The 140399-nt window shown below is 35.1% G+C and overlaps 17 protein-coding genes, 1 long non-coding RNA gene and 2 other non-coding genes across 27 annotated transcripts; 12 read left to right on the forward strand and 8 right to left on the reverse strand.

Annotated features, from left to right (window-relative positions):
• The first annotated feature begins 4362 nt into the window (after positions 1 to 4362).
• LOC106403075 (remorin 1.4-like) lies at positions 4363 to 6291 on the forward strand. Of its 2 annotated transcripts, none has more exons than XM_013843926.3 (5): positions 4363 to 4766; positions 5068 to 5106; positions 5417 to 5504; positions 5700 to 5781; positions 5869 to 6291. In XM_013843926.3, exons 1-5 carry the CDS (start codon positions 4589 to 4591, stop codon positions 6061 to 6063), a joined length of 582 nt encoding a protein of 193 aa, XP_013699380.1. In that variant the 5' UTR covers positions 4363 to 4588; the 3' UTR covers positions 6064 to 6291. The 2 variants fall into 2 exon arrangements, with proteins under 2 accessions (XP_013699380.1, XP_013699378.1); XM_013843924.3 differs by having other exon boundaries at positions 4369 to 4766; positions 5065 to 5106.
• A 766-nt stretch (positions 6292 to 7057) lies between these two features.
• On the forward strand, positions 7058 to 8109 carry LOC106402758 (40S ribosomal protein S11-3-like). The gene is made up of 4 exons (XM_013843543.3): positions 7058 to 7229; positions 7313 to 7454; positions 7562 to 7706; positions 7788 to 8109. The coding sequence occupies exons 1-4, from the start codon at positions 7218 to 7220 to the stop codon at positions 7966 to 7968; spliced, it is 480 nt and encodes a 159-aa protein (XP_013698997.1). The 5' UTR covers positions 7058 to 7217; the 3' UTR covers positions 7969 to 8109.
• Positions 8110 to 9759: 1650 nt separating this feature from the next.
• Positions 9760 to 11144, reverse strand: LOC106428408 (WD repeat-containing protein RUP2-like). Its single transcript, XM_013869166.3, has one exon. The coding sequence runs from the start codon at positions 11127 to 11129 to the stop codon at positions 9969 to 9971; it is 1161 nt and encodes a 386-aa protein (XP_013724620.2). The 5' UTR covers positions 11130 to 11144; the 3' UTR covers positions 9760 to 9968.
• A 4294-nt stretch (positions 11145 to 15438) lies between these two features.
• On the forward strand, positions 15439 to 17005 carry LOC106365492 (DNA-directed RNA polymerase III subunit rpc6). Its single transcript, XM_013804908.2, has one exon. It carries the CDS (start codon positions 15558 to 15560, stop codon positions 16251 to 16253), a length of 696 nt encoding a protein of 231 aa, XP_013660362.2. The 5' UTR covers positions 15439 to 15557; the 3' UTR covers positions 16254 to 17005.
• On the reverse strand, positions 16978 to 17049 carry TRNAQ-UUG. Its single transcript has one exon. It is a non-coding gene; the product is annotated as a tRNA-Gln (tRNA).
• A 2750-nt stretch (positions 17050 to 19799) lies between these two features.
• On the reverse strand, positions 19800 to 22507 carry LOC106399258 (glutathione S-transferase T3-like). 2 transcript variants are annotated; one of them, XR_002658737.2, is made up of 4 exons: positions 22261 to 22507; positions 21820 to 22176; positions 21617 to 21677; positions 19800 to 19979 (listed from the first exon to the last, which is right to left on the reverse strand). XR_002658737.2 is itself a non-coding variant. In XM_048769761.1 (4 exons), exon 4 carries the CDS (start codon positions 21256 to 21258, stop codon positions 20239 to 20241), a length of 1020 nt encoding a protein of 339 aa, XP_048625718.1. In that variant the 5' UTR covers positions 21259 to 21677; positions 21820 to 21857; positions 22020 to 22176; positions 22261 to 22507; the 3' UTR covers positions 20067 to 20238. The 2 variants fall into 2 exon arrangements, 1 of the variants encoding a protein (XP_048625718.1); XM_048769761.1 differs by lacking the exon at positions 19800 to 19979 and having other exon boundaries at positions 20067 to 21677; positions 21820 to 21857; positions 22020 to 22176.
• A 17175-nt stretch (positions 22508 to 39682) lies between these two features.
• On the forward strand, positions 39683 to 41861 carry LOC106428405 (bidirectional sugar transporter SWEET12). Its single transcript, XM_013869162.3, has 6 exons — positions 39683 to 39828; positions 39944 to 39980; positions 40124 to 40334; positions 40611 to 40772; positions 40870 to 40989; positions 41389 to 41861. The coding sequence occupies exons 1-6, from the start codon at positions 39777 to 39779 to the stop codon at positions 41638 to 41640; spliced, it is 834 nt and encodes a 277-aa protein (XP_013724616.2). The 5' UTR covers positions 39683 to 39776; the 3' UTR covers positions 41641 to 41861.
• Positions 41862 to 55128: 13267 nt separating this feature from the next.
• Positions 55129 to 62764, forward strand: LOC106362680 (probable manganese-transporting ATPase PDR2). 2 transcript variants are annotated; one of them, XM_048769762.1, is made up of 22 exons: positions 55129 to 55267; positions 55405 to 55705; positions 55789 to 55881; positions 56140 to 56342; positions 56566 to 56638; positions 56734 to 56906; positions 56987 to 57161; positions 57459 to 57563; positions 57648 to 57758; positions 57843 to 57929; positions 58004 to 58186; positions 58291 to 58341; positions 58420 to 58545; positions 58901 to 58980; positions 59539 to 59647; positions 59738 to 59866; positions 60223 to 60288; positions 60395 to 60466; positions 60617 to 60768; positions 61040 to 61151; positions 61247 to 61363; positions 61455 to 62764. In XM_048769762.1, exons 2-22 carry the CDS (start codon positions 55457 to 55459, stop codon positions 62532 to 62534), a joined length of 3546 nt encoding a protein of 1181 aa, XP_048625719.1. In that variant the 5' UTR covers positions 55129 to 55267; positions 55405 to 55456; the 3' UTR covers positions 62535 to 62764. The 2 variants fall into 2 exon arrangements, with proteins under 2 accessions (XP_048625719.1, XP_048625720.1); XM_048769763.1 differs by having other exon boundaries at positions 55143 to 55267; positions 55396 to 55705.
• Positions 62765 to 62915: 151 nt separating this feature from the next.
• On the forward strand, positions 62916 to 65793 carry LOC106428470 (protein AMEIOTIC 1 homolog). 2 transcript variants are annotated; one of them, XM_013869230.3, is made up of 9 exons: positions 62916 to 63099; positions 63280 to 63610; positions 63703 to 64116; positions 64188 to 64355; positions 64438 to 64495; positions 64578 to 64661; positions 64745 to 65073; positions 65170 to 65269; positions 65435 to 65793. In XM_013869230.3, the coding sequence occupies exons 2-9, from the start codon at positions 63291 to 63293 to the stop codon at positions 65522 to 65524; spliced, it is 1563 nt and encodes a 520-aa protein (XP_013724684.2). In that variant the 5' UTR covers positions 62916 to 63099; positions 63280 to 63290; the 3' UTR covers positions 65525 to 65793. The 2 variants fall into 2 exon arrangements, with proteins under 2 accessions (XP_013724684.2, XP_048625721.1); XM_048769764.1 differs by having other exon boundaries at positions 62949 to 63190.
• A 6029-nt stretch (positions 65794 to 71822) lies between these two features.
• On the forward strand, positions 71823 to 74475 carry LOC125593312 (calcium-dependent protein kinase 12-like). Its single transcript, XM_048769765.1, has 6 exons — positions 71823 to 72513; positions 73074 to 73217; positions 73294 to 73446; positions 73516 to 73799; positions 73876 to 74100; positions 74175 to 74475. Exons 1-6 carry the CDS (start codon positions 71832 to 71834, stop codon positions 74295 to 74297), a joined length of 1611 nt encoding a protein of 536 aa, XP_048625722.1. The 5' UTR covers positions 71823 to 71831; the 3' UTR covers positions 74298 to 74475.
• On the reverse strand, positions 74345 to 77817 carry LOC106428447 (cleft lip and palate transmembrane protein 1 homolog). The gene is made up of 12 exons (XM_013869199.3): positions 77354 to 77817; positions 77133 to 77279; positions 76939 to 77053; positions 76751 to 76845; positions 76550 to 76653; positions 76098 to 76135; positions 75764 to 75999; positions 75596 to 75689; positions 75330 to 75520; positions 75040 to 75259; positions 74792 to 74959; positions 74345 to 74703 (listed from the first exon to the last, which is right to left on the reverse strand). The coding sequence occupies exons 1-12, from the start codon at positions 77579 to 77581 to the stop codon at positions 74549 to 74551; spliced, it is 1791 nt and encodes a 596-aa protein (XP_013724653.2). The 5' UTR covers positions 77582 to 77817; the 3' UTR covers positions 74345 to 74548.
• A 190-nt stretch (positions 77818 to 78007) lies between these two features.
• On the forward strand, positions 78008 to 80434 carry LOC106428458 (vesicle transport protein SFT2B-like). Its single transcript, XM_048769767.1, has 6 exons — positions 78008 to 78529; positions 78736 to 78789; positions 78964 to 79037; positions 79144 to 79261; positions 79371 to 79429; positions 79632 to 80434. Exons 1-6 carry the CDS (start codon positions 78386 to 78388, stop codon positions 79708 to 79710), a joined length of 528 nt encoding a protein of 175 aa, XP_048625724.1. The 5' UTR covers positions 78008 to 78385; the 3' UTR covers positions 79711 to 80434.
• LOC106428457 (26S proteasome non-ATPase regulatory subunit 14 homolog) lies at positions 80002 to 81989 on the reverse strand. Its single transcript, XM_013869210.3, has 6 exons — positions 81737 to 81989; positions 81384 to 81561; positions 81222 to 81303; positions 80697 to 80873; positions 80436 to 80603; positions 80002 to 80353 (listed from the first exon to the last, which is right to left on the reverse strand). Exons 1-6 carry the CDS (start codon positions 81864 to 81866, stop codon positions 80162 to 80164), a joined length of 927 nt encoding a protein of 308 aa, XP_013724664.1. The 5' UTR covers positions 81867 to 81989; the 3' UTR covers positions 80002 to 80161.
• A 443-nt stretch (positions 81990 to 82432) lies between these two features.
• LOC106428430 (50S ribosomal protein L24-like) lies at positions 82433 to 84225 on the reverse strand. Its single transcript, XM_013869185.3, has 6 exons — positions 84096 to 84225; positions 83828 to 83906; positions 83648 to 83743; positions 83245 to 83348; positions 83009 to 83145; positions 82433 to 82752 (listed from the first exon to the last, which is right to left on the reverse strand). Exons 2-6 carry the CDS (start codon positions 83885 to 83887, stop codon positions 82670 to 82672), a joined length of 480 nt encoding a protein of 159 aa, XP_013724639.2. The 5' UTR covers positions 83888 to 83906; positions 84096 to 84225; the 3' UTR covers positions 82433 to 82669.
• A 2361-nt stretch (positions 84226 to 86586) lies between these two features.
• On the forward strand, positions 86587 to 87761 carry LOC125593313 (probable carboxylesterase 18). The gene has a single exon (XM_048769768.1). The coding sequence runs from the start codon at positions 86627 to 86629 to the stop codon at positions 87632 to 87634; it is 1008 nt and encodes a 335-aa protein (XP_048625725.1). The 5' UTR covers positions 86587 to 86626; the 3' UTR covers positions 87635 to 87761.
• Positions 87762 to 97022: 9261 nt separating this feature from the next.
• LOC125593544 lies at positions 97023 to 97129 on the forward strand. The gene has a single exon (XR_007329447.1). It is a non-coding gene; the product is annotated as a small nucleolar RNA R71 (small nucleolar RNA).
• Positions 97130 to 105793: 8664 nt separating this feature from the next.
• LOC106428388 lies at positions 105794 to 111485 on the reverse strand. Of its 2 annotated transcripts, none has more exons than XM_013869137.3 (21): positions 111076 to 111485; positions 110748 to 110810; positions 110381 to 110643; positions 110214 to 110313; positions 110055 to 110132; positions 109838 to 109897; positions 109602 to 109706; positions 109341 to 109451; positions 109088 to 109129; positions 108896 to 109000; positions 108684 to 108817; positions 107575 to 107840; positions 107365 to 107486; positions 107241 to 107283; positions 107072 to 107163; positions 106904 to 106952; positions 106723 to 106793; positions 106521 to 106634; positions 106314 to 106414; positions 106151 to 106196; positions 105794 to 106022 (listed from the first exon to the last, which is right to left on the reverse strand). In XM_013869137.3, exons 1-21 carry the CDS (start codon positions 111247 to 111249, stop codon positions 105963 to 105965), a joined length of 2199 nt encoding a protein of 732 aa, XP_013724591.2. In that variant the 5' UTR covers positions 111250 to 111485; the 3' UTR covers positions 105794 to 105962. The 2 variants fall into 2 exon arrangements, with proteins under 2 accessions (XP_013724591.2, XP_048625726.1); XM_048769769.1 differs by having other exon boundaries at positions 110748 to 110828; positions 111076 to 111484.
• Positions 111486 to 122093: 10608 nt separating this feature from the next.
• LOC106444246 lies at positions 122094 to 124396 on the forward strand. 3 transcript variants are annotated; one of them, XR_007329230.1, is made up of 5 exons: positions 122105 to 122452; positions 122707 to 123218; positions 123368 to 123648; positions 123745 to 123786; positions 123916 to 124396. It is a non-coding gene; the product is annotated as an uncharacterized LOC106444246 (long non-coding RNA). The 3 variants fall into 3 exon arrangements; XR_007329228.1 differs by having other exon boundaries at positions 122097 to 123218; XR_007329229.1 differs by lacking the exon at positions 123745 to 123786 and having other exon boundaries at positions 122094 to 123218.
• Positions 124397 to 131828: 7432 nt separating this feature from the next.
• Positions 131829 to 133568, forward strand: LOC106428400 (high mobility group B protein 7). Its single transcript, XM_013869155.3, has 8 exons — positions 131829 to 132094; positions 132190 to 132272; positions 132348 to 132399; positions 132475 to 132600; positions 132677 to 132731; positions 132908 to 132952; positions 133043 to 133126; positions 133218 to 133568. The coding sequence occupies exons 1-8, from the start codon at positions 131940 to 131942 to the stop codon at positions 133344 to 133346; spliced, it is 729 nt and encodes a 242-aa protein (XP_013724609.2). The 5' UTR covers positions 131829 to 131939; the 3' UTR covers positions 133347 to 133568.
• A 16-nt stretch (positions 133569 to 133584) lies between these two features.
• On the reverse strand, positions 133585 to 135922 carry LOC106428399 (LRR receptor-like serine/threonine-protein kinase FLS2). The gene has a single exon (XM_022710344.2). The coding sequence runs from the start codon at positions 135532 to 135534 to the stop codon at positions 133783 to 133785; it is 1752 nt and encodes a 583-aa protein (XP_022566065.2). The 5' UTR covers positions 135535 to 135922; the 3' UTR covers positions 133585 to 133782.
• Between the last annotated feature and the right edge of the window lie 4477 nt (positions 135923 to 140399).

Raw genomic sequence — 140399 nt, forward strand, 5'->3', positions numbered from 1 at the left:
TCCAAACAACTGGATAATGGACAATGGAGCAACCCACCATCTCACCACTGATCTCAACAACTTATCGCTCCATCAGCCTTACACATGAGGTGAAGCGGTCACAATTGCCGATGGCTCAGCGCTTCCCATCTCGCATACTGGTTACTCTTATCTTAAAACTCCATCTCATTCCTTTGCCTTAAAAGATGTCTTATATGTCCCGAACTTACAGAAAAATCTTATCTATGTTTACCGCTTGTGTAATACTAATAATGTGTCCGTTGAATTCTTTCCTGCACACTTTCAGGTGAAGGATCTCAGCACGGGAGACCGATTGCTCCAAGGCAAAACTAGAGATGAGTTGTACGAGTGGCCGGTTACGAAACAGAACGTCATTTCCCTCTTTGCCTCACCATCACCAAAAACGTCCTATTCTTCTTGGCACTTTCGCCTTGGTCATCCTTCTTTAGCTATTTTGCAATCTCTTGTTTCTAAGTTTTCATTACCATTGTCTTCTTCAGAAAAACAAAACCCTTGTTCTCACTCATTGTTTCCTTAATAAAAGTCATAAACTTCCTTTTTACACAAACACTATTACCTTAACTCACCCTCTCCAATACATCTATACTGACGTTTGGTCATCACCTACACCTCAGCCGATCAATACAAATACTACCTAGTGTTGGTTGATCATTTCACTAGGTACACCTGATGCTATCTGTTGAAGCTGAAATCACAAGTCAAAGAGACATTCATCGCTTTTAAGGTACTGGTGGAAATACATTTTGCCCACAAAATCAGAAACTTATACTCTGATAATGGTGGCGAGTTTGTGGCGCTACGTTCCTATCTCTCTGAGCATGGGATCTCACACTTCACTTCTCCTCCACATACGCCAGAACACAATGGGATTGCGGAAAGAAAACACTGTCACATCGTCGAAACAAGTCTAACTCTGCTTCATCAGTCGCCACTTCCGCTTGAGTACTGGCCGTATGCGTTCGCAGCTGCAGTATATCTCATAAACCGTCTTCCATCTCAAGTTACTGGTGATGTCTTGCCATATGAAAAGCTTTTTGCACAATCACCAAACTACTTGAAGTTAAGGGTCTTTGGGTGCTTGTGTTTCCCTTGGCTTCACCCGTATACAAAGCATAAACTGGAGGATCGATCGTTACCATGTATCTTTCTGGGTTATTCACTCACACAGAGTGCATACTTGTGTCTCCATCGTCCTACTGGCCACTGTACACCTCTCGTCATGTTTGGTTTGTTGAGACTAAGTTTCCGCATGCTTCTCCTCTTCCTTCCCCTGCGCCTAGCCAAGACACATCTCCACCAATCTATTCTCCACCCACATCTGTTCCTCTCACACCGGCCACACTCGTACAACCCTCTTCAATGCCTCCCCCGAGCGGAGCTCTCAACCTGCAACAGTTGTCGCCATCGTCTTCTAATTCTGTTTCGGCATAACAGAATGATGAGGCTATAACAACGCAGGATTCACCGGACACATCATCAAGTAGTTCTCAGCCGTCCACAGCAGGTAACTCTCGAACCTCTCCTCCTATAACTATTGAGAATTCAAACCCACCGAACATCTCATATCCCTCTCCGAACCATCAAACCTAGAGATAAACCCAGTTCCTCAAAACCAGTCTCCCTCTAATGTCCACCCGATGCAAACTCGAGCCAAAAATAAAATCTCTAAACCCAGTAACAAACTCTCTTTCTTAGCCGCTACCTCTTCCCTTAAACCAGTGATACCCACAACAGTAGCTCAAGCTATGCGAGATGAACATTAGCGTCGTTCAATGAGTGATGAGTATAATGCTCAAATCGCGAACCATACCTTTGAGCTAGTTCCTCAAGAACGAAATCAACATGTCATTGATACACGGTGGATTCATACTGTCAAATTTTTGCCTAATGGTTCTGTGGGCAGGTATAAGTCGAGATGGGTGGCGCAAGGATACACACAGGAGTATGGAATTGATTATGCTGAAACTTTCAGTCTGGTTGTCAAGTCTATCACCATACGACTGGTTCTTCATCTCGCGGTTACACAATCATGGCAAATAAATCAGTTGGATGTCAACAATGACTTCCTTTAAGGAACTCTCTCGATGAAGTATACGTCAGTCAACCTCCTAACTCAAGACGTTTCTCTCTCAGATGGGCTGCACCAACTCCACTGTTGACACCTCTGTTTTCATATACATCGACGGCAAACATATCCTCTACGTTCTGATATACGTCGATGATATTATCGTCACTGGAAGCAGTCCTCATCTGGTCTCAGCGTGCATTCACGCTCTCTGTACTCGCTTCTCCTTGAAGTAACCAGTTGACTTGAATTATTTTTTGAGGATTGAGGTCACTCGGACAGTCGGTGGTCTTCATCTGATGCAAAGTCGTTATATCCTTGATCTTCTTGCTAAAATGAATACGCAGGAGGCGACTCAAGTGTCTACTCCGCTTCCTACGACTCCCAAACTTACGCTTAACTCCGGCACGGTGTTGGACAGTCCACGCGAGTTCCGAATGGTCGTCGGCAGCCTCCAATACTTGTCATTCACGAGGCCTGACATTGCGTATGCCATCAATCGTCTCTCCCAGTTCATGCATCGACCAACGGATGAACACTGGAAAGCTGCAAAGCGCATCCTCCGCTATCTCTCCGGTACGTTATCCCATGGCATCTACATCCGACAACACTCTCCTTACACGCTTCATGCGTACTCGGATGCGGATTGGGCTGGAGACACAGACCACTTCGTCTCCACCAACGCCTACATTGTCTACATGGGATCTACTCTTATCGCGTGGTCTTCGCGCAAGCAGTCAAGTGTGTCTCGATCTTCTAATGAAGCTGAGTACCGCTCTGTCGCAAACACTGCAGCTGGGCTACGATGGATCTGTTCCCTCCTCTCTGAGTTACGTGTTACGCTCACCAACACTCCTACCATCTACTGCGACAACGTGGACGCAACATATCTCAGCGCAAACCCGGTGTTCCACTCCAAGATGAAGCATCTTGCTCTAGACTTCCATTTCGTCTGTGATAATGTACAGTCTGGAGCACTCCGTGTCACACATGTCTCAACCAAGGATCAGCTCGCTGATGCTCTTACCAAACCTTTATCGAGACCACGATTTCATGAACTTTTATCCAAGATTAGAGTGCTTAAACTCCCTCCATCTTGAGAGGGTGTGTAGAATATATATATATATGTATTAAGGCTATATTAGTCATTATGTAATACCTAGATTAGCATTGTAAATCACTATATATAGTGTTCTCGTATCATCTAATAATAATCAAGCCTTCTATCCTATACTATGTAGCATGATATTTATACAAATTCATATGCTCTTGCGATTATTTATTCACAAAATGATATGTTGATAAATGTATTAGTTGTTTTCGCCGATTAACTTTCTGTACGAAAAGTTGGTCACATGATGATGCTGTAGATTGTCTCTATCTTAGGGGTGCTCTTGACTACGGCGAATATAAGCTAACCCAAGACGTGCTGCTGAGCAAGAGCAAGTAGCGACATATATAGGCTCAAATTCAATATCAGATGCAAAATGGCTTTTGCCGATTGAGTGGCCCGAAATTTTGTGAGGTGGGGTGGGCCTTAGATCCCTGAGATAAGGTCGTAAACTTTGTCTAAGTATTGAGTATCGAACCGTCCAACATCCCTCCATCATATGAGAAAATCTTGGGTCCGTTGTCATATTTTCATAGATTAGTTGTATGTATTTCATTTTTATGTGTGGAATAAAAGTTAAGATAAGGTTAGAAGGAATATGAATTTCTTATAAAATATAAAATGACAAAAGGACCTATCAAATCAGTAAAATATATATACAATTTAGAAAAAATGTTGAGTGACTTGGTAGACAACGTAGGCAACACGAAACTAAAGAACCAGTTTATTTTCTCAAACCTTTATTAAAAAAATCTATTATTCCACAAGATAAGAATTATGTATTTGACGCCGTAATTAAATTTTAACTTTATAAATACAAGATTTCAACAGGTAATGCAATCCTATAAATCCTACAGATTCGTTTCTGTCGTCATAGAATCATTAATATTTATGATATTCCGGAATTAGCATGTATATTATGATTAATATGCATCTGGTAAACTTACCATTTTACAGTAACTATAAATCTTTACGGTTTCGATAAGAAACAAGATTCGCGTAAAGAAATGTTACAAGTTATAAAGGAGACTCCTTTTGGGGATACATAAGTAACGTAACGTATCAAATATTTATTTCGCAGTATTTCTCTAACCTTTTTATTAACATTATGTGACGCCACCGGGGGTTGGTGATTCTTTTGTCTCCTTTAAAGTTTATGTATATAAAACATTAATGATCGTGCATCAGTGAATCAATGATAGTACTAAATTTAGAAGAGCAAAAAATAAAATAAAAAGAAGGCGAGCAACGAGGAACACAACATCACTATCAAACATTTCCAGCTCAGTTTCTTCTCTCTATCTTAAATAGCAGACTTCTGAATCATTCTTGATTCTCTTCAGATTCTTTGTACTCTTATACTATAGTTGCTATACCTGACGTCATACGACATGGCCGAAGAGGAACCGAAGAAGGTGACGGAGACCGTTAACAACGTATCAGAACCATCTCCATCACTACCAGATCCAGCGGAGAAAGCTGTTGCTGCGGCAGTTGTTGCTCAACCTCCGCCGGCATCGGTGGAGGAGAAGCTAGAGGACTCCAAGGCTCTAGTTCCCATCGTCGCAAGTAATTTTCTCAATAAAATTTATTAATAAGTTTGCTGAAGAAAAGAAAATAACGTCTGCCAAAATATATTTTCTAATTATATATTGATCATAACGTCGCAAGTAATTTTCTCAATAAAATTTATTAATAAGTTTGCTGAAGAAAAGAAAATAGCGTCTGCCAAAATATATTTTCTAATTATATATTGATCATAACCTATTTTTCAAGATTATCGCAAGGCTAAGAACTAATTACCAAATTTAAGCAAATAAATTACTAACACAAAAGAGTAATATTCAAACTATTTTGTTCGTGGCAGAAGAAGTAGAAGAGGAGAAAAAGGAAGGGTCAATTAATCGAGGTAATTAACGAAATAGATTCATGCTTGTTTTTTATTTGGTCAACAAGATTGGCTGAACATTACTAATATAACCTAATGTATACCATCGAGATGGATTAAAACTGAAATGTTTTTGGAATTTACTAAATAATTTGTTAAGGAAATAAATATTTTACTAAGGAGTTTGGTGGGTTTGCTCCCGTTTAATTAATTTGGTTGAGTATCAAATCAGTGCGTTGGTAATAAAGGTTGTATGTGGATGCGTGTGTCTCTTATTTTCCTACATACTCATACTCTCATTAATGATTGCTTACAATACGTGGGAGTGAAGATGCTGTCCTGGCTAGAGTTGAGACAGAGAAAAGGATGTCACTTATCAAAGCTTGGGAAGAGGCTGAGAAATGCAAAGTGGAGAACAAGTAACTTTTTGTTATCTTAATTTCTAATTTTACATTTCAGTCAAAAAGATTTTACGAATTTTACATTTATCTTTAAATTCTATAACCGGTCTCTCAAACAACCAAATCAGTCGTTAGATTCTTGCAATTAAACCAAAATATTATCAGTAAGGTCTTTAGAATCTAGTTGTAAGATAAATACATTGTTTGATACAGAGCTGAGAAGAAACTTTCTTCAATTGAGTCATGGGAGAACAACAAAAAAGCAGCTGTAGAAGCTGAACTCAAGAAAATAGAGGTAAATATTACTTTCAGAATATTGTACAGTTGTAGTTTGACATTTTCAAACGTTTATGATTGTGCATGAAACTTGAATTGAGAATAGGAACAATTGGAGAAGAAGAAGGCAGAGTATGTAGAGTTGATGAAGAACAAAATAGCTCAAATTCACAAACAGGCAGAAGAGAAGAGAGCTATGATCGAAGCTAGACGTGGAGAAGAGGTTCTCAAGGCCGAGGAATTAGCTGCCAAATACCGTGCCTCTGGAACTGCTCCAAAAAAGCTATTTGGATTCATGTGATTTTATCATATCGATGGGAAACATGTTTCTGATGTTGCTGAAATGTTTTATTTACATTTGTTTTCTATTTTGGAAAAGAAACCAACAAGCATTTCATTCATACGTTTCTATGTAGTTTGCTTGATGTGTGGGTCTAATTTGCAACATAGAAATATATGACATAATATATATACAGAAACATCTTATATTGTGGTACGTGCAAATGATATATTATGTTTTACCCGTGTAGATCCTTTAACTATTTCTATTCAAAGGGCTGGAGATAATAGATGGGAGCCAAGGCCTACAACACTGGTTTTCTACTAGCCCAGTTACTTGAGTATAGAAAAATTTAATTTGAAGAACAGAGTTAAAAATATTTAGAAGAAAGAAGCATTGTAAAATGTAACAAATTTTTTTTGGATTGAATAAAATTTAACATTCATTAAAAAAAAAATCATCTAACTGGCTGACCATTTCATTGTAAAAGAAAAAACTAGCTGACCATTTATAAAGATACACTAAGAGAATTATTTTAGTTGCTCAAAAGAAAAAAGAATTATTTTAATTGTGAAAATAATATAAAATTATTTTATAGTAATGATTTTACGATATTATAAAAATTTATGTCTACGGCACTACCATAAGCTATTTTATGAAGATTTATGTTCTACCGGTTTTCTTTATACCATGATAAAGATATTTTGTAAATACTTTACCCGCTGATTTCAAAATTTTCTTACATGATATTACCCCTGTTCGTTTTATCAACGCGGCGGCATGCGACTGCGGCTCTAAATTTTCTTCTTTCATAGGGTAATTGTTGGCCGCTGCCGCCACTAGCGGCGTCAGGTATTATATAATGAATCATTTTTGAAAGAAGATTCGAAATCTAAAGTTTCCGATACTGGACTTAAAATTTCGAAAGTTTAAGAAACTGAATTAATTCAATTTAACCATGCTCTAGTCACTAGCCCAAGTACATGGGCTTAAGGCTATAAAATACATATTCACGGCCCATGAGACAGAAGGCCCAAACCTAAAGAAAAAGAGATCTTAGGAACTAGGGTTTTGTCCGGAGAGCTTCATTACTTTCATTTCATCAGTCGCTGCCTCGCCTCTCGCATCTCTTTTACAGCCCTTGCTTCAGCGGAGAGCAGCAGCAACCAGTAGCCATGGCTGAACAGGTTCGATCTCCTCGTTCTCAATTCTCATTTCTACACTCTAAATACAGTTATATCTCATCTTCCTCTTCTTGTATCTATTGCAGACTGAGAAGGCTTTTCTTAAGCAACCCAAGGTTTTCCTAAGCTCGAAGAAATCTGGGAAAGGAAAGAGACCTGGCAAAGGTGGAAACCGTTTCTGGAAGAACATTGGCTTGAGTTTCAAGACTCCTCGTGACGCCATTGACGGTTTGTTCTTTTTTTTTTTTTAACTCCTAATAGTTCATTGTAGTGTAACTATGTTTTGTAATGTCACGGTCAGTTAGATTCAGACATGTTTTTGTAATGTGGAACAGGAACTTACATTGATAGGAAATGTCCATTCACTGGAACCGTTTCTATAAGGGGACGTATCTTAGCTGGTACTTGCCACTCTGCCAAGATGCAGCGAACCATCATTGTTCGCAGGAACTATCTCCACTTCGTCAAGAAGTATCAAAGGTACTTTACTACGAGTGTGAAAACCTCTGTTCTTGATAGAGAGCCTATAAGGATTTTAATATCTCCTTACATTTTGATCAGGTATGAGAAGAGACACTCCAACATCCCTGCCCACGTCTCACCCTGCTTCCGTGTCAAAGAAGGTGATCATGTCATCATTGGCCAGTGCAGGCCGTTGTCAAAGACGGTGAGGTTCAATGTGCTGAAGGTGATCCCGGCAGGCGCATCTGCCTTTGCAAAGAAGGCATTCACTGGAATGTAAGAGCTTTGAAGTTATGGAGATTTAACTTTGCTTGTTTTGATGTTGGAATGTTTTGTTTGGTGATCTCCTTTTGTTGTAGTCCCATAGACTTAATAGACCTACTTTGGTTATTTGAAATTTACTACATTCATCTGTTTTATCTTTGGTATCTCTAGAAATCATCTACTTTTGTCTACTTGGGTGATACTATAGTAAAATATGGTTAGTTTACTTAAGGTATATATATATGTATTCTTAGTGTAGAAAAATAAGGCGATAAAAAATAAAAATAAAAATGAGGCCACAAATGCATTAGGATTATTAAACAACTTTATGTATGCAGTTAGCCTTGTGCAATAAATCAACCAGGTTGTTTATGCTAGTGTTACCCAGAGCCGTGCTTACAGTATTAGTAAAAAGGCATTGGCCTCAGGCCTCACATAATTTATCAAAATTTGGGGCCCCAAATCTCCAAAATTTCTCTTGGTTTTATAGTTCAAACATTAATTTATTTATGTTTCTTATCTGATTTCAAAACGAAATATCAACAAGAAAATATGCTTTTCTTTCCTTCATTTTATATGTTTAATTTTGTCTATTCAAGTTTAAAGACCACAGCTATCCTTTTTTATCAAATTTGTTTCCACACAACCTTCTTACACTCACATTTTATAATTATTTTGTCACATTTAGTGGTGTGAACATTGGTTAACATGATGTAGTTTCATTTTTATAAGATATATGAAAATATATATTTTTTAGTATTTTTATTAAATGAGTATTGTTTTTTTTTTTTTAATTTGTTAAAGTAGTTGGAAATATATATATATATGATTCTGCACAAAAACTCACAAATCAAAATTCTTTAAACACTATCATTTTTATTTTAGACATTTTATTATTTTATATCATTTAAAATAATATCTACTATTATAAAAATATATAATTATATATATAAATATAGTTAAATTAAAATTTGCCTTAGGCCCCTAAAAAGGCAGGCACTGCACTGGTGTTACCACTTCAATTCAAAACTATAGGACATGGTGTTCATTGTTCAAAAATGTTGGAAGATTAAAGAAGTTAATTTTGCTAAGCATTAACACAAGCATGATTTTTGTTTTGTTTTGGTTTATTCCAAATACTAGAAAACTAAGTTCGAATGGAATAGTATTAGGATAGCATACCTGTGTAGGATACCCTCCACTTGGTTTAAGACATCCCATGTGTGCGTGTACGTGTGTGATGATAAAGTATTACAGATTATCTCCAAAGCTCATATTACTAGAGTTTATCATATAAACAAGTTATAGAGCATGACCGATTATTTCCACAGCTCATATTCTAGACTTAATCATATAAACAAGTTGTTTCAAAACAACACTCGAATCTCTTATACCAAGTTTAGCATAAACTTTGTAATTGCTAGTTCGACTGTTTCAGAAAAATCATATATGTTTTCCGTTTTGGCATTGCTTATTTCAGTATCCACATCTGTTGTTTGTTCCATTGTCACGGTTCATAGTTTAATAGCAAATAACAGTCTCGTGATTATAGATTCTAGATAGATAGATCATAGATTCCACCTATCGAAAATGTATCACGGGTCAAAATTCGTAAGGCGCATTGATATACTATATGGTAGACGAAGGCAGTATAAATTTATTATATATCTGCCAACTTTGCAAGTAGCAGCTCTTTTGGTTTTGACGACTCACTGGTATGTACGATTGTACTCCCAATCAAACATTAAAAAAAATATTTCTTTAACATGACTACACGAGTCTATCGTATAAAGAATATGAAAACGTATGCCTCAAACACTCAAATTTTCTGGTTATAAACAACAAAAAAGACTAGATATTACATTTAAAACATAGAAGAAAGTAAAAATCCTTTATAATTAAAAACAAGACAGGTCGAACGCTCTCGCAACTGCAGCAAAAATCAATCTCATGAAGAAGCATCATAAATTCATGAGAAAAAAGATAGTAATGATAAATTAAAAAAGAATAATAATACTATGGCTTTCTTTTGCCCACGTAAACCTGCAAAACTCCATCAGATCCCCCAGCCACTAGCGTACACTGGTCCACACCGGATTGCCTCCAGCAAACGCTACTCACGAACCGCTTATCCGAAGCAGAAGTCAAACCAACCGGTTCAAACCCGTCTACCCAAACCGGCTTCCTCCACCTCCTATCGTACACGAACACCCTGTTGTTCTCCGATCCGCAACCAAACAGCGCGCCGTTTCTCCACACAGACAACCCCACGAAGTTCCGGTTATTCACATGCCCCTCGTAAGTGCGAATCACGCGCCCGTCCTCCACGCTCCACAGCTTCAGACATCCGTCCGTACCCGCCGTCACCACCGTACCACCGTCGAGAAACCTCACGTACGACACCGTTTTGGTATGACCTTGTAAAGTCAACGCCGGGTCAACGAGTTTCCTCATATCGTACACGTAACCTCTCCGATCAGCGCATCCGACAGCCACCGCGTGACCACCGGTGGGATCAAACTCGACGCAGCAAACGGCACTCCGGCAAAGTCCCGCCGGCCGGACAACGCCGACAGATTCCTCCGGCGGACACCTCGGATCCCACACCTGCATAGTTCCGTCGTCTGATCCCGACGCTCCCACGGCGGCGGCGCCACCGTGACGAGTGTAATCCACGCTCCAGACGCGGCGGCCTCCGTGCTCGTCCCGCTCGAAAACCGGCGTCCTCTTCTCGAGATCGTACTCCGTCACAACGCCGTCGTAATCACCCGACCCGATGACCCGACCGCACGACCCGGGTTTCCACCGGAGACTACTAAGCTTCGCCGGAGTGCATATGTAATATTCACAGGCGTTGGTTTGATCGACGAAGTTAACTCCTCCTCCTGCTCCTCCGCAGACTCCGGCGGTGGTCCGTAAGAGAGAAGTGAGCCCGTAAAAACGAATCTTTCTAGAGATTCCGGCGGTAGCGAGGATGTTATCAGTCGGATCAAACTCTATAGCTCCGACAACGTCGGAGGCAGAAGAGGAGGAAGAAGAGACGACGGTGGAGAGAGAAAGATCCCATTCGTGTCTTGCTTCTTCTTCTTCCTGCTTTTGCGTACGATGAGTGTTCATATGAAAACAGAGAATGACTGTTGTTTCTGGGGATTCGGACCAATCGAAAACCAATCCCATTCAACTAACAAATTTTAAAACATTTTAATATTGCTTTTTTCCACCGGTAAAAATGGCTGTATTTACCAATCCACTTATGATTTTATGGCTATCCATTCGTATACTATATGTCAGAGAAGGTCCCATTTAATGCCACTTCAGGTAAAAAATGTGAAAACTCGTTGTCGTGGCTACTTATTTAGCCAAACATGCAAATTGATAGGTGCATTAGTAGCAGTGGCGGAGCCAGAATGTTTTCTTACAGGGGTCGGCCGTAAACCTATATACTGTATATATATATATATATATAATTATTTATAAATGGCTAAAATAATATTATAAAAATTATTTTTCTATAGCTTAAAATATTTTTATTATGATTTAATTTTTTAAATCTTTAAATATTTTTTAACCAAAAAAATGAGGGAATCATTTAAAAACTAGTCACCAACATAATTTTGTAATACTATTTTCATAATTTTATTTCTACAAAATTTTCAGAGTTATTTAATAAAATTTTAAATTAAAACTCTCCAAAATCTTTAAAAAATAGATAATTTAAAAAAGCTTGTGAATACATTAGTAGCTTTCATGTTTTATTAAATTCTAAATAAAATCCAAAGCAAAATATACAAAATTAAATTAATGTAAAAGAAAATAACTTGAACATACATGATGTTTTATATTTTCTACCTCACAAAAAGCAGAGATGAAACAGTAGGCTAAGGAAGAGTTTTTGCCGTTTTTGCCTATTTCAAAATCTGATTTTAATGTTTTGCTAAAAATAAATAATAATTATATAACATTTTAAAATTGTAATTATTACTTGCCTAATTAAATTAAGCTTTTCTTTTCATTGTTTTCATTTTTGTGGGGTCAAACTATAAAATTTGGTAAGGTCATTATATTTTTTCTTGAAAAAAAAACTTGTATTTTATAAATAAGGTGGGGTCAGCTGACCCCCCTCCAACCTCTACGGCTCCGCCCCTGATTAGTAGGCCAAGGCTGAAGGGACGTTAATTCATCATACGTTAAGAGTTTAAACTCTAAAGATTGCGTAATGTTTCACTTTTGTCACGGACTTAGTATATTAAAATATTAACCAATAGCAAACTCTAAGACCATATGCTATCGACTTACTATGTTCTTACGAGTCGGTAAAGAAGATTAATCGGGAAAAAAAACTTGAAAAGAGCAAAGGAGATGAAATATATTATGGGGGGAAGAAAATGAAAATTCTTGTGGACAGAAAGGTGAGGAGTTGTTCATACGTGTGTTAAGTACCACCTTTGGTCATTGTCCTCCCTTTTATGTCTCGTCATTGCTTCTCAGCCTCACGTCTTCAAAACACTTGAGCTACATTCCTGGACCTACTCTACTTGAAGAACTGGATTCGATCTCTTTAATTTAATGCCTACCCCTAATTAATGCTTCTTCAAAACCCATTGATTTGAATAGCTACGTACAAAAAAAAAAAAAATCAAATAGCTACCTCCTACAATATAAAACACCAACTAAAGTGAGAAGACAATCTGAATAGCCCATTAAGAAGTTGTGTATTAAATGAAAAAGTTGTACACTGCATTATTCAGTTTTTCTGAATAAGAAATCAGCATATTAATTTAGTTTCAATTTTGTTTTTTTTCTTGGATTTTTAGAAAACTTAAATCAAAGTATTTTGATTTTTTTTAAACTGAAATTTGAAGTATTTGGTTTTTGATAGTTCACAAAGATTTATGAAGTTAAAATGACATGACTATAAACAATACATTTTGTCAATTTAGTTCATTCCTCTATTCTCTAATTTGAGATTCGTAACAATGTAGTTTTTATTTCAACAAACTTATGATACAACTTGCTACTCTAAAAAAATAGGCTTATGTTTAATGAATAATGAAAAAGAAAACCCTCGTTCTCCATTTTTTGTTCTTGTTTTCTTGACTTACTCCTTGTCAGGGCCATGAGGTAAGAATGAGAGATGTTGAGACTTGAGCACCTCGAGACTTTTCAATTTACCTTTATTGTTATGACTTATGAGCGCATCTCGGTTCTTGGTAGTGCACTGAAACTCTTGCAGTTCACGAAGATTGATTGAAACACAAAATCCAGATGCGGGATGCTTGATACTGTTAGTGATTCTTGGTTTTGCAGAATTGTATGCCATTGGATAAAAATGCATACAATGGGAATTGCATACAATTCTGCAAAAACCTAGAATCACTAACGATGTCATTGACAAAACCCGCAGAAAAGTATATAAAGCCCGTCTTTTTTATCCGTTTCAAGCTGTTATGACTTATGAAGAATGAGATATAGCTAGTGACAAGAAAATTTAATTTTACCTTACTGCCGTGTAAATAATCATGTCATCATTGAAAAATAAGTTGAAACATAAGAAAATCACCCATCTTAGCAAAGGAAACATAAAGACCTTATATTCCATGTATACGTGCATGGCTTCTATGACGAGGGAAACATAAGGAAGATCAAGGTACGTATACACAAATGGCGCATGTTGCATCTTGATGAAACTGGACGAGCTGTGGTGGCTATTGTACGTTTACCTTTAGTTTATAGACATGAGGAATCTCACTGGTCTTGGTTTCCATACCTTCTTTGTTTTGATTATGTTACCAAATAGGAATCAAGTCAAATATGTAAACGATTTTTTACCTTACCAACAATACCTCATTTTTGTGATGTTATCTTCAAAATTCATTATTTAAAATGACTGATTCATTTGTTAAAAAAAAAATAGACTGATTCATTATACAAATAAAGAGCTTACCAAAATTCTTCAACTATAAGCCAAAAGAATGAATTGACAAATAACTCATATGGAACAATATAAAATTTATAAACGTTAAATATATCACCTAAGAACATAGGATTCAATTTCCCCTGACTTAATATTTTGATATTAACTTTTGTTCTCAGTTGGTGGTGAAGATAGTTTCGGAACCCAATCTTTCTAACTTATTTGGATGACATAAAAATTTTGAAGAGAAGTTTCATCAGCATAGAGCTCACTCATATACCACAAACGCAGAATTTAAGACGGACAGTTTTGCACGCAGTGCAAGAAAACAACCGTCGTCCATCGGAGTTATCAGTTTGGTTTGCAGAGTCTATATAGTCTGTGTATGTTGCTGACAAAAAAAGTTATGAAATTAAATATAAAGTTTTAGAAAAAAATTATAAAAAATAAAAAGATGATGAATTTGTTTCTCTCTTATTGAAGGCTCGTGTATTTCATATAGTTTCAATTCTATATGTTTTCATTTTATTGAACACGTTCCATTATCGAACCAATGCTTTTTATGAAATCAAAACAGTTGAAAAAACAAAATTACTTGTGAAAACGCTTTATTCGTGAGTTATTTAAACATTCGAATTAGATGCATACACACGGTGTATTTTCTCGTATATTATTATTGTCATTGTTTCTAACTTTTCTTTTTGTCCTTGTCTCTAATCTTGGGGAATTGGTGGCACAACACTACTATACTGCTAAAAATTTGCAGGAAGAGAAGAAGCTTCATTGGAATATTATATAGGCTATAGCCTATAGCCCAAGAGGAAACTGAGCATAACAGATTCTTTTCAACCTTCGAATTTCATATTCTACAATTGCTCATGTAGACACAATCCCATAATCACAGAATAACCTCTTTATTGAGTATATATATTTGTATAAAAATAAGTAAAGGGAAATACTTCACGTACCAACCATAACAAAACAATATATAAGGGATGTGCGTGTGGTTTTAGTTTCTTATTCATGTTCCTTAAGTCTTTTGGCTAGAGAAGAAAATATGGATAGTTTACGATTTTTAAAACTTCGATTAGTGACTAAACGAAATAAATAAATAAAATAATGAATAAATCTTTATTTGAAGAATTAAACAAATAAAAGATAAAAAATATTAAAATTTTATTCATCATAATTAAAAAATCTTCTTAAATATTTTTCAAACATAAGAAAATTAGAAAAGTGTAATAGAATTCATATATATTAATAATTTGACAAAAAATCATCCTAACTAGTGTAAAATATAACAAAAACAAGAAATTCATTATAATATTTTTTTAATAAAGTCTGGTAATTAAGCCTAAAACTGTAGGAAATTCCTTGATATTTATTTCGCAAATCCTCAATTGTTTCCTTAATTGTTATCTAGACTCCTCTTTTCTTCTATTTAAGATCAACCCCAATATGATATATAGGGTTTTCTTTTCGCTTACTTACAAGTTACCTTCGCATTCCAGTCATCGTCTGCTTCTCCCTTCTCTTGGCTCCTCGCTTCCTAAAATCTCAAGATAGATTATCCTTTTCATCTCCAAGAAACTAAACTAGAGGTAAATTGAATCTGATCTTCCCTCAAACGCTGTTGTATCTTGAGTGAGTCTATAAAGATTATCTGTGTGTTTACAGTGTGATTAGAAAAGATGAGTACACGAAGACGCCCAGCAGCGCCGAGATCATCGTCAAGTGGTATGACGGAAAACGAGAAGAAGATCCTAGGCTTTATACGTAGCAAGCAAGGCATGGGTGCAACTAAATACGAGATTACAGCAGGGACAAGCATCCAACAAGCCCTCGTAACAAAAGCCACCACTTCTCTCAAGAAGAGCAAACTCATCAAAGAGGTTTCAAACAAAGGGGGCAAACACTTTCTTGCAGTGGAGTTCGAGCCTTGTAAGGAGCTACAAGGTGGGGATTGGTACGTCGATGGAGCTCTTGACGTTTCCATGATCGAAGATCTCAAGGAGATTTGTGTCAATATACTGGAGAGGCTTAAGCAAAAGGTTGTTACACTTGAGGTTATATGTTCGTGTTTTCAAAAGGCTAGTAGAGATGAGTACAAGTTGAGTAGAGATCAGACTAAGGTGATACTCGATAACTTGGTTTTGGATAATGTTATCATGGAGGTGAAGAGCAATGGGTCGAGTGAGCATTCCGCTTTGAGAATCGGTGAAGTTTGGTATAAACTGATCGGTAAAAAATCAGGTGGTGGTGAAGCTAGAGATGGAGCTTTTGCTTCTATACCTTGTGGGGCTTGTCCACATATAGGGCTTTGTACACCTGATGGGGCCATCTCTCCAACAACATGTGTTTATTATCAGAAGTGGTTAGACTTTTAGCTTCTTTTTTTTCGATTTTAAGTTTGAATTTGGACATAAGATGTAATAATACTTCAAGGTGTTTTGACAGAACTAAAACAAGAAAACATGAATGGAGGATTATGATCTTCTCAGCAAGCTTTCTCAGTGTATATGTGTTTTAGTTACCTTGTATTAATGTTGTACTTTCACTGCAAAACATGTAATAATCAGGATCAACATTATTCATTGTAGCATGTGCAACAAAGCCAACCTAGTTTAGAAGAAAGAATGATAAATGGATGCCTCCATTCAACAACCTTGTTAGCGTTTAGGAATGTTTATCTTGGATACCGTATCTATTGATTATGATTAATGACAATTTAGGAAGGACTAGTGTTTAGGAATATGATGACCATGTATGCCTGTCAGCATCTTGGCATTACCCCATCTCTTTTATGTCATCAAATATGGTAAACTTCGTTTTGTAGATGTTGAGAGTCATTCTAGATAGATGTTTATATAGATAACCAGGAGCACCAAGTACAATATGTTAATAGTGTCATCCATCAGAGGATATGCCTTCGTTAAACACTTTTTAAGTAGCCCCCCACCCAAAAAAGAAACAAATGGGTCGGCTATGCTTCGTGTAATTAACATTATTGGACCAGAATAGTAACACGAGGCCGGACCAAATGTAACAGATATTGTTACGAGTTATAGTGTAGCTTTAGAACCTTCAAATTTATAGGTAGAGCAAAAAGTAAGGTCCTACCGGGAGTCGAACCCAGGTCGCTGGATTCAAAGTCCAGAGTGCTAACCACTACACCATAGAACCGGATGGTCTTTCCTTCAACAAATACAAATTTAGTAATGTTAAACAAAGCTTTTGTGCAAAAAAGAAACATGCATATTCTTCAGTTTCCAGCTTTGTAAATAATATGTAGCCATTGTAGTAGGCTAATTATCTAGGAGAATATGGGAGACTGACTGTTGAAAAAGAGGGTATTTTCCCTCTCTCTATATATCTGTTAAATAAGGATCTCTATGAATTAGAATATGTCATTATTTATTTTAGTAGTAATTAAGAGTGTCTAGCAGACCGAACCTAACCAACTAATCATGCGGGGCATGTTCATTGGTGACAGATAGATCTGGTTGCTCGTAATAGAAATTATATACCTATGTTGTATAGCACACATGTTTAATATTGTGAGATTGATTCAAACCCAGATCGTTTATCTCACTATAATTCGCCTACCACTAGACAGACCATTCATGTATGGTTATATGTCATTGTTAACACCAAAAGATTGTCTCTTTCATCAAAAGAGGATGCATAACTTACATCACTGAATAAATACAATGTCAAGTCGGTTTTTGATAAAAGAGGGCTGCATAACGTGCTTGAACCACCAAGGAAACAATTTTTCTTTCTGTAAATATATGTTCAATATAAGTATGTCTAAACATATATATAAGTTTGTGCATGGCCTAGTATATTCCATTGGTTTGTTACTTCTTACTTACAATCAAAACCGATATTATTAAAATATATATTTTTTCTTATATAAATCTGAGCAGATAATCTTAATGATATAATTTATTTAACTAAAAAACCAAAATGTTTAAATATTTGAAAAAGAGGGAAAATGTTGGTGCACCAAAGAAAACTGGCCAACTGTACTAAAGCCAAATGAGGGAGCCTTACTCAAACGTTTTGCCTAACAGTGGATGGAGATAAGAGCATCTTTATCCCATATACTCTAATGGGTCTCTTAATTTATTTTTAATAGTATTTTAGGAGTTAATTTTGGTAAGAGACATGTTTAAGAACTTTGTGATTTTTTCCCATCCATTGCAAGTTTCTTATTTAGGGTTTCTTAAAAAAATATTTTTTTTTATTAAATTAATTTTTTATTACATAAATGATAACATTTTAAACATAGATTTTAAAATTAAAACATGAAAATAAAGATTAGTAAAATAAACAAGAATTATTTGAAATAAGCATATGAGCTCAGTTGTTGTCTTCATCACGTCCAAATTTATGCCATATATGTTGAACCAAATCATCTTTCAGTTGTTGATGCATTTGTCTGTCACGAATTCTTATCCGAACACCCATCTGGTTTGCGATATTTGTAGGGATATCTGTAGAATACGTGAGATCAACATGTGAACTTCCGTTGTCTTCTCCTTGTTGGAATTCTGAAACATCATATTGAGTGTATCCATCTCGTTCGTTTTCTACTATCATATTATGGAGTATGATACATGCTCTCATAATCTTGCCAATTTTGACTTTATCCCAAAACAGCGTTGGATTTTTAACAATGGCAAAGCGAGCTTGCAGGACTCCAAAAGCACGCTCGACATCTTTTCGGACAGCTTCTTGACGTTGAGCAAATAAAACTGCTTGCGGCCCTTGTGGTAGAGGAATAGATTGGATAAAAGTTGCCTATTTTGGATAAATACCATCGGTGAGATAGTAAGCCATATGATACTCTCTTCCATTGACAGAGAAAGTGACACTCGGAGCTTCACCTTTTATTATGTCATCAAAAACAGGTGAACGATCAAGAACATTGATATCATTTAATGTACCTGGAGGTCCAAAAAATGCATGCCATATCCAGAGATCGTATGAAGCAACCGCCTCTAAAACGATTGTTGGTTTACCCGAACCACGAGAATATTGTCCTTTCCAAGCGGTTGGACAATTCTTCCACTCCCAATGCATACAATTGATGCTTCCTATCATCCCGGGAAATCCACGATATTCTCCAACATCAAGTAGACGTTGAAGATCAGCCGGTGTTGGTCTTCTTAAGTACTCATCGCCGAACAAATATATTATTCCTTCTACCAAATTTTCCACACATAACCGAGTTGTTGTTTCACCGAGCCGGAGGTATTCGTCGACCGCATCAGCTGCAGAACCATACGCCAAGACACGAATGGCTGCGGTGCACTTTTGAAGAGGAGAGAGACTAATCCTTCCGAGACCATCTTTCTTTTCCCAAAAATATAGAACTTCGTTGGAGAGTCGATCAACAATGTGCATGAACAATGGCTTGTTCATTCGAAAACGTCGTCGGAATAAATTATCAGGATACGTTGGAGTATCACAGAAATAATCATTCCATAAATGAATATGCCCTTCTTCACGATTTCTTTCGATATAAGCTCGGGGGTTTTTTTTTTTGACCACCACTAATATTTAAATTCTCAAACGCTTGATCAAAGAATTGATCAAATTTTTCATCAAATTTTTGATCAAATATGTCATCAAATGTATCATCAGATGATTCATCAAATGTGTTTTGAGAAGAAGAAGCCATAGAAATGATTAAAGAGTTTTATAAACTTGTGATCAAAGAGAGGAAAAAAGAAGAAGATGAGTATGCTTGATACAAGTAGAGAGAATAGAGAGAAGATGAATTTGGTTTTGTTAGAAAAAGAGAGTAGATGAGCTTGTGTGATGTTAGAAGTAGAGAGCAATAGCAGTGAATTATATAATACAAATGATCAAATGTAGTTGGTATTGGTATTGGTAATGTGTTAAAAGTGTGTTTATTTGTTCAAGTAGTTGGTATTGTGTGATCAAATAATACAAACTGCGTGATGCACATGCACACTGAAACCAGTGACACACTGAATCAAGCCGAGACAAGCCAAACTGACACAAACTGATACAATACAAACTGACACAAATAAAAGAACCCGTGATGCTCCTCTCCAATGTAGCCTCTCCTTTCCCGCTACCTGAAACAAATAAAAGAACAAGAACATGAAACAATGGCCCGGAACAAGATCATGAAACAATGAACAAGAACACAAAACACCAAAGCATTAGAACAAGAAAAAGAACATGACATAACATGAAGCAAAACATTACAAATTTAAGTAGATCCTAAAGCCGAGAACATGAAACATGAAACATAAGGAAGACATAAAGCCGAGACAACTTGAACATAAAACAAACTAGAACATGAACTTGAACATCAAACAAACAAACCGAGAGTTACATTAACTCATTTATAAGCTTTTTCTTGAGATCTTCTTCATAATCAGCTAGATTCTCCTTTGCAAGAAGCTTCTCAAGTACCCTCATCTTGGAGAGCTGTTGCTTCATTGCCAAGTCATCCTTCTTGATGCTCCACATGAGCTGATAATCAGACACATCTTGCCCCTCAACCTGCGGCTTCTTTCCACGAGCTTTTGCAGCCTTAACACCAGAGGGACGAGATGTTCCTTCTACACCAGCATCGCATTCATTGACTTGAGAACTTGCTCCTGAATGCGAACCGTCAGCGAACTTCCTCCTTTTGGAGCTACTTTCAGTTTTAGAGGTAGCGAACTCACACCACTTCTGGTCGTTCCACGCATGTTCAAGGCTGAACTTCTTTGTTTGGTTGTTGAAGTAGATTTCGTGGGCTAGTTTTAGAACGTCATTGTCATTCATGCCACTGGTTTTCTCTCTTGTGGCTGCCTCATACGCCCCAGCAAACTTGCAAACTGCTTCATTCAGCTTGTGCCAACGTTGCTTGCATTGATTCCCGTCGCGTTTTTCATAGCCAGCAAGTTTTGGACTAGCCGAGAAGTATGCTGCAACTCTTGTCCAGAACGTTGCTGACTTCTGCTCTTTCCCCACCACGAGGTCTTTGCTAGTGTTCAGCCAGCTGCTAATCAGCACTATATCCTCTGTCACTGTCCACGTCCTTCTTTCCTTACGCTCTACTGGAAGCTCCGCAGCTTGACTGCCAAAGGACGGCACTTGCGATGAAGAGGTTGGAACGCGTCCTTGACTGCCAAAGACTACATTTTGTTGACTATGGAGAAGTTCAACAAAATTTGCCGAGTCCTGGAATGGATTGAAATCCATTTTCGAAGTCAATGAGAGAGGAGAAAGAGGAGACAGAGGAGAGAAAGGAGACAAAGGAGACAGAGGAGACAGAGGAGAAAGAGGTGAAAGAGGTGAAAGAGGAGACACAAGCGAATGAGAAGAAACAGGGGAAAGAGGAAAAGGAATGAGAAGGCGCATTCATCTGTTGGAGAATGAACTAGAAGACACAGTTTATAAAACGTTCAAGAAAATGAAGGAGAGAGATTTCGCATTCAACACACACAACCAACAAGTCTATGTAACCAACACACACAACTCGCATTCAACACACACAACCAATATGACTTGACATATATCTAACAACAAACAACTAAAAACAAACAATGCTTTATTTTCACACCATCAATTCTATTTATTACGGTGACACAACCATAACCCAACACTAAAGCAACCATTAAGTAACCTAACTACCAGTCAGACAGAAGCTACACCATTTTATTACAGACCAGAAGCTACACCAGCACATTTCGACCAGATAAAAGAGAGAAAGACTAACCTTTGATGCTGCGTATTCCTCTGTCAAATGACCCATGCTTAAGCACGTTTGATCCAGCCATCTAAACACACAAAGACTGAACACATTAACCCATTTTCTTTGATTCTGAAACAAAGACTGAGACTTTAATTCTTTTCTTTTCAGTACACAACACAGAAGCTATTTTATCTAAGACGGAAGATGATTAAAAAGCAAACACTAACCTCAGATTCCACAGAACATATCAAACGCGATTTGATCCCTTCATCTCAGCACGCAAAAGACAGAACCAAAAGACACAAACAAATAATAAAATTAATCACCACAGAGAAGCCCAATCAAAACCAATAAACAAAACGAGATTGAAATAATATATTTGAACCTAAGACATGTATGACTGAAGAACATGGAACAGAAGCTTTACCTGAGCGATTCGCAGAGAGCCATCGACTGAGAGCTCCGTCAGCCGTCGAGGACAGCCACCGCCAGACAGATAGCTCCGTCAGCCATCAAGGAGAGCCACCGAGAGACAGAGAGCTCCGTCAGTCGTCGAGGAGAGCCACCGCAAGACAGAATTGAACCTACAAACAAATAAAACTCGCGATCAAACCAAGAAGAAGTCTAATCTAGACATGCATGATTGAAATACACAACAATACATTTACCTTCCGATTCCGGTTGATCCACGGCGAGAGAGGGAGAATCGCATAGTCACACGAGCCACAGAGACAGAGGATTCCGTTAGGAGGTGTGGAGACAGGGAGTATCGCCGGTATGTCGACGATCCACGGCGAGAGTAGGAGAATCGCCTTCTCCGAGCTTCGGTTTCGAGAGAGAGAGAAAGGAGACAATTCGGTTTCAAAAAAGAGAGAAATGACGAAACAAAGACACGCTCCCCTTCTCTCCTCTCATTTTGCTTACACGTGTTCCATAAACACGTTTCTTCTTTACCCCAAATAAGAAACGTCTTTACCTTTTAATTGTCTTTTTGATTTTCTTTTAATCATAAGATCTCCCCTAAATACAAGGGATAATCCTGCTCTAATCTTCATATATAATTCATATTTTCGAGTATAATCAATTTTTTTATAAGCAAGATTATAATGGGATATATATGCATAAAATACGCACTCTCACATTCATAATACAAATAAACAAGTTGCCAAGTGTTCTATCAGATTTTGGGGAAGACCAACATTATTGTTTTAGTTAGTGTGTTAGAAAAAAAAAAAGAAATGAGAAACAATTTTTTTGGAAAAAGTGAAAGGAAAAGAGACAAAAAAACACAAAAGTATTGATATTATCATGTTCTTCTTTTATATGGGAGTGGAAGCATCACTCATATATTGTCCAATAAAGCCTTCAATAATTAGAGATATCATTCTACACGAAAAAAAAATAATAATTTGGTACGTTACACGCAAACCTTATCTCCCTTAAAAAAATTAAACGTTTTTCTAACACCAAAAGCTTTTCTTTCTAAATTTGATAATTAATTGCTAGGGAAATAAAATCTTATAGGGTGCAGATTCCAACTTAGTTTTGATCTTATTGGAAAATTGATCTATTTTAATTAATCTTTTACGATATCTGCATTCGTGTTATATTTAACGCTGGGTTTACATTATTCAAGAGTGGAAAATAGAGAAATTACACATCCAGATTCATATATTTATAAATCAAACTAAAAACATGAACTAAAGATCAAAAAGAAAATTAATTTTCACCAAAAAGAAAAGAAAATTCATAGATGTGAAATTTAGGTTATTTATTTCTTACAGATGTGATGTTATCTAACGGCAATAACAAAATCTGTCAATCATATCATATGACAAAATATGAATGGCTTAATATCAACTTATCTTATTCCAAACATCGTTACAGGGTATTTATACAATCTCAGTGTTAGTTCCTAAACCTAATCATGAATAAAGCAATATGTAGAAATAGGAAACTAACATATATACAAAGATATGAGAATATATCATATCGTAATACTCCCCTCAAGTTGGAGTATGCAAGTTTCGAATGCCCAACTTAAAAAGAAAACTTTCAAATTCCTTACGTCCCAAAGCTTTAGTCAGAATGTCTGCAAGTTGGTTTGTAGTAGAGACGTAGGATGGTTTTAGGACTCCCTTGATGATCTCATCTCGAATGAAATGGCATTCAATCTCAATATTCTTCGTACGTTCATGGAAAACTGGGTTAGAACCGATATGAATCGCAGGCTGACTATCACAAAAGAATATAATAGGACCATTGTGCTCAATTCCAATCTCACGAAGCAATGATTTTAGCCAGAGAAGCTCTTTCATAATTGCTCTCATCGCTCGATACTCTGCTTCTGCTGAGGAACACGCAGCTGTATCTTGTTTCTTGGTTCTCCATGAAACTGGAGATGATCCCAACTGAACAATCCAACCTGTAAGCGAACGACGCGTGATCGGGCAACCTCCCCAATCTGAATCACACCAGCCTGTTAAGTGGAATGGAGATTCAGCTCGTAGTATGATACCCTGTCCAAGAGTGCCTTTCAAATATCGAACCACCTTCAGTGCAGCCAGCCATTGTTCTTCTTTAGGTGATTGCATAAACTGTGATAATATGTGCACTGCATACGTCAAATCAGGTCTTGTGGCAGAAAGGTAAATGAGCCTCCCAACAAGTCGACGATAACGTGCGGGTTCAGACATGACCGGTCCTTTTACACGACCAAGTTTATGGTTTTGGTCCATGGGAGATCCTGCTGGCTTACAGCCAAGAAGTCCTGCTTTCGTAACAATGTATGTGGCGTACTTCCGTTGATACAAATAGAAACCAGTAGGGCTCCTTGCAACTTCAATACCAAGAAAATATTTCAGAATGCCCAGATCCTTCATGTGAAAACATGTCGACAAGTAATCTTTGAGCAGTTGGATCTCTGATGGACTACTTCCTGAGATTATCAAATCATCAACATATGCCAAAACCTTGAGAGATACTCCACGTTTCGAATAAATAAAAAGAGAGTAATCAGACTTGGTCTGTGTGAAACCATATTTGAGGAGAGCATCTCTGAGTTTTGCGAACCAGCACCGCGGAGCCTGCTTTAACCCATAGAGAGATTTACGAAGTTTGCATACACGAGTCTTGTTTGGACAAGGAAACCCCTGCAGAATTTTCATATAAACATCCTCATGAAGATCACCATGGAGAAATGCGTTGTGAACCATTTGATGAACCTCATGATTCTTCTTAGCTGCATAATCCAAGAAAACTTGAACTGTCGTCATCTTTGCAACAGGCGAGAATGTATCAGTATAGTCGACCCCTTCCTTCTGCCGGTTTCCACATACATCTAACCTCGCCTTGAAGCGTTCAATAGTACCATCAGATCGGTATTTTATCGTAAAAACCCACTTACTATCAAGAGCTCTCTTGTTTGGTGGAAGCTCTTGAAGATCCCATGTATGTTGACTTTCAAGAGCATGTACTTCAGTACCCATAGCCTCTCTCCATATCTTATCAAGCATCGCCTCTTTGAACGACTTTGGAATATCATGAGCCGTTATGGCTGCTAAGAAGCTGCGATGCAACGCAGAAATTTTTCACAAGATAAGGATTCAGAAAGAGGGTAAACCGAACCTGAAGACAACTGTGGAGAGAGTGAAGATGATGAGAGAGAGAGGACATTCGACGGTGACTGTGTTGACTACGTAGTCACGTAACCTTGTCGAAGGAACCTTTGAACGATGACCACGTCCCAAGTCAGCCGGTATCTGCTCCTCTAAGTCAATATTAGCAGCCTCTTGTGGTTCTGTTGTAGGAACCATAGCACCCATGGGATCAGTATTTGTAGCTTCTGGTGAGTCTGCCATAGGAATCACAGTATCAGTCTCCATTGCTACACTTGGTGTCACAGTTTCTGGTACAAGAGACGTTAGGATCGGAGTTTCAGTACCCACTGGTTCTTCTGTAGCCGACACCACACTTTCAGAATCAGACGCATCAAAGGAGATCTCCCTTGTTTCTAGGTTCACGTTTGATGTAGCAGGCACTGGTGTGATCAGGGAATTGGAGAATGGGAACTTATCCTCACAAAACACAACATCTCGCGAGATGATGACAGTTTCTTTTTCTAGATCAAGTAACTTCCATCCCTTTTTCCCAACTGGATACCCAAGAAAGACGCACTTCCTACTCCGTGGAGCAAATTTGCCCCCCTTGTGATTGATATTATGGGCATATGCTAAGCAACCAAAGGTGCGAAGATGGCTAAATGATGGAACCCTTCCATGTAGCTTTTCAAAAGGAGTTTTGCCTTTGTGGAGCTGGGACGGCGTCCTGTTAATGAGATAGACCGCTGTCTTCACACATTCTCCCCAATATTCAATAGGAAGGTGAGCTTGAAATCGCAATGCTCGAGCTACATTTAATATATGTCGATGCTTGCGCTCGACACGTCCATTCTGCTGCGGTGTATACACGCACGATGTCTCATGATGAATCTCATTCTCCTGAAAAAATCTTGAGAGACAAAGAAATTATGTCCCATTATCACTTCTTATTGTCTTTACTTTCTTTGAGAACTGCTTCTGAACCAAAGCCACAAAATTATGTATATGACTTGACACAGATGTCTTATCTTGTAAAAGATATACCCAAACAGCTCGAGAATGATCATCAACAATAGTTAAGAAATAACGTGTGCCACATAGAGCCGTAGTACGAAACGGACCCCATAAATCGCAATGAATCAAATCAAAAATTGCATTAGAATATGTTGAACTGTCTGGAAAACATTGACGAGTCTGTTTAGCACGGAAGCAAATATCACATTGTTTCAAAATCTCATTTCTACTACCACTACAAACACCAGGAAGCAAACTAACAATCCGAGGAGAAGGATGACCTAGTCGGTGATGCCATAGAACTGAGTCATCTCGAACACTTGTATGCAGTGAAGTCACTTTCCCAACACCACAGAGCCGGTACAGTCCCTCTCTCTCTCTTTCACCCATCCCAATCAGCGTCTTCGTAGTGCGGTCCTGTAATAACAAGAGCTTATCAGTGATCTGTCCAACCAGTCTATTATCTGAAACCAATTGGCCAAAAGATATCAAATTGGTGTCAAAACCATCCACGAGATAGACATTATGGAGTATTAAGTTTGGATTCAAAGTAACAGTTCCTTGCTGTAAAGCAAGAACGTTTAAACCATTGGGTAATCACACGGACACCGGAAGTATAAGATGAATGTCTTCCAGACACTCTACTTTTCCAGTCATATGATGTGTCGCACTTGTATCCAAAATCCAGCCAGTATGATCAATCTTACCACTTAAAGACTCTGGCTTTGGTGTTTGTCCCACCATACGCTGAATTATCTTCCATTGGTCATCAGAGATGCCACTAAGCCCTTGTCAATCTGCATCTGTAAGAGTCACCGGTGATGCAATAGCTGCGGCATTGGCTCCCATTATCTGTGTGCTGTTTGCTCTTGGCATAGCTCCACGACCACGACCTGAAGTGCCGCGTCCACGACCTGAGGATCCATACCCCTCTGGATATCCAATAACTTTATAGCAGGAACTTGCCTCATGTCCCATCCGACCACACACTGAACACTTTCGAGTTGGATCACGGTTAGCAGGATGCATCCGATTGTTTCCATTTGGACGAAGAGTCTGCTCCTTGTTGTATGCTGAAGCTGCAAGTTGTGAGGCAAAGCTCATTACCGGAGTTTCTTGAGCTACAGTGGAGCGTATTGTTTCATTCTGGACAATGGTTTAATACACACTATCGAGCTCAAGTAATGGAGTGATAGCACAAATACGAGAACGGATAACTCCATGTGCTGAGTCTTCTAAACCTGAGAGAAAGTCATGAACCCGTAAAACCTCTCTCTCTCTGCTTCGTGGGCTGTATTAAGATCGCGCTCACACTTTCCACAATTGCATTGTTTTGAATTCATACACTCCCTGATGCCATCCCAAATCTTCGTCAGTCTTCCAAAATAGTCGTCGACAGAAGCTCCATTTTGTTTGCAAGTAGCCAGCGAGTTGCGAAGCTGCTGAAGACGAGCGCCACTCTTCACTGAAAACCTCTTTTTGATGATAAGATTGGTGTCAAGATTTCTTTTGGCCAAATTGGTGTCAAATTGGTGTCAAAACCTCTCTTTGTATATATGTTAGTTTCCTATTTGTGGTTGAAAGAGCCATCCTACACAGACCACAATGGATTCAACAAGATGCTCTGTTTTGCGAGCTTTCTGTTTGTCAAGCGGTTCTGTTTTCTGTATTTAGAAACAGATGAGGTTCTGTAGAAGAAAGATAAACTTCAAGCAATCGAAAATAATGGATCAATGCTCTGATACCATGACAAAATATGAATCGCTTAATATCAATTTGTCTTATTCCAAACATCGATACAAGGTATTTATACAATCTCTGTGTTAGTTCCTAAACCTAATCATGAATAAGGCAATATGTAGAAATAGGAAATTAACATATATACAAAGATATGAGAATATATCATATCCTAATATCATATCTATTGAATCTATCTTTATGACTTTACATTTTCTTCTTTTATATAGGTGCCTCTAGATAGCCGACGTTCATGCATGTTCCATTTATTTTGTGTTGTCTCGTATCTTATAAATATTTGATATCTACGTGAAATATAATCCCACGTCATGATTCACGATGGACATGGTTTGCCAAAAAGTTTGGAGCATAAAGGATTCAATTACCCCGTGACGTCATCGTATCAATTGATGGCGATTTCTCCTGACATTCATTGGTCATATAAAAACTTTATATTAAGATGGGTAAGATATGGTTGTTAACAAAAACTTTATATTAAGAAAGGCGACTATTTTTATGTGAAGGTAAAAACTGTTTTATTAAAATCCGTAAGATCTTCGACGGTGTTGAACTTTGAAAGAAAATTTAATCTTACTAAAATAATAACACAATGTCGTTTATTTTCTTTACTGTAATAGTACCGATTTATTGGTTCAATGAATTTTGCTTTTCCATGTACGTTTCTATTACTAGGATGTTTGAATGACTCTTATCATAACATTTAACTACATGGTTTAGTCAAAAAAAATAATATTTAACTACATATGTCTCTAACGTAGGATATGTTTTCTTCTTAGATCACTTCATTGAGATAAAACTGTAGGCAAAAGACTTAGATAACACCAAAGATATTATGATAAATATATTTCATAAGGATAAAAACCCCCAAATAACACTCATTAAAATGGGAAATGACTAAACTACTTCAATTGCCCGCCCGATCTAGTAATCTACAATCAAATATTCATTTACACAATCTGCTTAACTATACTGTTTCACACGATTGACCGATGATTAAGGATAGTTAATTATGTTTTTAAACGTACTACTAAGGTTAGTCACGATATTTTAAACCACTACAAAAAAAAGACTGGATTGTATCACTTAATTTGAATCTAAAAAATAAGTGATATTATTTTAAATTACTTATTTCTAAATGAAACAAATATTCATTATTTGGAATCAATTATAGTAACTGACGTTATTATTAACTAATATAACATCAATTCCTCTAAACTGATATATTTTATATTAATTTGTATCACTTCGTTAAAATTGAAACTATTTTGACATTTCCATCGATTAAATAACTGATGCATATATTATTTTTAGTTAACATCATTTATTAAAATGACACAATAGTTATATCAATAAAAAACTGATGTTAACAAAAAATATGTAACTGTATTTCATTTAAAATCAGTTTAATAAAAGTGATGTTATTTTATGTTAGTCTACATCATTTAGAGGGATGTATTCAACTGAGAGTTTCAGGTGATTTGTATTAAAATGACAAATCCACTGTTATTGAAACATGAATTTTAAAAACTCATATAAAATCCACTGTTATTGAATTTGACATTTCTTAAAGTACTCTGAAATCCACTGTTATTGAAAATATTTTAAGTTGTGGAGTTTTAAAGTTTTTAGGTGATTTTAGGGTGTTTGGGTAGGATTTCTTAGTTAAAAAAATTAAAACCCAAATCCCATAGTTTTAGGTGATATTCTAGAGTAGTTTAACAAAAATCACTTAAATCTCTGCAACTTATTGAAATCATCTAAAATCCCATTAAAAATCAAATCACATCAAATGTTAAATTGAATGCATCCCCCTTAAATCATTTAATATAATATAAATTAATTTATATCAATAAAAATTAGCCTAAAACTTCAAAGAAACCAAGATCAGGAGTGGTTACGATTTTTTGGGTTTGATATTGTTGTGGCTTTAAGTTAATTGGATCTTTTCTTCCATAACTGTCTCATCTCAACTAAGCATACCTTCGTCTCCCTCTCTCTGTCTCTCGATGACAACGGTATCATCACAACCAATGCCAATCTAAATGATCCATTATGATAGCAATATTTGTTTTTGTTAATTCCAATCAGATTGCAACATAGACACACACTCATTCTCGATGTCATATACTTCAGGTCTTCGTTGTCGTCGTCGTTCCGTCACTGGACACATAGCTTCTGCCACCTAATATGCTATGTACGTTAAATCTTTTTTCTCAATCCGTGATTTCTTAATCTGACAAGATCTTCTAAATACTTTGTGATTTCCATTCTCTTAGTTAATGAGAATTCCCAAATTTGATGTTTGTTTTGGATTTGGTTTCTTCTAGGAATTAAAATGTGATGTTTATGAGTTGTGGATATATTAATAATTTGCGTTTGATTATAATTCTGACTTTGTTATCTTTTTAACTGAAAATTTTCAGATATGGAATCTAAATAAACTCCGGCTGTGTCTTCTTTTTTTTTGAAGACGACTGGTGCGGTGTTGTGTCGTCGGTGAGATATTACCAATTCACTAACAACAGAGTGAGTTATGTTACTTTAGTCACTCTCGAATTACAAAGTCAGAACTAATATCGATTTTTTTTTTGTGTGTTGTAGGCGCAGGCTCACAACGTAAGAAAGATAGATATTGAAGTTTTGTGACGAATTCTTTTTCAACAGATTGTATCTTCTTTTTCTTTAACAGATTTTATCTTCAGTGCAAAGAAATTAAGAAATGGTGATTTAATAATATTTTTATTTATTATTTACTTACATAAATTTATCTATTGAAATGATTTTAACATCAATTAAATACAAATAATAATAACTAAAATTAATAATTATAAATGATAATTAATAAAAAAATCCAATATTAATTTTGCTTCATTTGTTAATAAATGAAATAAATAATTAAAATCGATTATTTTAAATGATGTTAAGACTAACATCATTTTAAAAACTGATATAAGTATTAACATCATTTTATTATAATTGATATAAATTGACAACACTTATAATAACTGATTCAAATATTTAATATTTTTACATCAATTATCAATCAAATGATGTAAATTATTTGCATCACCACTTTCAGAGTAATTTATTTAAGTGATGTAAAATTATTTTACATCATTTGTAACTAATGCAAATATTAAAAATAATTGATGCTAATTAATTAAGTCTTATTTTTGTAGTGAACTGACTGCTTTGGTTCAGTTTGAAATATATATACTTTGTTTAACACATTTGATTTCATGTATCTTTTAACCATGGCTATAATTAACTCTCGCTCGTAATAATGTGCATGATCATTGATCAATATGCGAGGGACGTAAAACAGTGAGTATATGTGACTCCGTGAGTGAGGTGGAACAAGATTTGACTCTTTGAGTTAAAGTCAGGTGATGAACAACATAAGGTTTTTTCTTTCTTTAGATTTATTGGTAAAGGGGAAAAAAGGTGCCTTTAAATTTCCTTTGTTGATGCACTAAAGGAAACATTACTTAGGCGCATTTATGAAACATTATTGACTTATTGTCAGCTAATGTAAAGAAAGATTGTAGTATAATCAATTAGTACTAGTTAGTTACATATACACAATAATTATTTAGGAAAGATGGGATTCTGGAAAATAATTGTTCTTTGTCGCCACGAATACTATCCTTTCTATAAAGATCAATATTTTGAAAACAAAAAATATTTTATGTTATTTATAAATTTCTTATTATTTTGTAATTGTAAATTGTATTTTTAAAATAATAATAAACTATTATTGATGTAATTTTATTAAAATTGATAATCAAAAAAATATATTTATGATACAATTTAATATAGGTAACCAAATGAAAATTCATCATTTTTGTAGAGCGAAGAGAGTAGTAGTATACAGTTTGTCATCCTTGATATTTGTCCACATGATTTACACTTTAAATCTTAAGCAGTCTAATAAAAATAAGGAAGTGGGATTTCAATTATTGAATATAAATATAAATTTGTAGTGCACTATAAAATAAAATAACATTTTATGTGGTTATTTTGATCATCCAAAGTTATTCCCCTTGATATGATTGAATAGGTTTTGCAACGCGAAATTCCTCAATTTAAAGAGGGACAACATGATTCACATAGATAATAATTTTACTAATTAATAATATAATCAGTTACTATTTTACTTGAATATAAAATATATGCACTGAAAGTTTCCTTAATCTAGCGATTGGTAACATGATTAATTATTGAATTTACACTAAAATATCTAGGTTCGATTGTAATGATATTTTGGGAGATTAATGGGGAAAAACTACAAAAGATTTCAGGCACATGGAAATATAATTAATTGTTCACCATAGTGGGATGCCAGTAAATTCTACATATGGTGAAATTTTGTAGAAAATATAGAATTGTCCATTCATTAGTTTAGACTAAAATATATCTCCACAGTAGAAATGTTGGGACATAATAAATCATAAGAAACCATTATGCAAATCTTCTTTTAACAACAAGCAAATACGAAAACTGAATATCAAATGGTTAAGCTGTTAAATAAAGGCTTTAATAAGTTGAAGAAGATGAGTAATATCAACGATCTATAGTCTATACTATTGAAATCAGATTTAGTGTTAGACTTAGAAACGAATTATTTACGCTAGGGGCATTGCCTTTGCGCGGGGTTTTGAGCAAAGTTCTTGTTTCGTTTCAATATTTGTTAGGGTTATTGTAGCTGTGAATTTTGTGTCTTTGGGTTGATCATTGTTTTTCAAGTTTTTTATTGTTATAGGGTTAGAGTTGTGACGATGAACTGTGTATGCACTGTTTTCAACTCATGAAGGACTAAACTGTGTTAGTAATGTGATTGATATAGTTCGTGGTGTTGCTTGCTGTGTCACTGAAACTTATTGTTTGTTTGTCTTTTTAATTTGTTAATTGATATTGTTGAGATTACATAAATTATATTAAGGTTGTTGAGATTAATATTTTTTCTTCAGTTTATTTGTGTAAGTTGTGTGTATTAAGTAATAATTTTTTTTATTCTTATCACGTTGGTTATATGTTTGTTTTATTTTTAAACTTGTTGCTTTTACCGGACCTTTAAAACAAGTACATGAAGACTTGTAAAAATAATTATAAAATGAGTGAAAATTAGTATTCGAGCCTTAATGGATTTTAAACGAATATACGTATTTCTCATAAGAAGACAATAGCATTGGCATGTTGACATTGATCATGTAAGCTATTTTCATAAGACAAGAGGAGTAAACATGTGGAGATGTTGTTGCCGCCTTTGTGTCTGTTGGGATTGTCTCTTGTATTTTCTGGTGTGGTTGTGTTTGTTTCTCTTTTATTTGATGAGTAATATGTAAACAAAAATCATTGTTAGTTGTATTTATCAGAGTTTGTAACTTACTCTGCCTTTTTTGTTTAGATAATTTCACTGATCTTGGTTGTCGTCTTCGTCTTCTTCGTAAGCATCTGCGAAAGTAAATTTGTAAATTGTTAAATAGTTGGTTGTGTAGTTTGTATTTGTTTAGCTGGCTCAATGTATGTGTCGTTGAGTTTTAGTTGAGTTGATTGATTTGGTATATATTTGTTTTGAAGTTTATTTGTAAGGTTAGACAAAAACAGAGGTGATCATTAATAATTCGTCTTTTTGGAGATTCTAGTTTTTGGTGTTTTGATTGTTTGGGTTATTGTGGTTTCTTTTAAGCTGTAAAATAAAGATTTGTGTAAAATTAGATTGATAAGTAAGGGAAATAAATAGACGACCACAAATCTTGGGTATGAAATATTTTTGATTATTGATGTTAGCACAATATAGACAGTAATATAAAGGGAATTATGTGTTGATTGTTTCTTATGGATCAATGAGGAGACGAATAACGACTCGAGTTGTTTCTTTGGTGAGGTCAGAGCCCTGGGCATAACGGATTTGCCCAACCACATCTGCGAGTTTAAATATCAGTTATGATATCGAAACATAATATAAACCTAGATGCAATATGATAATATACCTGAGAGTTCTAGGTTTGTGTTCGCAATCACTTAGAGATTGTCGAACAGTATAATCTTGACTGAAAATCGATCTCAGGAGCACCCGTGATGACTTCATCAATAATGGTTAGTGAGATGAAACGAATGAAGAATGGATGATCAGTTATCTTGTACATGCTTGAGCACCTAGCAACCTCAAAATGACTGACTTTCACAATGGAACATGCTTTCAAAGATGACTTGTAATGATTAGCACGTTTGACGGGAGTAAACCCATGAATCACGGAATCTACAAATAATATTATTCAACAAAGAATCAGGAAATAAATTAAAACAATTATGTTAAATAAGTATAATAGATCGAAGATTAACTTACCTTTTCATCAAGGAAGATAACCGTGATTCCCACAAACTCCATGTCTTTCTTGAAGTTCAGGAAATCCCATAAGCAGAGGAAGCCAGAGGCTATGCTCTGACTACTACGACCAAGACAGAAAGACTCGAAGGTTGAGTGACGGACGCCGGGACGCCGGTTTGAGAAACTGGAGAGGCAGAGAGAAACATTTTCTAGAAGGTGGTTAAAGCTAAGAGGAATCAATGAATTTTGTGTAGATGCAGATTGGGTTCATCAAAGATGAGAATCATATATATAGGGTTTACAGAGGGGCTACAAATCAGGAACATTTATGATAAAGCGATTTAAGATGGGGACATGATAAAGAGTTTAATGGTGAAAAAAATAGATTACGAACACACACGGCGCAATTCTGTAACTCATACTTGTTTGAGACAATGATGAAAAGAACTCGAACTCATGTTAAACGACAACAATTTACAATATAGGAAAACCATAATCGTTGCAAACTTAAGCTTTTTCATATAATGTGATGAATTTCATTTAAAAATGAAACCCATAATACACTTGTAGGTCCGACCCTCAGAAGAAGCCGAAGAAGCAAGGGCTTCTGACTTTCATAAATATATATTAAGTTTGGTCATTAATGTACAAAGTATCATTTAGCTTAGTAGTATAAATGTTAGTGTTTATATCTCAATAACCCGGATTCGAGCCATGAGTTTGACACTTTTTCACACTTTTTTGAAGTGGATTCCACAAAGCGCCGAGGAGTGAACAAAAACTCAACTATTATTATAACTAGGGGCATGTCCGCGCTTCGCGAGGAATATTGTTTTATTGTTGTTACTTATTATTTTTCGGATTATATAGCTAAGAACATTATTTGGTAATAGGTGATATGCTAACATATTATGTGATCGTCTTTATTTGCTAAGAACATTATTTGGTATTTTTATTATGTTATGTAGTAATAGGTTATATGCTAACATATTATGTGTTTGTTTTTTTAATAGTGTGTTGGTGTGGGTATAATAGTACCTTATTAGTGGTGGAGTGAGTTTGTGATGTAATGCATATTGAATTTCAATAATTTTACATTTAGGTATTTGTTGAATTTAAGGCTAATAGTTTCAGGGTAAAAATTAATATTTTTTCTAATTATTTGAACATTACCTTTTAAATATGTTTTGTGCTCTCTCCCTATATTTTTACATTGAGCCGTCACCATCTATGCATTTCGTTTACCTTTCCGTTATGCTGTGATTCTCGTCATCACCGAAAAAGACTCACATATGTGCTCTTGTTTTTCCTCACCTTTTTCTCCTCTTTTTCCTTAGATTTTGGCTTATGTTAGGAACTGCATCTCCTTGGGTTGGGTCAAAGTTTAGTCGTCTTTGAAGTTGTTTTCCTCGTCGTTGGCTTACCATCGATAGTCATTTCTCGTCTTAGTTTTCAAAATATGGTTTTTGGTGATCTGACTTCTATAGCTCGAGGACGGCTCCGTGATTGAATGATTTCGTTTTGTCTACCCTTCCATCTATGTTCCCCCATATCGTTGCAACTTTCATGGCTGCTTGCGTCTATGTGACTCTCCCTTTCGCCATGTTTGCCACTCCAGATTTGGATAGTGTTCCCCTCCGAATATGCTCTGTAGATTTGGAAGATTGTTTCTGGTCTCAAGTCTGGGCTCTGGTTTCTCGGGGGTTGGCTTCCGCTCTCCCTCACTCAGGTTGTTCTCTTCTTCCTTTGCTTTCCTTAGTATAAGTGTGTGGTATTAGTCTCTTGGAGCTTTGGTCCCTTCTATCCAGAGTTTTGTTGTTCTTCACTTGCATAGACGTCTTGTTTGTGCTTGTTTAGTTTGTGAGGTGATTCTTTCCTCTTAGTTGGTGGTTATCCTTATCGTTCGCTATGTATGTCTCTTCCTGCTTCGTGGATAGTGTTCTCCTCCAAATATGCTCTATAGATTTGAAAGATTGTTTCTGGTCTCAAGTCTGGGCTCTGGTTTCTCGGGGGTTGGCTTCCGCTCTCCCTCACTCAGGTTGTTCTCTTCTTCCCTTGCTTCCCTTAGTATAAGTGTGTGGTATTAGTCTCTTGGAGCTTTGGTTCCTTCTATTCAGAGTTTTGTGGTTCTTCACTTGCATAGACGTCTTGTTTGTGCTTGTTTAGTTTGTGAGGTGATTCTTTCCTCTTATCTGGTGGTTGTCCTTATCGTTCCTTATGTATGTCTCTTCCTGCTTCGTGGTGATTTTAGCCTTTTGTTGATTATTTTTCCTCTAACCCGCTTTCTTGGTTCTTTGCATTGGTCTTTGATCACGCTCCTTTGTGTTCGAGCGATTGCTTTATCTCAAGATTATCTTTCTACATTTTTCTGACTTTTGATTGTTCTGGCCAAGACACTCAATGATAAAGTGGGGTAAGTTAATTTTCGTTCTTGATCGCCTTTGAGCTCTGGACCTTTATTGAGTTAGTGTTACTTTGGTATTTTTTTCTCTATGATTATGGAGGTTTTATGTTTAGATTATGTGTTTTGCTTTAGTTTGGTTAATATTAAGATAAATATATAGTTGTAAATGAAATAATAGAAAATAGTAAAAAATAATAAAATTGCGAAAGTTTATGTTATTTTTAGCAATGAATAAATTAAATATTAAAATACATTTATATTTTTTTACTTATTTTTTTATTCGTTTTGCAATTTTTTGAACAATAAAATAGATTATCAAACTTCAAATGATGATAGTTAGTGTGAGAAAGATTAGATAGTGCATAATTAAAAAATAATGAACCAAATTGCAATAGTGTAAAAGAAGAAGGATTTAAAATGTAAAAAGACAAAAAAAAAGAGGACACATGTCAATAAACCCCTTTTCCACATATCATAAGAAGAGAGAAAAGTCTACTTTATATAGATTAAAGCTGGATCAAGGACCAGTTTATGACTAACTTCTCGATCTAATGAATTATTTAGATTCGAAAGGGAAAATATCTATTAGCCCATATAGATATTTTCATATACCATAGTCCCACCGACCACTTTAATATCTATAAAGCAAAAGCACAGCAAATTTTATTACTTTAGTTCTATTTAATTACTTTTAACACTTTTGAAGATAATTTAAAGAGCAGTGATCTATGCGAAATGAAGGTAACTAGAACGAGCGATATGAGGTCCAAAGCAGAAACTTAACGGTATGCTTGAACGCAATACGTGGGTCGTGACTGTACGTTTCTAACTCAAACTCGTCACCAGATATGAAATATATTATTATGGAAAATATATTATTGATTTTTCTTTTTGTTAACTAAGAGGAATTTGGACAAATTTAGAACTAAGAGCACAACATGACCAACCCCTGCGTTTAACCATTTACCTACACACCTGTGGTTATCACTGAAACTTTGATGTTAAAATCATTTATAATCATATACCAACTAATCATTTTTTGTAGTGTTAATTTTAGATATTTGATCATCACTTACATAGTGTCAAAAAAATTGTTAGTCCATATTTTAACATAATGAACAATCTCGTCATTATGTAATTTGAATAATTTCTGTTGAATCAATGTCATTTTCATCTATAACGTTTACTAGAGAAAGAAACCACCCTAAAAGAATAAACTCTTTGAAAAATGAAAACCATGTGAAAGCATAACAAGTTACTAATTAACCTAAATGGATACGTTTAAGTGACCTTTAAAATTCGGTCTAGGCTAAAACTATACAAATGAAGTTCATGCTATTGTTCTTTTGTCCTATTAGTTATGAATTATTGGAGTTTATTTTCACCTACTACATTATCATGTTTATCATAAACAATGATAAACTCATGACAACGAATAGATTTAACTATTTCTGAATAGATATTTAAATACGTGACGCATGGAATCACGAAAGACGCTTCAACCTACTGTCAAAACCGTATCTGAAAATGTAATGCCCCCAAACAAGATAAATATTTTTTTAACAAGATAAATTTAGGCTTTGTATATGATAAATTTCCAGAAAAAGTTAAGGGTGAACTCTAGATTTTTAAAGAAACTTGTGACCCTGAATCATGATAATAACCTTATTTGAGGTCCTAATCTTCACTAGTTACTTGTATTCTAGACTTAGTTTTTTTTTTTGTATATTTTATGTTGGAACCTATCTAAAATAACTTGCACCAATTCTTAAGTTAGATGGGTTACGGCCTAAAACTAGTTAGTGATAAATAGAGTGGTCAATCTATCTTATATATTACTTATGATCCCTTTCAACTTCCGATGTGGAACACTTTGTGTCTAATACAACCCTTCGAGATGATGACTATTTGAGAATCAATCTCGGAATGTTTGGACAAATATCGATGGGCCAACTTTGAACCATATCGATGTGGGCCGGATTACTGCGTAAATCGGACTCGATACCATGTTAAGGTAGATGGACTTCCAACCTAAAACCAATTGGTGATAAGTGGACTAGTCCATCAATCTTATATATTACTTAGTATCTGTTCCGACTTCCGATGCGTGACACTTTATATCTAATACCCATAAGCCAAAATCATATCTTAACTTCCTTTTTTATGAAGAAAGTTCATCTGTATCTTGAAGTTTAAAGTTTATCCGATGTATTTGAATGATTTTATCGGCCAACTGTTAAATAAAGGGGACTTCTATTCCTTTAGTTAGTATTTAAAAACTAAGAATTATACTGTATAAATTAATAACTCTTGACCAAAAAAAATAGTCACAATTTCTTGTTATGCAGTCTATCTCTCTTACGCTTGGTTTATTTTCCTTTCTGAAAAGTAAGACAAACGTGAATATATTGTTAAATGAAACAAACGTGAAAATTGAAGAACATATATCATTAACTTTTTGTTGAATTATGAAACTTAGGTACGTATAGACAAACTGTTAATGATTGAGAAACGGCAAAAAAGTAAGAACGAAAAACTAACTGAGAAAGTTAATTAGATGATAAGTACGTACAGTGTCACGACTCACGCGAACTATTTTCTTAGAGACGTAATTTAAGCATGAGCCTCATAATTTTATCTAATAAACGATAAGGTATAAACCGTAGAAAAATAGCGTGATACTACGTTATAAGTAAATGCATATATATATGTGAAATAGGTAGAATCTAGACATAAAACCCTTAAAAAGAAAGAGTTGGCTTTAAACCAAAATCGCCATGCATTATTTATGAAAAGTTATATTAGAGTGGATTGGTTTTGCGAATGATTTTCTAAGGACATCTGTTGTACACCTACAAAGAGAAAAAAATACTTTCAAGAATTTATATATTAAAATGAAAATTATTATGATTGCCATTATTTTATATTTTCTTTTCCATACATATCCGCAATATTCTTTCTTAAGACTTTCTCCCTATATATATACTTGAAGTTCCCAAATGCTAAACCCGTGCCATCAGCTTTTGATTGAAGAGAAACACATACAAAGCTAAAACCTAAACTCGAAAACAAAGATACATGGCTATCTTCAACACTCATAACACATGGGCCTTTGCCTTCGGTTTGCTCGGTATGAACTTATCTCCTTTTATATCAGAGTTAATATTATCATAACCTACATCCAGGTTTTAAAACCAGTATGTCTAATAAAATTATACTTCCATTATAATCGGTTTAATTTTCAGGAAACCTCATTTCCTTTGCTGTTTTCCTCTCTCCCGTGTAAGTAGTTACATCTTTACCTCACTAAAACTTTTCTAAATATCTCAGCACATATGCTTTATGTTACTATCTCGCTAGCTAGAACTATAATGATCATATGATATAAAAAACCAAACCAATTAGTTGTTTCGATATGTGTGCAGGCCAACGTTCTATAGGATTTGTAAGAAGAAAACCACAGAAGGATTTCAATCTCTTCCGTATGTGGTGGCGCTCTTCAGCGCGATGCTTTGGCTTTACTACGCTACACAGAAGAAAGATGTCTTCCTTCTCGTCACCATCAACTCCTTTGGTTGCGTCATTGAAACCATCTACATGGCCATATTCGTTGCCTTCGCCACCAAAGAAGCACGAGTATGTTCATTAGTCATTACCAATCTATGTGATATATATTATATCTAATTATGTGCAAACTCGGATCTGAGATTTAAGGAATTATAAACATTTTTAGGTTAATTTAATTTAAAAATCAATGATTTAAAAGTCATACGACATATGTACGATAGCTCTTTAAAATTTGAGTAGTAAGGCAAATGTTTTATTCATCTGTGCCTAGAATATTCGGCTTTGATTATGTGATATTTTTTTAATGTGATCTTTAATGCATCATGTATTGGTATTTTGGTGCAGATGTTAACGGTGAAACTCTTGTTGCTAATGAACTTTGGAGGATTCTTTTTGATTCTCCTTCTCTGCCAATTCTTAGCAAAAGGAACCACACGTGCGAAGATCATCGGAGGAATCTGTGTCGGATTCTCTGTTTGCGTTTTCGCTGCGCCGCTTAGCATTATCGTAAGTATATTACACTAGACTCTAGCTAGTGTTACATATATAGTAAATGAAAATATGTTTTAATTGATTTAATGAATTAATTTTGTAATATATACAGAGAACGGTTATAAAGACAAAAAGTGTGGAGTACATGCCGTTTAGCTTATCCTTGACACTCACCATCAGTGCGGTCGTCTGGCTCCTTTATGGTCTTGCTCTTAGAGATATCTACGTTGCTGTAAGTCATCATAATCATTATCATAATCCTCATCATTAGTTACGTGAAAATGGTTGCTTTTGTTTCTATGCACCTGAGCTGAGCATATACACGAAAGCTATAATCATAGAGACATGGATTCACAAAAAAGTATAACCCTTTTGTTTGGTATTATTGTCGTTTTACATTTATAATATCCCACAAAACGTTAAAGATACTCACTTTTTGTTTTTTCAAAAGAAAAACCGTAAAGATTGTATCTTTTGAAAAAGAGTTCTATAACACATGGAATTGTATATTGCTTGTAACTATATTATAATTTGACGTGGATCAATAAAGGGTAAAGTACATATATAAAAATAAAAAAGTAGTTATAATGCTTTGAGCACTAAATAACCTTTTCATGTGTCGACTTCGCAGTTCCCTAACGTGATTGGGTTTGTTCTCGGTGCACTTCAAATGATACTTTACGTGGTTTTCAAATACTGCAAAACGCCGTCGGATTTGGTGGAGAATGAACTCGAAGCTGCTAAGTTGCCGGAAGTGAGCATCAATATGTTGAAGCTAGGTACGCTAGTGGGATCTCCTGAAATAGCAGTCAACACAGTCGTGCGACCGGTGAGCATGTGTGTATGCAACGATAAGAAAGCTGAAGCTGAAAATGGAGTCTGAAAATATGTTGGACTATCTTTTGCATTGTTGATCTTGTACTCTTTTCTTGATATGCCTGTTTCATCATCATCCACATGCATTTTCTGAGTTTATCAAGTGTATGAAGTCGAGGATTAGTTCGCTTGGGGGATTTACATTTTCCTGAGTTGATTTTTCTCTTCTTCTTTTATTAATGTAATTAAATTATATATGGATATGAATATCACTTATTTTCAATATAATATTACTCAGCCTAGCTGGTGTTTTTGTGTTTGAATATTAAATCAAATTATGAAGCCATTAAATTTAATTTTATTCAACCAAAAAAAACAAATACACTATCTTTTAATTTAACAAAAAATACACTAGGTTTTAAAGCACTTATTTTTCTTATATGGCACAGAGCTTGTTTTTGTGTTTCAGTGTTAATCTATACTAGAGTTTGACCCGCACACCCGTGCGGGTATTTATTTTAACTTTTATATATAAAATTATTATTTAAATATTTATTAGTTAATATTTTAAATATTTATCATATTTTAATTTTTTTATAACGACCATTGTGAAATAGTTTACATGTTGGAAACAAATATTGATCCATGTGCCATATCAAACTTTCGACAAAAAATGAATCATTGATATGTTTGAGTAATATCTCTTTTAACACGAAATCGTTTTCCAACTATATAATATTTTAAATATGTTGATTACACATGAGTCATATTGTTAGATTTAGATACATCAAAAAAGGAATACTCCATTATAAACATTAAATATTATTCTACAAGTAATTTTATGAAATTTAAAATTTTATATAGATAAATTTATGGAAAATTGTCCTAAATAGACATTTGTCACGAAAAAAAAATTTTAAGGAGGAAAATGACCAAAATGTTTCTTTTAATTGATAAAAAAACTCTTATACCCTAGATATATAAATACAAATAAATAAATAAATAAATTTTTAAAAAATTATAGTTTTAGATTATATGTTTTCAAATTCGAAATTTTTTATAATTTTTTATATTTTTTTGATGATTTTTTTTTGAAAATTTATTTTATTTTATTTTTCAAGTTTTCTTTTTGAAATTCGAAAATACTTTTTGAAACTATTTTTTAAACCCTAAACTCTATTCCCAATTTTCTATCCCTTAACTCTAAACCCTAAGATCTATATTACTTTGTGTATATTTTAAAGTAGATTTTGATCTGAGCGCCCGCACAAATGTTTCTTTAAGATTTATTGAAATATATATTTGTTGTATATGAATATCATTATATTGCAATGGAACCAAATATTTTATTATTTCTTGTTATATTATTCTATAACTTTAATTTTTCTGTATACATTGTACTTTTTACCGCAGATCAAATGATAAATAATGCAATAGTTAAATAAATATTTAGAGGTTTTTTGTTCCTATATTATTCTTGTACACTGATATATTTAATTAAAAACATTATTATGTTATTATATAATATAAATATACTACTTATTTTAGGACACAGGAAAAATTATAAATGTTTCAATATTATAAAAACATTTTATTTTGATAATATATCTTACGCAAATGTATTGAATATATTTTTGTAGGGAAAATTAATTATTAACACAATAAGAATTAAATTACTTGAAGTTCTATATATATATATATATATATATATATATTAAATTCGTTGTTATATATATTATAAATGGAATATTTATTTTTTACAATAATATATATATACGTGAAGGCGATTTCTAGGGTTCCAAGATGACTTTTTCACGGTGGCGAGTTACGGATCGACGAAGGATCCAAGAGGGTGGAGAGAGGGCTCTATGCTACAGGGAAGATGAGGAGGAGTCGCGGGTTAATGAGGATTCTGTGGGTTTAATCGATCTCGGGAAATCTGGTTAGGTGATTTGAGGGGTTGTGATAATCTCTTAGAAGGATTGGAGTTGGTAATATTCAATTTACTAAGAGGAGAGGCTACAAGGGATGAGGAGGATAGGGAAACTTTTGGTAGTAGATCGGGATTTGGATTGATGGTCATTATCCGCAGAGGTTTGCGGTTCCTAGGTTGGAAGAGAGGAGATAGGGGTGGATCGGGTAGGAAGGGTCATGTGCGGCTGATCACGTATTCGTGGATGACAAGGGCTCTTCAAACTTTCACGATATTATTCCCAACTCAAGGTTTACTGAAGGACACAAGCAGAAGAGGGCAGGTTTGGTGGTCCAACAGATTCTTACGTGTTTTTTTTCTTAATATTGAGTTATGGCTGGTGTAAGTGTCCTGTTCTCATTGCTGCTTTTGGAAGTGTAGTGTTCTATTTTGCTTGGACACGAGATAGCTTTAGAATCAGGTTTTACTATTTATATGCACTGTTTTCTTGGCATGATACTTATTGGTACGAAGATATAAGAAAAGTGTCTCAAGCTCGAGGATGGCATCTTGCGTCTTTAAGTTCGGTGATAATGGTTTCATTAGACAAGAATATGGGGAGGAGCCAGTTCGGCCAAGTGACAATGGTTACTGTAATGGGTGTGGGGTCTGCTTTGAATGATATGGGGCTAATGCGATGGTCTCAGGGTGCTAATGAGGAGAATTTTTTCTTATATCATGATTGGGTTAAAAGGCTTATGTGTCTTAGTGGTTCCGTACATTTTGTTTTAACATTTTTAATCCTTTGGATAATGATTACTGATGCAGTTTTACTTGGATGTTTTGGACTTTATGGGAGCCAAGACCGAAAAAATGGTGTCACATGGTATTTTGGTACTTGGATGGGGCTCAGGATCGAGTCGTACGCTCACGCGGCAAAGTGTCAATCTCTTCAACTGGTCTCTTTAAACCAGTTGCAGACAAGAGGCTTGGAGTTGGTGAAGGTCTTGAGCTTCTTTTTCATGGCGACACAGACATGTAATATTTCTATGGTTGGGAACATATATGGTTTGTTGATGGTGCTAAGGAGGAATGAGAAGTCATGGTGCGTCAGCTGCTTAGTGAGGATTTCTGGTAGGATAAATATTGGGTTCTTTCCTATGATGTTTGGTTTTTGGTGTCATGGATTAAAGATGGATTGGAAAATTGAGATTTGTATTAATAATACACATATTATAAATAGAAAAATAATGAAGTTACTGGCTTATTTTCTTTGGTCTTGTTTCACGGCTCCTAGTAAAACCAGGATGCCAGTTGTTGGGATCGACGAGGACCCGGTGATAAATAGGAATGGCCTTTGGATACTATGTCAGCAAAGAGCTGCACTTTTATCATTATGTGCATGTACTATTAGATTATTATTATTTTGTATTATGGCTTTTACTGGCTTGAAGTTATATGGTGAGGTGGAATTGGCAACAATGTCTATACTTGGAGTAGGGCAAAGGCTTATTATTTTCTTTTTGAAGGCGTCTGCTATGATGGGTATTTTGAAAGTTTGGTGGCTTATTGTTCTTTGGTGGTGGAGATTTCAGGGTATCATTAAACCCAAATTAGCTAGCTCTTGGGAGTTTATTTATATTTTTAAATGAGAGTTCTTAGTTGGAATTGTAGAGGTATGGGAAGTAAGTGGACCATAAGTTATCTAAGGGAGATATAGCATAAACATAAACCAGATTTCTTATTTTTATCTGAAACAAAGCAAGATTCAAAGTTTGTTCAAGACTTCCAAGCACATATTGGATTTGATAATTTGGTTATTGTAGATCCTGTGGGCAGGAGTGGTGGTTTAGCGCTTTTTTACAACAATGAGTCTCAGACCCAAGTCTTATATTCTAGTAATAGAATGATTGATGTGGAAGCCGTGGCTCATGGGAAGAAGGTTTATCTTACGTTTGTGTATGGTGATCATGTTCCAAAGTTAAGGGAACAAGTATGGGAACATTTGACTAGATATGGGCTTTCGCGATCGAAACCATGGTTCATCATTGGTGATTTAAATGAGATAACTGGAAATCATGAAAATGATGGAGGATCTTTGCAGAGTGCGGATTCATTTATTCTTTTTAATAATATGATAAGGAATACTGGTTTATTGGAATTTCCGGCTCGGGGAAATAAAATGTCATGGCAAGGGAGAAGAGGAAAAGGAAAAGGGGTAGTGACGATAAGATGTCGCCTAGATCGAGCTTTAGCAAATGAGGAGTGGCATACTCTGTTTCCATGTTCTTATACAGAATATTTAGGGATGGTGGCATCCGATCATCGCCCAGTGGTGGCTTATCTAGAAGATAAAGTCACCAAGAGAAAAGGGCAATTTCGTTTTGATAAAAGATGGATTGGAAAAGAAGGTCTTTCGGAGTCAATTACAATGGGCTGGTCAGATTATAGTGAAAGAAGTGAAATTGAGATAGTGGAAAAAAATAGCAATTGTCGACACGAAATTGCTAAATGGCGGAAAAATAATCCACCTTATGGAAAGGTAAAAATTAATGAGTTACAGAAAGCTCTTGAGGAGGTACAAACAGATAATTCTAGGTCTCAGGAAGAAATTTTAGAGGTTTCGAGGAAGTTGCAAGATGCATACAAAGATGAAGAGGAGTATTGGCACCAGAAAAGTAGGAATACGTGGTACTCATCTGGGGACCTCAATACAAAATTCTACCATGCTTTGACTAAGCAACGACGGGTCCGTAATAGGATTGTGGGTTTACATGATGCTTTGGGGAATTGGATTACGGAGGATACGGGTGTGGAAAAAGTGGCAGTAGACTATTTCTAAGAACTTTTTACTACCACTTCTCCAATAGAGTTTGATGACTTCCTTACAGAAGTAACACCGGGTATCACTCCTCAGATGAATCAACGACTGTTGAGAGTAGCGACGGAGAACAAGGTTAGAGAAGCCTTGTTTATGATGCACCCAGAGAAGGCACCAGAACCGGACGGCATGACAGCTCTTTTCTTTCAACACTCCTGGAATATTATTAAAAAGGATTTAGTAGACATGGTGAATAATTTTTTGGTTACTGGAATACTGGATCCGAGGTTAAATATTACTAATGTTTGTATGATCCCAAAGATGGAGAGGCCTACAAGGATGACAGAACTGATGCCAATTAGCCTGTGTAATGTTGGGTATAAAATTATCTCGAAGGTTCTGTGTCAGCGGTTGAAGATATGTTTACCTTCCCTCATATCAGAAACCCAGTCGGCATTTGTGCCAGGAAGGTTGATTTCTGATAATATTCTTATAGCTCAGGAAATGTTTCATGGATTAAGGACTAATAGGGCATGCCAAGGAAAATATATGGCAATTAAAACGGATATGAGTAAAGCGTATGATAGAGTGGAATGAGATTTTATCAAGGCTCTATTACAGAAGATGGGTTTTGATCTTCATTGGATTACATTAATGATGGAGTGTATATCATCGGTTCAATATCGAGTCCTACTGAATGGTCAACCACGGGGTCTTATCGTCCCACACAAGGGCTTACGGCAAGGGGATCCTTTATCACCTTATTTATTTATTCTATGTACTGAGGCCTTAATTGCAAATATTAAAAAGGCAGAAAGAGGGAAACACTTAACAGGAATGAAGGTAGCTAGAGCATGTCCATCGATATCTCATTTGCTTTTTGCGGATGATAGTCTTTTCTTCTGTAAAACTCAAAAAGAAGAATGTCAAACCATCCTTAGGATCTTAAAGGACTATGAGGTTGTATCAGGTCAGCTTATAAACTTTGATAAGTCTTCGATTTAATTTGGGCACAAAATTGAGGAATCAGCTAGACATGAGTTAATTGATATATTGGGAATCCAGAACCTTGGAGGCATGGGATCCTATCTAGGTCTTCCAGAAAATCTGGGGGGATCCAAGATACAAGTTTTTAGCTTTGTGCAGGACCGACTAAATAATAGAGTTAATGGTTGGACCTTCAAGTTTTTTACAAAGGGAAGAAAGGAAGTGATTATTAAATATGTGGTTACGGCATTACCAAACCATGTGATGTCTTGCTATCGTCTGCCTAAGGTAACCGCCAAAAAACTGACGACCGCGGTCGTACAATTCTGGTGGAGTCCAGGGGGAAGGACAAGAGGCATGCACTGGAAATCATGGGATAAAATATGCCTTGATAAGGAGGATGGAGGACTAGGTTTTAAGGATATTACGGATTTCAACACAGCAATGCTTGGTAAACAATTGTGGCGCCTGATTGAGAAACCAAATACTTTATTTTCCCGAGTGTTCAAGGGACGGTATTACAGGAATGCATCACCCCTGGAACCGATTCGCTCTTATTCTCCGTCATATGGCTGGCGGAGTATCGTTTCTGCTAGATCTCTGGTAAGCAAAAAACTAATCAAAAGGGTGAGATCAGGATCATCTATATCTGTATGGAACGTTCCATGGCTCCCAACCACTCGCCCGAGACCAGCAAATAAAAATCAGCACAATTTCGACCCAGAGCTAACAGTGGATTCTCTTATTGATTCTACTTCACGAACATGGAATTCGCAAGCACTCAGGGCTTTGATGGATCCCCAAGATGTGAAAATTATAGAAAGTATACCACTGAGTAAAACCCAGATGGTGGACAGGGATGGATGGCATTTCAACAACAATGAGAAGTATGCGGTTAAATCAGGTTATCAAATAGAGCGAGTTTATCCAGACAGGGAAAAACCACCTTTAATGTTTGGACCCTCAGTTGATGCTTTGAAGGCGTTCTGTTGGAAAATACGGTGCCCCCCCAAAGTTAAAACATTTTCTATGGCAATTGGTTACAGGTTGTATAGCAGTCAAGAAGAATCTGAAAGCGCGAGGAATACAAGGAGACATATGTTGTGCACGTTGTGGAGCGGATGAGGAATCGATCAACCATGTGTTATTTGAATGTCCTCCAGCACTTCAGGTTTGGGCTCTCTTCAAAATACCATCAAACCCAACTATTTTCCCAACGAGCTCCCTCTTTACAAACGTGGATCATCTCTTTTGGAGAGTCTCCCCACCGATAGAGGATCATCAATTTGCGTGGATACTTTGGTATATTTGGAAAGGAAGAAACAATAAAGTTTTTAGTAATCTGGACATGGACCCAAGGGACACGCTCAAATTGGCAGAAACAGAAACAATACTTTGGGCTGACGCACATGTATTGACCGGAAATAGGATAGTATCCCAAGTCGAGGTTATGACTCTCCCATCAATTCCGGAGAGATGGTGCTTTACAGATGGTTCCTGGAAGGAGAATGGGATTTTCTCCGGGCAAGGTTGGCTGAGCACTTTAGAAGGTTTTGATGGGCTGTTGGGAGCAAGGAATGTTCAGGCTTGTCTATCTCCTCTACATGCAGAGATGGAAGCACTACTCGGGGCAATGGAATGCATGAAAAACTTACGCCAATTTCAGGTTACGTTTGCAACGGATTGTTCTCAGTTGGTGAAGATGGTTTCGGAACCAGAAGAATGACCAGCATTTGCAAATTATTTGGAAGATATTAAGACCCTGAAAGAAGGTTTCACACGATCAGAGATTATCTATGTACCAAGGACGCAAAATTTAAGAGCGGATAGCCTAGCACGCAGTGTCAGGAAGCAACCGTTGTTTGTCGTTCACATGGATCAAGATCTTCCGGAGTGGTTCACAGAGTCAATATGAGTCTGTAGTTTGATGTCAATATATATATATATATATATATATACGTTTTAATAGAATATATTAAATGGTAAAACGCTTTTTTCAAAATAATTTAATGATATATAAGGCTTTGATTGAAAATATTGACAATTAAATGTGTCATTTGAACATGTAATCAGATCAGTTGGACCCTATTGACAACTTGCATTCGATTAAGCCCAACACTATAGTAACAAATTTTTTTTTCCGAGATTATAGCTTTCACAAAATAGAATATTTAAGGGCCTTCGTTTTAGGCAATAAAATCCCTAAATATCTAACTTTAAAATTTTAACAAAAAATAGAAATTTGATCCATGGCATTCCTTTGTAATTATTGAGTAAAACTTAGGGTTAAATACTATTTGTACTCTTGTTTTAATAGTTTAGACTAAAGATTAACCCGCACGTCCGTGCGGGTGTTAATTTTTATTTTTATAAATTGATATTTTTTTCATGATAAGTATTATATATTTTATATGTGTCATAATATAATTAATTGTATAAGTATTTAAATATTTTTAGTTTTTTATATATCCGAATCGAACTCGAATCAAATAGGGTAATATGGTTACTTTTGGTTATTTTTGGTTAAGTTTAGTTTAAATTCAAAATACCCGAACTGAATTAATTAATATTGTTACCTTTGGTACAAATATATGAACCGATCTTAGATACATTAGATTTTGAATATTTGTAGGTTTCTATATATAAAAACTAAATTCATCTTGACTTGGGAAGACCCTATTCGAAGCCCACATGAAAATTTATAATACCGGAATGAAACATAATTTCAAAACTCAAAATATCTGATACCCAAAAGAAATAAGTCGTAGCTGAATAGGTACCCGAATGTCTATGTCTAATTGATTATGTAAACATAAAAACCCAAATTTGTTAACCATTTTGAATTCTTGTCACAAATAAAGTATTTTCATTCAAAAATATCAAATTATTATAGTTAATATGTAAAATAAATGCCGTCAAAATATTATAGTAAATATAATTAATTAAGTAGTTAAAAAAATGAGAAAATAAATGTAAGATAAAAAAAAAATTGAAAACAAATAAGTTTTGTTTTGTACTTCTGTAGTAAATGATGTCAATTTATTTAGTAAAGATAATAAATGAAGTGGTTAGAATTGATTAAAATATAATGAAAATCTATTTAAAAAAATCACTTAAAAATAGGCAAATATTATTTTGTACTGCTATCTATGTTTCTAAACAATTCTGATTTATACTGCTATATATATTTCCAAACAATTTTCATTTGTATTTAAATTTTGATAATATAGATGTGCATAAATATGAGAAAAACAATTAGTCTTTTGCACTAAGAAGTTACCAAGTTTTCCAATAAATTTATCATTCCTTTTCTTTTAAATAGCTAATAATATATGGAAAAATAAGATACAATTATGATATTGTTTAAATTGGAATATTCAAATCGAATATTAATTAAAGAATATGAAAGATACTAAAGGAATATTGAGATTGTGTTAGTAGGTATGATATCACTTTGATTGATTTCATACCTAAAAAATGGAAATTGCATTTCGAGTATCCTTGATTGTAGGTATAAGAAAATCGGTTGAACATAGCATTCAAAATGTTTTAGCTATATTTTGTTAAGATTATTAATATAATATTTGTGATTAATGGCAAACCATGTTTTAGTATGTAATTTATTCTGGAAATATTAAACAGAAAACATGTTTCATATTTCACATTTGTAATCTATACAAACTGACATGACATTTGATTGTATGAATACATATAAAAATTATATATATGATCAACAGTTCCATGTTAGTATTTATGTTAGTATATCTATTGTTGTTAGTACCTAAACTGTATAATATTTTTTTTTCAAATTCAACGTAATTTTAACTCGAGTACAATGATTTAAATCAATTTGTGATGAATTAGATGTCTAGTTTTCTGATAAGTTATAGTTTAGGTTTACATATGTTGTTTCTTTGGTAAAATAAATCAGTTGACCAGACAATTGATTGTCGTTATTTAAAGTTGTCAAAGATGGTTTAATCGTAATATATGGTTAAATAATTAAATACAATTGAAATGGTTTATTTTAAGTATTAATCATGGTTTAGGTTAGTGGCATTAGAATGTAAATATTGAAGAAAAATCAGGGTTAAGATTTATTTGTACTCCTGTTTTAATAGATTAGATTATTAAGCTATTGAATTTATCTATTTAATCCACAAAAAATAAAATACACTATGCTCTAAGGCACTTTACTTCTGTTCCACCGGTCTCAGTCTGCTCCAAACTTGCCTCTAGTCTTTTTAGTGGTGCTAGTTTGTTTATGAATCCATAGGAATGCATGTTGTTAAATGTTGACTTACTATATATGAAATGAGTATTACACTAGTGAAGTATCTTGAGAAACAACTGAATATGGGAAATGTGTTGCAGCTAATAACATTACTAACTGGTTTGGACTTTGGAACATGGAACAAATTAGCTGAGCATATGTCGACATAACAAACTTTTCTTTCGTTACCGCTCAAACACAACGTTATGTTCATACAATCATCACACATTCACATGTATCCTTATCGAGGACGCTTAAGAAACTCATATTGAAATTGGTATATATATGAATTACTTATATACTAAAGCGCAAGTCGATTCACGAATCAAATAGTGACAAGTGGAAAAAAATTATAAAATGAAAAAAAAAGGGAAATTTGTAAATAGAGAACAAAAAAACAACTACATTGTCCCTATACCATAAATTGAAGTATACATTGTCCATTTAGTATAATATTTTGTGTAAACCCAAATAAACCCCTAATCTAAGTTTAATTTCGTTTTTATTAATAAAATTACTTAAAAATCGGCTAAAAAGTTAAACAAATTGGTAAAGAAAAAAAAGGAAAAATTCATTTATTCCCAAATCACTGTCGAAAAATCATCTTCAGCGGGAGAGACACGAAACTCGCGAGGCTATAATCTCATTCAATCACATCTCAAATCTTCTTCTTCTCCTCAAAACTTCTTCTTCTTCGTCCTTGGAGAAATCTAAAGTCTACACCTTTATACGATTTCATTACTTCTCCAAAAAGTTTCGACTTTGTATATTATTTTCATCTGGGTTACACCAATTTCGATCAAAATCAACTGGGTTGTATCAATTTTAGGGTTCTTCAACCCACAAAAAGCATAAATATGCATCTTATTCAAAAATAGATTAAAATTCTATATTTTGTGTGTTTTCAATAAGAACACATTAAGAACAAGGAGACACCATTTTTTAGGAAACACTTAAAATTTGGAAAATAAAGATTTGGAAAATATTCTCTAAATAAATTTTGAAAAGATTTAAGGAACATTGTGATTACGAATTTGGCAGAACACAAATTCCGCCTTCCGTAGACTGAAGATAGAGTGGTAGATTACGTAATCATGATGGGGTAGAATATAGTATTGAGGTAGATAACACAATCACAATGTCGTAGAGTATAGATATATATGCAGATTTTATGTTTCCGTGTTAGTAGATATAATAGTAAATTGTAGTTCGTCAAATCTACCTAGTTCAGATAATGGGGAAAACAATTGTTAATTCAATCTGCGATGGTAGACTAATGACCACTAAATAGATATTATGTCCTGAGAGCTGCAGATACCTATGTAGTTAACCGAAACTATAATCTACATGCTCGCATACACTAGATTGTGTTTTCTGCTACCCGTAAATCAAAAACTTAAATTGTGTTCCCTTAATATTTAGTCAATCAAAATAGTTTTGATATGATTGTTTCTTATTTATGTACATTTTGTATAATTTTTCATATTTTTTTGACTCTTAAAATAATTAATATGAATTTTTAAAGTTGGTCAGGGGTATATGAGTCCGAAACAAATCAAAAAAAGATTTATGGCAAAGAGACAAGGTAGTTTTTTTTTTGTTCCGTTTTGGCAATTTTTTCTAAAAACAATTGAAAAAAAAAACAGAAAAAGCAAATCATGATCATAAATTCTGCCACATCATAAATATTTACAAAACTAAAACAATTAATTTAAATAGATAATATTTAGAAAAAAATAACCATTTAACGGTTTCTAGATATATTTCACAAACCCACGATCTTTTTTCTGTCCATAATCTATTTTTCTATATTTCCATATTTATGAGATCTAGAACAAATTAACATCTGAAAAACTCTCAATCGATCAAAACAGAATAAAAAAGCCAGTACTAAGTTTGATGTCTAAATAAACAGATGCCATCCCACCCATATTTCCCCTCTTTTGTGCAGTTTCGTTGGTTTATGAAAACATGTTTACGGCTTAGAAGGTTTGAGAAATAGCAGATATGGTAGATTTGCATTGCTGGAGATTTGATCAAAACAAAGAGATGTGGACAACAACAAAAATAAGGAAGACAGAAAACAAATATGGTGGAATCAGAAGAAAAGCTTTGGTTTAAAGGTAAATACGATTCCACCACATTTACTATTTGCATTGGATTTGTATATTATTTTTTGTAAAGGCTAAAGAACCATAAATTGCAGATTAAAAACTATGAAAAGTATTAGAAGAACAATACATCAATAGGTAAAACATAAAAGCTACAAAGTAATAATTATATTCAACAAGCTAATTAACATTGATGTAAATTTTTTTAACCGATTCTAAAAAAAATCACAATGTATGTCAATCATATATTAACATTCTTATATGTTTATGGTTAATTAACTATCTGTTTTAATATGTATATAAATCTCCTGATAAATCAAGTTAAATTATACATGTAATTTTAGTTATATATGATTGAAATTTATATAATTGAATTTGACTTAAAAAAATTGGTTTTATATGTTAGCAAAAAATACTCCCATGCGTAGCATGAGGTCAATACCAGTATATGATAAACAGAGAAGATAGCAGGATAAGATGGCAAAGGAGTCTAATACATCAAGAGTTCTCCAGACCGTCATATTTCATGGCCGTTGAAAAGCACATATGTTGTATTTTTTTTAAAAAAATGATTAAAGTGTAATTTACAGTTGATTATTTAGCACTTCAATTTCAGGACTTGTCAGATTATAGGTTGTAACAGATTTTGAGATATTTACGTGAGTGTGCGAGATGGTATTAGTAAAGTTTTCATGAGAGTGAGAACTATGCTCTATCATTATTTCTCAAACATAATATCCTACAATTACTATCGAACTATATAATAGATTGGGATAATGGTATGGTGCTTACTACAAAGTTTGAGTCACGTCATCATTACGATAACCGTGTCACATTTTCTTATCCATCCAAAGACACTGATGTTTTTGTAGGGCTGGACATTTATTCGTTAAATTTGATTAATTCGTTACTCGTTTGATTTGTTTCGAAAAATTCAGATATTTGTAAATTATCGGAACAAGGAGAATTTTCATGTTTTATCATATTGTTAGTACCATTATTCATGTTTGTTATCATTAAAGAAACATTTTCAAAAATATCTTCTTCAATAAAAGATAAAAAAATTCTAATACATACTTTTTATATTTTTGAATTATACTTTTTCAAATTCAAATTTTATTTATAAAAAAAACTTCTGTTGATTTTTTTTTCAATTTTTTTTTTTTGAAATTCGAAAATTATTTTTGAAACTTTTTTCAAAAAAAAATTTAATTAAGTATTTATTTATATATTTAGTAGAATCTTAAGCTCTATATTCCAAAAACCCTATCAGACCCTTCAACTCTAAACCTTAAGTCTAAATTAATTAACCGATTATAAATGTCTTTTTTTCTTCTTTAAAATGTGGAGTTAAAATTGTTAAAATAAAAAAATGGTATATTTGATAATTTTTTCCAAAAAAGATAAAATGAAAACTAGGAAAAAAGAAGGAAAAGTGTATATTAGCCTGAAAATGATGGTTTATCGTCAACCGAGAATCTCTGGGAGAAAACCTCAATCGTGAGTCGTGATGGTGAACGAGATTCCTTTTGCTTACGCTCACTTCGTGATCGAAAAGCCCTAGTTTAGATCCTCCCGATTCAAGCTAAGGTCCGTCTCTTCCCTTCCACTTAGATCTACTTCAGAATCAACTCTCTCGACTGAGTTGAAGAATCATAGAAATTCATGTAGCTTCATGATTGATTGCACCGTTTTTGTTGTGTGATGCGATTACTAAGGTTGTGCAGACCCCAAGGAACTTCAGACGACTGAGGGAGAGAATTAGGGTTTTGGTTTGGGATGACTAGCTTTCGTGTGGGAGGGAAGGTAGTGGATAAGGTTGATTTACGTAGGAAGAAACACTGGGCATGGCGTTTGGATGTTTGGCCCTTTGCGATTCTCTATGCTACTTGGCTGACTACGATAGTCCCCAGCATAGACTTCACTGATGCTGCCATCGCGCTTGGTGGCCTTGTTGCTTCTCACATCTTAGTCTTGCTTTTCACTGCGTGGTCTGTTGATTTCAAGTGCTTTGTCCAGTTTAGCAAGGTAAATATAGTTTCATGAGTCTTCTCGTAACTGTTCTTTAAATTAAAGGTTTATGATGTCCCTGTCTTTAAATTGATTCACAGGTTAACAGTATCGATCAGGCAGATGCATGTAAAGTTACCCCAGCCAAGTTTTCCGGTTCTAAAGAAGTTGTGCCTCTTCATTTTCGTAGCCAAGTGAGTTCATTCAAGACTTTAGACTCTATAGTTAAGCTGCCACTACAGGAGTGAATGGTTTAGCATTTGAAGTGAACTTACAAGCTATGATGATGTCCAGTGTTCTCCCCCCCCCCCCCAACGAATCAACACTAATATGTCTCTTTAAGGAACTTAATCCCTTTACTTTTTGAATCCTCTTTGGCCTGGAAGTGCATGATTATTTCGGTAGCTTACTTCCCATCTTTCCAACAGTCTTGAGTCTGTTCCTGTTTGCAGTTGACAGGTTCCGCATCTTCGGAGGACATGGAAGAAATTTTCTTTGACTTCAGAAAGCAGCGTTTTATATACTCAAAAGATTTAGGAGCCTTTTCCAAGCTTCCCTACCCCACAAAGGAAACATTTGGTCATTATCTAAAATGTACTGGTCATGGTACAGAAGCTAAAGTTGCTACTGCCACTGAGAAGTGGGGAAGGAACGTGTAAGTCGACTTGTTGTTTCTTTATACAAGTTTTTATGGACGAATCTCTTTTCACATGTATTTATAACCATTTCACTCTGAGGCCGATAGTTGATTTTTATTGGCAGTTCTTTTTCTATTGTCTCTTGTATTGTGCTGTCATTTTTTTTAATTAATGTGTCTAACCAACCACTTTATATCCAAAGTGGATATCGGTTTGATACTTTGTTTCTGCTTGTCGCAGATTTGATTATCCGCAACCTACATTCCAGAAGCTGATGAAAGAAAACTGCATGGAACCATTTTTTGTATTTCAGGTATCGTTTACTTTTTTAGTGCATGGATCTTGTAGTTATTTTTTTCTTTCTATTGGCTATTATTGCTCTAAGTACTGTGTTTCTTCCATTTGCAGGTTTTCTGTGTGGGTCTTTGGTTCTTGGATGAGTTCTGGTATTACAGTGTGTTCACACTGTTCATGCTTTTCACGTTCGAGTCAACAATGGCAAAAGCCCGGCTGAAAGCATTAACCGACCTGAGACGTGTTAGGGTTGACAGTCAGACTGTGATGGTCTATCGATGCGGGAAGTACGTAACTGAATAACACCCAAGTTTACCTTAAAGATCGTTTCGGTATTACTGCTGTGTCTGAATAAGTCAAATTTTAGGTGGGCGAAGCTCTTAGGTACAGATCTGCTGCCAGGAGATGTTGTGTCCATTGGGAGACCTTCAACTCAAACGGGAGGAGAGGATAAGACAGTACCAGCGGACATGCTTTTACTGGTGGGAAGTGCTATTGTAAATGAAGCCATTTTGACTGGCGAGTCAACTCCCCAGTGGAAGGTACTTTCTTTCCTTAATTTCATCTTTGTTTGTTGGCTTTTTCAAATTTATACGCGCCGGACTTTGAGATTTGCAGAGTTTTAGAACTGCAACATTGCATTTTAGTAAATTTGGTTCATCGTACTTGTCATTTTGACTATTGCATCAACAGCTTCTCTCACAATATGTGTATAGATTCTAGTATCTTTGTTTGAAACAATGAATCTTCATATTCATTATTAACTAGCGAGAGCTATACTTACTTCACTATAGATATATTACCTATGTTTTACTGAGATTGTATGATGGCTATTATAGGTTCCAATTGCTGGCGAAAGATCGGATAACAAATTATCGATCAAAAAGAGTAAAAATCATGTTTTATTTGGCGGGACCAAGATCTTGCAACATTCGCCTGACAAAGTATTTCCGTCCCAGCAATATTAACCATTTCTTCTTCTGTGCTTTCTCCTAACCTGTTTAATACTAATTAATTTTTGGGGTCAGTCATTCCCTCTGAAAACTCCTGATGGTGGCTGTCTAGCTGTTGTTCTCCGAACCGAATTTGAGACAAGCCAAGGAAAACTAATGAGGACAATTTTGTTTTCTACGGAGAGGGTTAGGGATCTTTCCCTTATTTGCTGTTTCAGTTCAGCAAGTTGTAAATTTTATTTGTTCTGATCTTTTCGGTAACAAAATTAGGTTACTGCAAACAGTTGGGAGAGTGGCCTGTTCATATTATTTTTAGTTGTATTTGCCGTGATAGCAGCTGGTTATGTTCTTGTAAGGGTATGGTCATATTTTTTTCTGGATCTTATTCGAATAAAGTCTATTTATACTAGTGATGAGAAACTCCTTTGCAGGGTCTTGAGGATCCTACACGGAGCAAATATAAGCTCTTGCTAGGCTGTTCACTTATCATCACCTCAGTGATCCCGCCTGAATTACCTATGGAATTATCCATTGCTGTCAATACGTCATTACTTGCTCTTTCACGTCGTGGGATATTCTGCACAGAGCCTTTTAGGATCCCTTTTGCTGGGAAGGTAGTGTCTCTTGTGCCTCACTTGGCTATTTGCTGGTCTTTAGAACCCCTGATGATTAATTGTACTGTTGTCTTTTTGGTCTCACACTTTCCCTTTGCTGACAGGTTGATTTGTGTTGTTTCGATAAGACTGGTACACTCACGTCAGATGACATGGTAAGGTCAAGTGAAGTTTGGGGTTTCTGCTTGCTTGATTTTGTTTATGGTAAACTCATTTTCATTGCTTCTTCATAGGAGTTTCGAGGAGTTGGGGGCTTGACTGATTCTGTAGAAGCAGAGACTGATATGAGCAAGGTTCCTGTACGCACATTGGAGATTTTGGCTTCTTGTCATGCCTTGGTCTTTGTAGACAACAAGCTGGTATGAACATCTGAATTTATTTTCTTGTTGGCCTAGAGAAATTTATCAGTTTTACTGTTGTTCGCCTGGGAGAATTTATTTTATCTATTTTGTTGCATAAATTCGTAACACCAGATTTATATTCTCCAAAAAAACTCTTTTCGTACATGTGCACAATGTTTTTTTAATCCGACAATTTGGCAATGCTGTATACTTCTTACTTTAGGAAATTTGAACTAAATGTTAGTGTACGTATGTGATACATGATACGTTTACTTATGGTCATCTTTCTGAAACTGCTTGTGCTTTGCTTTTGCATCATTAATCATCATTTCGAAAATCTATCATTTTTTACTCTGTTTTTCAATTCTTACAGGTCGGAGATCCTCTTGAGAAAGCTGCACTTAAGGGAATTGACTGGAGTTACAAGTCTGATGAAAAGGCCTTGCCAAGAAAGTAATTATTACATCTTATCCTATTGTTCTGACTCTGTGTATGGTAATTAGCCTTGTGAATACTATGCATATATATTTTCATATTTTGAGAATAAGGACTACAGTAAGGATGTGTACTGCATTGAAAATAGTGGTTTCTTCTCAAAAGTTGATGTGGCGAGGTTCTGTTTGTGGATTATCTGTTCCTGTGGAGCCATATTCAGGCACTTTGACTGGATAAAAAATGATGTCCACCTATGAAGTGGTTGACTAGGGATTATGTAAATTAAAGTTTACTTAGAAAATGTTAGTTGATAGGACTTACGCTAGGGATAATGCTTTGGCTCTGCTGCAATTTTCTTACTCTTTCTGTGTCTTGGCATCTTGCGAACCTATCACTTTCTTTGAAGCTGATGTTATATACACCTTTATTGTTTCGCCCTAAATATCTGATAATCCCTAGTTCTACTTAAACTTGAATAATATTAATGTTTGTAACTTATATATTATCGATATGAAGATCCTTCTGCCCCACAGATAAATAATTTTTTTTTTCACATTGTAATGTTATCTGCCGCAGGGGAAATGGCAACTCGGTGCAGATTATGCAGAGATACCATTTTGCTTCGCATCTTAAGAGAATGTCAGTTATCGTTTGTATTCAGCAGGAATATTTTATGTTTGTGAAGGTCTGTTTAATTCATTATTCTCGTAGACTAAATTTTTATCAGTAAATCCAGATCTAAATATTGGATGCTTATTTTTAATTTCTTTGACAGGGTGCACCAGAGACCATCCAAGATAGGCTTGTGGATGTGCCTGCTTCATATATTGAAACATATAAGAGATACACACGCCAAGGATCTCGAGTTCTAGCTCTTGCATTTAAACGACTTCCTGATATGACGGTAGTTACCCTTGCTCTCCCTCATGATCCTGTTGGCTTCTTGAAAAAACTTGATGCATGTTATTTTACCTAGCAAATTGTGACGGTTAGACGCATTACAGACGTAGACAATAATATCCTCTCACTGCTCCTCTATTGATAATCGTTAATGTACAACCTAAATTCATGCCAGAAGTCTGGCTTCCTTAGGTCTGTAGTGGAATAGTTGTTATATGTGCTTATGCATTTGTCATGCTAATTGAATTATTCTTTTCATGGTTAACAATATAGACAGCCAATATCGTTTTGTTCTGGATCATGCTAGCTCCGCGCACATGCTTTCAAGTTTTACCTTACGTGTGTTATAATGATAACCAGGCTAGTGAAGCTAGAGAGATGGACAGAGATGCTGTCGAGAGTGACCTTACTTTTGCTGGATTTGCGGTAATGACACAATGGTTTAGGCAGCTTTACTTTCTTCATATATTTGAATTGTAATTAATGGTCTGGTATCAACGTTGGTTCATAATGACTTTATCATGCATCACAGGTCTTCAACTGCCCCATTAGATCAGATTCAGCCGCCGTTCTCCTGGAGTTGAAAAATTCATCTCATGATTTGGTAATTTAGAAAATATAATTGAGTATAGAGTATATACTTCCGGTTCTTTGATTTCCGTTTGTCAGTCGCCATCTCTTTTTTTTCAGGGTGTTCATTCTTTCTTTAGTAATTAGATACAGGGGATGTCTTATCCTGTTTTCATGATTTCAGGTGATGATTACTGGTGATCAAGCATTGACAGCTTGTCATGTTGCAAGCCAAGTGCATATTGTATCAAATCCAGTTTTAATACTTGGTCAATCAAGGCCTGGTGAAAAATACAAGTGGGTGTCACCTGATGAGAAGGAGATCATACCCTACAGGTGCAGTCAAATTTAATAACAGTTTCTGTAGAAGCTTATTCGCATTCTCATCTTGTACAATCTTACGTAGTCGCATGAAACCGGCAGTATATGTTTTTTTTTTTTTTGTTAAGTGGCAGTATATGTTGTGACAGTAGTCCCACTGTTACTTTTTTTGTGTAGTTTGTCTGCTATGATGATTGCTGAAGTAAAAACATCTGATAGTTAGATGATTTCTCTCAGTGTCATTCTTCTGCATCTGACTGAGATGCTACCTTGTTTTTGTGTGCAGTGACAAAGAGATCGAAACCCTTGCAGAGACCCATGATTTATGCAGTGGAGGTGACAGCATTGAAATGCTACAGGCTACATCTGCTATTTTACTAGTCATTCCGTTTGTCAAGGTAAATACACCTTATAATCTCTGTCACTCGGTTTATTATTTCTTATTAGCTATATACATAATAGAGTCTGACCCCCAAACCATTTCTCTCTTCAGGTTTTTGCGAGAGTGGCTCCACAGCAGAAGGAGCTAATCCTAACCACCTTTAAAGATGTAGGAAGGGGAACTCTAATGTGTGGGGACGGGACTAATGATGTCGGAGCATTGAAGCAGGTAACGCGCCGTATAAGTATTTGATTCAGATGCCAAGCAAATGCTTTATTTTATTTCTTTTGATTCGGTTTTTGTTTGTTCACATTTCCAGGCGCATGTTGGAGTAGCCTTGCTGAATGCTGTACCTCCCTCCTCAACTGGATCGGAATCGTCTAAAGATGATTCAAAGTCAAAGAAGCCCAAACCACCATCAGAACCAACAACCAGCAAAACCGTAATCCAGAACGGGGAAGGGTCATCAAAGGGAAAGATGACACCCGAAAACCGCCGCTTAACTGCTGCAGAACTGCAGAGACAAAAGTTAAAGAAGATGATGGATGAACTAAACAGTGACGAAGGTGACGGCAGGTCAGCTCCCTTAGTCAAACTTGGAGATGCATCCATGGCGTCTCCCTTCACAGCTAAACATGCATCGGTCGCCCCAGTGACGGACATAATCCGACAAGGTCGTAGCACACTTGTGACGACTCTTCAGATGTTCAAAATTCTCGGTCTGAACTGTCTCGCCACAGCTTATGTCCTAAGCGTTATGTACTTGGACGGTGTGAAGCTCGGGGATGTCCAGGCTACAATCAGCGGCGTATTAACAGCTGCGTTTTTCCTCTTTATCTCTCACGCTCGACCGCTTCAAACCCTCTCTGCAGAGCGACCACACCCAAGTGTCTTCTCCCTGTACCTCTTCCTCTCTCTCCTCGGACAGTTTGCGGTTCACATAACCTTCTTGATCTACTCCGTGAAAGAAGCTGAGAAACACATGCCAGAGGAATGCATCGAACCAGACGCGACATTCCATCCTAATTTGGTGAACACAGTGTCGTACATGGTGAGCATGATGCTTCAGGTTGCAACATTTGCTGTGAACTACATGGGACATCCTTTTAACCAGAGTATCAGAGAAAACAAACCCTTCTTCTACGCGCTCATCGCTGGAGCTGGGTTCTTCACGGTGATCGCGTCTGACCTGTTCAGGGACCTGAACGATTCGCTAAAGCTGGTTCCGTTACCAGAAGGTATGAGGGATAAGCTTCTCGTGTGGGCTTTGCTGATGTTCGTCATCTGCTACTCGTGGGAACGGTTCCTCAGGTGGGCTTTCCCTGGTAAGATTCGTTCGTGGAAGCATAAACAAAGAAGTGTCGCTGCAAATCTGGAGAAGAAGAAGAAGAAGGTATAATATTAAGAAGAAGAGACGAAACAGGTTAGGTTGAAGGTAATCAATCATCGAATCCATACATTTATAAAATGTGGGGAGCTTCAAAGACATGAGAATAGGTCTATAGACATTTTGTTCACTGTTATATAGTTTAAGGTGTTCTTCTCAGCTCTTGAGTTATTTTTTGTTACTACGCTCTAAGAACTGAACACAAGGGTTTTAAGCATTAGTCTCCACAATTGTTGTCGTTGCTTCTTTGTTCCACTTTATTTTTAACCAAAACACAATCTTAGCAAGTAGGTAACACACTGTGTGAAGGTCCACGGTGGATCCAAGAGATTCGACCACGCGTTTATACACCATTAGTTCTCATACTTTAATGGTAAAACAAGTTTTTTTTTTTAACAAATAACGGCAAAAAAAATTGAAAAGGGGGAAGAGACGATTTTAGGGATTTTTGGCGGCTTTAGGGCTGGCTCTCTCCTCGACGCTGCAACAACTTTCACGGCCTTTTTCATTTCCTCTGCTCCTAGTCTGGTCTGGTCAGGTCCCATCTTGTCTTCTTCGTCTCCACATCGATCCTAAGGTGTCGCTCTGATCCCAAATTCTCTAGATTTTAGCTTTTCGTATCATCGAATTTCAGATCGCGATTTCTTCCACGGCGTTGATGAGATAAGGTTTATAATTTTTTAGCTCTCCATGGTAATCAATTTATTTAGATCGCGATTTACTCTAGGGTTTTAACTCGCGTTTCATTTGTTCACAGGCTATGTGAGAATGTCTCCTCGTCCGATTAGGCTGAAACGTTCCACTATGGACCCCTCGTTCGTTTCTTCAGTCACCTCCTCTGGTAAAGCCGCCTTGGTCAAAGTCAAGTTGGAGCATGACAAGCACGTGTCTTCAGAAGATGACAGCTCATCCTCGGGGAAAGCCTTGGTTGCAGTTAAGTTAGAGAAGGAAGAAGAAGAATCTGGTCTTCTCGTGACTACCACCACGAGGAGAACCCCGAAACGAAAAAGACTCGCCGATTTAGTTGAGAGATTCGAGAAACAGAGAACTAGCCAGCGAGGTTTGACCACTCGATGGAATACCGAAAGGTACCTAGCCCTTTAGTATCATTCATGCTTACTTTACTTACTTACCCCCTTTGTATGAAAGTCGAGAGCTTTTGTCTTTTGTTTATTTAAAGGATTGATTTTTCGGAGCAAGTGATTGTGGATGTGTTGAAGGAGAAAGGCGCTTCTTTTGATGCCCCTGTTTCACGCGCCGAGTTAAGAGCCTCCGCTCGAGGGAAGATTGGTGATACTGGCCTCTTGGACCATTTGCTGAAGCACATTGATGGGAATGTGACTCCCGGAGGTGCTGATCGGTTTAGGAGGTGTCACGATACCCAAGGGACGATGCAGTATTGGTTAGAGAGTGCTGATTTGCTCAAAATCAAACGTGAGTCTGGTGTTCCTGATCCTAATTGGGTCCCCCCTCCTTGGTGGAAGCTTCAGGTTCAGGGTGCCAACGGCGTGATTAAAATTGAGTCTGGGGTCGATGATGATGAACCGTCTGCGTCTACTTCAGAGCTTAAGGAGGAGATGGATAGGATGAAGAGGTAATGATGTGGTTGCGATATTTATATAAGTTTCTGTTTTTTGGAGTTGAGATGTGATTGATAATATGCAGTGAGATCAAAGAGCTCGTGACTGAGTTGGCTCTGATTAAACGTGAATGTGGGATTCCTGATCCGGATTTGATTCCCTTAGCTCAGTGGAAGATTCAGAGTTCATCACATTCGCATGATTCATCTGCTGTCTCCTCAAAGCTTAGGGAAGAACTTGATCAAATCAAGAGGTAAATATTCTTGCAATATTCTAAGCTTTTCTGTTTTTTTTTTTGTTTTGAAGTGTAATCTCATTTTCTTTGCGATATGCAGTGATATCAAAAAACTTGTATCCAAGCCAAAGTTACCAGATCATGCTGAAGCAAATGAGGTGACTTTTGTTTGTTTGTACAAGGAATCTGTGAAGATGAGTATATAATTAGAGACTCAGAACTGTTTGCATTTCTCTCCAGAAACTATTCAAGGAGATTATGAGTTGGAAGGTAAAGACTGATAAGCAAATTGCTGAGATCTCAAAGTCGTTGACATCGACACAGGTATTAAGCCAAAAACAAGTATAATATATCTGTTTGAAGCTTCTTATCTGGGATGTTCTAACCGAGTAAAGCTTTTGCTGCAGGGCATGGTTAAGGAACTAGTTTCGTGGAAAGATAAAGTAGAACAGAAGCTGGTGGGAATTTCGAACAATGTGCAGGCAAACGGGACCAATTCCTTCAATCCAGCTCCTCAAAGCTGGGAGCATATACTGCATAATGCGAACTTGGATGACTTTACAGTGAATGGTTTCGAACCATGGGATGTTGATGCTGACCTTATCGATGTTCTGCCAGAGGCTGTCAGGCCTGATAAATACTCGCTTCCACCAAATGCTCGCAAAAGCTCTTTCCAAGACCATATGTGGTTTGAGGAACAGTCAGTGCTCAATTCCGAGATGCAAAGGACAGAGAGGTTAGAGTTGTTGCTTGGTTTCTAGGTTCCAAGAGTAGGCTTTATGGTTTATTATTGTTGTCTTAAGTAGTTTTTTTTTTGTGCTTCCATATGTAGCTGCATGACCAGAGGTGATTCCAGAAGCTCCAATCAGGACAAAGCTGAGATGCCTCCAGGTCCAAGAGCAGATATTGACGACACAAATATTGTTTCTCAGGTACGGTAGTAATCAAGCATGTTATAGAAGCATTCGTGAGTTGAATTGGATGATCAATTTTGGATAATCTTCGAGCCACTGGACCCTTGTCGTTGCCCTTTAGTAGATGTCACTTTCCCCACCCTTCCATCTTCTCACAGCCTTTTCACATGATGTTTTTTACAGGAAACATTGAAAGAGTTGGTGAATTGGAAAGCTAAAGCGGAGCAGCAGCTAATGGAAATGTCAGACGCTGTCCGTGCTCTACAGGGGTAGAGTCAGAAACACACACTAGGCAGATGAATGGTGGATTTACTTACATAAATTCCCTTGGAGACTTGTACAGGGTTTCTGCTTTAAAAACAACAAAAGGAAAACAAAGAGAGTAGAGATCAAAGTAGGCATCTGGAAAGTTTATTTAGGAAGAGGTAGAAGTGAGATCCTCTACATGAAAAGTGATATTTGAAGGTAGAGAGGCTTTTAAAGTTTGCTGTATATTCTCTCTGACTAACGACTCTTTATTCAACAACCAAGTTTTTGAGTAATCCTTTTTTCCTTTCTGATTATTGTTTGCTAATTATCAAAATATATACTATGAAGATAACACATAGCTATTGATTATTGTTTGCTAATTATTAAAATATATACATAGCTATTTTCAAAAAGATAATACACAGCTTAGTATCAGTTGGAATCCAATAAAAAATGAATGAAGCGTAGAGAGTATATGAATCACAAACCCACCTTTAATAAATAATAGTGGGCTTATTTTTTTGGGCTTCAAGCCCACTTCAAACCGTCGCAATTAGATTAAATACGTCGTTTGTGTTGTGAACGAGAGAATAGGGTCCGAGCAGGGCCGGCTCGAACCTTTGGGCTTGGGGCAAAATTAAAAAAAAGTGACCCTTAACCCACGAAACTGAAATTTTGAAATTGTAACTACGGGGTAAAATAAAATAGTTTTCCTTTGAAAAGGTACTCACAACCCTAAAAATAAAACAGTCTTCCTCTTTTTATAGCTTCTTTTTTCTTGAGAATGAAATCGTTTGTTTCTACAAAAACCTTCAAAATATAACATATTTAGTCGGCTATACTTCAAAGTCAAGTTAATTTCTAAAAGTTAAATAAAAATAAAAGTACGCCTGGATTTAAGAATCAAAAAATGAATTAATGAAAGTGAAAGTGAAAGTGAAATGGATACCTGAAACAAGAAAACAAAAAAATCCTCAGACGTTTTAGAAACGAAAAAAATATTTTGCTCTACCAAAAAGAAATCAGTGATCTCTAAAAAAGAAAAACAGGATAGTAAAAAAATATCAAAGATCACTTACATAAACTAATCAGCAATGCAAGAATCCTCGAAGAATCAAGGATTTTGAGATTTTTAAAATTGTATTGTCACTAAAAACGTCTTGATGAAATATATTCATGCCTAAAAAGCTCACAATAGGTAACTACTTTTAATGTTGATTATAATATTTTAATATTAATTATAATTTGGTAAAAATTTAATCAAATTAACATAAATAAGATTTTTTTCCACAAAGTTAGATTTATAAATTTTGTATTTATTAATTTCGTTTTTCTAAAACATTATATGTATAGTTTACAAAAAATAGAATTGCACTACTACATTAAAATGGGCCATGGACTGGTGCACTGCTGGCCCCTGGTCATCAGCCGGCCCTGGGTCCGAGACAGTTGTTATAGGGTATGTTGCTCAAAAAGGAATGTTTCGGACCGACACATGCTATAATGTTCTGAACGCCAGCCCTGAGATTTTAGGAATCATAGACCGTTTAGTAAAGATTTCAGTAGTTCGGGGGGGGGGGGGCTGATTTTTTTCAAAACAAATTTGGGGCTTATGTATATATAATTTTTTTCAAAAATTTTGGGGAAGAGGGGGGCCGAAGCGAATGTTTCATTCTGTCTTTATGGAGTTAAAGTTGTAAAGCTTACTCCATTGTGGTTCTGTGCAGTAGGTTGGTCTCTCATCGTAGATAGGAGCAAAAAAATGGAGGGTTTTGTGGACCACTATCTAGTTATAGGGTGGGTTACCCTTTTGAGAGGAAGCTCTGAGACTTGATGGAGATTGCAAAAGCTTTGGACTTGCATCCGGATAACTCATAAGCGTCCAGATGATCCCCATGCTCATGGAAAGTCAGAGGCTCGAGGCATCTTACGAGGTTCTCAAAGACGAGAAAGCTGTTTGATGACCTTCTTTAGAATCCAGCGTGAGAAACAAGAGGAGAGTGCAAGTAAGTTCCAAGAAGCGTAAGATGATGTCAGAGCTGGAGGAAAGGGAGTGTTCTGCCTTTGCTCCTAGTCATGCAGCTAGACTTTATGATGAAGAGTGGAAGTAGATAGGATACGTGCAAAACACGCCAAGAAGAAGAGAGGCTTTGAAGCTGGAGCTGGTGTGGAGTTCGATAAAGAGAGTGTTGACGGTTTCTTGGGTAGCAATTGGTGAATGGTATACAGAGGGAAGGAAGTGTTTTCAGAGTTTGGTGAGGTTGAAGTTGCAGTCACTAGAAGTACTCATGACCGGTTATGAGCCAAGCCGGAAGAAACATGCGCTTCAAACCCCCAAAATTTTTGAAAAAAATTATATATAAATAAATTCCTAAATTTGTAAAAAAAAATTCACGCTTCCAAACTATAGAATTCCTTCTTAATCCGCTTATAACCCCAAAATCTCAAAGGTGGACCCTGGGAGTACTATGAAGAAATTCTCTGCTCTTATTGTAATTGCTACAAAAGATGACCTGTGATGATTATTATTATTATTATTAAACTTGGTTTCTTTCTTAACCGTATGCTCTTTTTCTTATAGGTAGCAGCGACGAGAACATTTTGTGGTGATCTATACAATCCATTGCTAGTTGTACCTCTCCAGAGAGCCCCCAAACACTTTTTGTGAACTGTATTAGTCTAGTAGGTGTGCTGGTTTTATCAAGCTTATGAAGATGCGGTCATGGAAGGAGTGTTGAAACTAATTTAATTGGTTTTCTCATTATTTACTCTCTAATCTTAAGTAGGTGTGTATTAACTAGGAATGATAATGGAGTAAGTAAGCCATATGATCAAAGAATTAAAACTTTTTTAAGACCAAAGTGGTTGTCACTATTATCCATATCACAGCCTCGTTCGTTGTCTTCATATATTGTTTTAATTTTGTAATGATTTTAATGTTTAGCAAGTTGTTGTGTAGTATCTTAAATTCTACAAACTCTATCCTGAGTAAAGCCCTACAAATGTCTTCCATCATCATCTTCATGACCACATTTTGAGCTTCAGTTGTAACGTATTTTTAAATTTCTAAGTTTTTTGGTTGTGTAATATCTTTCCTAGTTGGCATTTTATGTTTGTTTTGAATGGACTGATCACCACCTTTTCAATGTTCATATGGTAGATTTTTTTCAATATCTATATGTTGATTCAGTCAATACATACCCTATCTCTCGTCTTTCTTAGTATTTAATAAGATGGATAAATGATAGTATAGCAGCTGTAAGCTAAATAAAATGAAAACTGTGATGTTTTGATTGGAGTATGTAATATTCCCTCATGTATCACAATATATGATATGAGATTATAGAATCATAGATCTTAAACGCTTTGGTTATAGATACGGCTATGGATACTGATAGATCAACAAGTAGAGATAAAGGCGCATAAACAAACAAGAATGTGTCTGAAAGAGAATTGAATGAAAATGGACGGTTTCAAATCTTGTTCTTTTTCTCTTCTATCCTCGAATTCTTTTTGGCATTTATAAAACGTGAATAAGATGATTGGAACCCTTGATTTGACTTTTAGATAAATCAGGTTTAGGTGAAAAGTAAAAACAAAGAATAGTATTTAATGAAAACCTGTGAACACGTTTCGCCACTATTCAATGTCCAGTAAGCACCTGGATACCTATCCTGACAAAGTGGGAAACTTTATACTTGCCATCAACTGAACGTACCTTTTTATTGTCAATAAAATAATTAATTAACTCATAAATATTGGCTAATAATTAATTAATAACATTTTCTACTAAATTTTTTTTTCTGGCCAAGAATTTTATTATAAATCGGTATCAGTTAATACATTTTGGTTCAAAATGAAGGAAAAATACTTCATTTCAAATAAAATAAGTCATGACTTCCCATTTTTTCATTTATATATCAAATTTCAAATAGAAAACCTAAGACATCATCTATATTATTAAAAGAGAAGTACCTATTAAAAATATCCATTAGTTTTTAAATTTAATTAGATTTCCATGCCACTGAGAATTAATTTGAATTCCATATTTTAATGCTCGTCTTTTTCAGTTAGATTAATGTGTTTTCTTTAAATAAATTTGAGTTAAATATAATTAATTCAACTTTAAAATACACCTATATTAACAAACTGCTGAAACAAATAATAACAAACTAGATAATAATCTGCGTCTTGCGTGGGATGTGATTATTAGTTTCGTTATTTTTAATAAAAACACATTAAATCTGTCTAATCTGGATATCGGTTCGGTTTTAAGTTATTTTTTGGTTTTTAATCTCCTAAAATATAGCTATTATTTTAAATTAATATTTATTTTAGTTTATTCAGTTAGAATGATTGACTTTTTAGTTTTTCGGTAAAAACCAAAAATTACTATTATTTGTTTATTTTCATGTTATGAATTTTATATAGTCGTCATGTCGAACCAATGGTTTCATATCATAGTTTGTAAACGGATAATAGTTCAAGAAAAAGAAAAGAAAATTATTAAGACAAACCATTTCACTACAATTTGGTGAGTAGTGAAAGAAACATTAAAAAAAATATTTCAATTTCCAAAAAAAAATAGATACTTCGGTTGTGATAAATACTTAGTCACAAGGTGCTCACATCAAGGTGCACATGTATGTGTATGTAAAAGTATATAAAATAGTTGAAAAATATAAAAAGATATTGTTAATTAATATTAAATGATATTTTTGTTCAAAATAATACATGAAAGATAAAATTAAAATTAAGGCCTTGACATAAGTGAAATTTTTTCATATAAAGAAAAATAAATTGTATTCGTAAATAGAGGTTGGCACATATCGAAAATACGAGTATTTGGAGGCATTCACGTCGATTCAATCTATAGCCACCTGGATAGTCGGTGACTCTGATATCCGAAATGATTTAGAATTTTAAAGAATATCCAATTTGATCCGTAGATAAAATAAAATTTTAAAAATAATTGAAATTTTTAATAATAACATTTTATTACAAAAATAAAATATTATATAACTTTTTAAATTTTAATACCTAATATAATAAATTTAATTTATAAAAATATTGTAAAACTTATATAAACTATAATATATATAACATATATATATATATATATATAATTTTGTACATATATGTATATATATGCATATAACATATCGAATTAGATATATGTTCCTAAAAATATAGGTATTTGTGATTTGCTTTTTTTAATTGTATTTTAGTATTTGATTTACTTCGTAGAGTTACGAATATCCATATTTTTTGGTTCAAATCAAAACGGATAACGAATCAAATCAAATTTTATAAATATTTTGCTCAACTTTATCCGTAAACAATAAAAATTATATATATATATATATATATACAGTTTAGCTTTTGATTCGTTATTTGTTTTGATTCGAACCAAAAAAATCCAAAGTTTTATTGGAACCATGCATGTGAGTTTTATATTAAAAAATACTACTAAATATATAGTGTGAACACATTTATGAATATAGTGTGAGGATGCCACGTGTCTATTACAGTGTGAATGCATTTATTACAATGTTTCTCCTTTAATATATAAAGAACTATTGAAACAACCTAAACTATGAAAAACACTTTAAAAGTTAGCTTTCACGTTTTTGGTCTTATAATACGTATACATTACCTTATATAAACAAAATTAATGCTTATTACTATAATTTACCAATAAAATATTTTGCATATATATTAGACGTGATTCACTTATGTTTTAAACTTCCTTATTATAAACTTTTCGAAATATTATCATCACTTTTTTTAATAAAAAAAGAATATTTCAGCAATATCAGCTTCATATTTGAATATAAAATTAACTTTATTTCTATGATTTTAGTTAAAATAGGCGGGTCAATTTATATCCTGTCTAATTGGGTTTTTAGAATAGTTGTAACTCATTTTTAGTTTGACCCAAACGCATAATATACTAATAATACATTTCAATTATATAATTAAATATGAAAGAAATGTCAATATAAATTTGATCCAACATAGTATATTAATATATATATATCCAATATTTTTGTATAATTACATAACTGTTCCAACACACATTTAATAAATATATATATATATATATATATAACACGATACAATAACAAAATATATGATATACATTTTATAAAGTCGCATAGATCAAACTCTAGTTATAGTTAAAATATAACGAAGTGTCCCCAAAGAATTCTGAATTATTTTTATTTTTATCTGACAAATTATTTTCATATATCATTATATTGTGTTTATTTATATTCCTTCTTTATTTTTATTATTTTCTTAGAGATATTTTCAGCAACACTAATCATTCATGCACCAAAAAGTGGGTCATCTCTCTCTCTCTCTCTCTCTCTTCGAATGCCTTAAAGTCAGTGTCTTTCCTTCAGACAAGAGTTTCCCTTCTTCTTCCTCCAACTCTGCTTTAAAAACAAAAGAACAAAACTTCAAGACTCTCTCAAAAACCATGGCTAACAAATCAACAGCCAGATGGGTTCTCCCTTACACAACCAAGAACGTGGAAGACGATTACTTTCTCGGTCAAATCCTCGGACAAGGACAATTCGGAACCACTTTCCTCTGCACCCACAAAAAGACAGGCCAAAAGCTCGCCTGCAAATCCATACCCAAAAGGAAGCTCATCTGCCAAGAAGACTACGACGACGTTTGGAGGGAGATTCAGATAATGCATCACTTGTCGGAATTCCCCAACGTTGTCCGTATAGAAGGCGCCTACGAGGATACCAGCAGCGTCCATATTGTGATGGAGCTCTGTGAAGGCGGCGAGCTGTTTGATAGGATCGTGAAGAGAGGTCATTACAGTGAGAGAGAAGCAGCTAAGCTTATCAAGACGATTGTTGGTGTTGTTGAGGCTTGTCACTCTCTTGGTGTTATGCATAGAGATCTCAAGCCTGAGAATTTTCTCTTTGCTTCTTGTGATGAAGATGCTTCTCTTAAGTCTACAGACTTTGGCCTCTCTGTTTTCTGCAAGCCAGGTTTTGATTTGTGTTGTCACTATTTTTTTTAAAGAAACTCTTGTTTGGTTAATGATGTTATGAGTATCTAGTTAGTTAATTGATGATTTTAGCTTGTTAAGAGCTCTCTCTCTCTACTGTGTTGTTGTATAGAAGTAGCATCAGAGTCTGAATGATTCTGTTTTTTCAGCTTCATGTTCTCTAAAATGATCAAATGGGATGGTTTTAAGAGTGTTACTTACAAGTGAGTTTATGAGTTGTTGAATATGATAAATGTGGTTTAAAGCTATTAGTATCAGTGATGGCGTCTAGTCACCTGCCTAGTAGGCAAATATGGTTAAATGAAATGGTTTCTTTAAAAAATCGGTCTAGGCGCTCATCCGCCTAATCAATAATCCTCTATAAAACACCTAATTATTACATAGCGATTTTTTAAACATTTGATTAGTATTGTTTAAGATCTAATCTTTTAACTGTTGTGACTGTGTGAGTTTGTGTGTATTTTAGTTGCATTAGTTAATATTGATATGGAGCTGTGGTTCTTGGACACACAATCTTTGAATTTTGTTTTTATCTTTCAGGGGCAACGTTTTCAGAACTTGTTGGGAGTGCATACTATGTAGCACCTGAGGTTTTACATAAGCATTACAGCCGTGAATGTGATGTATGGAGCGCTGGAGTTATCCTCTACATTCTCTTATGTGGTTTCCCTCCTTTCTGGGATGGTTAGACTTTCTTTCTTTCTCTTCATAGAGTTTCCATCAAGTGCTTACTCTCTGATGTGTCATGTCTTGAATCCAGAAAGTGAGTTTGGCATCTTCAGAAAGATTCTACAGGGAAAAATTGACTTTGAGACAAGTCCCTGGCCTAGCATCTCAGAGAGTGCCAAGGATCTTATAGTGAAAATGCTAGAGAAAGATCCAAAGAAAAGGCTAACTGCTCATCAAGTTTTGTGTAAGTTCTCTCATCTTCTAAGCCTTTAGCACACAATGGTGATTGATTGATGCTTTATTATTTTGTTAGGCCACCCATGGATTGTGGATGATAAGGTTGCTCCAGACAAACCTCTGGACTGTGCAGTACTGTCACGCTTGAAGAACTTCTCTGCAATGAACAAACTTAAGAAGATGGCTTTCCGAGTGATTGCAGAGAGACTATCTGAGGAAGAGATAGGTGGACTCAAAGAACTGTTCAGAATGATAGACACAGATAACAGTGGCACCATCACATTTGAAGAGTTGAAAGACACTGTGAAGCGCGTTGGTGCAGACCTTATGGAATCAGAGATCCAAGAACTCTTGCGCTCAGTAATTAACGAACTCTCTTCTTATTATTACTATTTTTAACTTTCACTATCATCTTCTCATTGTGTGTGTGTATTAGGCTGATGTTGATGAGAATGGATCAATAGACTATGGAGAGTTTTTAGCTGCAACAATCCATTTGAACAAGCTGGAGAGAGAGGAGAATCTAGTGGCTGCATTCTCTTTCTTTGACAAAGATGGAAGTGGCTACATCACTGTGGATGAGCTTCAGCAGGCTTTGAAGGAGTTTGGTATAAATGATTCACATCTTGGTGAGATGATCAAAGACATTGATCAAGATAATGTGAGTAGTATTACACAAAGATCTTTACTGTGTTTTTCATTATGAAGATGCTTATGGAGTTTTGGATTTTGTAGGATGGACAAATAGACTATGGAGAGTTTGTGGCAATGATGAGGAAAGGAAATGGGAGTGGAGGGATTAGCAGGAGAACAATGAGGAACACTCTCAACTTTGCAAATTGGAAATCGTCTTCCTGATGATGAGTCAATGAATGGCTAAAAACTTGAGTGAAAGTTGACACTAATAACTTTAAACATTCCATTAAAAGTTTGAGTAATATTTAATGCGTCTTGAGAGTTGACAATAATAACTTTAACAAAAACATTTCCAAGTGAAAAAATGAAATGTAATCGAAAAGAAATTAAGAAACTATAACTTTTAAGTGTAATAAAAATCAGTTTAAAGAGTGGTAAAAAAAAAACAAAAAATAAAGGAGGAAGAGAGAAACTTAGTTTGTTTTCTTGTTGTCTTCTTCTTCTTGTTTCTCAGTGATCAACTTCTTCCCTGCAGTTTCATCCTCACCTCCAAAACCAAACTCGTTAACACGTGTTTTGTCCACAGGGTAAACCCACCTTTGGTATAAGTAAATCAAGAATATCACATCTGAAACACACACAGAGATTCATTAGAGTGAGTATTTTGCTATATCTGAATCCAAAGTATAGAGAGTATCTTGCTCGATTAAACTCACCATCACGGAACACAGAGAGCCGATGCAGAATCGGCATTTTGATGACAAAGGCAAAGAGATCATCGATAATGGTGTTGAGGAACTTGTAAGTCATCTGTCTCCATGGTAGATGTGCCACTGACTTTAGCTTATAGTTGATGAATAGCTGAGGACACATCATGATGAAACCTGCAAAAAACACACACAAAAACTCTTCACAATGAGAGAATCTCAAAACATTTTTTTTGAGGATGGTGAAGGGTTTTTACCGAACATGTAGACACAGCTTGTTAACGAAGACAAGATCCATGAATACCAGCTCTTGTGGCGCTCGTAAGCGAGAGAGTATATGGATAATCCCACCACAAGGAGGAGGAGCACATAAGATAAGAATTTGATGGCAATGTCATCATACTCTTTGGTTTTGTTGCTTGCATAGGATTCACGGTCGTGGAACCTCAACCTTGGAATCATTCCACTTCTATCAACCTGTCAAAGTTTAAATGTTTGAACAAGGTTTACATGTTAAGCAGATGCTCATTGTAAGTGTTATAAGTACCTCTATGCGCATGGCTTTCCCTATCTTCCAGAACTCAATGCAGACACCAACTCCGGAACTAGCCAGTATCATCCATGAAGTGTCGTTGTCAAGCAGGTAGAGGAAGATGACGAACTGGCAGATGAAGTTCAGTACAACGGACTTTGCAGACAGCCCTTCCATGGATTTGTTCTTGTTCCAGAACTGGATATCTACAGCGTAAGCAACAAAAGATAAGCAACACGCTTTTTGGGGAAGAGGCTGGCTACATGTTGGGTCTTACTTACCATTTTTGAACGCTAAGAAGTCGAACACAGAGTGAAGCATCGAAACACACATCGTGATGCCCAACAGATAGGGATTGCCTTCCAGAAACACCCTCTGCAGAACAACAATAAACGTGTTCACAGATCATATTCATATGTTCATGTGAAGTATTAAAGACAAAGAGTTACCTTAAGTTCGTCAGATTCGCCATCAAGCATGCTTCCATAGCTACGCTGCATCTGGAAAGACTGGTCAACTTGCTGAAAGAGCTGCCACTTCATCATGCTTATGGGGCTTATCTCCAGGTTAAGTGGTACTTCTGAGACAGTCTCATTGATTGGAATCATCTTGTCCCTTAGCAGCCAAAACTCATTGAAGTAAATGGTGGGATAGTAGTTTCCAGAGCTAGGTTCTACCAGCAAGTCTGTACATCTAAAGTTAAGTACAGCATAGAGAGTTGTGTAAAAAACCAAATAATAATAACAATAGCATATCGTTTTGCCAAAACAAATTGAAGGATACGTGGAGCAATGTTTGGTGGTACACCGTTCTGTGAATAGCTGTCACAAAATTGAAAGACGATATTAGACTATTAGTATGGAGTTATTGTCATACTAATTCAATAGTGATATAGCCAAAAAGAAAATCAAGCCTGCCATCAACTGCTAATCATTTTCTTAAAATGATATAGTCAATATTCAAGAAATAGCTAGGCGATGGTTAAGCACCTTATAGAGAATTATTGTTTATGCTAGCGCCTATACCAATTTTTTGAACACCTTCCAATTTTTTTTAAAAAAACGATAAGTTTAATTACTCTGTTAAATCTTCTGGAGAATAAGCAGAATCATATGAACATCAAGGTAGCAAGTGAATCCATCATTGTTATCTTTATTAATTCGTTTTTAGTCTGCAATGGTTGTTTCTATAGTCCCAATATCATAATACTACAGAAACTACCAGACCCCACTTACTGAGTAAAATCATCGACCAGGTTGATGGTGACATTTGGTTTCCATAAGGATACCCATTCCACAGGGACTTCTTCCTTCCCTTCCGAGTTCTTATCAACAACTTTCTGCAAAGCATTGGCTTTGCGTTAGTTCATTATCACAAGACTATAAAGTCCATAACACAAAACTATATACAATATTTCTTTCCACACACAGTCATACCTCAACTTCTGGTTTGGATTCATCAGAGTCTTTGGGACTACCCAAGAGACTTTTCTTCTTATCAACTTTCCGCTTTGGAAAGTACGTGGCAACAGCTGAAAGTACAGTTAAAAGACAAATCCAACTCAGCTATAATACATAAACCTAACTACTGATAATTGTTTTAATAAAAGGAGACAGGGTCTTACGGTGAGTCCTGCCAAAACTATTAAGAGGTTGATACTCAGGATCACTAGGGTCTATAGGGAAACCAGACCGAGCAAAGAAGACATGAGCATAGAGACTTCCATTATTCTGTAGAGTCTGAAACAAAATAACATAGCAAGTTAGTAAACTCTATAAAGTCAAAAGCATGTGAGTTTTGTTTTGTTTTTTTTTTCACCTCAGATGGATAATACTTGAGTGACTTTGTCCTAACACTCTCTGGTGTCCATACAGCATAAGGTATATTCGTCTCATGCCAATAAAGCGAACTTTCAGTACTGAAGTCATTGAACTTCTCTTGCTCTGTAAGATAAAACCACATATCCTGCACACACAAAAAAACATTCATTGGTTAAGGAAAAAAAATCAAATCTTTGAATTCTCAAAGTTTATTATTACCAATGATTCGCCCTTGTGGAAGAGATTGGTCATGAGGTGATGAGTCTGGGTTGGATCCATCGGTTTCTGCTTAGGCGAAAAGAACTTTGAAGCAAAGTACCAGAACACGGCTATCCTCACGATCCCTGAGATCGTGGAGCCGAACCCTCTCTGCTGCTGCTGAGGTTGAGCGCCGCCGTTGCCTGCCGCATCTGCCACCGCCGCCGTTTGTGTTACCGGCGGGGCCATGTTAATGAATCGTAGAGGAGGAGGAGGAGGAGGATTGATGGATTCGAGATGTGGAAGTCGCCGAGAAGATTGTTGAAAAGCAGACTTGGATTCGATTTAGAGAGATGTTTATGGGAGATTTTGATTTATTTTATTTGATTTTATTTTGGGTTATGATGATGACGAAGCTCTTCCAATGTAATGCAAGTAACAGTGTGTGACACACACCCATGTCCTCTATATTTTAGATACTTTTCAATTTTACCCTTTATTTCTAAATTTGATATATACCCCCCTGGAACTTTGATTTGATATTTACAAAAACTAATGTTCTAAAAACTGATCAAACACTATTTTTCTAAAAAAACCGATATATGCATTATCGGTAAAAAATTATTTTAAAACGATTAAAATTGGTTAAGATAAGTTTAAATAGACCTAGATTGGTTTAAATATGTCAAATCAAGTAATAAATATTAGGATAAAAATCCATAAATTTCTCTAATTTTATATTTTTATATGCCTATTTTTTAATAATTCATAAAAATTATTTTATAATTAAATTTAAAAACTAAAATATATAATAAATATAAAAAAAAAATATAGATAAACAAAGAGAAAATACAGCCTTAATGGGCCCAAGAGTTAGCCCATTTATATTTTGAAATAGAAAACCCAATAATAAAGCCTTTCTTTCTTTTTGACTACAATGGAGGAGGACGAAGAAAAGCTTCATTTCTTACACTTGAACGCATGGCGTAATTGTGCAGTGAGATCTGATCAGTTCCTAATACCTCAACTAGCAACGAAGAGGTTAGGCTAATCATGGATAAGATGAATCATGCGTTTGAGAAGATGAAGATGATGGTGGGTATGGAGGTTGAAGAGGAGCAACGAGCTGCGGAGGAGGAAAGCTCGCTCTCTTTCATGGATGATCTTAATCGCGATTGCGCTTTAACCACCAAACAGGTTGCCCACCTTTCTTTTTCGAATGCGTATTGAAACGATTGATCTCCTATGCGTACTGTGTATTAGCTTTTAGTCACTGTATATGTCTATGGAGAGTGGCATAGTTGTCTCTCATTTACATATGTTGAATTGGGTTTTATCCTTTGGCTAATATGTTTTTTTTTTTTTTTTTTTTTTTAATCTACGTGCGTTTCCATGAAAAACAGAGATTCTATGGCTTTGCTATTTGCTTGTCAGCAGGATTGACCTGTACACTTTTGGTAAGTGCAAATCTTATCCATCTTAAAAGAAGGGAAATCTTTTTCTTTAATCATATGTGACCTTTAGCTTTATTTTTCTTCTTCTCTGGAAATTTTTGGTGCTTTGCGTAGTCTTGGCTCCTTTACTAGTGGTGATGTAACTCTTTATCGTTTTGCCTTTTGTGACCAATTCAGTCAATGCTCGTTTTCTTCAATCCGGTCAAGTTTGGCATCACATTCACTCTTGGAAATTTGATGGCACTTGGGAGGTCCGTACTTGGAATTTTTTAGTTTAGCTTCTAATATTGGATTTGGGTTACGCTAGTCGTCTGTGTGGACAAGTAATTTAAGTTACATGTCCTTTTTGTATGGCAGCACAGCATTCCTAATAGGCCCACAGAGGCAGGTGACGATGATGCTTGACCCAGCTCGTATCTACGCTACTGCTTTGTATCTAGCCAGCATTATCATTGCCTTGTTCTGCGCTCTCTATGTAAGTTGGGTTTCTTTTAATTCAATCTTCAGGAGGATAGGAAATTTTCAGAGCATAGTAGAAGTTGTATGTAGTGAGAAAATAAACATGTCATTTTCTCTGTGTACAGGTTCGTAACAAGCTGCTCACCCTGCTGGCTATCATTCTTGAGTTCTCTGGTCTTATTTGGTACGCAAAGTCTTATAACTCTCTCCTTATTTACTCTACATGCAGTCATAATGCAATTACATTATTTACTCGTCGAGACATATATTAGCCTGAACTAGGAATGCGTTGGTGAACTGAATGCTCTACTTATATGGATACTGAGTTTGTCACAAAAGCTTTCTCATTCATCTTGGGGAATCCCTTCTCTTCTTTAAAACTGTAGGTACAGCTTGAGCTACATCCCTTTTGCAAGAACCATGGTCTCAAAGGTCTTCATGACTTGTTTCGACACCGAGTTTTAAGCAGCCCTATACACGTCGCCTCGAAAGATTTTCATCCCAAAACCACTGTGCTCTGATGAATGATTGGTTTATGTTCAAAGCTGGACCTGTTTGAAGGAAGTTGAAAGCGCTAATAGTCCATGCTCGAAGGCTTATCTTTGGAGCACGCTTTGGTTTATGTTTGCTTCTCAACATGAAGTTCCTGTCTTCACAATTCCTAGCACAGTTTTGTACGTACTTTTTCAGACTATTTGGTTCCTGATTGCTGGAACATTCTGAAACTTTAAGTACACCACTATTTAGTTTTGAATGAAGTAGAAATCAATCCATAGCCTTCATGGAAAGAACGAAACCAGATAGTACAATACAACCTTATCAAGTGCTAGGAGATAGGACATAAAGAGAAGATTCAACAGAGAGAAAACAAAGAGATGCAGAAGAACAAAGCTGACTGGAAAAGTGAAGAAGCTCTCTAGAAGACAACAGTGTCAAGCATGGTGCCTAGTGTCTGAACAATGTTGGAAGACATCAAGTTGGAAACATGTTCTTCCAGATGCTTCTTTGCGTCTTGTCTTCCCACATTCACGATCGCCAGTTTCTCTGGTGACAACTCGTCCTCTTCTTGTACCGCCTTGTTATATTTAGCAGCCAAGCTCAACATTTCCTGTTTAACACCAGTGTCAATGGACATTATGCGACATGTTTGAACAAGTATAAAGATTGCAATCTACTCTGTTTTATCTTACCTGAACGGTCTGTTCGTTTGTCTTGGAGTGAGTGTCAAAGCGTCTTAGCGTCAGGCCATCTGTCCATTTCTTCTTGTGGAGGTTTAGTAACATCTTCTCCTCGAGCTCGTTCTTCCTGTAGTTGATGGCTATTGAGTAATAGTGTCTGTTCAATCCATGAATCAAGGCCTGCATAGTAGTATCCAAAAGTAAGTATCAGGGACATCCTTTGATATTGTTCCAACTTCAAGAAAAAACATGTTTCACAATGTGAACCATCACCTGGATCGACGGTTTGTTCAAGTGTCCAAGGTTGGACGTTGTTTGACGAGGCTCTTGCCCAAGCATAATGGTCTGCGGGTTAATAGAGCGGAAGGCATCAATCACCACTTTGCCCTTCACACTCTGAATCGGATCAACCACCACAGCTACAGCTCGCTGGTTCAAAGCTTCAAAACTCTACAAAAGCACACAGATGTTAAACAATGAATATGCATAATCCAATCCAAACTATATACACAAATTCTACAATGGAAACCCAAATCAGAACAAGGTATAGGACACAATGGAGTTATACTGAGACACTAATACAGTATGGAAGACAAAAAGTTCGCACAATGAGATTGCATAAACCACGTAACAGGGCAAACACACATAGATGTTCAACAATAAACATACATAATCCAACCCGAACTATAAAGATACATACACAATTTCCACAATAGAAACCCAATCACAAGTCGCAATATTGAGCCATTAATACAGTATACATAGACCAAGTATCAACAGAGCAAACACAATAGATACCTGTTGAGTGTTAATATCAACACCAGAAAGCCAGCAGCCAAACCCAGGATGCGAATGATACCAACCCACCACCATTTCAGGTCTGAAAAACAAAGATCCAAACCAGGTTTTGTTATACATTCTATAAAAGTAGATTGGTGTAAAAAAAAAAAAGAATGAGACCTCCCAGTCTGTTTAAGCATGTCAAGCATATTAGTCTGGAAAACATGATCAACAGCTTCAACACTAACACCAGTCCCACTCTGAGGCATCGCGAATACATCCACAACCCTCACAGTGTACTCATCCACGAACTCTCCGAGCATCAGCCCCATAACCTCCATCGGAACTCCAGCTCTACCTGCGATATTATCATCGCAACAATCACTACGCAATCCACGTGGCACTAACTAATATTATCTACGCATGAGATTTAGATCGATAATCCCTAGAGTTCCATAACAAGACGGAATCACGTAAAGCGGAAACGAATCCGAAACCCTAATTGTGCGGTTAGGGATTTGATGATTATTTACCGTGTTTGAGCATCTTGAGGAGGGCCAGAGAGGAGATGTAAACCTGCTCCGAGGTATCGAGAGTGGGAGAATCTGGAGATGCGTGGCCTAACCCGCCGCCGGCGCCGAAGATTCGCTGTAGTCTCTCCATAATCAGATTGAATCGATCGTCGTCTTCTTCGCCTGGGTACAAAGAATGAGAGATCTTATAGAAAAAGCGAGAGAGAGAGAGAGAGTTTTCTTTGTTAACAAGACAAGACGGAGATGGATCATCATTAAGTGACGCTATTTACATATAAGTCCTCGTATACTTTATTCGTTATTATTTTTGACCCCATAAAAATATATAATTTATTGCCTGCCTGTTAATTCAGAAACCAGAATTTTGAATTGAACCGAACAAATTGAATTGAATTTAGCTCTCAGTTATATTTCGGTTAATTCAGTTTTTCAAATTTGTTATAGAACTGAAAATATATTTTTCGGTTAATTCAGTTTTTCAAATTTGTTATAAAATTGAAAATAGATTTTCGGTGAAATTTCAGTGTTAATTTGGTTTGAAAAATTGGTGTAAATTGATTTAGTTTAAAATGCTGATTGCCAAACCGAATTGATAACCAAATAAATGTTGAAATGTGTCGATCGGTTCATAACCGAACATGAACCAAAAACTAAATTTCGGTTCAGCTTCTTCGGCTCGATTAAAAACCACGGGCCTAACAGGGAATGCTGAATATTATTGTACTGTGAATCTTTCTCCCAATGTTTTTATTTGGCACCTTAAAAAGTTCACAAGAGTTGTAAAGAAACAAGAATAAAACTTCATCAGCTTCTTCAACATAACTCCATCTCACAGATCTTGAACCTAAACAAACATTAATGGATGGGGGAAAATAATCTTTTTGGGAGCAGCAACATTTTTCGGAACGGAAACAGTAAAAGAAGGTAGGTGACTCAAAGATCAGGCATGCCCTTTCCTGTTTTAGCATCATATGTCTGCTCCCAAACAAACCCCATTGGCGTGTCCTTAGGTCCAGCTGCAAAAAAAAAACAAAAAAAAGATTTTGCCAAGTATTAATCCTATGTAAGAAAAGCAAAGCTATTACCAAATCCTTTTCAATTTTATAATGAGATGTCATGTTATGTATGTGGTTCAAATCAAGATTTAGTATTTAACCTCCAGATTTTTTTGAACATGTAGAAGTGTAACACATAGGGTTTAAAATGTATAGCAAACGAAATGTGTAACAAACGAAAAAAATGCCATGTTAGAGATATTGAGCTTCTATTTACCGGTAGTGGGTCTTGGAGTAGTCCTTATCTTCAGAATCTCTGGACGAGGGATTATGGAACCAGAGGTGCCTGTGCCTCTGGCAACTCTTACTTTGGTTCCATCCTCTAGGTACTTTACACCAACCTTGCAAGGCCTCCTGAGGTAGAAAGGATATTAGGCAAATAAGACACTTCTCGCTTTGAGCAAAGACACAGAAAATAATGAGAGTAGTACAAAGTGGAGTCATCATACATACCCAGTGACAGGATCAACAACTTGGACATTAGAGGCGTGAAGAGGAGCCTCCACCGTGAAAATCCCTCCTTCATGATCAGGGCCTCCCTTTATATGCTTCTTGATCTGCCAATACAGAAGAAAAAATAATACACCAAAGCTGTAAACAACAGAGTCTCAGTAAGTAGCCAAACAGCAATAAAGCTAGAAAACCCAAAACAAAAAGAGTTTAATTAGAACAATTTAAACCATTACGTTTGTGATTTTTGCAATACAAACAAATGATGCTGGAAGTCAAATATAAGAATCAAATGAAGAATGATAGTGTTAAGCTAGTGAAAGGATCCTGATTCAAAACAAGTTCATACTCTAGAAACACAATCAAGGGGGGAAAAACATGATGCAAGACAACAACATAGTCTCACCAGATTCTTTCCTTCAACAATGACACGGTTCTGGGATCTGATGACGCGCTTAATGGTTCCAGTCTCACCCTTATCTTTCCCTCGAATTATCATTACCTAAATAAAAAGACCAAACACACTACATTTAGACGAAACCAGACCAAAGAACCACAATAAGAACGGGACTGTACTCTCACTCACATTATCTCCTCGAAGTATCTTCCAGTGTCTGATGAGTTTCTCAGCAGCTTTCCAACCCATAGCTTCTCAGATGAGAATCCTAACACATTACATCACAAGCAAGAGAAAAAGTCTCACTTTTTACATTTCTATCACAGAAACCACATGGAATCATGGAGAGCCCAAATCAAAGATATCTATACTTGATTCCGATCGATCTACTTCGAAATCTATAGAATCTTCCGAGAAGCAAGTTTGGTCTAAGGAGAAGATTTGAAGGAGCTTTTACCTGTGACTGCGAGGAATTAATCGAGTAAGTGAAGCGCAACAATCGTCGGTGAAGCTTAATGTGATGACGACTGACTACAGGCGGCGTCGTTAGCGACGGTGCTGTAAAAGGTCGGGAGTGTTTTGATAATACCTTTTTGTAGGTCGGCCCAATTAATGTAAAGGCCACAGGCCCAAACAAAATCATAGGCCGTTGAAAAGTATATATTATTTGGACCTGAATCTCAAACTTTGGCGCCATGGCTATTGACTTGACTCTACAATTTGTCCATGATTAATCTTTTGACATATAATTGAATGAAATTGAATATCTGATGCAGTTCTTAGACCACCTCCAACTGCAGCTCTTAAAAAAAGTTCTAAACAAAAGACAAAAAAAAAAAAAAAATGAAAAAAGAGAAAAAAAAAACAGAGAACCGGTGCTTAATATGTGATTTTTAGAGTTGGTAAGCACTCTTACCTGTCCCTTTCCTATTGGACCATCCATTTTATGTGCCTCTCCTTCGTCGAAGTTTTGATTCCAAAATCTCTGCCCCAGCGTCTTCGTCTTCTGCACCTTCGTCGATTCCGATCCCGCTTCTCTTCCGCCAACAATGGCAAACCGCACGGACCCATTAGCGGAGAACATAAGAGGCACGAACCCACAGAGAATCTCGTGGAGAATATGAGACGCTCGTCGACAAAGCCACGGAGAGGTATGTATTTCGATTCATATAATGAAGTGATTCTTGTTTCATCCCTTGCTTCTTCACTTTACAATTCGTTTTTATGGCATGGAAAAAATAGATAGTTTCTCTTACTGGCGGTGGCCTTTGTCTGTAATGTTTAATGAGAAACATATCTCTTTGCCCTTTGTCAAGAAATCTCTTTGTTAGTTCGTTTAAAGAGTCTGTCTATAAATTTTCTTGTCTTATATAAAGTTGACTACTTTCAAGCTTTTCGTAAGTAACATTACATCATTGTTAATCCTCAATTGTCAATATGTGTGTCAACTTTCTTGATCACACTTTTATGTGTATACTCTGTGAATATGGTTGGATTTGGTGTTTTGTTTAATTTAAATTTGGCTTAGACTTAAAAAGTTTACACTGTTTGTTTGTGCTTTCTGTACAAAGTCCAAGCAAAGGTGTATATTCTGTATATCAATACTATGAAGTCTCGCATATCATACAATTATCGGGCCTTTGATTGAATTGAGCATGTAATGAATGTAGTTTATTGTGTCTCAGCCTTTGCGTACGATGGTTGTTCTTTCTCAGCCTTTGATTGAATGTAATTTGAGCATGTAATGAATGTAATTTGTTCTGTCTCAGCATTTGTGTATGATGGTTGTTATGTCTCAGCATCAAATTTTAAAAACCTTTGATTGAATGTAATGAACTGTGTGCGTACGATGCTTGTTCTGTCTCACTTTGATAAAACAGCTTTTTACTCTGCAATAGTTTTTGTTTCTATTTAGCAGCTCAATGTTGATACCAACTTCTTCGTTATGCTTTTGCTTTGTGTCGAGTCTGTAACATTGTGGTCTTTCAGTTGTTGTGTCGAGTCTGTAACACTATGATTCGGTTTATGCTATTGTCTTTATTGTATCTTGTCTCGCTTGTTTATTGTATCTTCTTGCTTTTGCAGGTGGGGCCAAGACAAAAAGCCGACTACATGTAACATAAGAAGACAGTGGAGGGTGTCGCCAACATGTGACATAAGAAGACACTGGTCTCGGTTTTACATTTGATAATTCAGGTACCTGCGACATAAGTAGTATTAGTATAAAAATCAATAGAAGACTAGATATAATGTGTGAGTTTGTTTAAGAAGTTTTTTTTGCATATTCTTGATCATTTACTTGCTTACAAAGACTTAAAGTTTAATATGGTCATTAGGTATGAACTTTAAAATGATCTCGGTTTCATGTCTACTTGATTGTATCTTATGTGTGAATTTGTCTAAAAAAAATAATTAAGAACTTCATAGGCATTCTACCATTGGACCTTCTCAAAACTAATTACAATATTAAAGGTTCTAAACTACTTAAAGTACACAATTAATAATTAAACTAATTTTAAGAACCCATTAAGGGTTCTAACCAATGGAGGTGCTCTTAAGTGAAATTACGTCTCTCCTGCGAGATGTATTGACTATATGTCATGGTTCAATGCCAACAAACCATGTCGAATGCTCCTACTATCAGACTCCATCACGCTGGCCATGTTGATTTGGGGATAACTTCAACAACACAATACTTGAAGAAACAGTGATTACTTAAGCCATGAATTTCAAAAGATTCTAGATTTTTTGGTTATATATCTTTCTTCTTTTCGTTAACGTGTTTCCTTTCAAAACTCCATCGATGATATCTTTCACACGTAACCATAATCTTCATTAGTTATTAGTTGTTCTTCTAACCATTCCTTTTTTTATCAACAAAAAAAAAATACAGCTGGAAATATTTATTTTGAGCATATATATACACAAGTAGTCAAGTACATGTCCAACCACACAGTTCATTAAACTCCTTCACGTAAAAAAATAATAATGGCAACAGAGTCGCAACCTAACCACCAGAAGAAGCTAATGATTCCGTTAAAAACAAGAATCGCCCTCACCGTTATCTCCACCTTCACCGATAACGCTCAGCGTCCCGACGGCTCCATCAACCGCCGTTTCCTCCGCCTCTTCGATTTTCGCGCCCCTCCCAATCCCCAACCAGTCCACTCCGTCTCGTCCTCCGACTTCGTCGTGGATCCTTCCCGCGACCTCTGGTTCCGATTATACACTCCTCACGTCTCCGGCGACCGTATCCCCGTCGTGATCTTCTTCCACGGCGGAGGTTTCGCTTTCCTCAGCCCCAATACTCCTCCCTACGACAACGTGTGCCGGAGATTCGCTGGAAAACTACCGGCGTACGTCGTCTCCGTCAACTACCGCCTCGCTCCGGAGCACCGCTACCCCGCTCAATACGACGACGGATTCGACGCCGTGAAGTTCCTCGAGGAGAATCGCGGCGAGGTTCTCCCGGCGAACGCCGATCTCTCGAGGTGCTTCTTCGCCGGAGACAGCGCCGGCGGGAACATCGCGCACAACGTGGCGATCCGAGTTTCTCGCGCGCGTTGCTTCGCCGCCGTGAAACTCGTCGGAATTATCTCGATTCAGCCGTTCTTCGGCGGAGAAGAGAGGACGGAGGCGGAGAGGAGCCTCGTCGGAATGCCGTTAGTTTCGCCGGATCGGACTGACTGGTGCTGGAGGGCGATGTTGCCGGAGGGAGCGAACCGGGATCACGAGGCGGCGAAACCGAGCGTGGTTGATATATCGGGTCTGGATTATCCGGATACGATGGTGGTTGTGGCCGGGTTCGACCCGTTGAGAGATTGGCAGAGAAGTTACTGCGAGTGGTTAAAGTTATCCGGGAAAAGAGTAACGCTAGTCGAGTATCCAAACATGTTCCATGCGTTTTATATCTTTCCTGAGTTACCGGAAGCTGGGCAGTTAGTTCAGCGGATTAAGGATTTCGTTGAGGAGCGCGTGGCTTCACTCTCGGCTTAAAAAAATTATGATTATTGTTATAAAAAGAACCGGAATTTTATTGTATCGCAGAAATTTAAATAAGAACAAAATTTGTTTAAACAAAAAAATAAAAATAAAAATAAGGACAAAATTTATATCCGTAAAATTTTTTAACACTGATAGAAAGAGTTTATTATAGAGAGAAGAGAAGATTGAGGGATATAATACAATGAACGAAAACGTTCGTATATATAGAAAGAAATTCACTGTACAAATAGTGCAGCGGGCCTCACATCTTTAATATTATCAACATATACGGCTGCTTTATTTGACTTTCATAACACTCCCCCTTGGGGCCGGTGTCACTATCCGCTCTCGCTTAACGTCTTTGTTGCCTCGTTAAAAACTTTTCTTGTAAAACCCAATGGAAAAAACCATAGTAAGGTAAAAAAAGTACAACCACGTAAGCTCTCCCTCGAATAAGCGGTCATAGATCCTTCTGATGACGCATTCCAATGTTATGGATGTGTTTTCTGAATACCGAGGTAGGGAGTGATTTTGTGAAGAGGTCGGCTGCATTGTCGCATGATCGAACATATCTTACTTCAATCTCTTTATTCTTCTCGAGCTCTTGAGTGTATGAGAAGAACTTCGGAGGTATATGTTTGGTTCTATCGCTTTTGATATATCTTTCCTTCGTTTGAGCAACACATGCCGCGTTATGTTCATATAGAATAGTTGGCTTCGTATTTTCGTCAATCTCACTGCTTGAACAGATGTGTCGGCTTATTGATCTTAGCCATACACATTCTCTACTTGCTTCATGGAGTGCAATGATCTCAGCGTGATTTGAAGAAGTAGCAACAAGTGTCTGCTTCTGAGAACGCCAAGATATGGCAGTGCCTCCAATTGTAAAAACATATCCTGTCTGGGATCGAGCTTTGTGTGGATCTGACAAATAACCTGCATCTGCAAAACCAATCATTTGACCTTTTGAACTTTTAGGATAAAACAAGCCTAAATCAGTTGTTCCTTGAAGGTAACGAAAGACATGTTTAATTTCATTCCAATGTCTTCGTGTATGAGACGAACTGAATCTCGCTAAAAGATTAATGGCAAAAGATATGTCAGGTCGAGTACAATTTGCAAGATACATAAGAGCTCCAATTGCACTTAAATATGGAGTTTCATGACCAAGTATTTCTTCATTTTCCTCAGATGGTCGAAACGGATCATTTTCAACATTAAGTGATCTAACGACCATCGGGGTGCTAAGAGGAGTTGCTTTATCCATGTTAAAGCGTTTCAATACTCGTTTGGTATATGTAGACTGGTGTACAAATAAACCCTTTTGAGAATGCTCAATTTGTAATCCTAGACAATATTTTGTCTGCCCGAGATCTTTCATCTCAAATTCTCCTTTCAGATAGTTTGATGCCTTTTGGATTTCGTTTTGAGTTCCAATAATATTAAGATCATCAACGTACACCGCGATTATCACAAATCCGGATGTTGTTTTCTTTATGAAAACACAAGGGCATATAGGATCATTCGTGTATCCTTCTTTTGTTAAGTGTTCGCTGAGACGATTATACCACATTCGTCCAGATTGTTTTAACCCATATAATGATCTTTGCAATTTTATTGTACATAACTCTTTAGGTTTGGAACTTAGCGTTTCTGGCATTTTAAATCCATCTGGGATTCTCATATAGATATCAGTATCTAATGATCCATATAAATATGCCGTAACGACATCCATGAGACGCATTTTTAAATTTTCATTGGCCGCTAGGCTCATCAGGAATCTAAATGTGATTGCGTCCATGACAGGAGAATAAGTTTCCTCATAATCAATTCATGGCCTTTGAGAGAAACCTTGGGCTACGAGACGAGCTTTGTATCTTGTAATCTCGTTTTTCTCATTTCTTTTTCGGACAAACACCCATTTGTACCCAACAGGTTTTATATCTTTGGGTGTGAGCACAATAGGTCCGAATATGTTTCGTTTGTTAAGCGAATCTAGTTCGACTTGAATTGCATCTTTCCATTTTATCCAGTCATGTCTCTTTTGACATTCATATACAGACTTTGGTTCTGGATCTTCGTTTTCTTCATTTATATCCTTTGCTAAAAGGTATGAGAAAACGTCATCAATATCATCCATCTAATTTTGTTTCCATATCTTTCCATTATAGATGTAATTGATAGAAATCTCATGATTTCCTTCAGATTCAAGATGCTTTATATTGTCGTTAGACTCACAATTTTCTTCGTCCAAAATATTTTCTGTTATTTTGGGTGTATCATGCTTTTCACATTCCTTACGTTTTCTAGGAAGTTTATCCTTTGAACCAATAGGTCTACCGCGCTTTAAACGTGTTCCTGATTCACGTGTATCAACTGCCGTTCCACCGCTTTGTGGTATTTCAATACGAGCAGGAGTATTTGCAGTGGGTATATGTGATTTAGTTACCATTTTGGTATGAGCAAATGCATCAGGTAGCTGATTTGCTATATTTTGTAAATGCATGATACGTCGAACTTCTAGTTCTGACTGTTTTGTAGGAGGATCAAGGTGTAATAAAGATGGTACACTCCATTTGATCTCTTTTCCTACTTGTTTATTGTCTCCCCCTAGAGTTGAGAATTCTTTCTCATTGAAATGACAATCGGCAAATCGTGTCGTAAACACATCACCAGTCTGTGGTTCTAGGTATCTTATTATTGATGGAGAATCATAGCCAATATATATTCCCAACCGTCTTTGCAGTCCCATCTTTGTACGTTGTGGTGGTGCTATTGGAATATAAACCGCACAACCAAAGATTTTTAGATGAGAGATATTTAGTTCTTTTCCAAATGCTAACTGTAATGGGGAACATCTATGGTATGCACTTGGTCTTATCTGAATTAGTGCTTCTGCATGCAAAATAGCATGTCCCCATACAGATGTTGGGAGTTTTGATCTCATGATCAATGGCCTTGCAATTAGTTGCAGCCGTCTAATTAATGATTCTGCCAAACCATTTTGTGTATGAACATGAGCAACAGAATGCTCTACTTCAATCCTTGATACCATACAATAATCATTAAAAGCTTGGGATGTGAATTCACCAGCGTTATCTAATCTAACTCTTTTAATTGGATAATCCGAGAACTGTGTTCTTAATTTGATTATCTGAGTTAGAAATCTCGCAAATGCCATATTTCGAGATGATAACAAACAAACATGTGACCATCTACTCGATGCATCGATTAATACCATAAAGTAGTAGAATGGTCCACACGGTGGATGTATTGGTCCACAAATATCACTTTGGATTCTTTCCAAAAACTTTGGTGATTCTTTGTCAATTTTGGTTGGTGATGGTCTTATGATTAATTTCCCAAGAGCACACGCATCACATGTCATTTTATTACTTTGGTATATATCTTGGGTTTTTATTGAATGACCATGTGAGCTTTCAATGATTTTTCGCATCATTGTAGTGCATGGGTGACCAAGACGATCATGCCATAATGTAACATCTTCTGGATTTCTTTTGATCACAAGATGTGATTCTATAGCATCAATATAAGTGTGATGCAATTCAGAAAGAAGTTCTGAAAATTTTTCCAGTACAAGGCCTTTGTCTGATTTTTCAGAAATTATATATAAATACTTCTTTCCATTCTCAGTTGCAGACTGAGTGTAGTGTTATACCCTTGACGGTATATATTGTTGAAACTCAACAAATTTCTCTTAGAATTTGGAGAATATAAGGCATTATCTATGGAAAACTTTGTTCCATTAGGTAACATAAAGTTTGCCTTGCCAATTCCTTCGATCAGGTCTGTAGGACCTGATATTGTGTTTACAACCATTTTTACTGACTTTAAAGTAGAGAAATATCTCTTATCCTTCAGTATAGTGTGCGTTGTGCCACTATCTGGTATGCAAACTTCTCTACCAATTTGCTTAGTTGTTGTTCCATTTGCTTTCTTATCTATTTATGTAACACACAGTTAATATCAATAAATAAAATAAACTTTCATAAGTAAACATATTATGCATCAATAACAAGTACACAATAATTATACATTAGTTATTCTGAAATACAACATTATTCTGAAAGTGAAATACATAATATTTTATGGCATCACTGGGCATTATTAAGCTTGATCATTACAAGCACTTCAATTATTTTGATGAGTGGCCTCGTCGAAATCTCCCATAAAGTCAGAGGATTTGAGGTATGTCGATGTTGTACCCACAAGGTGTTCATTGAGATTTACTTCATTTGCCTTGCCTTTAATAGATTCTTGGTACAATTGGCATAGATGCCGAGGAGTTCGACACACTTGAGACCAATGTCCCTTCGATCCACATCTGTAACAGACGTTCTCATTTTTATGAGTAGGGTTTTCTTGGGTTTCTTTCCCTTTTACCCAATCAGATCGATTCCATGTGTTGGATCCCCTTCCTCTTGGGTTGTTACTCCTTTCATGGTTGTGGTTAAATCGATAACCACGACTGGTGTTAGGAGTTTTCAAGGCTCCTAAGACAAATGTTGTAGTATAGTGATTGTCGAACCAGTTCTGAGGGATATCAAAGCACTGAGAATGCAAGTACTCACTTAATCTAAGTGCAACCAATGATTTAGATGGGTTTTAAGCTATGACTAAAACTAGAAAGCAATAACAGAATGATACTTTCTTGACTAAGGGAAAAGAGAACTCATGGGCATAGGGATTAGACCTTGGGTGATCAAGTATCGAACTAAGGATGGCAATTGATCAATCAAACTATCAACCTTAAGCCTAGACACAATTCTAAGCAAGCTCTATGTCTAGATGAATACTCATTTGCTAACATATCTCAAACATCAAATGTCTTTGGTTGAATAATATGAAAGCAATCATTACTAACAAGTCTATTAGCTATCTTAGCATCTTTAACAACAAATGTCTTTGGCAAAGTATACTAAAAGCCTAGGAGAGTTGTCTCAGGCATTTCATCAAACACCTTTCGGGTGGGAAATGCCTATTGATCAACTTTTGAGTGGCCAACTCAGAAGATGCATTAGGAATACTCTACTAGCAAGGAACAAGAATGATCTACACTAAAACATCCTAGAACTAACCTAATCACCCTTAATCTCCCTAACCCATGAATTCAAAAGGTGATTACTCACTAATCTCCATGATTCCTCTTAAACCCATATTGGATTTCAGATTAATCATTCAGAGAAAATACAGATAATAGAATAGAAATCAACAGTAGAACATGTGATCAATGAATCAAAGAGATCCCCTTTTTCAAGGTTTTTGGTGGTTTTCTTCAGAACAAAGATAGATCTGCCTCCTGGTGGCTTACAGAGTATTAAAACATAGGTTTAGAAAATAAAAACGTGCATCATGAAATGACCAAAAGGCCCTTGAGAAATCATAAGTTCGAGCAGAAATAAGACGCGGAGCGACCTCCGCTCGTCGCTCCGAGTAGTCGCTCCACACTTCGGGAGCGACCTCGCTGTGTCGCTGCGAGAGGTCGCTCCGGACTCGTTCTCGCGTTCCCGAGTGATGAAAATGCGAGCGACCTCCGCTCGTCGCTCCGAGTAGTCGCTCCATGCTTCGGGAGCGACCTCGCTGTGTCGCTGCGAGAGGTCGCTCTGGCTCCATTGTGTTGTCGTCATGCGATAGAAATGCGAGCGACCTCGGGGTGTCACTCTGGCCAAGTCGCTCTGGGCTTCGGGAGCGACCTGGAGTGGTCGCTCTGATAGGTCGCTCCGGGTCAGTTTTCGGCTTCCACCGGGATGAAATGGCGAGCGACTTCTCCGCATCGCTCTGGTAAGGTCGCTCTGAAAAGGCAGGTCAGAGCGACTTGCTGGTGTCGCTCCGGGAAGTCGCTCCCAACGCTCTGCTCGTCCAATGATCATCTTTACACCTCTTTCGAGCTCCAAACACACCCAAATGTCTCCGAGAACTCCATGTGGTACTCCAATACCTGATAAAGACTTATGTATGCAAAATGCAACCTAAACATGGCTAAATCCTAGTCTATATGATCAAAATGCACATGGATGAATGGATAAGATAATGGAAATATACAAGATATCAACTCCCCCAAACTTGTTCTTTTACTTGTCCACAAGTGAACTTTCTAGAACTCATAGGGAGAGAGGTTTGAAGGTGGGAGCTCATAGCCAAAAGAAACACAACTAGTACTCGATTCAACATCTAATCCAGCACGAGCACACTCTCTTATTACACTCTAGCTTCTCTAGGTCTATCTGAACTCTTTTCATCCTTACACTCATCATCATGCATCCACACATTCAAATCAACCAACTCTCACATTCATTAAGCACAAAACATCAGGTGAATTCTTGCAAATGGTAAGTTGGTCCAAGTCATTTGGTTGGGTGAGGGAAGACTTTTATTGAAGTGATTCAAGAGGTTCGAAACATAAAATCTTTAAGGTGGTTTACTCTCGAAACAAGTAGCCTTGACATTGCACATAATATATCTAAGAAAGGGATCAACTCATGCATACAATGCTCAATCTCCATTGTTCTACCCTTTTCCCAAACATACAATTACACAATCATTCTCAAATGCCAAACCCAACTCACATCTCTCACCAAAAGATCCTAAGAACATTAACTCCTTCTCTTTGAAATCTACAAGGGATTTTTCACAACCTCAAAACATTACTTAGCTCCTAACAACTTTGCTAGCCCCCTTTTTCTTTCTTTTTCGTTTCTTTTCATATTTTATTTCTCTTTTTTTTTTTTTTTTTTTTTTTTTAGATGGGGGGCCAAGACTTTTCATAACTTGAGCTAGAGGTTTTTCTACTTATCCCAATAAGACAATTCACTTAAACACAAAGAGTCATTTCTTTTCCTTTTTCATTGCTCCCAAATCATAATCACAACTCTCACCTCCCACCTATAGCTAGACAATAGAGTGTCCAATCTAGCAAGAATGAAGATCAAGCATTGTCGTTCCCGATACTCTCAACATTATGCACATGTAAGACTTTCCGAAGAAGGCCTCACTCATCAAACAATGAAAGCTTAAAAGGAGGGAAAGGTTTTGGGAGTGGTCTACCACTAGAGTTTGTCAGAATAAGATTGGCATAAAGGATGTGACAACTCAGGTGTGTATAACACAAGGGACCATGAGCAAGAAGCATTAAGTTCGTTTAGTTCAAATAAGGTTGTAGTTGGCTTCAAAGACTGAGTTTCAACAATCAACAAGTTTCAGGAAGAGTCTTCAAGGCTCGAAGCATACAAGTGTTTTTGAGAGGTGCATAAGCTATTCAGGTGCAAAGTAATGTTCTTTACAAGGCATTTCAAATCATTGCTCCCAATGCAAGTAAATGCAACCTATATGCTCTAGACTCTCCTAGAAATGCCAATGATGCAAACTTAATGAATTTTTTTTTTATGCAAATATATATGTATAATGCAATGCATGAGACTCAAAATCATCAAAGCAAACGTGATCAAATACTTGATACCTCCCCCAAACTTAAATGACACAGTCTCTGTGTTGTCAAGGAGAGAGAGATACCCAAAAAGAGAAAACTAATATGCAAAAACGAAATGGTATATACAAGGGAAAGTAGTGGGTTACCTTCTATGGAGAATGAGTAGAGGGAGATGCTCCCTCCTCGTCGTCCTCAGGTGGTAACTCTTCAAGGTGCTCATCAGCAAGAGTGCCCATCTCTTCAATGTAGAAGGCTTGCCCGAACACAGTTGGTTTCTTCATTTTCTCCTTGATGTCAAAGTGGAGAACATGCCCTTTACCCAAATGGAGATCAATCGTGCCCGCTTTCACCTTAACAATTGCTCCTGCTGTAGCTAAGAATGGCCTTCCAAGAATCAATGGGTCTTGAGCCTCCTCACCCATCTCAAGCACCACAAAATCTGTAGGTATCTCATATTTTCCAATCTTCACAGGTAGGTCCTCTAAGATGCCCACAGGGTACTTCACTGAACGATCAGCTAACACCAGAGAGAGTTTACACTTCTTGTACTGAGTGAATCCAAGCTTCTTTGCAACAGACAAAGGCATCACGCTGACACTAGCTCCCAAATCGCAGAGACATTTCTCAAATACCATAGGTCCAAGAGCACAAGGTAGTGTGAAGCATCCTGGATCCTCTAACTTCTCTGGAACATCAAGCCTTTGGATGATGGCACTGCACTCATGGGTAAGAATCATCATGCTTTCCATTTCCTTCTTCTTTGCAGCTACAACATCTTTCAGGAACTTGTTGTATTGAGGAATCAACATGAAAGCATCGATGATGGGCATTGCAACCTGAGCTTCACTCATTTGCTTGTCAAACAAAGCCTTGTACTTCTCTAGCAGCTGCCTCTTGAATCTACCAGGGAATGGTAGTTTGGGTTCATAGGGAGGAGGAACAAAAGAGTTCTCACTTGCTGGAGCAAGAACTTCACCATCTTTCACTGTTTTCTTCGCTTCCCCAACCTTTCCTTTACCCTTGGCTTCCACAATCTTCTCCAAGATTTCATCATTGATTTTCTCATCAACAATCACCACTTCATCATCTAAGTTGATGGCCACCTCTTCACCTAGTTTCTCAGCATCCCTGGTGAGGGTTGTAGGAGGTAACTGCTTACCACTCCTAAGGGTGATAGCTTTGGCCTCCTTGGGGTTTTGGTCAGATTTTCCAGGTAGAGATCCTTGCTGGCGAGTCTGGTGAGTGTTCATGGAAGCAAACTGATTCTCTAAATTCTTGACTGTAGAAGCAAGATGTGAGAACTTGTTGTTGAGCTCATTGTAGCTTCCATCAATCTTGGAATGAAGGTTTTTCAACTCATATCCAACATGCTTCTCACTTCTAGTCTGAGACTCCAAGATTTGTTTCAGCAGGGTGTCAGTGCTGCTCTCTTGAGGAGCAGAGGAACCAGATGAGGGGTTTTGATGAGGTTGATAGCTGCCTTGCTGGTTGTTTCGAGGCGGATAACCACTCTGTTGGTTGTTGGGGTAGGATTTCTGTTGGTAGTTGTTGTACTGAAAGTTGGGCTCTTTTTTGTACCAGCTACCATTGTTGTTGATGAAACACAGGTCTTCCTGACCTTCCAAACCCTCAACCTCATGGACAACAGGTGGTGTATCTTGGCTTGGGTTACCAACAAAGTGCAGCTGCTCTTGTGTGGCTTTATCAGCAAGGAGGATGTCTATCTTATCCTGTAGAGCTTTCAACTCCTTCCTCGTCTGCTTATCATCTGTTCGACTGCTTCTGTCGTGGTCTCCACTGTAGACTGCATCACTCTTTACCATGTTGTCAACCAGCTCCTCTGCATCTTCCTCAGTTCTCCCCAAGAAGAACCCATTGCTAGCTGTATCCAGTCTGGCCCTGTACTTAGGAAGAGCACCACGGTAGAATGTGCTCAGCAAGCTCTCCTTAGAGAAACCATGGTGTGGGCATTGAGCTTGGTAGCCCTTGAATCTCTCCCAGGCTTCACTGAATCCTTCCAAGTTCTTCTGTTGGAAACTGGAGATCTCATTTCTCAGCTTAGCAGTTCTTGAGGATGAGAAGAATTTCTCCAAGAATGCTCTCTTGCACTCATCCCAAGTGGTGATAGAGTGGCTGGGTAGAGACTTCTCCCACTGACGTGCCTTATCCCCCAAAGAGAAAGGGAATAGCTTGAGCTTTAAGGCATCTTCGGACACACCATTGGTTTTTGACAACCCACAGTAGCTGTCGAACCTATCCAAGTGATCAAATGGGTCCTCCAGAGCCAAGCCATGATACTTGTTGTTCTCGATCACGTTGAGGAGTCCTGACTTGACCTCAAAGTTGTTGGCTGCCACAGCTGGTGCTCGGATTCCGAATCTGTGACCATGTATGTTGGGGCGGTCGTAAGTGCCAATGGGTCGAGCTGCCCGCGGTTGGTGTTCTGCCCCTTGCGGTGGATCTGCCATATCAATATCCAAGTGGGCCTGGTGTTCTTCTTCTCTTCTAGCTCTAGCACACTCCCTCTCAAAAGCTCTGATGTCTGCTACTATTGGAACTAGGTTTGATGGACCCCTGCTCCTCAAGTTCATACACCTGAAAGTGAAAGGTAGGTGAAGAAGAAGAATCAGTAACAAAACAAAATTAAAATGACTTAGTCTCAAGCAAGTGACTAAATCTCAATGTTTAAATCTACTCAGAATTTGGCAACGGCGCCAATTTGATGTTAGGAGTTTTCAAGGCTCCTAAGACAAATGTTGTAGTATAGTGATTGTCGAACCAGTTCTGAGGGATATCAAAGCACTGAGAATGCAAGTACTCACTTAATCTAAGTGCAACCAATGATTTAGATGGGTTTTAAGCTATGACTAAAACTAGAAAGCAATAACAGAATGATACTTTCTTGACTAAGGGAAAAGAGAACTCATGGGCATAGGGATTAGACCTTGGGTGATCAAGTATCGAACTAAGGATGGCAAATGATCAATCAAACTATCAACCTTAAGCCTAGACACAATTCTAAGCAAGCTCTATGTCTAGATGAATGCTCATTTGCTAACATATCTCAAACATCAAATGTCTTTGGTTGAATAATATGAAAGCAATCATTACTAACAAGTCTATTAGCTATCTTAGCATCTTTAACAACAAATGTCTTTGGCAAAGTATACTAAAAGCCTAGGAGAGTTGTCTCAGGCATTTCATCAAACACCTTTCGGGTGGGAAATGCCTATTGATCAACTTTTGAGTGGCCAACTCAGAAGATGCATTAGGAATACTCTACTAGCAAGGAACAAGAATGATCTACACTAAAACATCCTAGAACTAACCTAATCACCCTTAATCTCCCTAACCCATGAATTCAAAAGGTGATTACTCACTAATCTCCATGATTCCTCTTAAACCCATATTGGATTTCAGATTAATCATTCAGAGAAAATACAGATAATAGAATAGAAATCAACAGTAGAACATGTGATCAATGAATCAAAGAGATCCCCTTTTTCAAGGTTTTTGGTGGTTTTCTTCAGAACAAAGATAGATCTGCCTCCTGGTGGCTTACAGAGTATTAAAACATAGGTTTAGAAAATAAAAACGTGCATCATGAAATGACCAAAAGGCCCTTGAGAAATCATAAGTTCGAGCAGAAATAAGACGCGGAGCGACCTCCGCTCGTCGCTCCGAGTAGTCGCTCCACACTTCGGGAGCGACCTCGCTGTGTCGCTGCGAGAGGTCGCTCCGGACTCGTTCTCGCGTTCCCGAGTGATGAAAATGCGAGCGACCTCCGCTCGTCGCTCCGAGTAGTCGCTCCATGCTTCGGGAGCGACCTCGCTGTGTCGCTGCGAGAGGTCGCTCTGGCTCCGTTGTGTTGTCGTCATGCGATAGAAATGCGAGCGACCTCGGGGTGTCACTCTGGCCAAGTCGCTCTGGGCTTCGGGAGCGACCTGGAGTGGTCGCTCTGATAGGTCGCTCCGGGTCAGTTTTCGGCTTCCACCGGGATGAAATGGCGAGCGACTTCTCCGCATCGCTCTGGTAAGGTCGCTCTGAAAAGGCAGGTCAGAGCGACTTGCTGGTGTCGCTCCGGGAAGTCGCTCCCAACGCTCTGCTCGTCCAATGATCATCTTTACACCTCTTTCGAGCTCCAAACACACCCAAATGTCTCCGAGAACTCCATGTGGTACTCCAATACCTGATAAAGACTTATGTATGCAAAATGCAACCTAAACATGGCTAAATCCTAGTCTATATGATCAAAATGCACATGGATGAATGGATAAGATAATGGAAATATACAAGATATCAACGACCACGACCAAAAGCACGATTGTGACCACGGCCACGACCACGCCCACGATAAGAATAATTCCCTTTTTCCGGATTTTTTATATCTGTTGCATTTACCTCAGGAAATGCTTTGGTTCCCGTGGGTCGGGCATTGTGGTTTTTAATGAGGAGTTCATTATTTCTCTCCGCTATCATAAGCGCCACGACGAGTTCAGAGAACCTTGTATACCCACAATTTCCATATTGTTCTTGTAGAACATAATGATTTTTGTGGAACGTTTGGTAAGTTTTCTCGAGCATTTCTGCTTCTGAGACAGGCTTACCGCAATAATCTAATTGCGCCGCTATTCTCAATATAGCGGAATTGTACGTTTCCACTTTTTCAAAATCTTGAAATCGTAGATTTTTCCACTCATCGAGTGCATGGGGGAGAGTAATTTTCCTTTGGTTATCAAACCTCTCCTTCAGAGCTTTCCAAAGATCTAAGGGATCTTTGGTTCTCGCATAATCATGCGTAAGATTTTCATCTAGATGTCTTCTCAGAAATATCACGGCCTTAGCCTTTTCATGAGAGGTTGATATATTGCATTCTTTTATTGTTTCGAGTATTTTCTCGGAATCTAGATGAAGCTCCATATTTGTAACCCATGCCGTGTAGTTTGTCTCAGTTACTTCCAATGTCGGAAACTGAAGTTTCTCGATTTTTGCCATTTGTATTTCTAAAGCACATAAATAAAAATTATTAGAATATTATTAATATTAAATGGAACCGTTTACATTAATCATGCAAGCAATTACAAGGAGAAGCGATGTAAAGAAAATTAAACCGATATTTATCTTAAATTCACCCTGGGTAAATTCTCCAACGAATAAACCATAAATAGAAACACAAATAAAAATGACACATAAAAACAAAAGTGCGCGAATCATCTTTCTTGAAATGGAAAAATCGAAGGAGAGCGATTTGAAAGTTTTTGAGAGAAGATGAAATGTTTTGGATGAGGAAATGGAGTAAAAATGACCGTTGGAGAAAGGGAAAATTTTTGAAAAATTTTCTCTGTGACCGTTGGTGTTAAATCGAGTGCACCAAAAATCAGTCTGAAAATATCGTATTAAACAGTCAATCAAATCTATAAAATTTCATAAAAATTAATAAAAGTAAAAAATTATGGCAATGAAATATTTATGATATGACAACAAATCATGCGACAGCTCAGCCGGTCAATGCAGAGTAATAAATAAATTATACGGCGGTTCGGCCGACCAATTAATAATAAACAGAATATAAGGCGGTTCGGCCGACCAATAAATAATAAACAGAATATAAGGCGGCTCGGCCGACCAATAAATAATAAACAGAATATAAGGCGGCTCGGCCGACCAATAAATAATAAACAGAATATAAGGCGGCTCGGCCGACCAATAAATAAATTAAATTACTAGTTAATAATATAGGTGGTATTCCAGCCATTATAACATGATATAAATAATAGTAGAGGCGGTATACCGACCATTATAGCAGGGTATAAATAATACAAATAAATTTTACCAATTTAGAGAACGATCGTGCTGATAACGTGTGATAAAAAGAACTGGAATTTTATTGTATCGCGAGAATTTAATTAAGGGCAAAATTTATACCCGTAGAATTTTTTAACACTGATAGAAAGAGTTTATTATAGAGAGAAGAGAAGGTTGAGGGATGTAATACAATGAACGAAAACGTTCGTATATATAAAAAGAAATTCACTGTGCAAATAGTACAGCAGACCTTACATCTTTAATATTATCAACAAATACGACTGCTTTATTTAACTTTTATAACAGTTATTTATTAGTTAACTCGATTAATAATGTATTATGGTATGCTTTTAATAAAAAAAATGTATTGAGAGGTATGCTTTATTTAATAAAAAAATGTATTGACAGGTATGCTTTATCAATTAAATTATCGTTCTTTATTAAGGTGTGTTTTTTTTATAGATTAAGATGTATGATTAGTCTACTGTCGTTATAATCCAGTGTTCAGGTATTTGTTTGTTTTACACTTCATCAGTATGAACCGGCCCTGGGAAGTAGCGAGAGAAGTACTGGCTTCCCGTCTTCTTAAATAAATAAAACTAGAGATTGCCGCGCAGATATTGTTCTTACATTTTTATAGATTGATATTTGTTTTATTATAATTAGTGTTATATATTTTAGATATATAGTAATATAACTAATTGTATTCAAAAGACTTAGATCAAATCAGGTAATATAGTTATTTTTGGTGTAAATATTTGAACTCGTTTCTGGTACATTTGTTATTTAAATATTTTTAGGTTCTATATATTAGAACCGATCTCATCCATACTCAGAAAGACTCAATTTAAAACTCACACATAGATTTATAATATTCAAGCGTGATCTAGTTTCAAAAAAAAAATGATATCCGAAAAGAACAACTCGTACCTAAATGGATAGTCAATGTCATGGTTAACTGATATTATAAACTTATAAAAAGACTCGTTTTATGTGTTTGGCTAAATTAAGTGAAATAAAAAGAATTTTTTAGTAAAATAATTATATGGAGTGAAAAATTAAGTGACAATAAATGTAATACATTTTTATTATTTTGATTTAAGTTATTATGGATGACTACGTAATTTTTGAATTATGTTTTTGGCTACGTAATTTTTCACCGATTTAAACTAAAAAAAAAGTTTTAGTAAAACAAACTAAACCAAACGTTTAACCATTTACAAAACTCAGTTATTTTATATCTTTGATTTTATAATTGACACAAATTTAATGTTGATTAACTAATAAATAAAAATCTACACTATTATTATTATGGTAATATAATTAATTATGTGATGTATTTTTAAAGTAATATAATTAATAAAATTGTTAAACTGAGTGAAATATAAAAAAAAATAATTAATGTAATTATATTAATGAAATATTAAATGACACTATACTTTTTTTTACTACTATCGATGTTTCCAAATAATTTGTATTTATACTGTTATTTATGTTTCCAAACAATACCAAAATGTACTTCAATTTTAATAAAATAGATATATACTTTCATTTTGTAAAAATTTCCAATAATTTAGGCGGCAAAACCGGCATAGTATATAAATTTCTTTCATAGGTTCAAAGTTATGCACCTTCACTCTTTTTCTTTTAAAATTTCCGACCCAAAATATTTTTACAAGTTTCAGGACTAGACCTGCACTTTTAGTCTTTTACTCATTTTGTAAATCTATAAATTGTAAATGTTTTATCAGATCCGGTTCTGAGTACAGCTTAAATATTTGTTTTAATCTCTAAATTTTCAAATATATATATATATAAGTAAAGCGTATGCTTTCTAATTATCAAAACAATATATTAAAATTAACCTAAAAAAAATCATCTATTCTAGTAAAATGGAGTCCTATTTGAATTTTACATTGGCATGTTTTAAATTTGGACCTAATAAATATGTTGTGACTTAATATTATTAAGTCATTTAAATTATGGACCTACCTAAAATAACTCATTCTAATTAAGATAATATTTGGAACTAAAATATTACCGAATAAACCTCCTTAAATATTATTGGCTACTAATTATTGTTATTTAAATTTCGCTTACACATAGAAATTTTATAACAAAGGTTTGTATTACTATATAGAAACGAAGTTTGACAAATGTGGAATCACATACCATATTCTTATATATTCACCCTTACAAATTTAATTTTGTAGATGAATATATATTCATATTCATATATATATATATGTTCAGTGGTATCTAATCCTAATTCCCCTGTGTATTTTGTAACCCTACTATCCTACCTCACTAAGATGATTTAACCTTCTTAACGTTCCAAATGTGACATACCTTTTGAATCTTATAATATAATTGCTATACCTTAGTAAAAGAAACTATATATACTATATATAACAAATAAATAATACGTTACATACCAAAACCATAACTATTAACACATACAATATATCGTCCGTAGTCCAGTACATTTTCTACACATTTCAATTTTATATTAGATAAATTATATCTCAGCTTTCAATTTTTAAATTCAGAATGAACAAAACAAATCTTTATTCTGAATAGAAAAAATTCATCTGGCATACCATTCTAAATTAAAAGATGAATAAATCATTGATTATTGTTATACTATAAATTTCACACTTTTGAATTCGTGCATTTGTTTGTTTAAATTCTGAAACCAAAAGATATTTTTTGTTATATTATAAACATATGTAACCATATATTTTGAAAAAAATTCCATGTAAATTAAAACGATATACATTTTAAATAGCCAACTTACAATATTGTTTAAACTGAAAATATAATAAATAATTTTTCTATTATTCAACATATATTTAGGTGATGATTGGTTCAACTGTAAAAATTTAGTTGTAGATGTTTACATGTGGATAAATCGGTTGTAGCTGTACAATTGTTACTGTAGTTTTTTTTTACAGAGATTTTTGATGTAGTTGAATTTGTTGTAGCTGTAAGTTATAGGCTGTAGATTTAAAAAAAAATACATATATGTGAAATATGTGTCGTATGTATAAAATTATTATTTTATATCAAATAAATCATTTATATTAAATTTTTTTATAAATTATCAAAGTTTATTGTTATTTAAAATGTGATATGTAAATAATATTTATATTATTTAAATATTTTAATAATTTTAAAAACACCCAAAATCAAAATTAAAATATTTATAAAAGTTTTTATTATGATTATATAATTTATTTGATATTATTGATAGTTTTTTTCATTTTACAGATTCTACAGCCTATAAAAAGAAGATATATGTTTTTTGCCTAAAATACATAAGAAAAAAATTTGCTTTATTTTTTTCTGTAGCTTTAAAAATAAAGAAAGCATGATTGGGAAAAATTAATAAGAACTTGATGTAGACTTTAACTTTTAAAAATAAAGGTACAACATGATTGGTAAAGTTTAGTGATCTAAAAACAAATAAAACTAAAATGTGGAGATAAAGCACAACCAATCACCCCCTTAGTTTAACGATTTCAAGAACTATTTTTATAATTAATTTCACAAAATTTCATATCTAAATTCAGATCCATGCGCTCGAACTGAACTCAAAATTTTGGATTCCTAATATTGTTATTTTAACAAAGCCAAAAACTATAACAAAACCCAAACCAAACTAAACTCAAATTTATAAATAATCGAACTATTACTATACTTCTAAAACCAAAAATCAAAATCCACAACAAAACCGAAAAATCAAGAGTACTACCTCGACGTAAACCAAATTTTACAAAATATCATCAAACCATAAAATTTTAATTTTGAAACATAAATTATAAATATAAATGATGCTAAAATTATAAATAATCTCGCGCAACCGCGCTGTTCAAAATCTAGTTTTCCTTTAAATTTTAGATTTGGTCATGTGCCTAACACAAAGATTTGTTTTATTGTATGAGTTGATTATGTGTATGATGAGATCCAAGAATGCCAGCAAGTAGTCCATTCCTAGGAAAGACAAGTTGTTTGGTAGTTTGGTAGCTTGGTGTTAGTGTGAAGCGCACATAAATGCATTTTGGTAGCAAAGTTTCAATGGCGGCGTGGTTCTTATTTATTATATCTAGCTAACTTGTCTTAAAAACATGTGAAATTTGTAGTATTGTTTTGTTACGTTTACACAGAGACATGTGAAATTTCTCACCGTTCTTATTTTGATTTGTGTATGTAAAATGATTTGTCAATGTAAACATAAAAGAGGTTGATACAATATGGACCAATATTTTTCTTTTGTTCATAAATGTAGCTCATGTTTTCTCACCTTCTTTGTTAATAGTATCACTTGTTGTTTGGACAAAATAATCTATTTTTTTCATCGGATCTATTTTTTCATCATAAGTGGTGTGAGAGTCTGAGACGACTTTTTGCATTGAGTTAGGTGAACTATTTCTCTCTAAACCAATTCATTTTGCATTGAGTTAGGTGAACTATTTCTCTCTTCTAGATTCTCACAATTACTTCCAAAAGTAAGAAATGATTTAATACAGACATACACGGAAACGCAATGATAGTCTCACGTGTTGTATTTCAAGGTTAATTGTTTAGTGTGTCCCAAACAGGTTAACAATATAGAATGTAATGTGAATCCAGAGGCATTAATATTTGCAGTGATGAAGTGTAACTTTAGTAGGGTTCTTATAAATACAAGAAACAGACTGTTTTTTTTTTTCATTTCTCATGGATAAATTGTTTGACGAGGCGTTATATAATCTACACAACAAGGTGGGGCAATCTAAATGATTTGCAGCTGACATAAGCCACGTCCAAAAATAATACTCCCTCTATTTTATAAAAAATATCACTTCAACATTTTTCATACAGATTAATAAAATAATTAAAATGCATTAAAGTTCTTATTAATTGCACATATTCAACAATAGTGTTTAAGATAAGTACAATTATTTATAAAATCAATGCATTTATAATTAATTTTAAGTTAAAAATTGCATTGAAATTCTAAAATGATATTCTTTTTGTAACCAGAAAAAAATGCTAAAGTAAAGCTTAATACGAAACAGAGGGAGTAGTGTTATATACAAAAGTCTCTCATTTGTTAAACAAAAATCCTTTCTTCTTTCCCTTCTTTCCCTTCTTTCTCTGCAGAGCCTGCAACCAATTAGCAAAACAAAACAAAAAAAGTAAGTAACCTTTGCTTATATCTACTAATTCGTGGCTGATTACTTTTCATTGTCTTGGTTTCATTGTCTTCTAGAGATAAAAAAAAATGTATTTACCCTCATGGTAAATAATCTCAGGGTGAGTACTATTGCATCTCTTGAGCTGCCAAAGACAACAAAATATTAATAATCGTATAGTGGGATATGAAACAGACAGACTGAACTATAGGAACACACAAGACTGTATCATTTATTGGACCACAGTGTGAGTTCTACTTACCAGCAAAGGTCTGCTGATCCATGATCTCCTCGTAAGGTATACTCAATACCATTAGAACCAGTTATAACAAATGCTTCAGGTTGCCCAAAAGGGATTGTTACCTAGAAAGGTACCAGAAGAAGGATTTTAATATTAGTTCAAAGAGAAAGTCATTAACATAAAGACAGTGAGAAAAGACAGAAACAAATAAGGCAGCAGAAGTCTTACAGCAGTAGAAGATGAGAACTTTTCTGCAACCATGATTTCGTTACTACATTTGATACTGTAACCTTCTCTCTTAATAGATAACATAGCTTCTTCCCATATATCTAAGAAGCCAGTCTGTTCAAAGCCACATGCATATGAAAATATTAATCCAAAGAATATATAATAGCCCAAACATAGGAGTTGGAATAGAAGATATTAATACCGAAACAGAAACTTTGTATGAAGCATGACCACTATGAAGAGTCTTCTCAATATGGCTCTGCATCTCTGGATCTGTGAAAATATAAAAGCGGGTTACTGCTACCTATCTCTATGCCAAGATATATCATTAAGTTCTCCAAGAATGCCTTGGATCTAAGGGAGCCACTGATGGATAAACTTACGGCAAGCTATCTTCCGATTTTCATTGGCAAAGACCTTGACAAGCTCCCCCTAAAACCAGAAAGTAAAGCACATGAAAACCTATAACTAAGTCTGCAGGCTAGAATACTGTAAGCACACCAAAAGCAGCTCTCGTGCTAAAAGCTCATTCATGCAAAAAAGATACTAACCTTGCGGTTCCGGTCATCCAAAGGCTGAACTTCAATAGCAAGATATAAATCAACATCATCAGCAGTGACAAGATACTTTGGCTGCTTTGCTCCTGCATTAATTTTTTTTTTGTCAGGGACTAACTTCTTACTTCCATATAAAGATATGCTCAGCAGAAGGGAGATGTACCGTCAATATAATTCACTGATCCATCTTCTAGATGACAAACCCACTGAAAAGTTGATGAAGAGAAAGATTTAGATGCAACTTAACATAAATAAGAAAGTTCTTTTGTTTTGTCTTTCGTATGTACCTCAAAATTACAACTTGTTGTTCCATTAACGGAGTAACCACAAGCCTGAAGCTCATGTCCAGGATAAGGCTCTCCTGAAATTTGGAGGTCCTCTATAGCTGGCAACGGGTCATCATCCTCAGCTGGTCAACAATGGTTTCAAAACATTGAGACAAGTGAAGAAAGGCCGTAAAGGAATTATTAATATACAATTATGATTTAAATCCTTACCCTCCTCGGATGAGGAAGACGGTTCTTCAAGAACGGGGGACAAAAGAGGAGAATTCGAGGAGCTAGGAGGATCATCAACCGCAGGCACATATGGTTGATTTTTGGCATTATCTGACTCTCCTTTTGCATCTTCCATCACTATCTTGCTGAGAGGCTCGAGAAACTGAACATGCTTAGTTGGAGTGTCCTCTACTTGCTTCCAACCACGAGATTCATCTTCACTAGTAGTACCTGGTTGCTGAGGCATCTCAAAACCTGGGAAGTGACTGGTACACATAAACACACATTTAATCATCTAAACTATTTAGTAAGCATACAACCAGGAGATCACTAAGAAGCTAGAAAATGATTATAGTCATAAGTCATAACAACACCTTATTTGGTCTATGAATAATCTGATTCTTTTGAGAAGTGAGTTTATCATGTCTCCCAGATGGGACATGAATTTATAAAAGCTAAGCATAGGAAAAAAGTTCTTTGAACAATCAACGTGCAGGACAAAGAATAATTAGCCTATAACAAGGAATTTTCAGGGTCATTACAAAGATTCAAGAGTCAAGATTAACTGCCAAATTAAATATAATGACTTTTCAGCTTGTTTTTATAAGTCAAGAGTCATCGGTACAATGAATCAAATGAATTTTAATTTTTTTAATGAAAAGTTAAGATTTAATAACAAACAAAGAGGCAAAGATGTAGCCATCACTCCTTTTCTCCCCTCATGGGTAACAAAGTCAGTCTTCCGGATTAGATCCAACCCTAAGAAAGAGAAGAAGCTAAATGTTTTGTTTGTAGTTATTTGGATGATATAAAAGTGAATGAAGGATCCCAACCCTATGATATAGGCCTGCGGGTTCAGGTAGTTCGGTTTTCAGTTAGCTCGGTTCAACATAAATCGTACCGAATTAACCCGAAATAAAGTTTGGTTTGGTTTGGTTTTTGAAAATCCTACTGAAGTTTTTTATTTCGGTTATATTTTGTTATAATTTCGGTTTGAAATTTGGTTAGTTCGGTTCTGGTTTTTGGTATGGGTTAGTTATAGTTTTTGTGCTAGTAGGTTGGATACAGTTTGAATTTTGAAATAGCAATAAATGCAGTGGAAAACTCACGCGTTCACTAGAGGCGAAAACCTTCTAGAATCATCAAACTGGAAACTACTCATAGTTGAGCTACCTGGCTCATCTTGCTGCCAGCGCTTTGAATCCCACGCCATGGCTGTTTGATCATATAGAGAATCCTTCGTCTGGTGAAAACAAAAGATGTAATATAAGACTCAGTTCATTCAAAGCTTATGATAAAACACTAAGGGATATGAAAGTACTGAGTTTGTTAACGCTACACCAGCTGCGGACAAAGAGGAATCATTTAAGTGGTTCACATCTGACTGCCAAGGTGCTAATTGATATTCTGACTCCTTCAACTTTGTCTAGTGCATAATAAAGAATTAGAAAGAATCATTCATCAAAGGTCAGTGCAACTGCAAATGAAGCAGACACGGAAACAGTAAACATACCTCACTAAGAAGGAGCTTCTCTTGTAGATGCTTAAATATAACCTGAACACGAATGAACATATCTATAAATATTATTCACTAATGCAACGAAACAGCTCAAACTAATAGGTTACATCATACAGTTTAGAAATCAAAGATAAAAGCAAAATATTTACAAAAGAATAACAAAACATATATGTTAAGATTCCAACAAAAGTTATGATAAAAAGGACAAAAAGATAACAAGAGACATCGGTTAGATACTGGAACTGACCTTTACATTGCTAACAATAGACTGTGCATCAGAAACCTGTGGCTGTAGAGAATACTCAGATAGAAGAGGCAACAAGTATGATACAAATGCAGATTTCTCTTGCTGTGTAGCCTGAAAAAAAAAACAGAAAGGCTCAGTTGCACAATGAAGTGGTCCAAAATGTTGACGACACTGAGGTGCCAGAGGCAAATCCAAATTTTGCAAATTCAATCATTCATAGTGTTCACCCTAAATGGTACCAAAGATACAAGATGATAGTACCTGTAAGGCATATGTTAGGCGTATATTTTCTTCAATTATCTCTTGTCTGTAAGAGAGAGCTTTTGATGCGGCGTCAACAAGATCTTCTTGCTGTTCATCAAATGCCTGTGTTACAACAGCCAAAAAAAAATAAAAAATTTGAGCGCCCAAAACAACTTCCAAATTGAAAAGATTCAGTACATGAAAGGAAAAAAAAAAGGTATGTAGAAAAAAAGAATAAGAAGGAAAAGACCAACCTGACGCATGTAGGCCATTCGCTTTTCCAGAATATATTTTTCATTGCGAGTTTGAGCTTCCTAAAAAGAAACCTACAATGTTAGTCACATGCTTTCACATAGAATCAACAAAGAGGGCAAAAAACTAGAGAGGAACTATATGCATCAATATAATCCAAACCTAAACCACATCCCAAGGAGCTACAAAAGTAAAGTAACTAGTAGCTGCAGGACTCACCTTAACAGAACAGTCAGTAAGATATCTCCTCAATTGCATAATTTGTTGTTCGTTTTCCTGGACCTTGTGAATGAGGTCCTGGCATAGGTTTACATAGTCAGGCAAATAATTTTTCATTTTACACCAAGAAAACCATAACATAGCAAGTGTGATGCAGACCTGCTTCCAAGCATTGCCCGAATCATTTACTTCTCCAACCGGCATAAACCCATGAGTAGATGAACTGAAATGTGTGACATGCGCTCCTTCCAACTGCGTTCTATCAGAAATTGAACCGTGAGAATACCAAAAGTAAATTCAGCACATTCTAGTTTGAGTTTCAGTACCTCATAAGAGAGGGACTAGCTCCTTTGACAATGCTATTGACCATATTTTGCTCAGATGGGCTTTGGAAACGATTACTCACAGTAGCTTCTTCGCCATTAGAATTCACATGGTTGTGAACAACCACCATGCCTAATGAATCGGCATCCGAAGCTTTGATCACAGTCTCTTCACGTTCAACTGGCTTGTGAACCAAGCGAGAGACAGTAGTAGTATTTGACTGATCTCCAAGATTAGATGTTTGGAGAAAGGATTCATCTGATTTCTAGGCAAAGATAGAGAATAAAAGCAAAACTGTCATGTAAACCACAAATAACTAAAGGAAAAGATACTCAGAGAAACACTAGTTCTTTAAACCAAAGTACTTACATATCTAGCAAGTTCAAGAGTACTTCTCTTAAGTTCAGCCTTTAAACGGCTATTCTCATCCACCTGCTTAGAGAAAGAACACTGTCTTGGATGTCTCAAAACACTCATATGACAAAACAAAAACCATATGCTAGTTGCACATGGATTCTAGATTTAGACGTCCACCTAAACAATAAACCTCTATAAGACACCTAACCACCATCTAGCTATTTCTTGAACATTGCTTATTCTGGCCCCAAGGCGAGTGAATGAGTAAGTACTTGCCCACAAAACCAAACCAGTTCCAAACAGAGATATAGAAAGAAAGAGAGAGAGAGAGAGACCAGACCTGCTGCTTGATGGTGGTTTCAGCAGCTTCAACAGCTTTGATGACGAGCAACAAGTTATCATTTTTAAAGTCTTTCTCCAGCGAGCGAGAAGAGTCTTCAACACCCACTTGAGAAAACCTCTCGGCAAGTCTCTCCACGTGCCCGTTCTCCACCCCCTTGCTCAAAGCTAACATCTCTCAGAAACTGGACGAAAGGAGTCTACTTTCTTCTCCCCCCTGCTCTTCTTTAATGCTCATCTGAACGCGCTTAAGTAACCAACCAGAAGAAAAATCTGAGTAAGGAAATTTCAAAGGAAAATGAGAGTGTTGATAAGGACGAGATTCGTAATCACGCGGTAACGAAAAAAAGCCAAAGAAAAAAGTTGGACTGGAACAAGAAAGGAGGAAACTTTCCTCCTCTCCTCTCCCTGTTGTCGTCGTCTTCAGTCAATCAAACAATCTCTGTCTCTGTCTGATTTTAATTCGGAGTGTGCGCTGACCTTTGACTTTAAACATTTGTCAAAACTTATCTTTTTAGTCTACAAATAATAATATTTAATGGTTTATTTTTGAGAAAATTACGTAAAAAACGATGAAGTTGTCAAAACTTGCACTTTAAACCTTGGAGTTCAACTACTAACACTTTAAACATTGAAACTTGTTTCAATAACATATTACACATCAAAACTAACTTACTTGTTGCACACGTCAAAATTGTGACCAGTTACTGTTCATTAGCAGGTAAAACCGGTGACGTGGTGGTTTACTTTTTAAAATTTTTTTTAATTATTTTAATTAATAAAAACAATAAAATAAAATATAAATTCTAAAAATTGATACAAATTCAGAAAAAAAAATCAAGAAAAATAAAATAAAATTCAAAATAAAAAATAAAAAAAAATATAAAAAAAATTATAAATTCAAAAATTTAAAACAAAAATAAAAAGAAATTGTAAAAATTGACTAAAATTAAGAAAATTAATAATAAAAAAAATTTGAAGTTCAAAAATAAAAATAAAAATAATAAATTATATAAATCCATAAAAAAAGAAAAGATAGGAAATTTATAAAAATCTGGAAAAAAATTAAAAATTAAAAATTAAAAAATTGAAAATGAAAAGTACTTGAAACCAAACCTCTTTGTTTGTTATGTAGGCATTTGAGCGTTTGGATGTCCGGGTTCGGATCCTTTGGATCCTAGAGATTTGGACTCAACAATGCACTTGAAAATATAAACTTTTGCCAACTTCATGGTTTTTGCCGATTTTTGCCACATGGTTTTATTTTTCCATTTTTTTCTTAATTTTTAATCGATTTTAACAATTTCTTTTTGTTTTTATTACTATTTTTTGAATTTATACATTTTGTTTTTTTTATCCTTATTAATTATCAGTTTTGGATCCTTCGGATCCTAGAGATTTTGGACCCAACAAGGCATTTGAAAATTTTCGATTCGGGTTCGACATGAGGTGATGGTGACAAATTTAATCATATCACTCTAAAAAGCTATTACGAGATATAATAGGATTTTAAAACATTTTGTTGACAATTAATTTTTTGAATTTAAAAAAAAAAAAAATTATTTTTTTGACTTTTTATCAAGTATTTTAATTTTAATTTTAATTTTAATATTTGAACTTTTAATTTTTTTTTATTTTTACCAGATTTTATTTAAAATTTCCTATTTTTTCCTAATTTTCATCGATTTTTATAAAAAAATATTATATTTTTTGAATTTATAAATTTATTTTTTTCCTATTATTATTTTTGAACTTTATTTTATTTTTCTTGATTTTTTTCTGAATTTGTATCAATTTTTAGAATTTATATTTTAATACAAATTTTCTGAATTTGTATCAATTTGTTCCAAGGAGTCAAGGACGTTATCATGTATGCTTGCTTCTATTACCTTTCTTGTCTCTTCTTACTTTAATGTCAGAGCTGATTAAATTGTTTCATCTGCTGTTTGAAGCCACGGGAAGTGTACCAAGCACTCCTCATAGGCTCAGTTTAACCTGTGTTTCAAAGGCCGCTTCTGGTGCTGTCTATAATGCTGCCGCGTCAAGGAGAAGTTTTACAAAAGCTAACCAAAAGGCGAATCCTGTCAATAAGGCAGCAGATTTTGTTCCAATGATTGTCCCCAGAGAAGACCCTAGAATAGAGCAGGAGACTGAATCCAGAGCAGAACTTGATAGATGATGTTCTCAGTTCTAAGCAGACTTTAGTCTTTGTTTCAGATGACTTGGTAAGCCACAGATCAAATAGAGATCCAAGTCCCACTGAAAGTTTGAAAAGGAGGTAACTCTTTTGACCCTGCTTTCTCCTTTTTTTTTTAATTAAAAATGAGTCGGTCCTCACTCATTTGTCTAAACATAAACAGGACGGTTCCAGTCACACGTCATAAATAGGGAGAGAAGAGGAAGATTTTCCAACTTCGAGGGTCCTGTTTCAAAATTTTCGGATCCTAACATCCACCCTTCAGATATGGTAATAGCCTTAATTTTTATTTGAAAATTTAAGTTTTGATTTTTAAGAAAAAAATAATAATCACTATCATATATGAATTTTTAAATTTAAAATTAGATAAATATTTGAGAAATGTCATTTTAAAACTAGATTGAATTACTTATAAAATGCCATTTTAGTTTTGATTACATGTGTAAAAGTGTAAAAAAAAACTTAAAGTACATAAATTATTGATTCAATTATATCTTGTAATAAATAAATTTTGCAAAAAAAAATAATTCTTTCCTTAAAATATACAGATACTTATATTTTAAATCTTATAAGCAAACAATAGAAATGTTATAGCACAGTGGTAACTACATCTATACTATATCTCGGGACGTTGTTTTGTTCAATTTAACGGTTGAATAACACAATGTTAGTCAAGGTAGGTTTTACATACACAATTTAGAGTTCAGGTCTATAATTCAAATTAATTTTTAGTTTAGGTTGTATTTATCACTTATCTTTTGTTTGGATATGAAAATGCATGACGCGAATAGCAGCAGTCGAAAATGATTTTCCCATCATTACTTCATCATGCTAGTTTGTTTTTACTTCATTCATGTTTTTTTTTTGTTTTTACTTCATGCATGTTCATTATTTCATTCGCATAAACACTTCTACGTTGATAACTTCTACGTTGAGTTTATGTATGTAAATCTTATATTTATAACAAAGAGAAATTACCTAGAATGACTCAAATCATACACGTAATTACTAGACTAACTCATAAACTTTTGTAATTATTAGACTAAAGCACAGGGCAACCGAAAATACCAAAAAACCAGTCTCTCTTTCATTTTTTCACGAGATTGCCATCAGAAATTATTAATAGGAAAATGTTTATTTTTCTTATAAAGAAAAACAAAACCTTTTGATCGAGACTGGAGAAAGTCGTCTCCTTCGTTTGCGACAACACCAAATCAGACACCTCTCTTTCACTTCCGCCTCCGACAACTTCTTCTCTGCCAGAGCCGCCTTCCATTTCGTCACCTCCACCCGAATCGCCGTCGTCTCTGTAAGACAAGAGGAACCCTGAATCCGATTTCACCTCTGTCTCCACCTTTAAATCGAAGAGACGAAACAATTGCTCATTTTCAACCAAGAGTGATTTCAAGGTAAAATCCCGTGTCTTTCTTTAACCCTCAATTGATTTTCAGAGCTTTAACCCTCAATCGATTTTCAGAACTTTAACCCTCAATCGATTTTTAGGGATTGTGTTCTGTTAATGAAAGTATCGTGCTTTGAATGAGTAAAACTACATATTTGAATTGGTCGGTAACAAGTGTGGTATAGTTCAATATGTGTCTTCTAGATCTTGAACTGAAGTTACTACTTGTTTCGTGTCTGCTTTGCTTGTTCGATGTTTGCATTAGAAAATGATTATACAGATCTTTGGTTGGCTTGATAGGGTGTGATAGTTTTGCAGGGATGGAGACCATACAAGAGCGTTGTGGCCAGTTTACCGACAAACCCGTTCTTCTAAATTGACCAGGAGAGGCTAGTCTGATCTTTATCAATTTATACAATTATACCTTGCATCAAGCTCTGTACACTATGTGGATATTCACTTACTCTGCATTCATATGTGCCTCTTTCTGGTCGGGCAAGCGCTTAGACTTTCAACAGAGTGGTCTCATCATCCTCTGTATTCTCCTGGTTAGACGAACAAATAAACCAAATCAGTTGCTTGTGTTTCTGAGTTTGCTCTTTCTCAAGAATATCTGTTGTGCAATAATACGTGTGAAAACAAGAGGATTAGAGGTTCTGGATGGTGTGGAGAAAGTATTGGTTGGTACTTGAGTCGGGATGGATTACGCATTACCCCAACATGTCAATGCCTTATGGAGATTTTCCATTGCAGACACTCCAGGGATAAGTTCTCCTAAGAACAATCTTAGGCCTCTCTGAGTTCAACCCAATACTCTTTAACTTCGCTTCTTGTTCTCTGTAAATAGACATCTACATGTTTGCACTCTTTAGTGTCTGTATAGTGTTTATTTAGAAGTGGAAATACCGTTAAGGTATTGGGTGGAAAGTGGAAGTCGGTTATTAAATTCTCGACAAATTGTAAACCTGAGACAAATCGATATAGAACAAATTTCTCAACCGTTTGATTGAGTTGTTCATGAACAATGCTATTATTTGCAGCTTTAACCTGTAAACAAGATGAAGAATGAGAACAAAACGTTATAGGTACAATTAGGTTTCAACGTTAACACGGTTTGGCCTTTTGACCATTAGTATTGTTTGACCGACCCAAACAAATCATTTCCTCCGTACCCTCAACAAGCAAAATCATTCCTTCGTAACAAGATGTATTTTTTTTATAAAAGTGATACATGTAAATCATTTTCTGTGTAACGTAACAAGATGATTTTATATAAATGGTGCATGCGATATTTTTTATTGACTTGTGCATGTCAGAAGTTAACGTCAATTTCAAAAATTTAAACATAATTTTGATTTTAGTTACACTAGAAATAACCGGATTTGAAACTAAAGAAAACCAAATTTAATTTCAAAATTAAATTAAGTTTGGTTTATTCATACCCGGATTTCCTTATAAAAATCTGCCCCTTCGTAAATAAAAAAATCTGATATAGAAATTTAAGTCTAACACAAAACTCTACAATTTATAATAAATCTATTATCTCATTTAAATCGGATACGTAAATCTGCCATAAAAATTAAGTCTAACAAAAAATTCTATCATTTATAACAAATCTGCTACCTCGTTTGGTAGACTTATTTTTAAAAATCTGTTTTCAACTTAAATCGAATAAACAACTTTGTCGTATAAACAAATCTGCCATTTTACAGAAAATCTGACACCACTCTCTTGACAGATTTTATTTTCTAAACTGATTTAATTAGCAGACTTAATATCCGGCAAATTTATTTTTTTGAAAATAAATCTGCCAGCGATCAATTATTAATGGCACTTTTGTAATTTTGTTGTTTTGATATAACTATGGAGAAGAGTAATTTCGACCATAAAAATATTCTAATAATTTTTTTAAAAACATGAGTTATTCTAGTAATAACCCAATAAATTTGTGTCACTTTAGTAAACTTCCCTATAACAAATTATTTAAAACATAACATATATGGAGACCACTATAAAATATATGGCGAACATTAGGACCATCCAGTTTATGGGCAATCGATATGTTGTCTGCCTTGTAGGCAGGTGTTTCCAAACAATCCCACCGGGTAGTATCCACCATAGAGGTTGATGTCGCTGAGCATAAGGGTCAGACAATCGGTGCTCTCATCGTTAAGGTAATTTTTGTACGGACATGCAAGCTCCTTGAAGGCAGCACAACATTGACGGCTTGGGTAATGGGGACCTTTGCATTGGCTTGTTATGATCGTGTAGTTCAGTATCTGAAAGTCAAGCGGACACTGAACTTTCTCGGTCTGAAGCAGCAGGTTTCTCGATGAATGGACGGTGTAAACACCATCTGAGATGAAAAGTGAGAGCAGAAGAAACAAGGAAAGAGAACTAGAGAGGAGTTTGATGATCAGCTTCATGATTCTCTCCTGGTGGTTGAAGAAGTACGAGAGACCTCTGATATATAAAGACACTGGAGTGAGTGTGTGAACAGACCCAAACCAAGTTCGTATGGGCCAGAGATGGGTCTGCTGCATTACCTGGACTGAAAATACGTTTTAGATTTGTTTCTTTCTTGGACAAGATAATAATATCAACATCATCTAACAAACTCCAGCTAATCCACTCTACTTTTGATCACATCGCATTTAAACTTGCGGAGATGGTAAGTAAATATATACCAACAGCCGAAGATTTGCTTCTTTTTTTTGACAAAACAGCAGAAGATTTGTTTACACCCGTGTTACGTGTATCTGGATAATTATAACATTTAACTAAAATAAAAGTCATCTTTACAAACAAAGATACTGCTTTTTCCACAATAGATTCTATTCACACTCTTTTAAGTAGCCTTCTCCACAATAGATTCTATTAACACACTTTTAACTTTGCATCTATCTCTCTGTTCTAACTTTCGATCCAAACAAGCAAAGAAGAAGAAAAGAATGGGATGCATAATGGTGATGGAGTTTGAGAGGCAGAAGAAGAAGCTAATAATAAGCATGTTATGTAGAATCAGAGCAGTGATTAAGAAGATGAAAGACAAGAATAAGAAACTGATCAGTTTCAACTACGATCCTATTAGCTATTCTCTTAACTTTGACTCTCCTTAAACCTAAAATATGTCTTCTTTCTGTTTTGTTCTTCTCTGTATCATCTTGTGTGATACATGCATGTTTCTGTTTAGGTCTGTTGTTTATACTATGTATAAATGGTATTTTTTTGTAACATACATGCTATGTATAAATGTATTAGATTATTATTAACAGCCTGAATATCTTCCTCAATGCTAATTTTTAGTGTGGGATATATTAATATCATCAGTCGCTTTACTTTTCTGTATCGTTATGAATCGATATTTACATGCTAATACCAATATTCCTCAAAGAACATTTCTTTAATCCATATAAACTGTAATCTCGATCGATCTATTCCACCAAATGATGATGTTATAGCTTTAATTGATTCATTCTTATCAAACTAATCACCTATCTAATCATTTTGACGCAAGATTCTTTTAATGAGTGGGAAAATTAATACTAGTATAAAACTGAAGGGAGAGAGTTAAGACAATGGAACCTTCAGAGTTCAGATAATCCGCAAACCCCATCTATAAGTACACAAACAGACGACAAAATTATCAAAAAGATATATATATGTAATGGTTTTCATAGCAGTGTTTGCATTTTTACTATAAAGCTCATAAGCTATAGTCTGAGATTTGAGTGAGAGAGAAGAGAAGAGGTTTAGGGTCTGAGATTCTCTGAAGAGGTCGCGATAAGCAAGAAATGGTTAATTCACTTCAACCTAAAACCATAAATGTCTTCTTAGCTCCGCAACACACGCACATGCCTATCGGCTATCTCTTACATTTTACATTTACCGTTATGCACCCACTGTTCCCTAATTTACTATCACTATCACCTTAGTCACATTTAAAATAGTATAGTACGACAATTTAAAAACACATATTGGCAAGGAAAAAAAAAACCCATCTGTAGTGTTATCCATCAGAGTGTAATATAAGCAACAAATGAAAATGTGTTCCTGACTATATAACTTGTATTAGTCAGGCCGGCGTTCAACATTTTATCGTTACTCGATAGGTAACATAAAACATACTCCCTCCTCTAAGATATGTAAGAGAGTTTTTATGTTTCAAAATACAACATGTTTTCATCTTTTAGATAACTTTTAATCTTTTTTGATCAAAAATATAACTTTTAATCTTACTAAACTGTATAATAAATTATTATTATTAGTGTATTTTATAATTAGTTAGTTATTTTAAATTCATACTTTTACTGATACTGTCTAGGTAAAAAAAAATCTTAGTATTTATGTTATAATTAACATAGAGAGTATTAAGTAAAAACAAATGATTATTTTCATATGAGAAACCCCAAAAATATTTTGAAAAATACTAAAACAATCAGTTAATACCAAGATGGTAATTTTTTTTAATATACATGTCATGCTGTAAATAATTAACACTTTTAAGTAAAACATTAGTATTAGAAATTGAAATGAGTTAACAATAATAATGCATATATATGATTGTTAAAGACCCAAGACCAATTTAAGATACTATTGGGCATAACCAGAAACATCTAGCTATTAAACAGGCCTTATTAGCCCAACTATTTTTACCCGCAAAACGCTTATTAAATAGCAGCAGAAGCGAATCTAAACCGTTAATTTCCATCGCTTATACAAAAACCAACGGTGGATTATATTGCCAGCACATAGATACCAATAATTGTTTCCGCGGGAAAACGAGTTTCGTTTCAGAAGGCCAAGGATAAGAAGAATAAGAAGAGCTCCTCTACCTCTAACAAGCCCAAGCGTCCTCTTACTGCTTTCTTCATTTTCATGTAATCTTCCTCCTTGCATACTCGCCTCGTGTTGTTGGTTTTTGCTGGTGCTTATGTGCTGAGATTATGCTTACATTGCAAAACTTTCAAAGAAGAGAATCCTTCTTCTAACGTTAAGGATGTAAGCTGTGATAAAGTTTGTTTCTTTAGCATGATTAATATGCTACTAGTGCTTATGAAGATTTTGTAAACTATATGATATTAGGTCTTAACCAAGTTTGTTACTTCACATTAATTAGTTTGCTTGTGTTTATGAAGATTTAGTAGACTGTGCTTTCTCTATTTGTTTTACGTTGTAACCAAGTTTGCTACTTTACATGATTAGTATGCTATGTTTTCTATATGATTGTAGGTTGCAAAGCAGGGTGGTGAAAAGTGGAAGTCTTTGACTGAGGAAGTGAGTCTCTCTGTTCTTTGTTCCTCCTCTTAGTTTCATGGTGATTTGCTTATTGTGATCTTACTCTGTATTCTTTTATCATTTAGGAAAAGAAAGTTTATTTGGTTAAGGCTGCTGAACTAAAGACAGAGTACAACAAGTCACTGGAGAGCAATGAGGAAGTATGAGTTTCTTTTATTAATTGTTTGTCTGTACATATATTTCTCACTATAACATGGAATCTTAAATCTTAAAGAAGAACGAAGATGTGAACAAAGAATCTGAAGGTAAAGAAGAAGAGGAAGAAGAGGTTTTGGAGGACTACTAGATAATCTTAATCTCTCTTTTGGGTCTGATCTCATCTATCTATCTATCGGTGATGGTTCATTGTAGGCATGGGCGTTTGGTGGTCCGTTCGGTTTCGGTCCGGGTGATTCAGATTTTCGGATTTTCGGTGTTATGCTCGTAAGTACCATTCGGTTTTTACTAATTATCGGATCGGGTTCGATTCGGTTTCTTCCGGGTTCGGTTCGGATCGGTTTTAACCAATATTTAAAATCGTTCAAAAATATATTTTTAAAAACCTCAAAAATTGACAAAAAAGTTCAAAATATATAAATTATTTACAAATCTAATTAAAAATTAGTTAAACTATCTAAATTAACTAAAAGTATTAAAAATAACAAATAAAACAAACTACAAAAATATTTTGAATACTCTAAAATATCTAAATCACCTTAATATATATAAAAACATTAACATATTTAATAATTTCGGATATCTTCGGATCATAATTCGGATTTCGGTTCGGTTCGGGTTATAACCAAAATCCAAAGTAGTAAGCTCATAAGTCCCATTCGGATATTTTTGTAAAACAGTTCGGATTCGGATTCGGTTTTTCCGGTTCAGATTAAGGTCGGTAGTTCGGGTTGAGTTAAAAACGCTCAGGCCTAGTTCATTGTATATATTTTAACCTCTGTTTTCGTTAAACTAGTTATCTGAAGCTGCTTTGTGAGCAAGGAAAGTTTTTTTGTAGCTCACGCCTCACGGAATGATAGTTCCTTTTGTTTAGACAAGTATATGTTTAAGTAGTTCTGGTTTCTGCTGGTTGAATCAAACTGTTGGTAATTTATTTAGATGGAAACACAAGTAGAGATTAAAACAATAGAATATAATAAGAAAATGAGTAAAAGACAAATAGAAGAAGATATCACCTATTTTTTTTCAAGAATTACGTAAAGTGGTAGGATTGAGATCAATCAAGTCAGCGTTGGACTGGCCACCTTAAAATGTGTGTTTCTTTTCACTTCGTTGTCTTCCTGCAAGGTGGTAAGGGCTTGCCACACGAGCAAAGGTTATGAAGATAAGCAGAAGCAGGAAAGATGTTGAGCGGTCTTCCTTGTGGAATCAGTCCGCACAATCTATTGGCCCTGAAACTCACATGTTTCATCGCCTTGATGTTCAACAAGCTATCCGGGATTCTTCCTGTAAGTGCATTGATTGATCGAGAGGTCTAGCCAGTTGAGCTGCTCGAGCTGGCCTAAACCCTGAGGTATGACTCCTGTAATGTGATTCCTTGAGATGTCTAGTCTCACAAGTTCAAAAAGGTTTGATATTGAACTTGGAATCTGTCCACCGATCTTGTTGTTCCCTATGTTGAGTACTTTCACGTTCAAGCTCTCTGAGAAATCAGGGATCCTCCCTGAGATTTGGTTGTTGCTGAGATGAGCCTCTTCCAAGAACCGGCTTGTCTTGCTGTTTAACAGGCTTGAAAGAGAACCAGTCACTAGATTCGAACTTAGATCAACAGAAGAGACTCCTTCTGGCAACTTGAGCTTTGAGAGATCAAACCTAAGCTGGTTCTTTGAGAGCTTCACTCTCTGAAGACTGGTCAAATTAGCTATAAAAGCTGAAACATCACCTGTGAGAAAGTTGTCAGACAAGGAAGAGATTCAAAACCCATCTCAGGTTTTGCATTTTGGGAAGATGGTTTTGATTAGTTTAACACAAAAATGGTTAAAGAGAAGGTTTGTTTCTCAGACAAACAAGAGTCAACTTTGACTTGTAATGGTATAAAGGTGAATCTTATACTATAAAGTAGACTTAGTCTCTCCATAGGGCATTTTGCGACACGTCAGCATGCAAATCGACCAATAAAAAATAGTTATTTCGCCACGTCAGATAACCAAACCTCTGGCTGTATTTCTTCCTCAACCTTCGTAGCTTGTTGAGAAATTGAAAAGTCGAGAGCCTTGAATTTCTGCTCCACTCACTCAATAACTTTGACTATTATTAGCATTTATAAGATCCCAAAAAACACAAATCTGGAATCACTGTTCGACTTCCCCTCCTCCTCCTCTCCCACTTTTTATATCATCATCTAAATCCGCTATAACCTAAAGCCACTGTGGCATCTAGAAATTTCAAATCAAACATCCTCATCTCTGCACGAGTCACAACTATAGCCGCCTCGCTATGGTTTCAACTGAAGAGAGTCTTTTGGAATGACCTCTATGGATCTTGGTAAAAATTAATTCCTCCGATGATGTTTACGGTCAGGATTTTCTATAATTCATGCGTCTGATGCTTTTTTTAGTGTGGGTTTTGAGTGAAAACTTTTGACCCAACCTAAATAGGCTTATTATCATGTTTTTGTGATATGTTATCTGTTTGCATCATAATTATTTGAAAATTGAATTTACTGCACTATGATTGCTTGAGGAAAGGTAGAGCTCTCAACCCACTACTATTCCGTTTTCAATTTTTTTATTTTCTAGGAACAAAATCTTTTCTAATTTTCATTTGACTAAACCATTGAGGATCAGCAGAAGAAGGACGGGTCAAGAACGAAGTTGAAAATGAACGTGAAGCTTAATCATCAAGTTAACTAAGAAAGAATGATGTTAATAAGCTTCAGATCAAGGTCGATGAGAAGACATGTCAAATCGTTCCATGCTCTCTTCAAGACCTTTGGTTGTGGGTCTGTGGCTCCGTATCATGTGTTCATCCTCTTAATTTTAATGGCTATGGTGACTATTTTATGATCCAGTCGTAAACTTAGAAACTTTGTATTTGCCCAAAAAAGTAAATATTTTTTGTAATATTTATCTTATCCGGTGATATGTCTTTTATGTTATCTTCACTCATGATCAATGATTTTAATGGCCTCCCTGATATTTGTGATCATCTTTAGAAAGTTCACAAAACATGTTCTTCCACAATCCAATCGACAAACCAAAGCCTCTGCCAAGACCTCTGAAATCAAATCATAATATCAAAATATCTACAGGTATTGCTTGGATTTTTTTTTTAAATTTTCAGTTCATGCTTCTTAATAAAGATCTTCATGATTTGTTTTTATATACGTTTATGATACTCCATAAACGGGAAGTCACTGAATATTCTGTTACTTTCACTTTACTGGATTTTTTTTTAAAGGAAGCAGTCCATGATGATCCAGGGATCAATTAGCGTCCACTGGTTGAACACTTTCTAACGCCCCTCAGATAGGGAGGTATTTATGAGCTGAGTTCATTTGATGTGACAAAGAGCAATCAGTATTTCAAGCTGACTACTGCACCCGTCTCAGTTAGGTTCACTTAGCACACTACCTCGATAGAGATCACAGAAACCATTAATCCTATACCGGCAGAGGTCTTCCTGTTCCGGAGCTTTAATCAAGTGTTGTTACTGGCTAACACAAAACATCCTCTTACCAGGTCTTTTTCTCAACTTTGCCTCCATAGTATATGGATTACGATTGTTTTGTTTGAGATTGGAAATGTTAATTATAACTCCTTACTCTTTGATATAAGATATTGGTGGGGAAGTTATGGGCATCAAAACCACCCACAACGGTAAAACACATTATGTCAAATATACGACTTGAACAATATGTTTGAATCATTACTAAATTTAAAGAATTTATTTTACACAGTGGCTGTTATCGTAGTTATATGAACTTGCACCTCTATTTTACTGTCCAGGTCAGTTCAACAACTAACAACTTGCATGTTCATCCTCCTTACATGGTGACATATATTCAATGGTCCCAGCGCTGATATGCCGGGGAGCTGCATCTGTAATAACAAATCCCTCGCATGGTGTGTACATCGGTGTTTCCATGACCAGCAGAAGGCTTGATAGTCATGGGATGGTTGAAGAAAACAGAAGCGAGACAGCTCTACCAGGTGCTCGAGCTATTGTTCCCGAAATGACTGCGGAGTGCGGAGAAGCCAACAGTTCTGGAACATGGGCTCTTTGTAAAGAAGGCATGCATTGCGTAAAATCTTAAGTAAGGGAGTCTATGACCCTCCTGTCGACTCCTACAAACTACGCTGGAGCTTTTTTAAATTTCGCATATTAATGAAATATGACTTAAGAATCATTCCCACCGTCATGTTATATCTCATCAAGTAAGCTCTGTTTTTACATGTATATATATATAAATAAAAACTACCTTGCGAACTCGGTGGAGGCACTGACTTGAAGGTTCAATTTAGTCGCATATTTTAAGCACCACTTTACAACAATTAAGTCATTGACTCACTTAAGAAAAGGGTTTGTATCATGTATCACACACTTAACGCAATCCTCACCGTCGCAGATTATCATTGCCTGTTACTCTATTTGTTGAGCATATATCGGCTGTAGTACAAGTTTTTTTTTTTGAACTTTACTGTAGTACGAGTTTCTTTAACGAAAAACCTTTTATAGCATGTGCACCGCTTGCAATAAGCTAAAGAACATTCACGCGATCAAGAAAGCAAGTTATCATTTCTACTAAAATCTCAATTTTCACTGCTCACTCAGTCAAATTAACAATTGTGGTGCAACCTCTTCAAGCATAAACAAAACTTAAACAACACGAACAGTTGGGAGCTTTTCTAAAAACTCAGAACATGTTTAAAATGATCGAACACTTTTAAACGTTTCGGATTAATAAAATAGCTTACATCCCATTACATCAATACACAGGCCCATCCCAATAATAATCTCATTTGCCTCCTAAGCACCAATCACAATCACCAAAAGCTTCTCCAACAACAAAGTTTACAGCAACACGTAATAGGCAAATGACCTCCTAAATTGTTTATGACACATTATTTTCAAACCAAATTTCATTGCGTGGTATGGACAATAATCATCTACAATCACCGGAAAGAATTTAACACACATCATAATCAAACAAACATGATAATCCTATAAATAAAATACAATAAATATATTACCAACTTTACATAAAAAACACATGAAATCCAAATCAATAGGAAAAATAATTAACAACAATATAAATATTTTTAGTTATTCTTAGTTTAAATTTTCTTCAGTGTCAAATTCAAATAGAAATCAAATAGGAAAATGTAAATCATTACATTTTCCATAATTTTTAAATTTAATAATTTTGTGTTTTCCGACAAAAAATAATGTTAGTGGTCATTTTTGTAACTTATGTTAGTGTTTTTTTAACTCAAACCAACAAATTTAATAAAATTTACATTTTGATCTTAGAATAAAAATAAATTATCTTTATTATTTTCAATATAGAGTAAATTTCCAAATGGTTTATAAAATTAAAATATATTTTATTATAAAATAGTTTTAGTGTAAACTCACCCGTCCGTAAGGCGGACCGACCCCTAGTAAATAAATAAAATACTGTTTTAGTATTGTTCCTTCACTTGGACAGGAAGCTGCAAAAAAGATGTTTTAATTTTTACTTTAATCAAAGAAAAAACTCTGAGAATTGATGGGATCTGGAAAAATATATCAACCTTACTTACATGGAGAGATTAAATATGTTTATGTTGTGAGGCTTTACTGTGATAGACACACCCACCTACACATGATTCAAACACTATCCATTGATTATCTATATATTTTGTTCATAACCATGTCTTAATGATACTGATAAAACCCAATACATAAAGATTCTTTTTGTTCGTGACAAAAAAAATTATTTTTGTCTGAAAAGAGAAACTAATAGAAGATAACCAGGTGATTGTAGTTTAAATTTCTTGTTATAAATGATAGTTGAAATAATTAAAATTATCATTCACTATATTTTTTAGCTTTTAATTTTAGTCAATATCATTTCTAAGTACTAATGTCCACTATATACCACTTTCACTACAAACTAGAAAGTTTATTTTGTAATGACAATAACACAACTCCCAATCCCATCAATTATGTGGTCACCAGAGGCAGCTTTTCATACATCAATAGAAATGCTAGAAAGTAAATAATAATAATTCAACTGTAAATAATCCAATAACAACTTGGTACATTATTGATAATCTTTTATTTGTTATCATTATCTGATACATCACTTGATTACTTTTTGAGCATCAATGTTATTGTAGTCATTAAGAATTGTAAACTATTCGTGTACTATCTCTTGATTGTCATAACATATTTTATAATCTGTTAAAAATGTATGAAAAAGTTCTTCTATTCTAACTTTTTCTTTTAATTGTATTAAATTTGTTACTATATATATATATCTGTGATCAGTCATTACTAAAATTTAATCAGTAGTTATATATAGCGTTTCATATTCCTTTTAAGAATTGTTATATAATCATCATCATCAGTCAAATTCGTCATGGTGAGAATAAATATGGTTCTGACGATCGTAAATCTAGAGAATATAAGCAAATTCTGAACCACAAATGTGCACAACCCACGAGTTCGAAATCTTTAATATATCATCTACAACCCCAAAAATCTCATAAACGGCCATGAAACTACTTTTAGATATCTTTTTAGATAAAGAAAATATATTTTTCTTGATTGTCCTATGTTTGTTTCCATTAACCTCATCTAACAAACTCAAGCTTATCCACTCCAAGATTTGATCTCATCCCATCTAAGTTGTGAAGATGGTAAGTAAATAAATACCAACAACAGAAGATTTTTTATAGTTTCAACATATGGGTATATGGATAATCATAAAATACATCAAAAATAAAGGTCAACATAAATTTTTATTGGGAAATTAGGTGAAATAACCCCAAAAATAACTCATTATCTAACTAAATTCACACACTCTCTCCTATTTTTTTTCCCTCTTTCTCTCTACCCTCTCGCTTACAAAACTAATTCCTCTTTTTCTTGGTTATTTCACAAATAAACCCATTCTTATTTAGTTTTTTTTTGTAACTTTTTTGGAATGAAAAAGTACACATAATTCGATTACCATTACTTCATTCATGTTCATTATTTCATCCGCATAAACACTTCTAGGTTGAGATTATGTATGTCAATCTTATATTTATAACAAAGTTTTTAAACATAACATATATTCATGTTTATAACTTTTTTTTTAAAATATAACATATTTTCATGTTGCATATAAAAAAATAACATATTTTCATGTTCATTACTTCATTCGCGTAAACACTTTTACGCTGAGAACTTGAGATTTTGTATGTCAATCTTATGTTTATAACATAATTGTTAAAACATAACATATATTCATGTTCATTACTTCATTCGCGTAAACACTTCTACGTTGAGAACTTAAGATTACGTACGCCAATCTTATATTTATAACAAAAAATTTAAAACATAACATATGGAAAACATTATTGAAGAACATAAAATATATGAAGAATATTAAGACCACCCGGTTTATGAAAAACATTATTAGCAATCAGAAAGTTGTTTGCCGTATAGGAGGCAATAGCTTGAAAACAGTCCAACCGGATATCCACCATAAAGTTTGATATTGCTGAGCATAAGGGTTAGACAATCAGTGCTCTCGTCGTTGATGTAATTTCTGTAAGGACATGCAAATTCCTTGAAGGCATCACAACATTCTATGTGTTGGAAATGGGGACCTTTGCATCGGCTTGTTATGATCGTGTAGTTCATAAACTGAAAGTTCATTGGACATGAAACTTTTTCGGTGGTCTGAAGGAGGTTTCTTGATGAATACACGGTGTAAATACCATCTGAGATGAAAACTGAAAGCAGAAGAAACAAGTGAAGAGAACTAGAGAGGAGTTTGAGCTTCATGATTCTCTGTGGTTGAAGAAGTGTTAAGAGACCCTCTGATATATAAAGATACTTGTGAGTGTGTGAACATACCTAAACCAAATTCGTATGGGCCAAAGATGGGCCTATCTATCAAACTCCGCTTATCCACTCTATTTTTGATTCATCTCATCTAAACTTGTGAAGATTATTTGTAAATAAATACCAACAACAAAAGATTTGTTTCTAAACATGAATATAGATAATCAAAAAATATATCTATCATAAAAAAAAAGTCAGAGGTCAATATCAACAACATTTTTTTCTCCAATAGTTTTGGGTACTAATGCCCACAATGTATTCAACAGAATTACCTAGTGCATGTGTAATAGCGTTTTTAATCAATGTTCAAAAAACTAAGGATTGTAATTTGTCCACCTTGAGAGCAATGAGAGAGGACTGCAGTTTTCTTATATTATATTCTGCCTATTATCATAAATTTTTTAAAAATAATATAACTGAATGTATTTAAAAATTGGTAATTGATGCATCATTTTAGTGAATCATTTGAATATTCAGGTTTGTATCATCAATATAAACTTGGTTAAAATAACCAATAGTCATCACCGCCATGAACAACAATAGTTCCACGACCTGTGTGCTTGGCAAATTTGGAACCAAAAATGTGCACAACTGTGGCATGAGTTTGAACAGTTTCATATGGAAAATTGAACACAAAACCAACAACACCTTTAAGCATATCATATACAAAACAAAATCAAACAAATAATCAACAGACAGACAAAACACCAGATTAATATGTTAATAAAATTGTGATTTTGGAATACTTGGTCCTAGTGGACGCATATCTGGCGAAACACTGTAGTAAGCAAAAACAACTCTAGTTCCATGGGAAGCTTCCAAGAGCTTAGTTTGTAGAAGGAGCGAGATCAACAGGAAAGGGAGAAGGCACGAGAGCATCAAGATTAGGAGATGACAAGCGAGCAAAGGAACATGACAGTACAAATTTTAATATTTCAATAACATATGGAAAACATTATTGAAGAACATAAAATATATGAAGAATATTAGGACCACCCGGTTTATGAAAAACATTATTAGCAATCGGAAAGTTGTTTGCCGTATAGGAGGCAATAGCTTGAAAACAGTCCAACCGGGTATCCACCATAAAGTTTGATATTGCTGAGCATACGGGTTAGACAATCAGTGCTCTCGTCGTTGATGTAATTTATGTAAAGACATGCAAATTCCTTGAAGGCATCACAACATTCTATGTGTTGGAAATGGGGACCTTTGCATCAGCTTGTTATGATCGTGTAGTTCATAAACTGAAAGTTCACTAGACATGAAACTTTTTCGGTGGTCCGAAGGAGGTTTCTTGATGAATACACGGTGTAAATACCATCTGAGATGAAAACTGAAATCAGAAGAAGCAAGTGAAGAGAACTAGAGACGAGTTTGAGCTTCATGATTCTCTTTGGTTGAAAAAGTGTTAAGAGACCCTCTGATATATAAAGATACTTGTGAGTGTGTGAACATACCCAAACCAAATTCGTATGGGCCAAAGATGAGCCTATCTATCAAACTCCAGCTTATCCACTCTATTTTTGATTCATCCCATCTAAACTTGTGAAGATGGTTTGTAAATAAATACCAACAACAAAAGATTTGTTTCCAAACATGAATATGGATAATAAAAAAATATATCTATCATAAAAAAAAGTCAGAGGTCAATATCAACAACATTTTTTTCTCCAATAGTTTTGGGTACTAATGCCAACAATGTATTCAACAGAATTATCTGGTGCATGTGTAATAGCGTTTTTAATCAATGTTCAAAAACTAAGGATTGTAATTTGTCCACCTTGAGAGCAATGAGAGAGGACTGCAATTTTTTTATATTATATTCTGCCTATTATCATAATTTTTAAAAAATAATATAACTGAATGTATTTAAAAATTGGTAATTGATGCGTCATTTTAGTGAATCATTTGAATATTCAGGTTTGTATCATCAATATAAACTTGGTTATAATAACCAATAGTAATCACCGCCATGAACAACAATAGTTTCACGACCTGTGTGCTTGGCAAATTTGGAACCAAAAATGTGCACAACCGTGACATGAGTTTGAACAATTTCATATGGAAAATTGAACACAAAACCAACAACACCTCGAAGCATATCATATACAAAACAAAATCAAAAAAATAATCAACACAAAACACCAGATTAATATATTAATAAAATTGTGATTTTGGAATACTTGGTCCTAGTGGACGCATATCTGGCGAAACACTGTAGTAAGCAAAAGCAACTCTAGATCCATGGGAAGCTTCCAAGAGCTTAGTTTGTAGAAGGAGCAAGATCATCCGGAAGGGGAGAAGGCACGAGAACATCCAGATTAAGAGATGGCAAATGAGCAAAGGAACATGACAGTACACATTTTAATATTAGATCTATCTATTCCATCGATGATGAATTTCAATCTGATTTATTAGTAATCCTTTTAACTGAAAAAAATTTGGAAAAAAGAGAATAGTTTAATAATTTGAAGTTTAGTTAAACAATTCTTATAGTCAGCGATATCAATCACTAATCATGTAAAACAAATACATGTGTATAGTATAACCTCAATAAATTAATAATGTTGAGACTTTGAAATTTTATTAATTTATAGAGATATTAATTTATAGATATATAGTAAAATTTCACAAATTCCCAAATATTTCTTTTATTTGAATCAGAAGTTTTCTGCAAATGTATATTCTTTTATGTTTTCTTTTTATTTGAATTTATTTTTTCTTACATTTACATAATTTCATGTTTTGCGTAATGCTCATGTTTTCTCATTTAAATTTTCTTTTTGTTGCTTTAGGAGAATTATTGTATATACCATTATATATGTTAAAAGTAAATTGACATTCATGAACTTGAGGTTGTGATTAATAATCTTGGCTATCACAATAGAATGGATGTTAATACCCTACTCGATTATCCCGGTGAAAATGATACATGCTTAGAATTTCAAAGTTTAGATGAAATTGTGGCTAGTGTTCTTAATGTTGATGATGAACCAGAAGATGATGATGTGGAAACAGTTACACGTAAGGAAGCAATTGCCGCTTCTAAAACTCGTCACAATTTTTGGATGTAGTTCGAGAAGGCAACACCACGAGTTCTTGATGCAATAAGAAAAATCAGAGATGAGCTCCAAAAATATTTTGATTTTAAGAAGAAACATGCAATAGTAGACTCATATTTTAGTAGACTATCTTAGATATATGCATAAGTTCCTATATATTATTTATTAATTTATAATATTTTTGAGACAATAAATTTACACGAGAGTTTTAAAAATATTATTATCTTATTATTTTACCGATTTGTGTCATATTTTACATTGGTCCAAATTGGGATCGGCGAAATTTATTAATTTATAGAGATTATTAATTTATCGAGTATTAATTTATAGAGGTTTTACCGTATATAAAAGTGAAAATCTGGTTGTTAAAAAAAAGTGAAAATAAACACCAATTTATAGTTTGAGAAACTGAAATGAGGCAGCTCTTATATACAGTCTATATATTGGGCTGGACCATTATTGTTTTGAGTCGATTGGTCAAGAAGATCAGTTTAAGGTTACTATCGGCCATACCCAAAATTATCTAGCTATTAAATGAAATGGGCCCTTACAGCCCAACAATTTTACCCCCAAAAGCCCTAATTAAAACAAAGGAAAAGACACAGCACAACAAAATAAATAGCAGCAGAAGCGAATCCAAACCGTTTATTTTCCTCGCTTACGCCACACCAACGGTGGATTAGATCGCCAGCTCATAGATCCGTGTCAAAAAAGCACACAAAACAATAATTGTGTTGGCGGGAAAAACGAGTCTCGTTTCCCTCTCTAAATCACTTCTCCCTCATCGAATCGAATATTCTCCGGCGAGGAAATTATCGCAACAGAGTTTTTATTTCTCTCGTCTACCGATCGTCGAAACGAAAGAGATGGCCGGTGGTGGTGGTGGTGGTGGTGGATCGTCGAAATCAAACGCAGCGAAGCAGAGGAAGAGAGTGGAAGCTGAAACGAAAGATGAATCCACCGCGAAAAACAACAGCAATACCTTGCTACGTGCTAAAGACGGCAGCGCTTTCGCTCGATGGTACTAATTTACTTTTGGTTCCGATCTGAGATTTGACTTGGAGATCTTCTTAGGGTTTGATTTGGGGGTTTCTCATATGGTTTGTGATTTTTCAGTGAAGGATGTAACAAGAACGTAGCTGTTGCGCTTATAAGTATGCACAATTGCAGCCTCGACGCTAAAATTCGAGTCAATCTCGGTAAATCTATATCTCTGTTTGAGTGTTCATAATAGTGACTGAGTTGTGATTAGATTATCTCTTTACTTTTTTCAGAAGCTCAAGTTGTTGAGATGCAAGCTGAGGCTAAGAAGAAACCTGTAGAGAGGTAATAATACTCGTTAGACTTACTTCTTATTCTATGTGTGATATTGAGTTCCTTGTAATGTTTTGGATTCTTCAGGAAGAAGTCTACATCTGATGAACCTAAGGCAAAGAGAGTCAGGAAGGCCAAGGATGAGAAGAATAAGAAGAGCTCATCTACCTCTAACAAGCTCAAGCGTCCTCTTACTGCCTTCTTCATTTTCATGTAATCTTCGTGCTTTACGCAATTGTTTTGGTTTTGTTAGGGGTGGTGATGCTGACATTGTCTTTCGATTTTGCAGGAATGATTTCCGCAAAACTTTCAAAGAAGAGAATCCTTCTTCTAACGTTAAGGATGTAAGCTGTAACTGAGTTTCTTTCTATTTGATCGTATGTCGTAGCCAAGTTTGTTACTTTACATGATTAATTGATTAGTGTGCTATTGTTTATGATGATTAGTAGACTATGGTTTCTCTATGATATGCTAGTGTTTATGAAGATTTAATAGACTGTGCTTTTTATATTGGTCGTAGGTTGCAAAGCAGGGTGGTGAGAAGTGGAAGTCTTTGACTGAGGAAGTGAGTTGCTCTGTTCTTTGTTTCTTCCCTTAGTTTACCGGTGATTTGCTTATTGTGGTCTAACTCTGGTTGTGTTATTTGATCATTTAGGAAAAGAAAGTTTATTTGGATAAGGCTGCTGAACTTAAGGCAGAGTATAACAAGTCACTGGAGAGCAACGATGCTGATGAGGAAGTATGTGTTTCGTTTATTAATTGTTTGTCTTTTTTTTTTCTCATTATACAATGGAGTCTTGAGTCCTAAAATGATATGGTGACTTTTTCAGGAAGAGGATGAGGAGAAGCAATCAGATGATGATGCTGAAGAGAAACAAGCTGATGATGCCGATGAGAAACATGCTGAGGAGAATGAAGGTAAAGAAGAAGCAGAAGATGAGATTTTGGATGACTACTAGATATCTTAATCTTTCGTTGGGTATGATCTCATCGAAATGGACTTAGCTTTTTATCGTGTCGGTACATTGTATATTTTAAACCTTAGTTTCCGTTAAACTAGTTATCTGAAGGTAGCTGTGAGCAAGGGAAGTTTTTGTAGTTCACAGAATGGTAATCCTTTTTGTTTTTGAACGATGTAGAATCGGAAGTTATCTCTTGGTTTAGAATCAGTGTTTTAGTCAGTTTGTGTTCCGCTTGTTGAATCAAAGTGATAATATTTTATTTAGATGGAAACAGAAGTATACAAGCAGAGATTAAACAATAGAATAGTAAGAAAACGAGTAAAAAGACAAATAGAAGATATCATCTATTTTCTCAAGAATTACATAAAAGTGATAGGATTAAGATCAATCAAGTCAGCGTTTGGACTGGCCACCTTAAAATGTGTGTTTGTTTTCACTTCGTTGTCTTCCTGCAAGGTGGTAACGGCTTGCCACACAAGCAAAGGTTATGAAGATAAGCAGCTGCAGGGAAGATGTTGAGCGGTCTTCCTTGTGGAATCAGTCCGCACAACCTGTTGGCCCTGAAACTCACGTGTTTCATCGCCTTGATGTTCAACAAGCTATCCGGGATTCTCCCCGTAAGTGCATTGATCGAGAGGTCTAGCCAGTTCAGCTGCATAAGCTGGCCTAAACCCTGAGGTATGACTCCTGAAACGTGATTCCTTGAGATGTCTAATCTCACAAGCTCAACAAGGTTTGATATTGAACTTGGGATTTGTCCACTGATCTTGTTGCTCCCTATGTTGAGTACTTTCAGGTTCAAGCTCTCTGTGAAATCAGGGATCCTCCCTGAGATTTGATTGTTGCTGAGATGAACCTCTTCCAAGAAGCGACTTGTCTTGTCGTTTAACAGGCTTGAAAGCGAGCCAGTCACTAGATTCGAACTTAGATCAACGGAAGAGACTCCTTCTGGCAACTTGAGCTTTGAGAGATCAAACCTGAGCTGGTTCTTTGAGAGCTTCACTTTCTGTAGACTAGTCATATTAGCTAGAAAAGCCGAAACATCACCTGTGAGGAAGTTGTCAGACAAGTCTAGCGAAGTCACGTCGTGTGGTCTTGTTAGCTTCGGAAAGGCTCCTCTCAGTTTGCAACCAGCTAAGTTAATCTCCGTGAGTCGCTTCTCTTTAATCCAGCTTGGAACTGCTCCAAGATTAAGGTTGTTGTAGGAAAGATCAACGGACAGCAAAGAAGGAAAACCTCTGATTCCTACAACAGGCAGAGGATCAGAGAAATGGTTTCTTGAGAGATTGAGAGACCAGAGACTCTGAAGTCTTGTAATGGATGCTGGTATGTGACCGTTGAACTTGTTGCTGCTCAAGTCAAGGCTAGAGAGAGACTTCAAGTTGCTGATTCGGTCAGAGATTGGTCCGGATAGATCATTCCGCTCCAGCGACATGTCCTGAAGCTTCCCCAAAGTGTAAACAGAAACCGGTAGTCCCCCGGAGAATCTGTTGCTGGAGAGATCAAGAGTTGTTAGATTCCGAAACTGGCCTATGAAGTTTGGTATCGGTCCAGATAACGAATTGAAGCTGAGGTCAAGAGTCTGAAGCTTGACAAGGTTCTTGAACGTCACTGGGATTGGACCAGAGAGAGAGTTTCGAGCCAACATCATTACAGAGAGGCTTCTCAAGCTTCCTAAACTTGCTGGGACAACACCTGAGAAGCGGTTTCCAGCCAATGAAAGAATCTCCAAGAACGGAAGATGGCCTAAACAAGAAGGAACGTTCCCTTTGAGAGAGTTATCATCGAGGACAAGCTGAGTAAGACTAGTTAGCTTAGAGAAGGTGTTGGGGATCGAGCCAGCGATGAACTTGGTTCCAGAAATGAACAAAACCTGGAGAGATCCGAGGTTCCCTAGAGCAGGTGATAACGTGCCTATCATGTAGAGTGTAGGTTCGTTCAAGGAGTTTCTCAACACCAAGTTTGTGACTTTCCCGGTGGATGGATTGCATTGAACACCTTCCCATTCACCGTTGCAACAGTCTTTACCGACCCATGAAGACAGAACTCCAGTTGTGTCTTTGGTGATGCTTGATTTGAAAGCTAGTAGTGCTGCTCTGTCTTGGCTTGTGCAGATTGCTTGTGATGATGTGTGAACAAAAGAAGAAACAAGTAAGAGATTCAAAACCCATCTCAGGTTTTGCATTTTGGGAAATGGGTTTGATTAGTTTAGCACAAGAATGGTTAAAAATAAGATCTTTTTTTTCTCAGACAAAGGAACCTGACAGGAGTTAACTTTGACTTGTAAGGGTATAAAGGTGAATAAATAAAAAGACTGTTTTATTATTGTTGCTTCACTTGGACAGGAAGCTGCAAAAAGATATTTTCCTTTTTACTTTAATCAAAGAAAAAACTCTGACAATTTGTGGGATCTGGAACAAATAATCAACCTTTATTTATAGAAGTAGTGAAAAAAGAGAATAATTTTATTTTTGAAATTTTATACAAAAGGCCATGAAGAGATTCACATGGAGAATTGTGACCGTTGGATGAATCACGAGTATCCCTATTGTATTTCCGAACGTTGGAGCGCAAAACAGTTTGAATATTGTTTACACTATTAGCATTCTTCTTCACCTCTGGGATGTTTTAGCTCTCAAGAGACATCACTAAATAAGTTCATGTGATATCGACCACTATTTGTCTTATAATAAAGTTAAACAATACAGTAGAAATTTTCAAAACAAGTTGTTAAGTCAGGGTTAAATTATTAAATGTGTTTCTGCTCGTTATGCTTTACTGTGTAGTAAGTGTTTGTCTGTAATACAAGCACATGATTCAAACAACAAGTATTTGTTCTATGCATTTTGTTCATAACCTTGTCTTAATGATACTGATAAAATCCAATACATAAGTATTTTTTTTGTCTGAAAAGAGAAACTAATACCAGGTGACTATAGTTTGAATTTCTTGTTATAATGTTGGTTGAAATAATTAAATCCATAAAGTAAACGAACATCCACTAACATAACATTTTTTGGTAGAAACTACAAAGTTTATTTTTGTAAATGACAATAACACAACTCCCAATCCCAACAATTATGTGGTCACAGGAGGGAGCTTTTCAAACACCAATAGAAATGCTAGAAAGTATATAAATAATGATAATTCAACTGTAAAAAAATGCAATAACAACTTGGTACATTACTGATAATCTTTTAATTGTTATCATTATCCAATACATCACATGATTACTTTAGTCTACTTTTCATATTTTATCTCTTGAAAGTATGAAAGTAGAAATGCCAGAAAGTATAAATAATGATAATTCAAAGTTAGTTTAGTCTACTTTTCATATTTTATCTCTTGATTTTCATTAGCATATTTTATAGTTTGATTGTACTTTTTAAAATAATAATTTTCAAATATGAAAAGTTCTTTTATTTTAATTTTATTAAACATATGATATGAGTATATATCCGTGATTAGTCGTTACTACTTTAATCATTTGGTATATATAATGTCTCATATTGCTTTTAATAGATATTATACACTCACCGTCATCATCAATTTCGTCATGGTGAAAATAAATATTGTTCTGAAGATCGCGAATCCCCTATATATTAAAAGAGAAGCATTACAACATTTTAGGTAGTCATGTGTCATCACCACAATGAGTCTTAGAATTCTTAGAGAATTAGGTCGGTCCATCTAAATATATAATAAGCTTTTTATTAAATTAACAATAAATTCATTATTAATGTTTTTCATTCTTTCCTTAAATAAAAATTACGGAATTGCCTAATGTAGCTAAAGTATATATGAAAATTAATGATTTTGATAATAAAGATTTGATAAAAATTAGTGTATTCTTTATCATATTTGTTTAATTTGAAATTAATAAAATAAATTAAACAATTACATTAACCATATAATAAAATTTTAGATTTTTCTGTATATGTTATAATTTGATTTTTTCTAAACGACTATAAATTACTAAAACTGTTAAAAATCTCACATTCAGATATTTGTGATATACGATTTAAATTTTTTGTTATGATAAAATACAAATAATTACAATTTTTTTGTTATGATAAGTGTAAAAGATATATATATATATATATATATATATATATATATATATATATATATAAATTAAACTATATACCATACAAAATATATAAATATTTTAATTTTGAAATTTACTTTGAAGAAATATTTTTGGTAAAAGCTATTGACAAATATTGACAACTAAATATTTAAATTTTAAACTTAGCCTTGAATTTTTTAATAATTTATAAATTACTAAAACTATTAATCACACAATGAAAATTTTGTTATCTGTGATTTAAAGTTTTTGTTATAAAAATTTACAAAAAAATATAAATGAGTGGAAAGCTTCATTTAATATATATATATATGTTAATTTCATTTAAATTTAATTATATACCATATACCATATAAAATAGAAAAAGTGATTGTTTGGATTAATAAAATTTATTTCTGTGGACACATCAATTTAGTTATATATGTAATAGTTACTGACTTTTTAATTATTTAATATATATTTATTATTTTATAAATATGTAAAAGAACATATAACATATAAAAATAGTATATATAATGTTCGTTCCGCGCAAGGCGCGTGTCTTAACCTAGTCTATAGTCTATAGAATATAAACAAAATGTTGAACTTTATTTGCCGTTATTCGCTGTAAGGCTTTTGGAGTTCATAGTGTTTCTAGTTTTCTTTCCATCGAGTGTATTCCAAAAGCGTCAATTACGGCTTTGATGTAAGAACGGTCCATCCATGTAGGACATAACCATGCATCCCCTATATATTAATTGAGAAACATTTGAAAAATTAGAACCTTAATTTTGTATTAATTAAAAAAAATCTAAATCCTAGGTGTCACTCTAAATGCCTTCTAAATTCCATTTCAAAGAATTATATAGCATCTAATATAAAGTATAGTTTAATCTAATGGTGTCACATTATTCCATAATTATATAACACTAGATAACATTATATTAACCTAAAATATAGGAAGTGTGTATTCTTTCCTTAAATAAAAGCTACAGAATTACCTAATATGATTTACATATATATGACAATTAATGATTATGAATAATAAAGATTTGATAACAATTTTACATCCTTCTTCATTTTTGTTTAAATTTATAATTAAAAAAAATTAAACAATCACATTAACCATATAATAAAAAAAATTAGATTTTTTCTTATATGTTATATTTTGAATTTCTTAAAATGACTTTAAATTACAAAAATGAGAAAATCTTATATGTTATATATATTTTTTTTAAAACGACTTTAAAATACAAAAATGAGGACACCTTATATGTTATATTTTTCTTATATGTTAGAATTTTCTTATATGTTATATTTTGAATTTTTTTAAAACGACTTTAAATTACAAAAAGGTAAGTTTTCCTTAAGTATACGACTAAAAACATTAAAATGGCATGTATCAATTCGATGGTTGATTTAAAAGCTTTCAAAACCATATGGAAGATAAAAGTCAAAAAATTTAACTTTGGAAACAATACTGTTCACTTTTTTCAAGAATGTGTTCGATGGAAAAAATAAGGTTTTTATGTCATAATATGTTTACTAGAGAACATTATATTAACCTAAAATATAAGAAGTGTGTATTCTTTCCTTAAATAAAAGCTACAGAATTACCTAATATGATTTACATATATATGACAATTAATGATTATGAATAATAAAGATTGGATAACAATTTTTGCATCCTTCTTCATTTTTGTTTAATTTTATATTATTAAAAAAGTAAATAATCACATTAACCATATAATAAAAAATTAGATTTTTTCTTATATGTTATATTTTGAATTTTTTAAAATGACTTTAAATTACAAAAACGAGGAAACTTTATATGTTATATTTTTTTTAAACGACTTTAAAATACAAAAATGAGGACACCTTATATGTTATATTTTTCTTATATGTTAGATTTTTTCTTATATGTTAGATTTTTTCTTATATGTTATATTTTGAATTTTTTAAAACGACTTTAAATTACAAAAATGTAAGTTTTCCTTAAGTATACGACTAAAAACATTAAAATGACATGTATCAGTTCGATGGTTGATTTGAAAGCTTTCAAAACCATATGTAAGATAAAAGTCAAAATAATTCAACTGTGAAAACAATACTGTTCACTTTTTCAAGAATGTGTTCGAGGGAAAAAATAAGTTTTTTATGTCATAATTTGTTTAATGTCCACTAGAGAACATTATATTAACCTAAAATATAAGAAGTGTATATTCTTTCCCTAAATAAAAGCTACGAAATTATCTAATATGATTTACATATATATGGCAATTAATGATTATGAATAATAAAGAACTGATAACAATTTTTGCATCATTCTTCATTTTGTTTAATTTTATATTATTAAAAAAATAAACAATCACATTAACAATATAATAAAAAAAATTAGATTTTTTCTTATATGTTATATTTTGAATTTTTTAAAATGACTTTAAATTACAAAAAATGAGGAAACCTTATATGTTATATATATTTTTTTAAATGACTTTAAAATACAAAAATGAGGACATCTTATATGTTATATTTTTCTTATATGTTAGATTTTTTCTTATATGTTAAATTTTGAATTTTTTAAAATGACTTTAAATTACAAAAATGTAAGTTTTTCTTAAATATACGACTAAAAACATTAAAATGACATGTATCAATTCAATAGTTGATTTGAAAGCTTTCAAAACCATATGGAAGATAAAAGTCAAAATAATTTTTATATGAAAACAATACTGTTCATTTTTTTCAAGAATGTGTTCGATGAAAAAAATAAGGTTTTTATGTCATAATTTGTTTAATGTCCAATCTGATCAACCCATGATGTATTAATTATATTTTTGTTCCATTATTTATAATAGAAATTGATCCGATCCATCGGAAATAAATTATATAATAACAACAAAAAATATTTTATATATATAAATAAAATGATCAAATATATAAAATAAACTATCGATAATATATACAAATAAATTCACCATGCG

The sequence above is a fragment of the Brassica napus genome, chromosome C9 (assembly GCF_020379485.1).
Source record: "Brassica napus cultivar Da-Ae chromosome C9, Da-Ae, whole genome shotgun sequence".
Lineage (NCBI taxonomy): Eukaryota > Viridiplantae > Streptophyta > Magnoliopsida > Brassicales > Brassicaceae > Brassica > Brassica napus.

Coding starts and splice junctions, on each gene's coding strand:
- LOC106428388 (XM_048769769.1), bottom strand. CDS start 111,249: ATGTTAGCTTTGAGCAAGGGGGTGGAGAACGGGCACGTGGAGAGACTT. Junction 107,841..108,683: donor TTTTCGCCTCTAGTGAACGC/GTGAGTTTTCCA, acceptor TATGTGTACCAG/TCACTTCCCAGGTTTTGAGA. Junction 106,023..106,150: donor TGAGATTATTTACCATGAGG/GTAAATACATTT, acceptor AATTGGTTGCAG/GCTCTGCAGAGAAAGAAGGG.
- LOC106428408 (XM_013869166.3), bottom strand. CDS start 11,129: ATGGGATTGGTTTTCGATTGGTCCGAATCCCCAGAAACAACAGTCATT.
- LOC106399258 (XM_048769761.1), bottom strand. CDS start 21,258: ATGCGCCTTCTCATTCCTTTTCCTCTTTCCCCTGTTTCTTCTCATTCG.
- LOC106428430 (XM_013869185.3), bottom strand. CDS start 83,887: ATGGGTTGGAAAGCTGCTGAGAAACTCATCAGACACTGGAAGATACTT. Junction 83,744..83,827: donor AGATACTTCGAGGAGATAAT/GTGAGTGAGAGT, acceptor CTTTTTATTTAG/GTAATGATAATTCGAGGGAA. Junction 83,349..83,647: donor TTGTTGAAGGAAAGAATCTG/GTGAGACTATGT, acceptor CTGTATTGGCAG/ATCAAGAAGCATATAAAGGG.
- LOC106402758 (XM_013843543.3), top strand. Junction 7,455..7,561: donor TCCTCGTGACGCCATTGACG/GTTTGTTCTTTT, acceptor AATGTGGAACAG/GAACTTACATTGATAGGAAA. Junction 7,707..7,787: donor TTCGTCAAGAAGTATCAAAG/GTACTTTACTAC, acceptor CATTTTGATCAG/GTATGAGAAGAGACACTCCA.
- LOC106365492 (XM_013804908.2), top strand. CDS start 15,558: ATGAGTACACGAAGACGCCCAGCAGCGCCGAGATCATCGTCAAGTGGT.
- LOC106428457 (XM_013869210.3), bottom strand. CDS start 81,866: ATGGAGAGACTACAGCGAATCTTCGGCGCCGGCGGCGGGTTAGGCCAC. Junction 81,562..81,736: donor CCTCAAGATGCTCAAACACG/GTAAATAATCAT, acceptor ATAATATCGCAG/GTAGAGCTGGAGTTCCGATG. Junction 80,604..80,696: donor TGAACAAACCGTCGATCCAG/GTGATGGTTCAC, acceptor ACTACTATGCAG/GCCTTGATTCATGGATTGAA.
- LOC106428458 (XM_048769767.1), top strand. CDS start 78,386: ATGGATAAGATGAATCATGCGTTTGAGAAGATGAAGATGATGGTGGGT. Junction 78,790..78,963: donor GATTGACCTGTACACTTTTG/GTAAGTGCAAAT, acceptor TGACCAATTCAG/TCAATGCTCGTTTTCTTCAA. Junction 79,038..79,143: donor AATTTGATGGCACTTGGGAG/GTCCGTACTTGG, acceptor TTTGTATGGCAG/CACAGCATTCCTAATAGGCC.
- LOC106428447 (XM_013869199.3), bottom strand. CDS start 77,581: ATGGCCCCGCCGGTAACACAAACGGCGGCGGTGGCAGATGCGGCAGGC. Junction 76,846..76,938: donor TAGTTTTGGCAGGACTCACC/GTAAGACCCTGT, acceptor CTGTACTTTCAG/CTGTTGCCACGTACTTTCCA. Junction 76,000..76,097: donor ACCACCAAACATTGCTCCAC/GTATCCTTCAAT, acceptor TTAGATGTACAG/ACTTGCTGGTAGAACCTAGC.
- LOC106428470 (XM_013869230.3), top strand. CDS start 63,291: ATGTCTCCTCGTCCGATTAGGCTGAAACGTTCCACTATGGACCCCTCG. Junction 64,662..64,744: donor AGTCGTTGACATCGACACAG/GTATTAAGCCAA, acceptor CTTTTGCTGCAG/GGCATGGTTAAGGAACTAGT. Junction 65,074..65,169: donor GAGATGCAAAGGACAGAGAG/GTTAGAGTTGTT, acceptor TTCCATATGTAG/CTGCATGACCAGAGGTGATT.
- LOC125593312 (XM_048769765.1), top strand. CDS start 71,832: ATGCACCAAAAAGTGGGTCATCTCTCTCTCTCTCTCTCTCTCTTCGAA. Junction 73,218..73,293: donor TTTCCCTCCTTTCTGGGATG/GTTAGACTTTCT, acceptor TCTTGAATCCAG/AAAGTGAGTTTGGCATCTTC. Junction 73,800..73,875: donor TCCAAGAACTCTTGCGCTCA/GTAATTAACGAA, acceptor TGTGTGTATTAG/GCTGATGTTGATGAGAATGG.
- LOC106428399 (XM_022710344.2), bottom strand. CDS start 135,534: ATGCAAAACCTGAGATGGGTTTTGAATCTCTTACTTGTTTCTTCTTTT.
- LOC125593313 (XM_048769768.1), top strand. CDS start 86,627: ATGGCAACAGAGTCGCAACCTAACCACCAGAAGAAGCTAATGATTCCG.
- LOC106403075 (XM_013843924.3), top strand. CDS start 4,589: ATGGCCGAAGAGGAACCGAAGAAGGTGACGGAGACCGTTAACAACGTA. Junction 4,767..5,064: donor TCTAGTTCCCATCGTCGCAA/GTAATTTTCTCA, acceptor TGTTCGTGGCAG/AAGAAGTAGAAGAGGAGAAA. Junction 5,505..5,699: donor AAATGCAAAGTGGAGAACAA/GTAACTTTTTGT, acceptor TGTTTGATACAG/AGCTGAGAAGAAACTTTCTT.
- LOC106428400 (XM_013869155.3), top strand. CDS start 131,940: ATGGCCGGTGGTGGTGGTGGTGGTGGTGGATCGTCGAAATCAAACGCA. Junction 132,273..132,347: donor TAAAATTCGAGTCAATCTCG/GTAAATCTATAT, acceptor TACTTTTTTCAG/AAGCTCAAGTTGTTGAGATG. Junction 132,953..133,042: donor GGAAGTCTTTGACTGAGGAA/GTGAGTTGCTCT, acceptor TTGATCATTTAG/GAAAAGAAAGTTTATTTGGA.
- LOC106362680 (XM_048769762.1), top strand. CDS start 55,457: ATGACTAGCTTTCGTGTGGGAGGGAAGGTAGTGGATAAGGTTGATTTA. Junction 55,706..55,788: donor GCTTTGTCCAGTTTAGCAAG/GTAAATATAGTT, acceptor ATTGATTCACAG/GTTAACAGTATCGATCAGGC. Junction 61,152..61,246: donor TAGTCATTCCGTTTGTCAAG/GTAAATACACCT, acceptor TTCTCTCTTCAG/GTTTTTGCGAGAGTGGCTCC.
- LOC106428405 (XM_013869162.3), top strand. CDS start 39,777: ATGGCTATCTTCAACACTCATAACACATGGGCCTTTGCCTTCGGTTTG. Junction 39,981..40,123: donor GCTGTTTTCCTCTCTCCCGT/GTAAGTAGTTAC, acceptor ATATGTGTGCAG/GCCAACGTTCTATAGGATTT. Junction 40,773..40,869: donor CTGCGCCGCTTAGCATTATC/GTAAGTATATTA, acceptor TAATATATACAG/AGAACGGTTATAAAGACAAA.